The sequence below is a fragment of the Aethalodelphis obliquidens genome, unplaced genomic scaffold, assembly GCF_003676395.1.
Source record: "Aethalodelphis obliquidens isolate GAN/ISIS:26980383/991018 unplaced genomic scaffold, ASM367639v1 scaffold53, whole genome shotgun sequence".
Classification (NCBI taxonomy): Eukaryota; Metazoa; Chordata; class Mammalia; order Artiodactyla; family Delphinidae; genus Aethalodelphis; species Aethalodelphis obliquidens.
In genome coordinates, this window is record NW_020837997.1 from 8,499,339 (window position 1) to 8,638,084 (window position 138,746).

A 138,746-nucleotide genomic window follows, 5' to 3' on the forward strand; every position below is an offset into this window, starting at 1 on the left:
GAGGGCTTCTTTGTCCCTTCTGCACCCCCTAGTCAGATGGCTGGTCCCAAGCACGTTGGCCTTTTCCAGACCCCGGGGCCATCATGGCCAGGACTGGAGGCTGGACCCTGGACCTTGGACGATGGGCCCTGTGCTAGGTGGAATAATGATGCCCACACATCCTAACCCCTGGAACCTGTGAATATGTGACCTTACAAGGCAAAAGGCACTTTGCATGCGTGATTAAGTTAAAGGATCTGGAGATGGGGGGGGGGGGAATGATCCAATGTCATCACAAGGGTCTTTATAAGAGAGAGGGAGGAGAGTCAGAGAAAGACAGATTGGAAGACGCTATACTGTTGATTTTGAACATGGCTGATGGGACCACGAGCCAATGGATGCAGGCAGCCTCTAGAAACCGGAAAAGTCCAGGAAACAGATTCTCACCAAGAGCTTCCAGAAGGAATCCAGCCCTGCTGACACCTTGATTTTAGCCCAGTGAGACCCATTTTTGTTCTGACCTCCAGAACTATCAGGTAAAATGTGTACTGTTTTAAGCCACCATGTTGTGATGATTTGTTACTGCAGCAATAGGAGACTCAGACAGAGCCCCAACCTCCCATCCAGAGACCTGCTTGCACTGTCAGACCCCCTCCTATCTTGACGCAGTTTCCAAATCAGCATCCTGAGGACCCATCCAGGTCAGACCCACAATCCCTGCTATGTGTCCCCATCACCCACTCCTTGGGACCCTTTGCCCCCTCTAGTGGCCTCAGGGGCTGCTGCTCCCCTGTTCTGGTGGGGTAGGGACCGAAGTCCCAGATGTCTCTCTATCTGTCACTGCCTCTCCGTGCCCTGGAGTGTCCACCTTAGTGACTCTCACGCCAGCCCCTCACACTGGGCAGGTGTCTGCTGTCTCAGGCCCGTGGCCGGACAGAGGCCCTCAATTCAGGCAGCTCTGAGCCCACATTTGTGCTGTGTGACCTCGGGTATATGACACAGCCTCTCTGAGCCCCGTGGCATCCTCTTCTATGGAATGGAAGATAACCAGGCCAACTGGGGTAGGGGGATCCTACGGGGACCACTCTCTCCGTATTTCCTCTCATTCCAAATGGCTTGAGTCAGGGCTGGGGGACGGGATGGGATGGGGGAGGATGGGGGACAGGAGAGGCCTTTGCACTGGCTGTTCCCTCTGCTGAAATACTTTTCCTGCATGTCCATGTGGCCCTCTTGGTTCTTAAACCCACCCTGTGCCACCTAGAACACGGCCCGGCATACAGTGGTGCTTCATAAATGTTCATTAAAGGCAGAGAGGATGAAGGGAGGCAAGGCAAGAAGTGGAGTTTGCCTGAGAAAAGGCTTAGAAAGAGCGCTTGCTGGGTGTGCCTGTCTGGGTGTGTCTGTGTGTCTCTATGTCCGTCTAAATCTCTGTGTGTTTCTCTGTGTTTTCTTGTGTATCTGGGAGTGTATGTGTATGTCTGTCTCTGTGTGTCTCTGTGTATTTGTCTGGGTGTGTCTCTAGGTGTGTGTGTGTCCATCTGTGTGTCAGTCCGTCTTTGGGGGTGTCTGTGTGTCCATTGTCTGTCTAGGTTTCTGTGGGTGCCTGTGTTCCTGCATCTGAGCAGGGACAGACCGCAGCCTTAGCTTCCCCTGCCCAGCAGGTGCTGGATCTCACCCTCTTCCCCCCCAGAACAGCGTCCAGCTCCTCTCTAATCCCGCTGCTTCCCCTCTACCCCCACCCCAGTGCCCTCCTGGCTCCATGCCTGTGTCCTCACCTGCCCAGAGTAGGTGCTCAGAGCACCCAGCTTCCCTCTGCCACCAGTCTAGCCCTCTCTCAGCTCCCGGAGCCCCAGAGGCTATAACCGGGTTTGAGTTCCACGGTCAGGTTGATGCCAGGCGCTGTGCTGAGAGGTTTACAGAAATGAACCTATGCAGCCATGTCCGTGAAGCAAGTGCAGTGAAAATTCCCATTTCACAGATGAGGACTCGAGCCCAGAGGGGTGCAGGAAGCTGCCCTAGGCCACACAGCTGCGGGGAGGAGTTGTCTTGGAAGCCATCTCCTTCAGATCTCTTATTCTCTGTCAGCTTTCTTTCCCTTTGCTGGGTGGGTGGGGGCACAGAGGACCCTCATCTTCCTTCACTCAGACTCTCCACTCACCCATTCCCCCAGGGCTGGTTCTCTCCTCCCCCCTTCATCTCTGTCCCTGGGGAGGTCAGGGCTGGCCTGGTCGCCGTCGGTGAGACAAGGGAAAGGACCCCCGTACCTCTTGTGTGTGCACCACTCGCCACTCACCCTTACCTTCCGGCTCACAGGAAGCCCTGGTTCCTGACTCCTGCCTGGTGCTCCGACACCCTGAGAGCATCTGAGAAGCTTGCCATTTCCCCTCATCCTCACCTGCATGCCCGCAAGGTCTGTGTGATTCAGCAGATAAAAACCTCTGAGCCCTGAGGTACTGGGACCAACCACCTGGTGCCTGGACTCAAACCAGGATGGTCCCGAGGAAAACGTGGTGGTTGATCATCTTTCTGGGAGGGGAGATGATTTGCCCGCGGTGACGTAGCCAGGATGGGAGCCCTCATGCCGATACCCACCGATCGAAGACACCATCCCCTCTCTTAGATTTGATTAGGAGGAACTTGGGGGTCCTATTTTATTTCATTTCATTTATTTTTTGGCTGCGCCGCTCGGCTTGCGGGGTCCCGAGCAGGGATCGAACTCGGGCCCTCGGCAGTGACAGCCTGGAGCCCTAACCACTGGACCTCCAGGGGATTCCCAGGAGTACTATTTTTTTTTTTTTTTTTTTGCGGTATGCGGGCCTCTCACTGTTGTGGCCTCTCCCGTTGCGGAGCACAGGCTCTGGACGCGCAGGCTCAGCGGCCATGGCTCACGGGCCCAGCTGCTCCGCGGCATGTGGGATCCTCCCGGACCGGGGCACGAACCTGCGTCCCCTGAATCGGCAGGCGGACTCTCAACCACTGCGCCACCAGGGAAGCCCAGGACTACTATTTTAAAAGCATTTTTCAAATAGGAGATGACAATCTCTGATTAAAACGTTTCCGCTTTGGAACAGTAAATATCTACCATTCAAAAGCTGCCCAAGGCTTTCCTATAACAGTCAAATTTCTCCCACCATGTTTGTCTCCCAGGCCCCCAGCAGCTCAATTCACGGGTTCAGCTTCCTGAAAGAGTCTCTGTGTAGAAATGAACATCTTCTTTTCTTTTCTTTCTTTATTTTGAAAGAATAACTTGCACCTTATTCATGCTTTTGCATCTTGATATTTTAAAATGGATGTTAAAATAGACGTAACATAAAATGTACGATTTTAACCACTTCGAGTGTCCAGTTCAGTGGCATTAAGCGCATTTACTTTGTTGTACAGCAACCCCACCATCCGTCTCCAGAACTTTTCATCTTCCCAAACTGAAACTCTGTCCCCATTAAACACTCTCCCCATCCCCCTCCCCCAGCCTCTGGCCCCCACCATCTACTTTCTGTCTCCATGGATCTGACTCCTCTAGGGACCTCCTAGAAGTGGAATCAGACAGTATTTGTCCTTTGGTGTCTGGCTTACTTCACTGAGCATCATGTTCTCACGGTTCATCCGGGCTGTTCCATTGCACGGATGGACCACATTTTGTTTACCCACTCATCTGTTGATGGACACTGGGGTTGCTTCCACCTTTTGGCTGTTGTAAAGTATGCTGCTATGAACATGGGTGTACAACTATCTCATTGAGTGTCTGCTTTCAATTCCTTTGGGTATAGACCCAGAAGAGGAATTGCTGGGTCACATGGTAACTCTATGTGAACTTTTTTTTTTTTTTTTTTTTGCACTATGCGGGCCTCTCACTGTTGTGGCCTCTCCCGTTGCGGAGCACAGGCTCCGGACGCGCAGGCTCAGCGGCCATGGCTCACGGGCCCAGCCGCTCCGCGGCATGTGGGATCTTCCCGGACCGGGGCTCAAACCCGTATCCCCTGCATCGGCAGGCGGACTCTCAACCACTGCGCCACCAGGGAAGCCCTATGTGAACTTTTTGAGGCACCTGAATCTTGTTTTTTAATTTAATACTTTTAGGAGTGCTTTGATATCCATACATAAAGAAGTCTTTTTTGTTGCTGTTGTTTTTGTTTTTTGGAAAGGGGGAGTGAGTGTTTTGTTTTATTATTATTACGTAACAGCCTTAGAGATATAATTCACATGCTATCCAATTCCTCAATTTACACTCTTCAAGTCAAGGGTTTTTACTGTAGCCACAGAGCTGGGCAGCTCTCACCACGTTTTTTTTTTAAGGGAACAAGTCCCCTATCCACGGACAAGAAGTTTGCTTCTAATCTAAGTAACGGTGTAATGAGTAACCTGGTGCAGAGGTGATGTTGAGTCGGGGTGAGTAGATCATCATAAGTTCCTAGGAGTAGAATTGCTAGTCAGGGCGTGTGGGAGGGTAGAATTTTGACAGCTGTTGTAGCAAGACTCCCACCCTCCACAATGGCAGAACTATCGGACTTTGCTAATCTGAGAGGTTAAAAATCTTGCAGTTCTAATTTGCGTTTTTATTATTTGGGGTGAGGCTGCGCATCCTCTCGGTCTTTAAAAGGTGGATCTCTATATTTTCCTGGAAAAAATTTTTTTCTTTAGTTTTGTTTTGTTTTAGTTAGAGAGGCTTTAAAACTTATGATAAAATACACCTAGAAACTCTTTTTAATATTAAGGAAATGACTTATTCTCTGATACAAGCTGTAATATCCACACTCACCCCAGTTGCATTTTTTAAAATTTACTTTATTGAAATATAGTTGATTTACAATGTTGTATTAATTTCTGCTTTACAGCAAAGTGATTCAGTTATACGTATATATACATTCTTTTTCGTATTCTTTTCCATTACGGTTTATCACAGGATATTGAATGTAGTTCCCTGTGCTATACAGTAGGACCTTGTTGTTTATCCATTCTCTATGTATTAGTTTGCATCTGCTAATCCCAAACTCCCAATCCATCCCTCCCCACAGCCTTGGAAACCACAAGTCTATTCTCTATGTCTGTGAGTCTGTTTCTGTTCCATAGATAAGTTCATTTGAGTCATATTTTAGATTCCACATATAAGTGATATCATATAATATTTGTCTTTCTCTGTCTGACTTACTTCACTTACTATGAGAATCTCTAGGTCCATCCATGTTGTGGCAAATGGCATTATTTCATTCTCTTTTATGGCTGAGTAGCATTCTATTATAAATATTTCTGTACCCCCCGAGTTGTATTTTTACCTTGTTTATAATGTTTTCTCCCCACAAGTCTATTTGGATTTTAGGAAGTTGGACTTATCCACCTTTTTCTTTTGCGGTTTTTTTTTTTTTGCGGTACGCAGGCCTCTCACTGTCGTGGCATCTCCCATTGCGGAGCACAGGCTCCGGACGCGCAGGCTCAGCGGCCATGGCTCATGGGCCCAGCTGCTCCGCGGCATGTGGGATCTTCCCGGACCGGGGCACGAACCCGTGTCCGCTGCCTCGGCAGGCGGACTCTCAGCCACTGCGCCACCAGGGAAACCCTCTTTTGCGGTTTTTATGTTTAATTTATTTTTCTTAGAAAGGCCTTACAGGGAATTCCCTGCAGTCCAGTGGTTAGGACTCAGCACTTTCACTGCCAAGGACCTGGGTTCAGTCCCTGGTCGGGGAACTAAGATCCCACGTGCCTTGCAGCACAGCCAAAAAAAAAAAAAAAAAAAGCCTTACCTACTCTCAAATTATTATTTTAAAAAAGTCCCCATGTGTTTTCTTCATAGTGCTTTTATGATCTGATTTTTCCCATGTAAAACTTTGATCCATCAGGAATTTATGTTGAGGCGTGGTGTGAAGTAGGGATCCAGGTTTGTGTTCCCAGTTGTCCCAAGAGCACTTGCGTCATCCATCTTTTTAGATGCAGTTTTGGGGAGATCCCTAGAGCTGTCACATCTTCAAGGAGGATAGTTTTGAAATATGGGGAGACATTAGAATGGTCACAATATGAAAACTGTTTCCTACTAAATTGATAATTTAGGAAATTGGTCCCCACTCAAACTTCCAAGTTTTTTCCCAGAACTGAGCCACACCCATGGGACATGACTTTTTGGGGGGATGGGGTGGGAATCAGTCATTCTCTGCTTGTGGGATATTATAAACATTCCACAAAAACACAATGCTAACACACTGCAAGTCGATCGCAAAATGATATGACAAATCTTGCAACCTGGTGAGATTCCAATCGGTAGACGGAAGAGGCTATAGAGAGGGACCAAAAACGCTGATAAGTCATTGACAAAGAAAGACTTGGTGGTCAGTCCAAGACATAATTAAACATGGAGAAGGGGGCCATTGGCAAAGGCAGGATTGGTTGCTCCAGGGAGCGTGACTCAAATGCAAAATGAATCAGACCCTGAGACCTGTGTGTGGTTTGCCTGGGGCTGTGGTAACACACTGTCATGAACTGGTTGGCTTAAAGATAGAAACATATTCTCTCATAGTTCTGAAAGTTCAAAATCCAGAAATCAAGGGACTTCCCTGGCGGTCCAGTGGTTAGGACTCTGTGCTTCCACTGCAGGGGACATGGGTTCAATCCCCGGTCAGGGAACTAAGATCCTGCAAGCCTCACAGCGCCGCTAAAACAAACAAACAAACAGACAAAATCAAGGTGTGGGCAGGGACACGCTTCCTCCAAAGGCTCTAGGGAAGAATCTTTCCTCCCTCTGCCTAGTTTCTGGTGGCTGCCGGCGCTCCTAGGCGTTCCTCGGCTTGCAGTAGCATCGCTTGTGTCTGCCTGTCTTCACTTCTCTGTGTGTGTGTTTTGCTCTCTCCAAATTTCTCTTATAAGTACACCAGTCATTGGATTTAGGGCCCACTCTACCCCAAGATGACCTCATCGTACCTTGATTACATCTGCAAAGACTCTATTTCCAGGGACTTCCCTGGTGGTGCATTAGCTAGGACTCCACGCTCCTGATGCAGGGGGCCCAGGTTTGATCCCTGGTCAGGGAACTAGACCTCACATGCATGCCGCAACTAAGAGTTTGCATGCCACAACTAAGGAGCCCACGAGCCGCAACTAAGACCCGACGCAACCAAAGAAATAAATAAATATCTTTTTAAAAGACCCTATTTCCAAATAAGGTCACATTCACAGGTACTGGAGGTTAAGATTTCAGCCTATCTTTTGAGGGGGGGACACAATTCAACTCACCATACCCTCCCACTTTTTATGTTTTGTTTTCTTTGTGTGTGTGTGTGTCTGTCTGTCCCCCAAAATGACTCTTGCCAGAATGCTATTGGAAGATTACATGTGAATTATTAAATACAAATTCATGGGGGGGAATGCCCCACCCTCCATAAAAAAGCACCCAATGAATTTGTTTCAAGAGTTACCTGTAGTTTCAGTTATAACCCACATCTTGTTCACGATAAAGTGAATGAATTCCTTGTCATAATTTGGACTCTGTTTTGAAAGTTATGGTTCGTTCCAATCAACCCTTTTATTTCCTCGCTCTGGGGTTTTGGTGCCAGTGTTAACTGCAGGGTCTTTTCTCTGGGGCCTGTGAACTGAAGCTTATGAGGAGACCCCTTGGTAATTCCAGGTCAACGTGGTGGGTGTGTGTGTGTGTGGCGGGGCTGAGAACAGGATGTCCAGGATGTGGCTAGGAGGTCGGGATAACCTTCCCAAGGACTGAATGTCCCTCAGCTGAAGGGACAGGTGGGCAGGGATGCAGAGGGCTGGCCAAGAGGGGGTTCCACTGAAAACAAAAGCCCAGTGTGACCCAAGGGGACAGCCTGCGGGAGGCTGTCCACTCAGGCCTAGGGGCCCTGGGGCTGAGACTTCCTGGAGCCACAGTCGGTTTTCATAGGAGGGCATCATGCTCTGATTAGCAATCTGGAGGGTCACGGAGCTCAGCATGGGCAGTGCACGGAGAGAACAGAGTGAAAGGGGCCTGTTTTCTGAGAGGAGGGTGTCTGGATACTGGAGGGACTGGGGAAAGGAAAGAGAGAGGGGTGGGAGGGAGATTGCAGGACAGGCTTTGACTCTGCACCTAGCACGATGTCTCTCTGTGGCCTGGTAGCCAGCTGGGTGTCCCTGAGTGGGGAGCGCAGAACACCAGCAGGTTGGGAGGGAAGGGGCTGGATTGGACAGGAGATGTCCAGGTGTCCGTGGGAGGCATGCACTGGAGATTCCTTGTGTCTGTCTGCGTGTCCCTAGTGTCAGCCCAGGGTAGAGCTGTGGGGTGGTAGGAGGCCCCGTGGCTGCCCGCCTCTGTGGATGAGGGCAAGAGGAGGGGGGATGGGCCCCCAAACGGCAGGGACCGCCCTCAGCACCCAGGCAAGGGAGGCCACTGTGCAACTTTGCTGGACAGATGGGGCTGAAGGTCAGCAGGTGAAGGATTAATTCAGACCTTGAGCTTGGCCTCCAGAGCTTGCTGGGGCAGGAGCAGCAAGAGGAAAAAGAGGAGGACTGGGGAGGGGAAAATTGCATTTACTGATTATTTCTCAAATGAAGGCCTTGTCCTCCGTTTCTCACCTATTCAAAATAATAACATTAGCCAGAAACCATCATGGGGAATTTACATGGCAGACATTATTTTATTTTATTTTTTAAAATAAATTTATTTATTTATTTTTGGCTGCGTTGCTGCACGTGGGCTTCTCATCACAGTGGCTTCTCTTGCTGCGGAGCACGGGCTCTAGGCATGCAGGCTCAGTAGTTGTGGCTCAGCGGCTCTAGAGCGCAGGCTCAGTAGTTGCGGTACACAGGCTTAGCTGCTCCGTGGCATGTGGGATCTTCCCGGACCAGGGTTCGAACCCGTGTCCCCTGCATTGGCAGGTGGATTCTTAACCACTGTGCCACCAGGGAAGCCCCAGTCATTATTTTAAATGAACTCATCTGATCCCTCAACAGCCCCGTGAGATGCGTACTCCTGTGCTTTTGCAAGCGAGGAACCTGAGGCACAGAGAGGTTCGGGCACTTGCCCAAGGTCACACAGCCTGTGAATGGCTGAGCTGGGGCTGGAACCTGGGTGATGTGCTCTGCTGGCAGTGAGCCTGCCTGGTGTCTGTTCCGGTGAGGCTATGGGCTGAGAGGCAGGGGTAGCAGGAGACAGGCTTGGTTGAGTCTCCCAGGGGTCTGTGGGAGCATTGGTGGTGTGACCTGCTGGTGGGACTGACCTAAATTCGCCTCCCTGGAAAGTTCCCCATCCAACCCCACTTCCCCTTTTGCTACGCTACAGAGTGGGGGTGGGGAATCCTCCGGAAATGGTGGTGGGAGGAGGGAGCTGAGAGCTGGCTGGGCAGAGGAGAGGGGTGGGGACTGGGGCTGCAGGTAAAGAAGAAGGGCAGGGCTCAAGCTCGGGACCTTTGGGGTCCCTGCCTCACCCTTACCCACTGGGAGAGGGGCAGTCTTTGTTCAAAGCCCAGGATTTCTCAGTTCTTCCCAGTCTAGGAGTGCCCTGGGGTGTCCCAGAGGGAGAAACAGGTCCTGAGGTGAGCGGTCAAGCTTTTGTGTAGTACTCAATGCCTTCTCTTGTATTTTACAAATCGTGTGTGTGTGTGTGTGTGTGTGTGTGTGTGTGTGTGTGTGTGTGTGTTGACTAGAAGAAAATCATCTCTGGGGACTTCCCTGGTGGTCCAGTGGTTAGGATTCTGTGCTTCCACTTCAGGAGGCACAGGTTCGATCCCTGGTCAGGGATATAGGATCCCAAAAGCCTGGCAAAAAACCCAAAACAAACAAACAAAACAAAAATATGGGGTGGTCTTTCCTTTTCGCCGAATGCTGTCAATATGGTGTTTCAGGCGCTTCGTGGAGGTTGGCCGGGTGGCCTACGTCTCCTTTGGGTCTCATGCCGGGAGGCTGGTCGCGATTGTAGATATTATTGATCAGAACAGGGCTTTGGTGGATGGACCTTGCACTCAAGTAAGGAGACAGGCTATGCCTTTCAAATGCATTGCAGCTCACTGACTTTCCCCTCAAGTTCCCACACAGTGCCCGGCAGAAGTCTGTCGAGAAGCCTGGGAGAAGGCAGATATCAAGGCAAAGTGGGCAGCCACAAGGTGGGCCAAGAAGATTGAAGCCAGAGAAAAGAAAGCCAGGATGACAGACTTTGATCGCTATAAAGTCACGAAGGCGAGGAAAATGAGGAACAGACTAATCAAGCTTGAAGTTAAGAAACTTCAAAGGGCAGCTCCCCTGAAGACTTCTCCCAAGAAAGCACTTGTTGCTAAGGAGGCAGCTACGGCAGCTGCTGCAAAGGTTCCAGCAAAAAAGATGACCGCTACGGGTAAGAAGTCACCTGCTCCAAAGGTATCTGGCAAGAAAGCATGAGAGCATACGAGGCTGTTATAAACAGAATAAAGGTTCTTTTTGAAAAAAAAAAAAATGAGGGGTGGAATAGGGAGCGTGGGAGGGAGACGCAAGAGGGAGGAGATATGGGGATATATGTATATGTATAGCTGATTCACTTTGTTATACAGCAGAAACTAACACATCCTTGTAAAGCAATTATACTCCAATAAAGATGTTAAAAAAAAAAAAAGACAAAGGAAAAACTGAAAAAAAAAACCCCAAAACCCCGAAAATCATCTCTGATCTAAAAGCCTCGTGACCCCTAGGTATGAGCAGGGCCATCAGAGCTGAACCTTGGAGGGCAAGAGTGTGTCGGGGCAGTCAGGCTGTCAGGCAGAGGACAGTGCGTGCAAAGACTTGGAGGTTTGAAGCAGCATGTTCTGAGATGCTCGTTAATGGTGCAAGGAGCAGAGAGGGCAGGTAGATACGAGACTGCAGAAGAAGCAGAGTTGGCGCCAAGAAAGTCCTTAAAGGCTTGGATCTAGTCTTGGGAGCAATAGGGAGTCATGGAAGGGTTTAAAGCAGGGAGGGACATGGTCTTATAAGTGTGTCCTAGGAACTCCCCTGGCTGCTGTCTGGAGGACGGGCTGGGGAAGAGGGGAGAGTAGGGGCAATCACCTAGTACAAAGTTGATAAGACCTGAATAGGGCAGCGGGGTGGAAGGAAGGAGGGGATTTTTAACTATTAGAACTTTTAATTCAAATATAGCACACATGCCAAAAAGAAATGCACAGGTCACAAATGTATGCTACAAAGTTTTCACAACATGAACATGTTTGTATAGCACCCCGATCGAGGACAGAACATCACCAGACCTCTGAAGCCTCTGCTGTGTCTTCTTCTGTCACTCCCTCTGCCTGCTGCGCCCCTCCACCCCTAGGGTAACCCCTAACTTGACTTTGAATAGCATAGAATCACTTTGCTTGTCATTTGGACTTTTTTTTTTTTTTGAGGTTGGGTATCCAATTTTATTTTATTTATTTATTTAATTTTTTTTATTGGAGTATAGTTGAATTACAATGTTGTGTTAGTTTCAGGTGTATGGCACAGTGAATCCATTATACACACACATATATCCACTCTTTTTTTAGATTCTTTTCCCATAGAGGCTGGACTTTATGGCTTCTTTCAGGAAGGGTGATAATTCTTTTTTTTTTGTTTTTGCGGTACGCGGGCCTCTCACTGTTGTGGCCTCTCCCGTTGCGGAGCACAGGCTCCGGACGCGCAGGCTCAGCGGCCATGGCTCACGGGCCCAGCTGCTCCGCGGCATGTGGGATCTTCCTGGACCGGGGCACGAACCCACGTCCCCTGCATTGGCAGGCGGACTCTCAACCACTGCACCACCAGGGAAGCCCTGGGTGATAATTCTTGTTCATTGTTGTAGAGTCTCTCAACCACTACTAATACTTGAGTCTGAATGCTTCTTGGTGTGTCCCATGCATTGTAGGATGTTGTGCAGTATCCCTGGCTTCTACACACGGGATGACTGTAACACGTGCCCCTCCCCCCAAGTTCTGACTACCAAAAATGTCTCTAGATGTGGCCAAATGGCCCATTAGGGGTAAAAATCACCCCGGGTTGAGAATCACTGCGATATAGTATTCCATTTTGTGAAATCATCACAATTTATTGACACATCCTTTTATTGAGCATTTAGATGGTTTCCAGTTTGGGGTTATTACAAGCAGAGGTGTTAGGAATATTCTCGTAGGTTTCTCAGTGAAGGTAAGTCCACATTTCCTTTGACTTTATTCCTAGAAGCCATAGGGTAGATGTTGATTCAGCTTTGTGGATCCTGCCAAACAGTTTTCCAAAGTGGTTGTGTCGTTTTACTCCCCTACCAGCAGTGCAGAAGCGTCACTTGGTATGGTCTTTCTCACGTTAGCCATTCTAGTAGGTGTCATGACATTTTGGTTTTAACTGGCGTTTCCCTGATGACTCATGATGTCAAGCATCTTTTTATTTATTGGCCATTTGGAGATTACCTTTTGTGAAAGGCCCATTTTTCCTATGACATTTCTGCCTTTTTCTTGTTGATTTGTAAGAGCTCTTTATATATGCTGGACATATAGTGGCATCAGGGCCATCTTTACTCTAGTCCTTCTGGTCCCTTTGGCCACCTCCATCACACTGATGTGCCTGGCTGCATTGATCATCAGGTTACATTCTACTCTGGATCTACAGTGACATGATCTCTCTGACCACTGTGGGGGAGACACACTTGAAAGACACAAGTACCTAGAATAAAATCACTGCACTCCCAGCAGGGACAACCACTTCCATAATGTGTATTTACTTCCACAGACAGAGATGTATCTGGAAACAACACACGTGTGTGTTTAATTTATATAAATAGTATCACACTGTACTATCATCACACAACTTATTTTTTGTTTTCACTCAGGAGTATTTTCTTTTCATTTTTTAAAAATTAATTAATTAATTAGGCTGTGTTGGGTCTTTGTTGCTGCACGCAGGCTTTCTCTAGTTGTGGCGAGCGGGGGTTACTCTTCGTTGCAGTGCGCGGGCTTCTCATTGCGGTGACTTCTCTTGTTGCAGAGCACGGGCTCTAGGCATGTGGGCTTCAGCAGTTGCGGCACGCAGGCTCAGTAGTCATGGAGCATGGGCTTAGTTGCTCCACAGCATGTGGGATCTTCCTGGACCAGGGCTCGAACCCATGTCCCCTGCATTGGCAGGTGGATTCTGAACCACTGTGCCACCAGGGAAGTCTCTCAGCAGTATCTTTCTGAGATCCACTTATGTAGCGACAGAGATGAGAGGAGATATTTTTCCCTTTTCACTTGTGCATAATATTCCATCACAGGACTATTTTTCTTTCCATTTCTCTACTCCCCCACAAATGGACAGTCTAGTGGCTTCTAAGTTTTCACTCTTATGAACTTCAACAAAGTCCTTATAGCTGGTTCCTTGGTACTTCTCAGAAAGTTATTTCCTTTTAAAACCCACTCTCCACTTTTCCTGCTGCCTCCACAAGAAATGGTTCAATTGATTGGCCATTTGGAGATGACCTTTTGTGAGGAGCCCATTTCCCCCTTGGGGTTTCTGCCTTTTTCTTGTTGATTTGTAGGAGCTCTTTATATATGCTGAACCATGGGTCCTTTGTCAGCTATATTTCTGGGGCAGATATTTTGGAAGAAGTTTTGGGAGGCATTCAGGAGGTAAGGCCAACAGATCTAGGTGACTGATTGGAGGAAGGAGTAGAGAAAGATGTACCAATTTCTGGCTAAGTGTCAGGGTGACTGAGGGGGTCATTGCTGAGGTGGAATCATGGGAAGAGCCACAGGTGAATAAGGTGCTGGTGGATCTGAAGAGTCACTAGATTTTGACCTGGGGTCCCATGGACAAAGTGGAGCTCCAAAAGGAAGGGCCCCTGGGTGGGCTTCAGACCTCAGAAATCATTTGCAAGATACTCAGTCTTTTGCATTTTTCTGAGAATCTCTAGCTTGGAGCAGGTCCAGACATAACACGTTGATTCAGAGCCCCAAACACAACAGGGTCTTATGGGCCAACTGAGGACAGCTGAGGATCTGGCAACAGGATTTTCTTTATTTTCATTAAAATTTTTTAACTTATTGTAAAGCAGAATTGACTTTTTCCTTTGTTATGTAGCTCTGTGCATGTTAACATGTGTATAACCATCATCACAGTCAGGATATAGAACAGTTCCATCACTTGACAAAATTCCCTTGCACTGCTCCCTTTTTTAAAAAGTTAATTAATTAATTTTTGGCTGCGTTGGGTCTTCCTTGCTGCCCGGGCTTTCTCTAGTTGCGGTGAGCGGGGGCTACTCTTCGTTGCGGTGCGCAGGCTTCTCACTGTGGTGGCTTCTCTTGTTGCGGAGCACGGGCTCTAGGCGCACAGGCTTCAGTAGTTGTGGCTCGCGGGCTCTAGAGCACAGGCTCAGTAGCTGTGGTGCATGGGCCTAGTTGCTCCGAGGCATGTGGGATCTTCCTGGACCAGGGCTCAAACCCGTGTCCCTTGCATTGGCAGGTGGATTCTTAACCACTGCGCCACCAGGGAAGCCCCGTAGGATTTTATTTTTTTTAATAGACTTTATTTATTAGGGCAATCGTAGGTTCACAGCAAAACTGAGTAGGAAGTACAGGTAGTTCCCATATACTCCCTGTACCCAGCCCCACGCGACCAGCCTCCTCCACTACCAACATGGCACTGAGGAAGTGCCCTTGTTACAATCAATGAACTACATTGACACATCATAACCATCCCAAGTCCCTAGGTGACTTTAGGGTTCACTCTTGGTATCGTTCATTCTATGGGTACAAATGTATAATGACACGCACCCACCATTATAGCATCATACAGAGTCGTTCCACTGTCCTAAAAATCCCCTGCACTCCACTGATTCATCCCTCCTTACCCCTCAACCTCTGGTAACCACTGATCTTTTCACTCTTTCTATAGTTTTGCCTTTTCCACGTCATAGAGTTAGAATCGTGCAGAATGTAGCCTTTTCAGATTGGCTTCTTTTACATTTAAGTTTCCTCCATGTCTTGTCTTTTTTTACCCATGGTGTGTCTCTTCTTTAATTTTTTCAACAATATTTTGCAGTTTTCAGAACGTAAGTTTTGCACTTTTGTTAAATTTACTCCTGAATATTTTATTTTTTCCATTATATTGAAAATAGAATTAGTTAAAAATTTCTTTCTCCTATAAATATAATTAATCCTTCCATGTCTTGTCATAGCTTGGTAGTTCATTTCTTTTTCACGATGAACAATATTTCCTTGTCTGGATATATCACAGTTTATTTATCCACTCACCTACTGAAGGACATCTTGGTTGCTTCTACATTTTGACAATTATGAATAAACCTGCAAACATCTGTGTGCAGGTTTTGTGTGGACAGAGCTTTCAACTCACTTGGGTAAATATCAAGGATGGTGACTGTTGGATCATATAGTAAGGGTATGTTTAGTTTTATAAAAACCTGCCAAACCATCTTCCAAAGTGGCTGGATCATTTTGCCTTCCCACCAGCACTGAGTGAGAATTCCTGTTGCTTTCCAGGGATTGGGATCATTTTTTTTCTTTTTGGCCGTGCTGTTCGGCACGTGGGATCTTAGTTCCCCGACCAGGGATCCAACCCGTGCCGCCTTGCAGTGGAAGCACAGAGTCTTAACCACTGGACCACCAGGAAAGTCCTGGCAATGGGATTTTTAATCACAGAAAAATCTAGAAAAAAATATTGGGTTCCACCTGCATGCATCGTTTTTTCTTAGAATACTGTCTGAAAACACTTTCCATATTGTTAAAAAAAATCTGTGTCATTAGAATAATCTTTCCATATACTTAAAAGCATTAAACACATTTTTAATGACTGCCTAGCCGATTTGATCACGTTATTATATTGCAGTTTACTTAACTGTGCACTGTCAGCTTTGTGCTAAGTGAATATTAAAATAATGCTACCAGGGGGTGAGGGAGGGGTGGATTGGGAGTTTGGGATTAGCAGATGCAAACTAATACATACAGAATGGATAAACAACAAGATTCTACTGTATAGCACAGGGAACTACATTCAATATCGTGTGATAAACCGTAATGGAAAAGAATATGAAAAAGAATATATATTTATATATATATCTGAATCACTTTGCTGTGTAGCACAAATTAACACAACATTGTAAGTCAACTGTACTTCAATAAAATAAATTTTAAGAAAAGCGCTACCATGAGTATGGTTATGTGTAAATACTTGCCTACTTCTCGTATTTCTTCAGGATGAATTCTCAGAAGTGGAAATACTGGCTTGAAAAAGACAAACACTTTATGATTCTTGGTTCATGTTGCCAAATGCTCTCCAGAAGGCTGTCATTTATACTGAAAGCTGCAAGCCAAAGCAATATTCTGCAATTTTTTTAAAAAGCCACGGTTTAAACAGACAAAAAGATGTTGCATTTTTAATCAGCAATGAGTATCTTTGAGAATTCCCAAAGTTGACTGTCTTTTCCCTGGTGTATCAGCACTGCTGTTTGGCTTGTTTCACCAGGATACTTGTGATTTCTCTGTTCATCTTCTCCATCTCTTGGTTGGACGATTCATCAAAATCGATTCATATAAGCTATTTACATTTTATTTTATTTTATTTTTAAATATGTTTGGTTATATACTAGATATTTTTTTCTTTTATTTATTTATTTGGCTGTGTTGGGTCTTAGTTGCGGCATGCGGGATCTTCGTTGCAGCATGCGGGATCTTTCTTTGTGGCACGGTCTCTTCTTTGTGGCGTGTGGGCTTCTCTCTAGTTGTGGCATGCAGGCTCAGTAGTTGTGGCGCACAGGCTCCAGAGCACGCGGGCTCAGTAGTTGCAGCGTGGGGGCTTAGTTGCCCTGTGGCATGTGGGATCTTAGTTCCCCGACCAGGGATCAAACCCGTGTCCCCTGCACTGGAAGGCAAATCCTCTCTTCATTTTTTATAAATGTATTTATTTATTTAATTTTGGCTGTGTTAGGTCTTCGTTGCTGCACACGGGCTTTCTCTAGTTGCAGTGAGCAGGGGCTACTCTTTGTTGCGGTGCACGGGCTTCTCATTGCAGTGGCTTCTCTTGTTGCGGAGCACAGTCTCTAGGCACGTGCGCTTCAGTAGCTGTGGCACGCGGACTCAGTAGTTGTGGCACACAGGCTTAGTTGCTCTGAGGCGTGTGGGATCTTTCCGGACCAGGGATCGAACCCGTGTCCCCTGCATTGGCAGGCACATTCTTAACCACTGTGCCACCAGGGAAGTCCCTGGAAGGCAAATTCTTAACTACTGGACCAGCTGGGAAGTCCCAAGCTCTTTACATTTTAAAGAGAGATAACCCAGTACATTCCTTTCCCATTTCTCCCACTACTCTTAAGCTTAGAAAGAGATTTGAAACCTCAGAGATTTGAAATCCATTTACTTTTATTTCCTTAATTTTTTTTTAGTCCCATGAAAATATGTAGTTCGATTTTTAGATATTTAACTCTTCAGATCACTTTGTATTCATTAGCAATTGTTGTGTAACAAATTATCCCAAAACATAGTGGCTGAAAGAAGCAATAAATATTTCTTATCTTTCCAATTTTCTGTGGATCAGGAGTCTGGGAGTTTCCTGATCCAGTTTGGCTTGGAGGGTCTGGCGAGGCGGTTCTCAGGAGGTTGTAATCAGAGATGTCATCATCTAAAAGCTTGACTGGATTCACTTTGAAGGTGGCTCACTCATGTGACTGGAGAGTTGGTGCTGGCTGTTGGTGGGAGGCCTCAGCTCCTCACCACCTGGGCCTCTCCACAAGGCTGCTTGAACATCCTCACAATATGGCAGCTGGCTTCCACCAGATCAAGCAATCCAAAAGACCAGGGGTGGTCACACGACAGCCTGCAGGTCAAATCTGGCCCACTGCCTGTTTTTATACATAAACTTCCATTATTGGCACAAATGATCGTTTGCTTAAATGTTGTCTATGGCTGCTTTTACAACAGCAAGTCTAGTCGTTGCAACAAAGATTGCATGGCCCTTGCTATACAAAATACTTACTATCTAGCTCTTTACAGAAGAAACCCTGCCAACCCCTACAAAAGACCAAGGTGGAAGCTGCAATGTCATTTATGACCTAGCCATATATGACTGTCCTATAGAATTCCACTGGTCACACAGATCATCCCACCTCTGCTTTAATATGGGGGGGGACTTGAATACCAGGAGGTGAGGGTCACAGGGGGCCTATCTTAGAGGCTGACTGCCACACCCCTGAAATTTGTTTGCAGTTATTTTTGCAGAGATGCTGGGCTGCCTGCCCGCAATTCATTTTTCCTTCTTAATTCCTAAAGAACATTGATTTTGTCTGGGACAACAGTATGCTCAATTTAAAATGCAAATGTCCTTAGATTTCCTTGGAGCTTGAAGTGGTCATGTGACCCATGTGTGGCCAATGAGATGGAAGTGGACATTGATGGTAAGCTTCTGAAAAGCTATTGTTTTCCTTATTAGAAGGGAAAACCCTGACATTTCTACATTTTTTGCACACAATGCTCCTCTTTCTTTCTTTTTTTTTAATTAATTAATTTATTTATTTATTGGCTGTGTTGGGTCTTTGTTGTGGTACGTGGGCTTCTCATTGTGGTGGCTTCCCTTGTTGTGGAGCACGGGCTCCAGGAACGTGGGCTTCAGCAGTTGTGGCTTGCGGGCTCCAGAGCGCAGGCCCAGTAGCTGTGGCACATGGGCTCAGTTGCTCCGCGCCATGTGGGATCTTCCCAGACGTGGGATTGAACCCGTGTCCCCTGCATTGGCAGATGGGTTCTTAACCACTGCGCCACCAGGGAAGCCCTCCTCTAAGAGTTTTATAGTGTCTGGCCCTACATTTAGGTCTTTAACCCATTTTGAGTTTATCTTTGTGTGGTGTTAGGGAGTGTTCTAATTTCATTCTTTTACATGTAGCTGTCCAGTTTTCCTAACACCACTTATTGAAGAGACTGTCTTTTCTCCATTGTATATTCTTGCCTCCTTTATCAAAAATAAGGTGACCATATGTGCGTGGGTTTATCTCTGGGCTTTCTATCCTGTTCCATTGATCTATATTTCTGTTTTTGTGCCAGTACCATACTGTCTTGATTACTGTAGCTTTGTAGTATAGTCTGAAGTCAGGCAGCCTGATTCCTCCAGCTCCGTTTTTCTTTCTCAAGATTGCTTTGGCTATTTGGGGTCTTTTGCATTTCTATACAAATTGTGAGATTTTTTGTTCTAGTTCTGTGAAAAATGCCATTGGTAGTTTGATAGAGATTGCATTGAACTTGTAGATTGCTTTGGGTAGTATACTCATTTCCACAATGTTGATTCTTCCAATCCAAGAACATGGTATATCTCTCCATCTGTTTGTATCATCTTTAATTTCTTTCATCGGTGGCTTATAGTTTTCTGCATACAGGTCTTTTGTCTCCTTAGTTAGGTTTATTCCTAGATATTTTATTCTTTTTGTTGCAGTGGTAAATGGGATTGTTTCCTTAATTTCTCTTTCAGATTTTTCATCATTAGTGTATAGGAATAGCAGGTGGGTCTGGCTCAGGCTCCCATGGGGTCACTGCTCCTTCCCCTGGGTCCAGATGCGCACACTACTTCGTGTGTGCCCTCTAAGAGTGGAGTCTCTGTTTCCCCCAGTCCTGTCGAAGTCCTGCAGTCAAATCCCGCTAGCCTTCAAAATCTGATTCTCTGGGAATTCCTCCTCCCATTGCTGGACCCCCAGGATGGGAAGCCTGACGTGGGGCTCAGAACCTTCACTCCAGTGGGTGGACTTCTGTGGTATAAGTGTTCTCCAGTTTGTGAGTCACCCACCCAGCGATTATGGGATTTGATTTTATTGTGATTGCGCCCCTCCTACCATCTCATTGTGGCTTCTCCTTTGTCTTTGGATGTGGGGTATCTCTTTTGGTGAGTTCCAGTGTCTTCCTGTAGATGATTGTTCAAGCTGGCTGGTTGTTGCTCAAGGTTTCTCAGTGGGTCACAGGCAGGCTGGGATTGGGGTCACTTCCAGGTTCCTGGCTCTCCTGTCTGGTGATGGATGCTGGCTGCCGGCTGGGAGCTCAGCTGAGGTTGTCAACTGCAACACGTACCCATGGCCTTTCCATGTGGCTTGGGCTTCCTCACATGATGGAAGCTGGTTCCAAAAGGGAGCATCCCAGGAAGGAGCCGCATTGCCATGTATGACCTAGCCTTGTGGTGTAGTGTCACTTCCACCACTCTCTATTGGTTAAGATGGACACAGAGTTCTGCCCAGGGTCAAGAGGAGACCTAGACCCCACTTCTTGTCCAGGGTTGTCAAGTTCACACTAAAGAAGAGCAAGTGGCATGGGAGAGATTGTTACTCCTGTTTTTGGAGGATGCAATCCACCCCATCCCCCTGGAGTGTCAGTCACATCCAGGAGGGCAGGGTCCTTTTGCCTAGAAAGTGCCTGGCACACAGTAGGTGCTCATACATCAGGAATTTTTTTCTGAAAAATCCCATGTTCTGAAAAGTCACACCTTCAAAATAACAGGATATTATTTATATATTTATGTATTAAAATATATAAATAATGTATTGTTTATCTTAGGATATTAATTATAATAATATATTAAATGTAAGTTAAATATTATATTTAATAATAAAAATATTTGGGCAAAAATAGGGTTGAGGGCAGGACACCAAAACCCACAGCACTTTGTACCCAGAGTGCTAATAAAGCCAGTAGTCAGGACTTCCCTGGTGGCGCAGTGGTTGAGAATCCGCCTGCCAAAGCAGGGGACACGGGTTCGAGCCCTGGTCCGGGAAGATCCCACATGCCACGGAGCAACTTAGCCTGTGTGCCACAACTACAGAGCCTGTGCTCTAGAGCTGTGAGCCACAACTACTGAGCCTGTGAGCCAGAACTACTGAAGCCCACACACCTGGAGCCTGTGCTCCACTGCCATGAGAAGCCCATGTACCGCAACGAAGAATAGCTTCCACTCACTGCAACTAGAGAAAGCCCACACGCAGCAACAAAGACCCAATGAAGCCAAATAAATTGATTAATTAATTAAAAAAAAAAAGCCAGTACTCATCCTGGTCCAATCCCTACCCCAGGTAAACCTCTCCTGGTTTCTGTGCCCAGTCTCTGGCCTCAAACTCAGGGTACCTGCCTTTTCCTTTGAGATGAAAACATTTGCTCCTAAGAGAGGTCACTTTTACCCTAGTTCAAATCTGATCCAGCCTATGGATGTCTTCATTAATTTATTTCTTCAAACTAGGGGGAAAATGTCTTTGCAGTGTCTTCACCTGAACTTGAAACATTCCCAGGTAAGAGAGCAGAAGCTGTAGAGGTTCTTGAGGCCCTAAATCAGCCACAGAGCCCAGCAACAAAACACAACCATGAATAAAAATAAAAAAGAAGTAAACAAATGTAAGATTAACCACACACACACACACCACAACCATGAAATGCAGTTATGGAACTCAACATAAAAGCCAGCCATAAAACCTGGCCACAGAACCCAACATAAAACCCAGCCACAGAACCCAGCCACAAACTCAACAGTGGAACCCAGCCACAGAATCCAACAGAAAACTCAGTCACAGAATTCAACCACAGAACCCAATCACAAACCCCCACTATAGAATGAAGCCACAGGACCCAGCCACAGAACCCAGCCAGAGAACCCCACATGAAACCCAGCCACAAAACTCAGGCATGGAACCCAGCAACTACTCACCCTGAAGGGAGACATTTTTGTAGCTCTTCAGTTTTTTCTTTTTAAATAAGATTTTTCTTATTTATGTCGTTAAGACTTTCTCTTTACAAAAAGTGCTAGGAAAGAAACCACGTGTGAACAAACGCTTCTGGGTTACCCCAACCTCCAGCGCCTCTTGATCAATTCCAACCAGGTGACTTACAAAACGGAAGTCCAAGTTGTAGCACAGCAAGTTGTAATTATGGAATTTGCCAGTGGAGACCTGGACGCCCAGGACCGAACTGCAGAAGCTCATTCAAGCCTCTACGATGCAGCCCGATGCTGTGTCGAGAGGGAAGTGTTGGTGATTCTGCTGCTGCCCAGCTGGGCACACTCAAGCCAAATTGCTTCCTTGCTTTGCCGTGTGTGAAATGCAGCTCCAAGACCAGCTCTGTCTGTGCAGTTGCCCAGAGCCCCATGCTCAGAAGAAACTTGCACTTCGTTTTAGGCTCTGCAACTGCCCTCAGGGAATTTTTTTCCTCCCCAGCTTTATTGAGATCCAACTGGCACGTAACTGTGTACATTTAAGGTATATGATACGTTGATTCAATACACTTGTAAACCGCAAAACCATTACCACCATAGCCATCCTGTCACATAGTTACCATTTCTTTTTCGTGATGAGAACATTTAAGATCTACTCCCTTAGCAACTTTCAAGTACGTGATACAGTATCATTAGCTATAATCACCATGCCAGACGTTAGATCCCAAACCTTTTAATCTTTTAACTAGATGTTTGTACCCTTTGACCAACATCATCTTCCCATTCCCCTCCCCACCCCCCTTATTTTGGTTTCTAAGGGAAAGGCAAGGCGGAGCAGGGTAAGATTCAGGATTGACTTATTTGAATAATTTCAGCCAACTCTGTGGCGTAGGGGCTCTCCCTAGTCTCCTGGCACTTAGCCTCAGGGTGACTGGAGCAGGGGAATGTTGGCTCAGAGTGGAGAGCCCAGTAAGGACGTGGTTGTGTTTATGAGTTTTGCATTGGCTGGTTTGCAAAGGAAAGAAAGGTGTGCTCTCCGAGGCAGCTGTTCACTATCTCTAGGAATTAGCTAATCTCGGGAGGAGCCTGTCTCCAGGATCAGCAGGGCCCCCGGATGTCAAAGCATCAAAAAATACAGAACGTGCAAACGCATGATGAATATACTCTTTCACATTGTGACTCCACTCACCTTTAGCCCTTTATCGCTACACCTGTTCCCTGGTCCTGAGCTAGCACGTGTGTCCTGTGTCTTCTGTTTCCCTCCTGTCTCCATAGCAGCACAGGTCTCTCAGGGAGCCTGAGACCCACATGTCCTTCGCCTTCCCAGATATGTCCCCAGAACCCATCTCAACGGTGTCCACCGACCCAGGTAAGGGCCCAAGCATCCTCCTAAATGGCAACTTCTCCCTCATCCCCTGCCGCCGGTTGACCATCCAGCTCTATGGAGATGTCCCCTCTTCACTCCACCAGCGACGCTTGGCTTCATTCCATCAACAAGTGCGTATCAGCCCCTTCGTGCAACGGGCCCTAGGTTCCTGGAGCCACTGCAATGGCCGGGACAGACAGGGTCCCTGCCCCAGGGATCCAGACACTTGACCTCTGTTTCTGCTTTTCAACCAGCTTCCTGCCTGGTGCTCCTGACTCAGCCCAGTCCCATGCCCACCAGCCACCAGCAGCTAGAGAGATGGCTTTGAGAGACACAGGATGGCATCCCTCATCCCCACTTAGAATCCCCCAGAGCTGTCCTAGAGCCCGGAAAAGAGCTCATGCTTCTTAGCCGGGGACGTAGAGCACTTTGCAAGCTGAACTCGCTGGGCTTCGGGGTGATTCACTCATTCCTTCCTTTTGGTCTTAGGCACTGATCACCACACACACACGCACGCACGCACGCACGCACGCGCGCGCGCACGCGCGCGCATGCGCCTGCTCCCCCAGGACATCAGAGCCTCACTTGTCCCCAGGCCCGTTCACAGGCCCTCTTAAGCCTCTCTGGTATCAGATGGGCAAAGAGCAAAGTTTGAGAAGACAAGGTGTGGGCTGAACTGTGGGGACCCAGCCCGTCAGTCATTGCAGGGGTGACCCAGCCCCGGGCACAGCCTCGGAGGAGGGCAATCAGAGGCCAGCTATAAAACTGTGAAATGCACATGCCCTTCGGCTCAGCCATCCCACTTTTTTTTTTTTTTTTTTTTTTTGTGCGGTACGCGGGCCTCTCACTGTTGTGGCCTCTCCCGTTGCAGAGCACAGGCTCCGGATGCGCAGGCTCAGCGGCCATGGCTCACGGGCCCAGCCGCTCCACGGTATGTGGGATCTTCCCGGACCGGGGCACGAACCCGTGTCCCCTGCATCGGCAGGCGGACTCTCAACCACTGCGCCACCAGGAAAGCCCAGCCATCCCATTTCTGGGAATGCATCCTGCAAATAAACTTGCATGTGCAAGGAAATTCGAGAAGAGATTCCTTGCTACGTAATTTGTGGTAGGAAAACATGAATGTTTGCCCACTGTGGTCCAGTTAAATAAAAACAAGGGCCCCTCCACGATATGGGACACTGTGTAGCTGCCACGTGGGAGGAAGCAGGTCGGGACACACTAATAGGAGCGGCTTAGATGCAGGCACTATGATGGGTGCTTTACCTGTGTTTGTGTTTTTTCTTGGCATGTACTGAAACACCACGTTTAGATCTGGAAACCAGCTGTTGTAATTCTCCCCCATTTTACGGATGAGGAGGGAAGCTGAGGTGGCATTGAAGGGTTAAATGATCTGCCTGGAGTCACAGAAGAAGTGACAGAACCAGGAGCTGAATCTGGGCAGTCCACAATGCTAATCTCTGAGTTAGCACACCTCGGTGAATTTGTAAAGGTGTCCAACTTCCACCGTTCGTTTCAAAAGCACGGAACGGTTTTGTAAAATGCTAGTATTTAGGAGAAGAATTAAACGGAAACACGCCTCCAAGAGATATTTGTACACCATGTTGATAGCAGCATTATCCACAGTAGCCGAAAAGGTGGAAGCAACCGGAGTGTCCATCGGCAGATAAATGGATCTGCCCAGGGGGCTGGGCATGGCTGGGGCTGATTTCCAAGATACCTGAGTTTATGCAACTCGGCTGGCACCCAGATCACAGAGGCTCTCCACGTCAGAGAAACCTCAGTATCTGGCTAGCTGGGAACAGGGTAAAGAGGAGGCAGATAGTTTTTCCCAAAAGAGGGTGTAAGGTTACCTGGTCAGAGAATAGATTCAGGGCAGGGGACCTGGGAAGGGAGGGAAGGGAGGAGTTTTGCCTGCAAGGGCCCCTCTCCCATCCTCGCCCTCCCCTCATCTTTTCCCAGGCAGATTAAAGAGACTTAAAAACATTTTTTTAAATTGAAGTACAGTTGATTTACAATATTGTGTTCATTTCTGCTGTACAGCAAAGTGATTCAGTTACACATATATGTATACATTCTTTTTCATAGTATTTTCCATTATGGTTTATCATAGGATATTGAATATAGTTCCCTGTGCTATACAGTAGGACCTTGTTTATCCATTCTATATATGAAAGCTTACATCTACTAACTCCAACCTCCCACTCCATCCCTCCCTCACCCCCCTCCCCCTTGGCAACCACAAGTCTGTTCTCTATGTCTGTGGGTCTGTTTCTGTTTCATAGATAGGCTCATTTGTGTTATATTTTAGAGTCCACATATTAGTGATACCATATGGTATTTGTCTTTCTCTTTCTGACTTACTTCACTTAGTATGATAATCTCCAGTTGCATCCACGTTGCTGCAAATGGCATTATTTCGTTCTTTTTTATGGCTGAGTAGTATTCTATTGTGTATATGTACCACATCTTTTTTTTTTTTTTTTTTTTTTGCGGTACGCGGGCCTCTCACTGTTGTGGCCTCTCCCGTTGCGGAGCACAGGCTCTGGACGCGCAGGCGCAGCGGCCATGGCTCACGGGCCCAGCCGCTCCGTGGCATGTGGGATCTTCCTGGACCGGGGCACGAACCCGTGTCCCCTGCATCGGCAGGCGGACTCTCAACCACTGCGCCACCAGGGAAGCCCTGTACCACATCTTTAAAGGGCACTTTTAGTGGGAAATCAATGCCGAACCACAAACTGCAGGCACAGGTGAGCAGGTGGGCAGGGCAGGGGCTGCAATGTGGAAAGACCAACCTCCCAGAGGTTCCTAGAGATCAGAAAAGGCATCAGCTTTGCATGCCCACAAGCTGGATCTTCTCAGGGCCCACTGAAGTTTAGACATAGTAGCGGTTGATGATCATGATTATAATTAGTTACAATGTGTCTAAGCTTCCCCATGGAAGAGGCAGGAAGCCCTAGCCAGGGCACAGGCTGTCTTTGTGTAGATTGCAAAAACAAAGTGTGCCCTCTAAGAGGCAAGAGCACACAGGAATCAGAGTGTGGGCTGTGGAATTGCAGGACAGAGTTCAAATTCCAGCTCTGCCAGTGAATTATTCAACCTCTTTCAAACGCAAAGTTTACTCTTGTGCAAGATGGGCATGACAGCAACACCAGTTGTGAGGGGCTGTCCCGTGAGTTGGATAATATACATAAAGAAGAAAGGCAGTGCCTGGCACAGGAAAAGTACATTCTGACCCTTAAGTATTACTTCACGATTGTTATTGTTGATGTATGATGTTTGACACTCAAATGTAACCTCGAATCCCTATGGGGACCCTAGAAGGCAGGGATTATTATTATTTGCATCTTCCAGATGGGAGATCAAGAGTCATGAAGATTGAACCTGAGAGCCTAGAGCTATAGAGTAATGAGTGGGGATTTCATCCAGCCTGCCCATTGCCCCAGACTCAGAGGCCTTCTCCTTGTCCTGGATCAAAGCCCCAGATGTGGAGGGGAAGCCAGGCATCCGGTCTGTGAATGGCACAAGAAGGGCAGAGTTCACCAGAGCGGATTCTCCGGCCATGGCTAAGCCCCCTAATTCCAGCTACAGTTCTTTTCTCTTTGACTGGGTTCTAGGAAGATGCTTTCTTGTGTCCCTTACCCAGCAGGGCACAACCATTTTCCAATCCCACCAGCCCCATCCTTCCTGTCTGGAGCTGTGGACAGTGTCTCCAGGGCCTGGGCTATTCTCATGGCCATTCTGGCCACTGAACATGAATTTTTCCATTAATTTATCTCCCCAGAATGGTTCTTGTTTTCCAGGAATCTGCGGGGGGGGGTGTCATTCACTGGAGCCCCCACTTTGCCCATTTGGTGGACGGACGTTTCTGCAAGGTGAGTGACCACACATATCCAAAAGTTGAATAAATGGCCTTTGACCCAGAAATTCAACGTTTAGGATTCAATCTTAAGAAAATTATTAAAGGCTTAATAAAAGTTATATATATATAATATATGTATATCACATAAACATATAGTTATATATATAATATATATTATATACATATACAATTATATTTATACATTATATATTACATATAGTTATATAATATAGATGTATGTAATATATATCTATATATAATGTATACTTATGCAATATAGTTATATGTATATAAGTATATATGTTATCATAAGAGTAAGTAATTAGAAGCAACCTAAATGTCCAATAATATCGATAGAATATTGGCTAAGTATATAATGCTATGGCCACATAATAGAATACTATACGGTCAATTTAAAAAAATGAGAAAAATGAGATCTAAATTTATGGACATGGAAAAATGTCAATTATGAAACAAAACAGATGGTTAGAAAAATAACCCATTATAGATAAGGCTAGTTAATGAGAAATGGGAACCACAGGAAAAATTTTAAGGGGCATGGAGGATAAATCCAGGTATTGCCACAGAGAAGGTTCCACAAGGAACTAGAACGGGCAAGCTCCAAGTGGTATAAATCGTCTGATTTGCTCAGTGTTATATTGCCAGGACCTAGAATGGTGCGCAATAAATAGCTGTTATCAATAAGAACAATATTTGAAGAAATAATGGTAGGAATTTCCTGAGGGGTAGGAAATTGATTCTCTTGTGAAATTAGCTCCCAAATGGGAGGTACCAGGCGTGAGGAGGGAAGAAAAGGAACCATGTTTAAGCAAGGGATGGGGTGAAAACTTTGTGAAAATTAATAATGGGAAACTTACTAAAATAGAAGTGGGAGGCCAGAAGGGGGCGCTCCCATGCACATGTATCAATACAAATTCCAGCAGGAAGAGATACTTTGCATCTCTGGCAGGAAGTGACACTACTTTACTACCCAGCAGGGAGAAGAAAGATTTCCCCTTGCCTGGCAACAGCTCAGCCAATGAAAAGCCACTATACTTCTAATCCCAGTTTCCTCCAATGGCCTTTTTATTTACAATATTCCGTCCCAACTTCCCCTTCTCCTCTATAAAAGAGTGTCCTTTGTTTTACTGGAGTTGCATGTGGTTCATCATAGTTGCATGTCCCGAATTGCAATTCTTTGCTGCTCTTGAATAAACCCATTTTGCTTGTAAAATAACTGGCTGTTTTATTGTTTTAGGTTAACAGCTTCCATACTGGAGAAGATCACAAGCGCTTCCCTGCTGGGCCGCAAGAAAGCCAAGGGTACTCCCTCCCACCTCCTACCCACACACACAGGAGACTGTGAGTCTTCTCTGGAGAAACCAAATGGCTTCAGAGAAAAGACCTATAGCGACTGACGTTTGTGGGGGGACCTCTGGGAAAGTTTGCCTTCAATGAAACTCCCCACTGACATGAACCCCCTACCATTTCAGCTGCTGGACCTCACATTCAAATATAAGATTTAAGGAAACCTCCAAAATGAAAGGTAGAGACCAGAATAAACACAGGAAAAATAAACAAACTCAGGAAAATAAAAACAATTGAAGGAGAAAAAAAAGCACAACACAACCCCACTGAATTATTATCTTCAGAGAAATAGCAGAAGATATACTGAGTAGACCAATAACACAGCAGATTGCTGTTTTAAAAAATAAAAAAGAGGAATAATCAAGTTCATCACATACTTGTTTTGCTTGGTAGAGATTTGAAGGGGTCTGGGGTCCATTGCTGGGGGAGTAGATGGATGGCGAAGCTGGGAGATGCACAGCCAGAAGTCCTGAATGTAGCTGGAGTTAACAGACACGCCTCACATGAAGCAACCTGGATAAACCTTCCTAACAAAGTGCCTCCTAATAGCCAGGAAGTGGGAACGACCCAAAAGTCTATCAAATATGAAAGGGTAATAAAATGTGATCCATCCTTCCATACAATGGCACATGAGCCAGCCATGAAGTGTTGATACACAGTACAACATGGACGAACCTCAGGACATTACGGTGAGTAAAAGAAGCCAGATACGAAATTCACATGTTGTGATTCCATTGATATGACATGTCCACACAAGCAAATCCACAGAGACAGAAGGTAGATTCATGGTTGCCTGAGGCAATGGGAAGAGGGGATGAGGGGTGACTGCCAAGAGGTATGAGGTTTCTTTTCGGGGTGATGAAAACGTTCTGGAATTAGATTGTGGTGATGGTTGCACAACCTTGCAAATATAATAAAAAACCACGGAATTGTACACTTTAAAAGGGCTGAATTTTATAGTATGTGAAAGATATCTCAAGGGAAAAAAATGCAGATTCTGATTTAATCAGAAAATAAAATGCCAGTAGAGAAGGGAAGATATGGGAAAGAGAGGGAGAAAGAGAGAGAGCGAGTGAGAGAGCACAGCATCATTTTACATCAGATGTAAAACACAGGCACATAGCTCAATATACATCTTGCAGAATCAGAAACAAAGAAAACGACACACACTAAACTCTAGGATGGTAACATTCTAGAATGGAAGTAAAAGAAAGAAGTGGGCAGAGACCCCCCATAAGCTCTCTCATAAGCCCGCCCTTCCACCCCATACCCTCCTGTCACCCTCCTTGCCCCAAACAGATCAGCAGTGACAAAGGACAATGCCTTGAATGACAAAGGAAGCCAAAAGGGAACTGGTAAACTATTCAGAAAACAGTGAAAGTAACATTTTATATCAAAATCCCTGAAAGAGATAAAACTGATCTTGGAGAAATGCTCAGAGCCTTAATTATCCCATTGTTAAAGAAATCAAAGATGTGGGAATTCCCTGGCAGTCCAGTGGTTAGGACTCCGCGCTTTCACTACTTTGGCCCGGGCTTGATCCCCAGTCCGGGAACTAAGATCAGCAAAAGAAAAAAAAAAAAAAAAAGAGAGAGAGAGAGAGAGAGGAAAAGAAAACAAAAATGATGGAACTGTTTTAACAAATTAGACTAAGAACAAAAAGAACTTAGGAAGATGGAATAGATAGAGAGGAAAAACGGAAATGAATCAAATGGGGAGGAAGGTCAAACAGGGCGAGAAAGGAAGTGGATTCTTTAAAAACCGATGAAATAGGGCTTCCATGGTGGCGCAGTGGTTGAGAGTCCGCCTGCCGATGCAGGGGACACGGGTTCGTGCCCCGGTCCGGGAAGATCCCACATGCCGCGGAGCAGCTGGGCCCGTGAGCCATGGCCGCTGAGCCTGCGCGTCCGGAGCCTGTGCACTGCAACGGGAGAGGCCACAGCAGTGAGAGGCCCGCGTACCGCAAAAAAAACCAAACAAACAAAAACCAATGAAATAGACAACCTCTCACAAGCCTGATTAATTTGTAAAAATCAGAGCGGGGGTGGGGTGGGGTGGGGTGGCGTGGGGGGAGGTAATAAACACGATTAGGGACCTCTAAGGAGATAAGGTGTCAGCATAGATGCAAACAGTCAAATAAGAGGATTCTATATGCCGCTCAGGCAACTTTCTGGAAAACCTAGAGGAAATCAATGATTTCTGAGAAAAATGCACATTCTGCTCACTGGCCCAAGTGGAACATCTGATTAGGTCAATGAACATAAAAGATATTAGAAAGGTGATTAAAGAACTATATTAAGAAAGTTTCTCTAAATAATCATAATCATAATCCAAATTATTCAACCTATTCCATAGAAGAATACAGAAAACTCACCCAGTAAATCTATGACCTCATTTTATGAATGCATTTCACAGCTTCAGTTCCAAAACCATAATGACAGGATGGAAAAATACAGATCAATCTCACCTAAGAACACAGAAAAATTCTAAATGTTATCAAACATTGTCATTTGTCCAAAAGAGAAGCTACAGTCTGATATAGTCAGCTTTATCTCCGGAATTCCAGAGAGTTCCAATAAAAAGCACTCTATCAAATTAAACAAGAAAACCCACAAGATCCTATTAATATGTACTACGAAACATTTGATAAAATTCAGCAGTCTTTTTCAGTGAAAGTGAAGTAACATTTAAAAAAAAAAGAAATTGCTTAAATATAATAAAAGCAATTACCCTAAAATCAACAGTAAATATTATACTATATTTAGTATATATGATACTGTATAAAAAAATCATAAAATCTCATTAAAGAAGATAAAGCAAGATCTGAAGTAATGGAAAGACATAGCATTTCTTTGATGGGTCGATATCGATAAAATATGTTATCCAAAAATTATAAACTTAACGTGATTACATTCAGCATTCCAGTGTGGAAAGCATAATTATTTTTCCTGAATTGGATAAAAATTATACGGAAGACCAGCCAACACAAATGTAAAAAAGAATAGGGGGATACTTCAATTGAAATAGTTAAAATGGAACTAATTAAATAGATGAGTAGGAAAAAAAATCACAAAAATTCAGGAAGATGTCCCAACATACATGAAAAAGGTGGCATTTTAATTCTCAGGGAATAGCGTGATTTATTTTTTAAATAAATCTTGAATACACTTTGGTACACTGCTATCAAACCATCTGAAAAAAAACAGGTAGACCCTCAGCTGATACAATAAACAAAAATATGTTCCAGATAGAACATAATAGATACAATAAACAAAAATATGTTCCAGTACTCAAATACAAAAAATAAGAACGTGGTTAGGAAATCTAAGTAGCTATATATATGATCTGAGGACAAAAGAGACTTCCCTGGGCAAGACTGGAAACTCTGGATGACAAAAGATACCACAAAATTTTGAAATCAATAATTCAGGGGACAAACAGCATGTACAAATTGAGAAGAAGTCAATCCAAAAGGAAATAAAGGTTAAACAGTATGAATAAGCAGTACACAAAAAAGCAAATCCGGGCTTCCCTGGTGGCGCAGTGGTTGAGAGTCCGCCTGCCGATGCAGGGGACGCGGGTTCGTGCCCCGGTCCGGGAAGATCCCACGTGCCGCAGAGCGGCTGGGCCCGTGAGCCATGGCCGCTGCGCCTGCGCGTCCGGAGCCTGTGCTCCGCAACGGGAGAGGCCACAACGGTGAGAGGCCCGTGTACTGCAAAAAAAAAAAAAAAAAAAAGCAAATCCAAGTCACCAAAATCAGATGAAAAGATGCTCAGATGGGCCGGGGGTCAGGACATGCAAATTGAGACAATGGTGAGATGCCACTTTCTCAAACTGGCAAAATTTTTGAAAAGTGATAACACTCATTTCTGGTGAGACTGTGGCAAAAAGTGTTCTCGGGCACGGCTGGCAGGAATGTGCTCTCCAAAAGGGTTTAAACACTTTGCCCTGGCAACAGCTATTTTGGATACAAATCCTTTTTCAGAAATGTTTTGTAGTATTTTCTTCTAGTCTACGACTTGTCTTTTCATTCTCTTAATAGCATCTTTTGCAGAGCCAAAGTTTTTAATTTTACTAAAGTTCAACATCAATTTTTTTCCCCATGGATTATGCTTTTGATGTTGTATCTAAAAACCCATTGCCAAACCCAAGATCACCTAGATTTTTTCCTATGTTTCCTTCTAGCAGTTTTATAGTTTTGTGTTTTACATCCAGGTCTATGATTCTATGTGTGTGGGCCGGGGTTAAAATATACATAATACACAATGTACCATTTTAACCATTTTTTTTAAGTGTACGATTTGGTGGCATTAACTACAGTCACAATGTCGTGCAGTCATACCACTATCTAGTTCAGGAACTTTTCATCATCCCAAACGGAAATGGTACCCATTAAATGATAACTTCCTGTACCACATTCCCGCAGCTTCTAGTAACTGCTATTCAACTTTTTGTCTCTGTGAATTTGCCTATTCAATGTAACTCATTATGATGCATTTTGAGTTCATTTTTGTGAAAGGTGTAAGGTCTGTGTCTAGATTCTCTCTCGCTCTCTTTTTTTTTTTTTTTTTTTGGCATATGGACATCCAATTATTCCAGCACAATCTATTGAAAAGACTGTCCTTTCTCCGTTAGATTGCCTGTGCTCCGTTGTCAAAGATCTATTGACTATATTTGTGTGGGTCTATTTCTGGGCTCTCTATTCTGTTTCATTGATCTGTGTGTTTATTCTTTTGCCAATTCCACGCTGTCTTGATTACTGTAGCTTTATAGAAAGTCCTGACATTGGGTAGCGTCAGTCCTCCAACTTTGTTCTTCAGTATTGTGTTGGCTCTTCTAGGTCTTTGCCTTTCCATAGAAATTTTAGATTCAGTTCATTGATATCTACAGCCTGACAAAATCTATTAAAATTTAAAATACATAAACCTGGGACTTCCCTGGTGGCGCAGTGGTTAAGAATCCGCCTGCCAATGCAGGGGACACAGGTTTGAGCCCTGGTCCAGGAAGATCCCACATGCCGCAGAGTAACTAAGCCCATGCGCCACCACAACTGAGCCTGCTCTCTAGAGCCTGTGCTCTTCAACAAGAGAAACCACCGCAATGAGAAGCCCGCACACCAAAACAAAGAGTAGCCCACTCTCGCCACAACTAGAGAAAGCCCGCGTGCAGCAATGAAGACCCAACGCAGCCAAAAATAAATAAATAAACTTATTTTAAAAAAAGAGAGTCCGCCTGCCAATGCAGGGGACACAGATTCGAGCCCTGGTCTGGGAAGATCCCACATTCCACAAAGCAACTAAGCCCATGCGCCACAACTACTGAGCCTGTGCTCTAGAGCCCGCGAGCCACAACTACTGAAGTCCGCACATCTAGAGCCCGTGCTCCACCACAAAGAGAAGCCACTGCAATGAGAAGCCCGCGCACCTCAATGAAGAGTAGCCCCTGCTCTCGCAACTAGTGAAAGCCCATGCACAGCAACAAAGACAACGCAGCCAAAAATAAATAAATAAATTTACTAAAAAAAAAATACATAAGCCTTTCACCCAGCAATCTCATTCCTGGAACTCTGTCCTTTAGAAATAAAATAATCAGCACATATGGACATAGGTATAAAAATATTTATTGCAGTGCTTTTTTTTTCTTTTAGGTAGCAGAGGGAATAAAACCTATAAAGCAAGTGAAAACCAGTTAATGGGAATGTGGTTGAACAAATTATGGTTCATCCATACCATGGGAGATTATCAAACAATTACGAAGAGTGAATTAGGACCTTAGCAGGTGGTCTGAGCAGTTTCCATAAGATACCCTGGGTAAAAAATAGTGTATCCAATATGATTCCAATTTATAAAACAATAACCCTCACTCTCTATTTTTGGTCTATTTATTATGTACTATTATATAATTATTATTGTTATTTTGTGGTCATGCCATGCAGCATGTGGGATCTTAGCTCCCCAGCCAGGGATGGAACCCATGCCCCCTGCAGTGGAAGCACGGAGTCTTAACCACTGGACCTCCAGGGAAGTCCCTGTATTATGTACTTTTAGTCAATGAGCAGGAAGAATAACCTGGTAGAAAACACTGTAGGATGCTTACCTTGAAGGATGTCCAATATAAGAGAAAATAACAGGAAAAGAGGGTAGTTTGACCCCTGGCAACTGTTGAAAACGGTAACTGTTTTCTCTAAACCAGTTCCGTTCAATAGAAATATAAATGCGACCCATTTGCACAATCTTAACTACATTACAAAAAAGTAAAAAAGAAACAGATGAAATTTAATATATTTTTTAGCCCAGTGTGGCCCAAATATCACCAACATCATTGATATTTATAAAAGCATCAGTGAGGCATGTGACATTCTTTTTCTCTTATGAAGTCTTCAGAATCCTGTGTGTATTTTAAACTTAAACCTCCATTTGGACTGGCCATGTTTGAAGTACACAACCACTCCCTGTGGCCAGCGGCCACCATCTGGACAGGACAGCTCTGAAGACAATCTATAGGAAGACTTGAGTGCCCCCTAGTGGCAGGCTCCATTAACTCCACCCTTCTTGGCAATCTGGTCCAACTCCAACATCAATCAGATTGTATGGCTCCCTGCCTAGAACCCTCTATGGCTCCCTGATGCCACCAGGTCACGTCCACACTCCCAGGTTTAGCTTTCAAGGCCCCTCTCAATCTGAGTCCAACTCACCTCTCTCCAAAGGAGAGGATGTTTTCCACTCCTTCCCCCCAGCCACAGTGGACTTGCCCACCATTCATTCATTCACTCATCCATTGATTGATTCAGTGAAGGTTCACTGAGGACCTAGGGGCTACCCTGGATCGTGGGTGTCTTCCGAGAGTCAGTGGTGCTTGAGCTTCTGGGACCAACAGTCTGCACTTAACCAACTGCCTCCTTGGGCCTCGGTCTTCACGCTTGATCTTGGACTTCACACCTTCCTGGTAGGATTATCGGTGGAACTCATGTAAAGCTCCTGGCACACAGTGGGTGTTTAATAGATGTTGACTGAACCAGTGGTATCCTTGAGGCTTGGGGTCAGGGCAGGAAGCTGCAAGTAGAGACTCTGACAGCAGCTGTGGGGTGGATGGGTTCCTCGGGAGACAGGCTAGGCCGGAGCCCCAGAGAGATGGGTTCAGACGGTGGGGCTGGGGGTGGGTACCCAGGTCCTCCCTCTCCCAGCAGGACTAATCCACACCTGGCCCAGTGACCCCAATCTTTGCAGAACCCACTTGCAACCACCTCCCTGCATGAAAACCTTTGATGGCTCCCTGTTGATTTTAAAATAGCAAGAAAATCCCTGTAGATTCTCTCAGCCTCACCTCTCATTCCCCTCTCCCTTAGCTCCTAGTGCTCCAGCCACGCAATTCACACAGGGCCTTTGCACATGCCGTTCCCTATCCTTGGGATGCTCTTCCCTTCCTTTCCCTCAGTATTTTTTCAAAATTTATTTTATTTTTATTTATTTTTGGCTGCATTGGGTCTTCGTTGCTGCACACGGGCTTTCTCTAGTTGTGGCCAGTGGGGGCTATTCTTCGTTGCAGTGCGTGGGCATCTCACTGCAGTGGCTTCTCTTGTTGCAGAGCACAGGCTCTGGGCACACGGGATTCAGTAGCTGTGGCGCACAGGCTCAGTAGCTGTGGCGCACTGGCTTAATTGCTCCGTGGCATGTGGGATCTTCCCGGAGCAGGGCTTGAACCCACGTCCCCTGCATTGCCAGGCGGATTCTTAACCACTGCGCCACCAGGGAAGCCCTCCCTCACTTTTAACTTCTCCTTTTAACTTCTCCTTATCTCCAATCTCAGAGCAAGTGTTACCGCCTGGGAGAAGCCTGCCGTGATCCTTGGCCAAAGTCAGGCCCTGGGGCACCAGTACCTCCCTTCCATGGCACTTACTACCACTAGAATGTGAGTTCCAGGGATCTTTGCTTTGTTTGCGACTGTGTCTCCCCAGCACCTAGAACAATGCCTGGTATACAGCAGGCACTCAATAAATGGTTGCGTGAACATTCCTCAGACTCTGATAAACTGCAGGACGGCAGGGCCTGAAGCTGTTTCTGCTTCCTTCCTGTCCCCCCCGTACCTGGTATGCAGTAGGTGATCAGTAAATTGTTGTTACAGAAATGGAGGATGCCCTCAGGCCTAGGTCACTGGGCGCCTGGGTCTTGGGCCACCACATGGCCACTGCACATTTCTATCAACTTGATCCCACTTGATTTTCCCCAGAAGATCACCAAAAGAGAGATTTTCTTTCCTATTTAGAAGATGAAGAAAACAAGATCTGGAGGTTGAGAGCTCAGACTCCATATCTCGTCTATTCCTCTGGAGCAGATGAGGTTTCTTCTCCATCAGGAAAACTCTCTGTGGCAGGCTACATAGAGCATCCCAAAGGTGTCCACACCCTAATCCCCAGGACCTGTGAAAGACGGTACCCAACAAGGAAACATATTTGCAGACGGGATTAAGTTATGGATATGCAGAAGGGGAGATGCTCCTGTGTTACATGGGTGTGCCCAGTGGAATCACAAGGGTCCTTAAAAGAGGGAGGCAGGGGCTTCCCTCGTGGCGCATTGGTTGAGAGTCCGCCTGCCGATGCAGGGGACACGGGTTCGTGCCCCGGTCTGGGAAGATCCCACATGCCGCGGAGTGGCTGGGCCCGTGAGCCATGACCGCTGAGCCTGCGCGTCCGGAGCCTGTGCTCTGCAACGGGAGAGGCCACAACAGTGAGAGGCCCGCGTACCGCAAAAAAAAAAAAAAAAAAAAAAAAGAGGGAGGCAGGAGGGTCAGAGAGAGATAAGAGGATGCTACACTGTTGCCTTTGAAGATGGAGGAAGGGGCCACGGTCCAAGGAATGCAGGTGGCTTCCAGGAGCTGGAAAAGGTCAGGAAACGGACTCTCCCCAGAGCCTCTGGAAGGACTGCAGCCTTGAGGGTGCCTTGATGTTAGCCCAGTGAAAACCATTTCAGATTCTGACCTCCAGAACTGTAAGATAGAAAATTGGCATTTTAAAAAAAATTAATTTATTAATTTATTTTCGGCTGCATTGGGTCTTTGTTGCTGAGCGGGCGTTCTCTAGTTGCAGCAAGCAGGGGCTACTGTTCGTTGCAGTGCACAGGCTTCTCATTGTTGTGGCTTCTGTTTTTGCAGAGCACGGGCTCTAGGCGTGTGAGCTTCAGCAGTTGTGGCACACAGACTCAGTAGTTGTGGCACACGGGCTGAGTTGCTCCGGGGCATGTGGGATCCTCCCAGCCTAGGGCTCGAACCCGAGTCCTCTGCATTGGCAGGCAGATTCTTAACCACTGTACCACCAAGGAAGTCTGAAAATTGGCGTTTTTGGGTTTTTTTTTGTGTGTGTGTGGTAATTTGTTACAGCGGCCATGGGAATACATCCTCCAACCTGGGAGGAAGTTTCCAGCTTATCAGAGGGCAGAAGGCATCTGACAGATGCCACACAACCATTGCCTCAAGTTCAAAGCCCCGTGTTTCGGACACAACCAGCGCTGCTGCCCTAATTGTCTCCCAGAAAACAGTGGCCAGGTCTGCCCTCTCTAGTGACAGAGAGAGGACTGTGACTTTAGAAATGTGACAGAGCCGTCAGAGGTACAGGAAATGCATGACGTGTGAAATAAAATGGCCGCCAGCCATTATTCATCCTACAGCTGCTTAAACATCCAGCCTTCTCTCCATCAAGAGAGAAAACAAAAACCAAGAAAAACTCTGAGGCCTCAATGAAACTAACATGATATCGTGTTTCTGGAGCTGCCCTGGGGAACAATGATGGCAGAAGAATCAGACTCACCCAGCCCCACACCTTCAGAGACAGAGGCCAAAGGTAGAGAAGGAATTTTGCCAAAAGGCCGGGCTTGGGTGAGCTCAGCAGTGAGACTGTGGCCTCCATATTTTTTTCAAAAATTGTGTAAAATACACATAACATAAAACTTACCATCCTATTAACAAATGCAAACTATCATATATAGAACAATAAACAACAAGGTTCTACTGTACAGCACGGGGAACTCTATTCAATTATTCAATATCTTGTGATAAACCACAATGGAAAAGAATATGAAAAAGAATATATATATATATATATATATGTATATGCATAACTGGGTCACTTTGTTGTACAGCATAAATTAACACAACATTGTAAATCAACTATACTTCAATAAAATAAATTTAAAATATTTTACTATCCTAATCATTCTTGAAATTATTTTAAAAAATTTTCCCACTTTATTGAGGAATAATCGCCAAATATAATTGTATTGATTATAAGTGGACTGCGTGATGTTTTGATATACATATACATTGTGGAATGATCGCTTAAGCATTTTTTATTTTATTTTATTTTTTTTTTGCGCTACGCGGGCCTCTCACTGTTGTGGCCTCTCCCGTCGCAGAGCACAGGCTCCGGACGCGCAGGCCCAGCGGCCATGGCTCACGGGCCCAGCCGCTCCGCGGCATGTGGGATCTACCCGGACCAGGGCACGAACCCGTGTCCCCTGCATCGGCAGGCGGACTCTCAACCACTGCGCCACCAGGGAAGCCCTGCTTAAGCATTCTTAAGTGTGCAGTTTAGTGCTATTAAGTACCATCACATTGTTGGGCAACCATCCCTACCATCCATTTCCAGAACTTTCTCATCTTCCCAAACTGAAACTCTGTCCCCAGAAACACTGACTCCCCACCCCCTCCCCCAGCCCCTGGCCCCCACCCTCTACTTCCTGTCTCTATGGATTTGACTCCTCTAGGGACCTCATGTGAGTGGGACCATAAGGTATTTGTCCTTCTGTGTCTGGCTTATTTCACTGAGCATCATGTCCTCGTGGTTCATCATGTTGCAGCAAGTGTCAGAATTCCCTTCCTTTTTTTTTAAAAAAATTATTTATTTATTTTTCGTTGCACTGAGTCTTTGTTGCTGCACGCAGGCTTTCTCTAGTTGTGGTGAGCGGGGGCTACTCTTTGTTGCGGTGCACGGGCTTCTCACTGCAGTGACTTCTCTCGTTGTGGAGCAGGGGCTCTAGGCACGCGGGCTTCAGTAGTTGTGGCACACGGGCTTAGCTGCTCCACGGCATGTGGGATCTTCCCGGAGCAGAGCTTGAACCTGTGTCCCCTGCACTGGCAGGTGGATTTTTAACCACTGTGCCACCAGGGAAGCCCTCCCTTCCTTTTTAAGGCTGAATAATATTCCATCATATGGAGCTGGAGCAGGTGGGAGAAAAGGGAACCCTCCTACACTGTGGGTGGGAATCTAAATTGGTGCAGCCACTATGGAGAACAGTGTGGAGGTTCCTTAAAACCTAAAAATAGGGACTTCCCTGTGGTCCAGTGGTTAAGACTCCATGCTTCCACCGCAGGGGGAGCAGGTTCCATCCATGGTTGGGCAACTAAGATCCTGCATGCCCCGTGGTGCTACCAAAAAAGAAAAGAAAACAAAACAAACCTAAAAGTAGAGCTACCATATGATCCAGCAATCCCATTCCTGGGCATATATCGGGGGAAAACTCTAATTCAAAAAGACACATGCACCCCAATGTTCATTGCAGCACTATTCCCAATAGCCAAGACATGGAAGCAACCTAAGTGTCCGTCGACAGATGATTGGATAAAGAAGATATGGCACATATGTATGTACAATGAAATACTACTCAGCCATGAAAAAGAATGAAATAAAGCCATCAGCAGCAACATGGATGGACCTAGAGATTATTATACTAAGTGAAGTAAGTCAGACAGAGAAGGACAAATATCATATGATATCATTTATATGCAGAATATAAAAAAAAAAAGACACAGATGAACTTATTTACAAACCAGAAATAGACTCACAGACTTAGAAAACAGACTTATGGTACCAAAGGGGAAAGTGGGGGAAGGAGTTTGGGATTAACATATACACACTACTATATGTGAGGACCTACTGTATAGCACAGAGAACTATACTCCATATTTTGTAATAACCTATAAGGGAAAAGAATCTGAAAAAACATCTATATATGTGTATACATACATATATAGATATATATATATGAATCACTTTGCTGTACACCTGAAACTAACACAACATTGTAAATCAACTATACTTCAATTAAAAAATTTTAAAAATATTCCATCATATGGATACCACATTTAGTTTATCCATTCATCTGTCAATGGACACTGGGGTTGCTTCTTCATCTTAGCTGTTGTGAACCATCCTGTTTTCAGCATGGGTGTGCAAATATCTCTTCCAATGTGGCCTCCACACTTTGACCTGGAGTGGTTGACCCACCTCCCCCACTGTACTTCCCTGAGCCCATGCCTTGTGTCTGACTCTGTCCTCAGACGAGGTCCCTGAGAGTGTGGTCCTAGGGTCCCCTGAGAAGGGGCTCACCTTCTCAGCCTCCTCCAGATGAAATGAAACAGGTCCTCAGCAGGCACAAGCTGCTTATACACTTTGGGGACCTCAACTCTGCAAGCCCACGTGGGCTCTGCCGGTGTGCTGCCCCAGATTGGAATCTGGAGGGCTCAGGACACACTGCATGCAGAGGGATCGGAAACACTCCTGTGTCACACCTGGTGTCAGTCAACAGGCAAACAGTTTCTCTCAGGGGCTCGGGTGAATGTTAACTGATAGAACCCACTATGGTTTGAATTGCACCCCTTCCTCCAAAAAAGACATATTGAAGTCCTAACCCCCAAAGGAAGTCCTAACCCTAACAAAGAATGTGACTTTGTTTGGAAATAGCGTCTTTACAGAGGCAATCAAGTTAAAATGAGGTCATTAGAGTACATCTTAAACCACTATGACTGGTGTCTTTATAAGAAGAGAGAAATTAGGATGCAGAGACTGTTTTAAAGTGCAGGTCCTCATCTGCAGGTATGACAAAGCCAAGAGATCAGGAGACAACTGCCAGTGAAAAGGTACATTGTTACTCACAGCTCCTAAAAGGAGGGGGCACAGCACACCATGCAGTCCACACAGAGAAGCACCAGGGTTGGTCAGGAGGCCTATGGAGCAAGGGGGAAAGATGGGAAAAAGCCTTTCATTGTGGTTTCCCGGGGAAAGGCCAGGCAATGCAGGGTAACCACACTTGGGATTGGCCAATTTGAATAATTTCAGCAAGCTCTGGGCATAGGGACTGGCTCTAGCTGTCTGGCGCCCGGCCCTGGGGTGATTATGGCAGGGGAGAACTTGATAAAGGAGGTGGTTGAGGGTGTGGGCTCTGGATTGGTTGGTTTGCATTTGAAAGGCGCACGGGCAGGTGAGCCTAGGAATTAGTCCTGGGAGGGGCAGTCCCTGAGTCAGCAAGGCCTCGGGTATCAAAGCATGAAAACTACAGATAACAAAGAGACATGCTTAATACGGAGACAGACACACACAGAGGGAAGGTATTATGGAGACACACAGGAAGAAGACAGCCATCTACAAGTCAAGGGAAGCCTGAGGCTGCCAAAAGCTAGAGAGAGACCTGGAACAGATCCTTCTCTCTCATCCCTCAGGAGGAACCACCTCTACTGATACCTTGATTTCACACTTCTGGCCTCCAGAACTGGGAGACAATACATTTCCATTGTTCTAAGTCACCCAGTTTATGGTACTTGGTTATGGCGGTCCTAGGAAACTGACATAAAATCTTTCTAGAGGGTAGTTGTGTAATCATCACATAAATATTTCTCTGTTCTTGAATAAAAATAAGGCCGAATACTATTCCATTGCATGGATCAACCACATTTTGTGTATCTATTCATCCTTTGATAGACGCTTGGGTTGTTTCCACCTTTTGGCTAGCGTGAATCATGCTGCTATGAACGTAAGTGTGCAAATATCTTTTCCAGACCCCGATTTCACTTCTTTTGGGTAGGTCCCCAGAAGTGGAATTACAGGATCATATGGTAGTTCTTGGTGTAACTTTTCATGGAAACACCATGCTGCTTTCCACAGCAGTTGCACCATTTTGCATCCCCACCAGCAATGCACAAGGCTTCCAATTTCTCCTCATCCTCAGCAACACTGGTTATTGTCTGTTTTTAATTTAATTTAATTTATTTTTTATAATAGTCATCCTGGTGGACACGAGGCAGCATCTCACTGGCATCACAGTTAAAAAGACTCTCAAAAGTACAGCATGGTTTTCTGTTGTCTTCTGTCTTCTGGTGGTTCTAGATGAGAAAGCTCCCTCTTGGTTTTCCAATTCATGACATTCCAGATGTGGTCGGCATGTGTCTCTTCTCGGGGGTGCGTCATGGGGGGCGTCTGAGAGTCAGGAGCCCTTTCCTTCAGAAACACAAGCCTGTCTTCAGCTCAGGAAATGTTTGCCCATTGTGGTTCTGTGGTTCTGTGGCTCTGTCCCCTCTGTCACTTCCAATTTCTCTTTCTGGAGTGTCAGGAAGACCTCCCATTTGGGAGCTCCTGTCTTGGACATCCAAGTGACTTTTTTTTAAATTTATTTTTTAATTGAAGTATAGTTGATTTAAAATGTTGTGTTAATTTCTGCAATATATCAAAGTGATTCAGTTATACATATATAAACATTGTTTTTTAAAAAATATTCTTTTCCATTATGGTTTATCACAGGAAATTGAATATAGTTCCCTGTGCTATAAGTGGGACCTTGTTGTTTATCCATTCTATATATAATAGTTTGCTTCTGCAAATCCCAAGTTCCCACTCCATCCCTCCTCCCACCACCTTGGAAACCACAAGTCTGTTCTCTATGTCTATGAGTCTCTTTCTGTTTTGTGGATAAGTTCATTGGTGTCATATTTTAGATTCCACATGTAAGTGATATCATATGGTAGTTGTCTTTCTCTTTCTGACTTACTTCGCTTAGTATGATCATCTCTAGGTTCATCCAAATGGGATTATTTCATTGCTGCAAATAGGATTATTTCATTATTTTTTGTGGCTGAGTAGTATTCCATATACATACCACATCTTCTTTATCCATTCATCTGTTGATGGACATTTAGGTTGCTTCCATGTCTTGGCTATTGTGAATAGTGCTGCTATGAACATAGGGGTGCATGCATCCTTTTTTTTTTTTTTGCAGCATGCTGGCCTCTCACTGTTGTGGCCTCTCCCGTTGCAAAGCACAGGCTCCGGACGCGCAGGCTCAGCGGCCATGGCTCACGGGCCCAGCCGCTCCACGGCATGTGGGATCCTCCCGGACCGGGGCACGAACCCGTGTCCCCTGCATCGGCAGGCGGACTCTCAACCACTGTGCCACCAGGGAAGCCCCATGCATCTTTTTGAATTAGAGTTTTGTCTGGATATACACCCAGGAGTAAGATTGCTGCATCATATGGCAACTCTATTTTTAGCTTTTCTAGGAACCTCCATACTGTTTTCCATAGTGGCTGCATCAACTTACATTCCCACCGACAGTGTAGGAGGGCTCCCTTTTCTCCACACCCTCTCTAGTGCTTGTTATTTGTAGACTTTTTTTTTTTTTGGCTGCACCATGTGAACATGCTTGCAGGTTCTTAGCTCTTCGTTCCCCGACCAGGGATCAAATTTGGGCCCCCTGCAGTGGAAGCACGGAGTCCTAACCACTGGACCGCCAGGGAATTCCCTGTAGGTTTTTTAATGATGGCCATTCTGACCAGTGTGAGGTGGTACCTCATTGCAGTTTTGATTTACATTTCTCTAGTATTTAGCGATGTTGAACATCTTTTCATGTGCCCGTTGGCCACCTCCAAGTGTTTTTTATGACCAGCGTTTCTTCCATCTCTCCTCCAGGCCAGCACTTTTGTTGTCAGCAATGGCCATCCTTCCTTGCCCTGGGCTGAGTAAGCACTCGACCACATGATGGCTAAGTAACATCTGCCACCCCGAGAGGATTCTTAGTGCTCCCCTAGAGCTCCCTGCATGCTCTTGTGGATGTGCTGTTCCCATCCTCCCCATCACTCTGGCTTCAGAGGGATCACGGGGGACGAGTGGTCCCCTGGGCACCTCAGGCTCCTGCTCTCCAGTAGCTGATCCTGCCGAGAGTTGTCATTACCCATGCTTCTCCGCTCTGTCCCTTGTTCCTTCATTGGACAGGCTGGCTGGGTGGGAGGGGACAAGGGTGACCATATATTGATAAGTATTGAAGCTGAATGATGGTGCCATGGAAGCTCATCACACTGTCTATATATTCACTCTACTTTTGTATATGCTTGACATTGTCCATAACAAAAAGATTTCTAGAAACCCTGCATGATGTCTAGTGTAGGATGACCCCTGTACCAGGCTATTTCCTGAAGCACTGTCTGAAATGACCAGAGGTCTAGCACCTGTAAGTCCACCAGCAGGCGACTAGGTAAGTAAATCGCAGTTCAGCCCACCAAAGAGTCCTCTGTAGACATAAAAAAGAAGGAGCAAGTTATCTCAGAACTGACACAGAAGCAGTACCGAGATGTTTTAATAAGTGAAAAGGGCAAGTACATTCATAGCAGATTATTCACAAGAGCCAAAAGGTGGAAACAACCCAAATGTGTGTCAGTTGGTGAATGGATACCCAAGCTATGGTCCATCTATACAGTGGAATATTATTCAGCCATGAAAAGGAAGGAAATTCCTATACATGCCACAGCATGGATGAACCTCGAAATCATTATTAATAGTAAAAAAAGCTAGATTGAAAGGTTACATATTGTGTGATTCCACTGATATGAAAAATCCAGAGTAGGCAGAGCCATAGAGACAGAAAGTAGATTATTGGTTGCCAGGGGCTGGGGGGAGGGGTTAATGGGTCCTTGACTTCGCTTTGGGGTGATGAAAATATCTTGGAACTAGATAGAGGTGATGGTTGCACACCACTAGTTGTGGACTTTGGTTAATTTGATGTTACGTAAATTTTTACCTTAATTTAAAAAACAGTAGGAAAGATACATGCACCCCAATATTCATTGCAACACTATTTAAAATAGCCAAGACATAGAAGCAACCTAAATGTCCATCAACAGATGAATGGATAAAGATGCGAGGGCTTCCCAGGTGGCGCAGTGGTTGAGAGTCCGCCGGCCGATGCAGGGGACATGGGTTTGTGGCCCGGTCTGGGGGGATCCCACGTGTCACGGAGCGGCTGGGCCCGTGAGCCGTGGCCGCTGAGCCTGCACGTCCGGAGCCGGTGCTCTGCAACAGGAGAGGCCACAACAGTGAGAGGCCCGCGTACCGCAAAAAAAAAAAAAAAAAGAAAAAAAGAAGATGTGGTACATATATATAATGGAATACTACTCAGCCATGAAAAAGAGTGAAATAATGCCATTTGCAGCAACATGGGTGGACCTAGAGATGATCATACTAAGTGAAGTAAGCCAAAGACAAATATCATATCGCTTATATGTGGAATCTAAAAAATGATACAATTGAACTTACAAAACAGAAATAGACTCACAGACATAGAACACAGATTTATGGTTACCAAAAGGGAAGGGGGAGAGGGATAAATTAGGAATGTGGGATTAAAATATACACACTACTATATATAAAATAGATAACCAACAAGGACCTACTGTATAGCACAGGGAACTACACTTAAATATCTTGTAATAACCTATAATGGAATAGAATGTAAAAAAAAAGTATATGTGTATATATATACATATGTGAATCACTTTGCTGTACACCTGAAATTGTAAATCAATGATATCTCAGCAAAATTTTTTTTAAAAAGGATATATATGTATAACTGAACCACTGTGCTATACACCTGAAACTAACACTACAATGTAAATCAACTATACTTAAATTAAAAAAATAAATTCAAGGTAAGTTAAAAAAATAAAAAATAAATTTTATCCCGGTCCCTAAAATAAATAAATAAATAGATAGATAGATAGGGACTTCCCTGGTGGTCCAGGGGTTGAGACTTTGCCTTCCAGTGCAGGGGGTGTGGGTTCGATCCCTGGTCGGGGAGATAAGATCCCACATGCCTCATGGTCAAAACACCAAAAAACATAAAACAGAAGCAATACTGTAACAAATTCAATAAAGACTTTTAAAATGGTCCACATCAAAAAAATATTTAAAAAAATTAAAATATATATACATACATATATAATTTAAAATACAATAAAAATGATAATCATTAAGAAGCACTTATTTGGTTGACAAGTAAAATAAATATTTACAAAAAGAAAAAAAGGAAGGACGGAACAATGCGTATGGGGGTTAACATTTGTGTTCATTGTTAAAGAGAAAATATATGTTTGTGTATCAAAGAGACACAGGATTCTGCTGCCTCCCTCTGCCCAGGAGACTGAGGTTTGGGGCTTTGTGACCTGGATTCAGTTCTGCCTGTGATCTTTACTGGCCCTGGGGACAGGGTGAGTGACTTGGGGCTCTGTGCCTCCGTTTTCCCAGCCGTGTAATGGGGATAGCAGAGCCTGCCTCGGAGGTCTATTGTGAGAATGGTTGTGAGGGCGGGGAGCTGTCATTCCTGGAGAACCAGATGGGGAAGCCCTCGGGGTTCAGCTGCTGTCTCTGCCCCTCCCAGCCTGCCCCTGACCTTCCCGGGAACTCCAGGACCGGCCACCTCCCCAGCCTCATTCCCAGGCATCCGGCCAAAATCCCCAGCCATGTGCTCCATCCTCCCTGAGCCCAGCTGCTTCCCGTGCTCAGACAAAGAGAACTCTGTCCCCAGACCACCAGGCCTGGGCAGGATCAGTGTACCCCACACAGCACACACTGCACTCCCATCTCCCCCACTGTGTCTCTGTCCCCAGCCCTGGCCCTGTGCTCCTGGACACGCTGTGCCAGCACTGGCTGTCCTTCCCTCAGGCCCACGTTAATGGGGCATTTCGGAATCTTCTGCTCCTGGACGCACACAGTTGAGTTCTGTCTGCAAGAGGCGACTCCAGGACAGCACAGAAAGTTGGGGCAGGGGGATGTGGGGAGAAAGAATAGAGCTGGGATGACTTAGACGTTCCATACTGACCCTACAGATAACAGCACGGAGGTCCTCAGTGTAGCATGAATGGTGTGGCAATGTGACAGGGACAGGTGACGATGAACAAGAACAGGGTGTGATGGAGACAGTAGGACAGTAACAGGTGACATGGTAAGCATGACAGCAACAGGTAACATGGCAATAAGAAAATACCCTAGGGATTGGTGTAATGTTGGTAGGGCAGCCATATGATGGTGACAAGGGACGGTAAGGAGAGTGCTGCAGTGAGAGATGACAGTATTAAGACACTGCCGTGGTAATGGGTGACAGTAGGGAGATGGTGGGGCAGGAAGAGTGACTGATGACCAGACGGGGACAACACAACATATAGGATCTTTGCCGTCTCCTTGGCCATCAGGTGACTCAGATGATCCTTCCCTGGGTCTGGGAAGTGCTCCCTTCACGAGGCGGATTCCATGACAAAACAAGACACCAGATCCCCATTCTCCCAGGCCCCTTGAAGCAAGGTGGGGACATACGCCCCCCCCCCACAGTCCTCCAGCCAGGTAACTCTGCCCCAAACTTTGATGGATGCTGGCGTCAGAAGCGGGGCCCCCTGGACTCCGTTTTGCTGAGGTTGGCGCTGGTTTCCGGTGTCCAGGATCATTAAGCACCATTTGAGCCCGGGGAGCAGAGAGGGGATGGATGGTGTCTTGGTGGGACGCGATCTGTGGGTGATTTGGTGGTGACTCTGCTAGCTGCAGAAGCCCCAGGCTTGGGTCTCCAGCCTCCCGGGGATTCTGCACCTGACCAACGGCTCTTTCTGCCGTGACCGATCCCCGCTGCTTGCAGTTTAAGAATCCTGACACTCTGGGTGACGGTACAACTGTTAATGGGTGACAACGTCACAGCAATAAGTTAAAGGTATAATGGTGACAGGAGACAACATGAATGTCCCAGGCAGTGGAGCAAACCAGAAAACGGCAAGGTGTCCCATGGATGGGTGACAGTGAGAGGGCGACAGCAGTGGGTGACACTGACAGGTGACCCTGTGATAAGAATTTGGTGGTCATGCAATATTGACAGGGAGACTGTGTGAATGCTCTACACTTAGGACAGTGTTGGGGTACACTAGGATGCTGGAGGGGGAGTGAGAGCCTAAATGTCTCTTCATGACAGTGTGATGTAACAGAGTCATCGTATCGGTAATGGACACCAGTGTAACAGACTCAGGCAGTGGAAGGCAAGGTGGTATGACGGTAGTGAGGAGGGTGCAGTGGCAAAAAACACTCACTCCCCGCTGTCACTGAGAACTTCCACGTGTCACTGAGACTTCCAACAGCTCCACACCGCCTCTGTCTCGCCACACCTGATGGATTCCTTCTCCCCTGGCTTCCGGAGAGCGGGTAGGGAGAATTCTAGAAGGAAGCACTGCCTGATCTACCAGCCTACCTCGGGGTTTAGCCATCGAAGTATTGGTCATGCCGTGTCCCTGGTGTGGGACTGTACCTCCCCACATTCCACACATATGCTGGGCTGCTTCTGGGGCAGCCAGAACCTAGCCCAGTGCCCGTGTAAGGCACACTGGGTGGCTGAAGAGCAGACCAGGGTGGACCTTGGCAAAGGAGCCTAAGAAGCGGTGACACAGGTGTCCCCGAGAGCTGGCTCATCCACGACAGCCCCCGGGCCTTCCCACGCTGGAATTCCACACCTCTGTCAACTTGATCCTGGGGTTCCTTTCCTAGCTCACTCTCCCCACACCTCACCACCCCTCCTGACCGTCCTCACTGGCCCCGGAAACCCCTCTCCCTCAGTCAGGATGCCCTGAATCTTGTCTCCAAAGTTTCGCTCTTCCTCATGCCCCCCCTAGCCCAGCCCTGGAGCCCTCACTGCTCCCCAGACCCAGTTCTAGGCCCCACAGAGCAGCCTTCAGAGTGACTCCTCTTCCTGGAAGCCCACCATGGCTCCCCTCAGAGGTGGGGGGACGCCACTGAGGGCTCCTGGCCTCTGCTTACCCCTCCAGCTTCCCTCTTGCCCGCCTTCCCTTTTCTCCCCTCCCCAAAAGCTCCAGTTTTGCTCAATTTGCGCATGTTCCATACTCTCCTGTCTCTAGGCATTAGCCTATCTTTCCCCCAACTTTTCATATTTGCTCTTTTCCACTGAGCCTTCAAGGCTCCCATTCCCAGGCAGAATGCTCCTTTCTGGGCTTCCCTAGTGGCGCAGTGGTTAAGAATCGGCCTGCCAAGGCAGGGGAAATGGGTTTGAGCCCTGGTCCGGGAAGATCCCACATGCTGCGGATCAACTAAGCCCGTGCGCCACAACTGCTGAGCCTGCGCTCTACAGCCTGAGAGCCACAACTACTGAGCCCGCGTGCCACAGCTACTGAAGCCCGCGTGCCTAGAGCCCGTGCTCCACAACAAGAGGAGCCACCACAGTGAGAAGCCCACGCACCGTAACAAAGAGTAGCCCCTGAGAAGCCCCCGCTTGCCGCAGCTAGAGAAAGCCCACGCGCAGCAACGAAGACCCAACGCAGCCAAAAATAAATAAGTAAAAAAAAAAAAAAAAGAATGCTCCTTTCTTTCCCCCCTCCTTCTCTCTGGCCCAGGAGTGTCATAGAGTCCAGGTCTGTCTCTTGGGACCCATATTGGGAGATTATAAAAGTTACCGCTCTAGTAGAGATTTTTTGGTGATTAAATGAGATAATGTGTATGAAACTCTTAACACCAAGTCTGGAACATAAGCACCTGCTAAATATCACCTCAAATTGTTATTTGCTATTTATTTCATTCCACAAGTACTTTGATGGAGGCATGATCAGCACAATCAGCTTTGGAATTCAATAGGGTAAACTAACAATTTCGGTGTGGGGAATGGATTTTTGAACTGGGCTTTGCCAGATGCATAGGAGTTTGCTGAGTGGAATAACAGCCTCAGGTCCAACAAACACCTTCTGACTAATCCCCATATTCAGGCTCACTGGTCTGGTGGTGTCTGTTTTCAGAGGTGGGAAAGTAGTGGGGAAAGCTAGAAATTTTTGTTTGGATATAAGCTCCAGCTAGGGAGCAGAAATTCTGAAATTCAGCCCCTGTGACAGGTGGAGAAACTGAGGCTCAGAAAGTCTAGAACTTCGGGATTCTTAAACTCTCCATTTTGAGAATCACATGAAAAATGTGGACCTCCTCTCTAGAAAACTCATCTTTGGCCATCGTTTTGCCTACATTTTTAGGGGCTTCCGGATGTCAGTCTAGTTAAGAATCCAGGCCCCAGGCGCCAGGTAAGTTTCCCAAGTCACCCTTGGAATTCTCCTTGCCCGAGGGAGGAGGCGGCGGCTCGGGAGGACGTAGGAGTGGGCCTCCAGGTGAGTCCCGGGACCTTTCAAGCCTGGTTCTCTTCCAGGCCACCCGAAATCGCAGCCCCATCTCAGGGCACCACCACTCAATTTCTATGTGAAAACGTGGTCCCCCCAGCCTCTCCACGCCGCGTCTCAGCCCACGCCTACGGCTCTGTGCCCCCCATCCCATTTCTTCAGCCCCTCGGAGTTTCTCCCGTAGCCCCAGGCCATCCCCCAGCTCCAGCCCCTCCCTCCGCCCGGCATCGGAGCCCCCGGCCCCCGCCCCGGGAGCTTCAGAGGTGCAAACGCGCCCTCCCCCAACTCCTCCCGCCCCCGACTCCCCCCGTGTGGCAGCTCTGGGCTGGGAACTCGGCGGGGTCGGCCTCTCGGTTTCGCGTTCCCGCCCCGGGCCCCCGGCGCCGCGCCAAACCGGCCCTCCAACGCCGAGCCCCGCGCGTCCGCTCGCCGCGCCTGCCTCCACGCGCGCCGGCTGGCAGGTAGGGGAAGCGCGGGACCATCGGCGGGCGGAGAAACCGGAGAGCAGCGGGTCGGGGGGAGGCAAGGGCGGGAGGAGGGGGCCGGGGCGACGGAGGGGGAGGGGATTCCTTTGTTTGCAGCCGGCAGCCCCGGACCCAGCCCCTTCCCCTCCCCGCGCTACGCTCGGCGCCGGCGTGGGGCGCGGGGACCTGGCGCGGGCGGGAGGGGCTCGGCCCGGGTGCGGGTGCGGGCGCGGGCGGCGGACACAGCCGGGCTCTGACCCGCAGGTGAGGGCGGGGCCGAGCGTGGTCGCGGGTCCCGGGCCTGCGTCCCCGGCTCAGCCCGGTGGAGAACGCGGCTGGCGGGCTCTGAGGACGCGTGCCCCCTCCTCGTCGGCGGAGCCCGGGATTCCTCGCTTCCTGCCCGCCGCCTCCCCCAGTTACCCCGTGCAGTGCGCGCCGTCCCCCCGCTCATTCATTCCACAAACTCCCGGGCGCGGTTCTCAGAGGCAAAGTGGGGGGTGAGGGAGGAGTTGGATCAAGCCAGGCCGGAGATGGAGGCCCCGTGGGCCCTGAATTCTGCCTAGAGAAGGCGTCCTCGGAGTGCAGACCAGCCGGGACAGCCTGGGAGCAAGAAAGGGGTGCCCCTCACCAGCCGGGCCGATTCTTTCTCGTTTCCCCGTCAAAGGTGACAAAGGTCTTTTCCTTCTCCGAGGACCTTGGGACCACCTGGTCAGACTCTCATGTCACCCCAAGGCCCAGAGAGGGGCAGCCACTGACCCAAGGGCACACAGCAGACTCCCCGTCTGTTCTGCACCCAGGCCCAATTCTTCTCCCTGATGTGGAAAGTGGGACTTGAAAGGGGCCCCCCATGAAGGCCACTTGGTCTGCCTTTTGTTCCCTGAGGGTTCAGCTTCCATCCTCCTAACCTTTGCCTGGTCATCTCCTCTGCCAGGAGTGGCCGTGTCCCCATCGCCTCCCTCCCATCCTTCCAGGTCCTGGAGAGAGCCAGCCATCTCCTGGAGGGTAGGGTACCCTTGATCTTCTTCCCCTCCCTCACCTCTGCCTGGGCTTCAGCTCCCACTCAGCCCTTCGCTGAATGTGTGATGGCCTTTGTTTGCTCCTCTGTGAAGTGGGCACAAAAGCTGTCCCTTCCCTGCTGGGCAGAGGGATGTTCTGTCCTTTGGGAAGTTCCAGCCTGTGCCCCCTGCTCCTGGAATCCTTTCCTCTCATCTGGATGCCTGCCCCAGCCTCTTCAACTGCGTGCTTCCTCTGGGGCTCCTGCAAGTCCTTCCACACTCCATCAAACACCCATTTCTACCCTTGTTCCTCCCACTTAGAGCCCTTCAAGGGCTCTCCATTGCCCTTGACATACAAGTAGAAGCTGCATTACACAGGTATGCACTCCTGAAACACCCTGGCTGCCTGCCACCCCCTCCCCTCCACTCAGTGGTCCACGATCTTCTTGCCTCTGCTCTCAGTGTGCTGTGTCTGCCCCGACACCCTTCTCTTGGATGACTCCATCGCTGAGACATCACACCTCCTCCGAGAAGCCTCCCGTGACTGTTCACCTGCTTGTGGGTCGGGGTTGGATGCCTCCCTGGGCTCCCACAAGCCCCCAGTTTCTCCATCCCGGCAGCGGTCCCACCGCTTCTGGTTCTCGTGGGTGCCCCGTGGCCAAGGGCTTCTTGCTGAGGTTGACTCTGCTTCCTCTCCGCAGCCTCCGAGGGACACGTCATGGTTCTGGAGGGTCTGTGCTTGACAAGGAGAGGGGCCGGCACCCACACCATGGCCCGGGACCCCTTGGCTCGGCTCTTGCTGGCCTGGACAGCCCTGTCGTGCGTGGCGGGTGTCCAGGGCCGTTGGGATGGGGCTGTGGAGCCTGCAGGTCTCGGACGTGTGCGCAGGCGTGGCAGCCCAGGCTTCTTGCAGGGGTGTGTGGTACCCGGGATGCCGAGAAGCCCCTGGGGTGTGGGCTGGTGCTAGGTGCGGGGGGTGAGGCCCAGGGGATGTCCAGCTGGGCAGGGACTCACCAGCCATGCCTGCTCTCCTGAAGGCCGAATGTGTGTGGCTCCCGATTTCATGCCTACTGCTGCCCCGGCTGGAGGACGCTGCCTGGTGGGAACCAGTGTGTTGTGCGTGAGTGTCGGTCCCTTCTGGAGGTGGGGGGTGCAGGCAGGGGACACTGGGGCAGTTCTCTTACTTACGGCCAGCAAGTCCAGCCTTGTTTAAAAGTGGACTTGGCCTGGGACGTCTGGCTAAGCCACAGGAATGGCCCCTGCTTCTGTCTGCAGGCTCCCAGGCCACCGCCCGTGTTTCTTTGTCGTACAACTTCCCTGTGTCTGTCTGCTTGTTGGTCTGTCTGTCTGTCTCAGTCTCTGTCTCTTTCTGTCTTGGTCTCTCTCTGAGTCTCTGTCTCTCTGTGTCTGTCTTTTTCTCTGTGTGTGTGTGTCTCTCAATCTCTCTGTTTCCCCACTCCCACACGCACCCCATTCTAATGTGTCTAGAATCCGACTCTGCTTCCAGGAGATGCCCCCTCGCCTCCTCCCCAACAGGACAGCCAGTGCCCCAGCACCTCCAGCTTCTGTCCTTACTACTCAGCGTTTCTGGCCCAAAGAGCACCTCTGTCTCCCAATGGCTCCAGCAGAGCCTCGGCCCCCGGGGCACCCATGGGGTGGGGATGGCGGAGGATTCGGGTCCTGGCCTTGACCGTCACCTGTTACTCTCCAGCGGTCTGTAGGCACGCCTGCGGCGAGGGCTTCTGCTCCCGACCCAACCTGTGCGCCTGTGCTGATGGGAAGCTGGCCCCCAGCTGCGGGGTGAGCCGAGGTGAGCAGGAAGTGACCCCCCAGGACTTCCCTGGCGGTCCAGTGGGTAAGACTCTGCGCTCCCAACGCAGGGAGCCTGGGTTCGATCCCTGGTCGGGGAAGATCCCGCATGCCGCGTGGCGAGGTCAAAAAAAAAAAAGTAAAAAATGAAAAAAAAAAATTATAAGCTTAAAAAAAAAATAAAGAAAGCAAGTGACCCCCCAGGGGTGGGAAGAGAAGGTGAGAGGCTTCCCGAAGCTCCCGGGAGCCCAGGCTGGTTTTGCTGAAGGACCAGAGCCAGGCTGCGCGCACCTGGTCCCGGCACCTTGTGCATGCATCTCGGGGCCTTCCTGTGTGTCCCTCTTCCCCGCCCGCAGGGTCGGGGTGCAGTGTGAGCTGCATGAATGGGGGCAGCTGCCGAGGGGAGTCCTGCCTGTGCCAGAGGGGCTACACGGGCACCGTGTGTGGGCAACGTGAGTACCCATCACGCACACCTGGGCTTGGGACCCCAGAGGTCAGGTCTCCGCTGCCACCTGCCCACCGCCCACGGGTCACTCCTCTGGGACCGGGATTGGAGGGGACACACTCATTGTCACAATCTTATCTCTTGGTCTGGGCCGGATCATGGGGATTCCTGCGTGAAGGAGGGCCCGCCCGGGGCCCCAGCTCCCTCTGCTGCTGGGGGACCTCAGGCCACACACCCCCCCCCACTTCCTCCACAGCCGTCTGTGACCACGGCTGCCACAACGGGGGCCGCTGCATCGGGCCGAACCGCTGTGCCTGTGTGTACGGCTTCATGGGGCCTCAGTGTGAGAAAGGTACCAAGCTGAGCGCGGGGCAGGGGTTTGGGGGGAGGAGGGCTTCCTGGCAGCCCCTGAGACGTGGCCAGGCCCTGGGAGGGTCCAGCTGACCTCCTTCCTGCTGTCCCTGCTGCTGTGAAGGGCAGAGACACTGTGCTCCAGGGAAGGGAGTCACGGAGGGCTTCCTGTAGAAGGGATAAGTCGGAGTTCATGAGATGGACACGCCCCCTCATGTTTCATCCTCACTGTTGAAATGATCCCACGGGCTGAGGTGGGTGGAGGTCACCTGTTGAGAGGCTGTAACCAAGACAAACACAGTGGAAAGAACAATGTTTTGTGAGAAGTTGGATGTTGGGGGGTGGGGGGGGCAAGGGGAGGGATGGAAGCAGGGACAAATCCCAGGTCTGCTCTGAAAACGGGAGGGAAGATGGTGCAGCTGGGGGTAGGGAGGGGGAAGACCCTGAGGCTCAGTGTTGGCCGAGGAGCCCGTGGGTCACCCAGGAGGCAGCTGGACAGCCAGGCCTGGGGCTGCCCCATCCACGGGGCTGAAGCCCAGAGGATAGTTGAGGTTCTTGGGGAAGAAAAGGGAGGGCGATTTAAGGGTCCACCAGAGAAATGGAGACCATGGGCAGCTGAGAATGAGAAAGTGAACAAAAGCAGGTGGCGTTGGGGATGCCCAGGCTGGCGAGTTTTGCAGCTGTAGGAGCCATCAGAGTGCCCTGGGTGTCCAAGGAGCCCGGGAAGGCAAAAATGGGCAGGACTCTGGGACTCACCCCAGTGTGAAGGGTGCTGCTGGGGATGGAGGCCCATCTGTGGCTGAAGCCGGGTCGGAGAGGGTATAGCCATGAATCAGAAGCTGGAGGGGCTGGGGGTTACCTGGGTTTGAGATTGAGCATTTGGAAATGGGATTTGGCGAGAAAACAGAGCTGGAATTCGGGCCGACTTGGGGAGCAGTCGGGATGGCTGAGGGAAAATGAAGGTTAGTGGAGAGGGTGGGAGAGGAGAGGCCTGGAGCGGGGGTGGGGGCCCCAGAGAGAGGCAGGATTGGGTCCCTAGGCAGGAGTGAGTGGGGTTCCAGGGTCCTGGATGACTGAGGTGAGATTCTGGGGGCCGTGTTTTGCTTTAGGAAGTCAGGACTGTCGCGGGTCTCCCCTCCTTCATACAGGCCTGGGGGCTGGCTTTGGCGTCTCCTTCTGGAAGGGGCTTCCCTTGGTCCAGTGCCAGCCCCTTGATTGGAGCCATCTGGAGGATGGAGCCAGGAAGTCACATCTGGGCCCGTGCACGGCGGTGGGGGGGCCAATGAGACCACCTTCAGCTGGGTGGGGAGGGGGTGTCAGGGATGCAGAGTTGTGGGTTCAGAGCATTTGGGCGGATGCTGGGTCTGGGAGGTTTGGCAGAGCCAGATGTGTGCTCAAGGATGAGAGAGGCTCTCCAGCGGGGCATCCATGGGTCCCTGCCCGGGCTTGAAGGGAGGGTGGGCCTGGGGGAGTGGTGGGGGTCTTCAGACATGCCCTGGGTTTTGTAAGCTTGGAGGTCCTGGCCTCTCTTGGAGGTTGGTTGGAGAATGCTTTGGAGAGAAAGGGTTTTGAAGGGTGAATAGGAGTTCATCAGGTAAGGAAAGGGAATAGTATGAGTAAAGGCTTGTGGTCAGGAAAAAAACCTGGTGTGTTGGTATAGGGAGGCTGGGAAGGTGGCTACCGCTGTGGTCCAGGCGAGAGAGGTAGAGGCCTGAGTTGGGCTTGCTGGGATGGAAATGCAGAAGACTATGGGGTGGGGTCAGCCTGAGGCCAGCTGCCCACATCCATCTGCCCTGCAGACTACCGGACAGGGCCCTGCTTTGGTCGAGTGGGCCTGGAGGGGTGCCAGCACCAGCTGACAGGCCTCGTCTGCACCAAGGCGCTCTGCTGTGCCACTGTGGGCCGGGCCTGGGGCTTCCCATGTGAGCTCTGCTCTGCTCAGCCACACCCCTGCCGCCGGGGCTTCATCCCCAATATACACACGGGGGCCTGCCAAGGTGAGTGGGGGGCCCAGTGCGTGAGGACCGAGGTCCTGGGAGCCAGGGCTGAGTGGGAGCCCTCAGCAGCCTTGGTTTCTCCCTCTGACGTGCCTCTCATCCCCTTGCAGACGTGGATGAGTGCCAGGCTATCCCAGGCCTGTGCCAGGGGGGCAGCTGTGTTAACTCTGTGGGTTCCTTTGAGTGCCGCTGCCCAGCTGGACACCAGCTCAGTGAGAACAGCGCCAAGTGTGAAGGTGGGCGACGGGGAGAGGTTCAAGCTGGGACCTTCTCTCTGCTCTGGGCGGCTCAGGCTCCCCTGCAAGGAGGAGGAGGTGGAGGTGGGGTAAGGCTGCTGGGGGGCTGGACTCTAACCGGACTTGTATCTACATAGATGTGGACGAGTGTATCAGCGTGCCAGGCCTCTGCTCCGGGGGCGACTGCACCAACACAGTCGGGAGCTACGTGTGCACCTGTCCCCGTGGTTATGCCAGCAGCCTGGACGGTACCCGTTGCCTGGGTGAGCCAGGGCCCAGGGGGGCTGGAGGGGCAGAGGGCAGGTAGGAGACAGACCCTCTGCTCATCTATCTCTGCAACCCTCTGGCCCTCGGGCTCCTCTAGTCCTTCGATTTCTATGCCCTTCTGTCTTTTTCGGACCCCGGTTTCCATCCCCTCGTTAATTCTGGTTCACTACCCATTGGCCTTTGTGCTCTCTGGACCCCAGTCTGAGAGGACCTCTAGCCCCCATCTCTATGCCCTTTAGCTCTCTGGTCCCCTGTCTCGGGGTCTTGGCTGTGCCCCTCTGCCCCTCGGACTCTATGCCCTTCTGGCTCACTGGTTGCCTTTCTTCCCTTTCTGGCTCCCGCTGCTGTGCCCCTCTAGCCCCCGCCTCTATGCCCCTCTGTCCCTCTAGCCCCCACCTCTACGCCCCTCTAGCCCCCACCTCTATGCCCCCATCTTGACGCCCATCTGGTTATCTGGCCTCCGTCTCTACGCTCTTCTGCCCATTAGCCTCTCTGGCCCCCTCCCTGTATCCCTCTTTACGCTCCCAAAGACTTTTTAAAAGTACCCCGTCTTCCCCCACGCTGTGTTTGAGATAAACTGAGGCCCAGAGAGGGGAGATTTGCTTAATCCCAACCACTAAAGAGCAGAGCCTAGATTTGAACCAAGGTCAGGTGTCCTCTGAACATGGGCTTGGAATTCAGTCCTGAGTTCCAACTGCTACTTAAGCTGCTTGCATACTCTGTGACCTTGGGCGAGTGACTTAACGTCTCTGGGCCTCAGCTGCCTCATCTGTGAAACAGAGATAATGGCCGTTCTAAACCACATGGGGAGGATTAAATAACAATTTATGAAGAGATTTGCCCAGGGCTGGATGTAGGGGGCACTCAATACACATTCACAAAGATAGGGGAGCAGGGAAGTTGGGTCTGTGACTGCTTAGCAGGGCCTGATCACAGTAGGTGCTTAATAAGCAAAGGCAGCATCATTTTTGTCAAAATTCTTACATTTTGTCTCGTCTTCCCTACTTGGGAAGCAGCTGCTTGGTCAGGTCCCCTGGGGTTCAGGGATTTGGGTTTTCATCCCGCCTAGCTCTCCAGCAGCTGTGTGACCTTGAACAAGTCTGTTGACCTCTCCTCGCCTGGGCAGGCCCAGTCCTGTTCGTGGGCCAGGGATGGGGCTGAGTGCAGAGCCTCGACTCCCACACATGCACCTGGGGACCACCCCCCTACCCTCCCGCCAGGTGCACGGGGTATGGCTGGGGAGGTGGAAAAGCTTGCTGTTTTCTCCGCCTCGGGCAGCTCAGGGACAGCTGCAAGGGCCCTCCCGGCTGGTGGGAGGGGTTTTTCCGCTGTGGGCCACTGGCCAATATTTGTGGGTTTTCAAACCTAAAAATATGCTCTTTTAGAGTCAGAGCTTGAGAAATATGATCACCGTGTAACGCCATCAGGCTCGAGGGCACAGTGGAAGCGTCTGTGGTTTTCATACCTGGGGAGTCTGCCTCAGTCTCTCCAAGAGTTGCGGCCATCAGTCCACCAGTCTGCTTCCCCAGCCCCTCCTCAAATTCACAGCCTCTTAGGTTTCCCCAGAATGCCCAGGGCTGGTAGGCGGGGGACACACAGATACAGATCCCAGCATCTCTGCTTGAGCACCCAGCATGACTTCTCACCGGGGCAAACCCCTGAACCAGGGGTCTCACTCAGTGTGGTTGAATACCCACAGTGACAGGGAGCTTCCTAACAATGCCAGCTTTACATGTTGGGACACTTTTGCTCAGCGTGAGCCTAAGTCTCCCTCCCTGGGGTAATTTGGAAATCTTGGTAATAAGATCCTCACTCGGTGAGGATTGGCCAGAGTGCCGGATACGGTGCACTCTGCAACACTCTACCGAGGTGAGGTGGGTGTTCTGAGCCATCTCCTACCCATGGATGGAGAAACTGAGGCACAGAGAGGCAAGGAGGTCTGTCCTGCAGATGGTGCTGGTAGAGCTGCGGTTTGAAGTCTGGTAACGGATCCTCCCGACCCCCCACCCCCTTGCAGACCACCGTGCCGGCACCTGCTTCTCGGCGCTGATCGTGGGCCGCTGTGCCGGAGACCTCGCGGGCCACTATACCCATAGGCAGTGCTGCTGTGATACGGGCAGATGCTGGGCAGTTGGCCCGGCCCCTGAGCTGTGTCCGCCGCGGGGCTCTGGTGAGTGGCCTGGGGCCACCTCCCACCTTCCTCTGCCCCCAGAGCTTGGCCTGCGGTTTGGGATCCCGGGTCACAACCGAAGGCTTGGCCTCCAACCCCGCCTCCTTGCAGATGAGTTCCAGCGACTGTGTGCCCTGGGGCTCCCGCTGCTGCCCTCCTACCCAGGCCCCTTCCCCGGCCTCCCTGGCTTCGGATCCAGTGGGCGTGGGGTTCCCAGCCTGGGCCTTGGTGACACCAACATTGGTGAGGACTTGGGATCCAAGACTCCTCCCTTGGGGGAAGGGGGTCCAGGCCTCAGAGACAGAGAGTCAGGGCTTTGGAGTGTGGGCCCTGGCCTGGGCAGTAGGGATGAAAGTACTGACAGTGGTCTGGGGCTGGGGGTAGATTGGGGATCCAGGCCTCCAGGTCAGGGTTTGGGTTTTGGGTGAGGGTCTAGGGCTGGCGTGGGGGGCTGGGGGTCTCAGCCAGGGTGGAGGTGGGGCAGGACTCGGCTGAAGTGGGAGAACCTGGCCATAGGGGTAGGGTTCCAGCTTCTTGAGTGGGTGTCTGAACCCGGAGGTGAGGTCCAGACCCAGGGGGCCAGCACATGCTCGGGTGCCCCACGTCGGCCCTACTCACAGGCACAGCCACGCTGAACCAGACCATTGACATCTGCCGACACTTCACCAACCTGTGTCTCAATGGCCGCTGCCTGCCCACCTCTTCCAGCTACCGCTGCGAGTGTAACGTGGGCTACACCCAGGACGTTCGGGGCGAGTGCATCGGTGAGCAGCGGCTGGGGCAGGGGTGGGCTGGGGGCGGGGGAGCGCCCTGGCGGGCTGGGGCTCAGGGTCCTCTGCCTGCAGACGTGGATGAGTGTGCCAGCAGCCCCTGCCACCACGGAGACTGCGTCAACACCCCCGGCTCCTACCACTGCCGGTGCTGGGAGGGCTTTCAGGCGACGCTCACCAAGCAGGAGTGCGTGGGTATGGCCGTCCATCGGACAGTGGGGGTGACCGGGAGCCTGACTGATGGAACCTGCATCTGAATTAGAGCCTGGGGGCCAGGAGGACGCCTGCTGACTGCCCACCTGCCTCCCCACCAGACATGGACGAGTGCATCACCAGCAGTGGCCTCTGCCACCACGGCCGCTGCGTCAACACAGCAGGCAGCTTCCAGTGTGTCTGCAATGCAGGCTTCGAGCTCGGCCCCGATGGCAAGAACTGTGTGGGTGAGTTGAGGGTGAGCGGGTGGGGAAGTGGCTTCTGGGCCCCAGTAGCTGTCTTCTGCGTCTTGCCACTCGTGCTGCATCACCCACCTCCCTCCTCATGGTGGGTCCTCTGCTCCCCTTTCTGAGCCGAACCAGCCCATCTGAGATCTTCCTTGTGGTCTATCCAGCCCCTACTCACTCCTTCATTCTCTCCTTCCTGAATTCATACCCTGAATCCCAGGAAGGGGCCTTTGGGGTAAGACCATGCCATCAGCTGTCTGCATCTGCCTCTGCCCCTGACTCATGGCCCCTCACCTGTCCTCGAGAGAGTCTGGCCTCCGAGAGAGGTGGGTCAGGACCGTGGAGAGCGCCCCGATCTCAGGCTCCCTGTGGGGTATGGGGGTGCCACCCAAGCTCCCCACAGCTTGTAGGGGCCACCGGGGACTCCCTTTATTCTTTTCTGTCACCCTCTCTGAGGGGACCTGCCTTGTAGTCTTCCCTCATCAGGAAGGATTTTCTTCCTTTCATTCTTTTTTTTTTTTGCAGAGCATTTACTTTCTGTTGATTTTTAGATACGTTTAGAAAGTTGATTATTAAATTAGCTATTTTCTTAGCATTAACTTTAGGTATAGTAATTTATGTCTGTGCACAAATCATTATAATTTTTATTTGCATTGTTTTTTATTAGTTAGATATCACCTACTGAAAGTAATTTTGATTAATTCATTGTTTTATAATTTTACCATTGTCTTTTTTTTTTTTTAATTTTTGGCTGCTTTGGGTCTTCGTTGCTGCACACGGGCTTCTCATTGTGGTGGCTTCTCTTGTTGCGGAGCACGGGCTCTAAGCGCACAGGCTTCAGTAGCTGTGGCGCGTGGGCTCAGTAGTTGTGGCTTGTGTGCTCTAGAGCCCAGGCTCAGTAGTTGTGGTGCATGGGCTTAGTTGCTCTGAGGCATGTGGGAACTTCCCGGACCAGGGCTCGAACCCGTGTCGCCTGCATTGGTAGGTGGATTCTTAACCACTGCGCCACCAGGGAAGCCCTCCCGTCAAGTCTTTAATATTTCCTTCAGATCTCTGCATAGTCTGTAACCAGTAAGAGTTGAAATCCTTAATCAGTGTTTTTCTTGGTACATATAAATTTTATTTTTTTAATTTATTTTTTGTAGTTGAAGTATAGTTGATTTACAATGTTGTGTTAGTTTCAGGTGTACAGCAAAATGATTCAGTTATACATGTATCTATTCGTTTTCGGATTCTTTTCCTTTATGGGTTATTATAAAGTATTGAGTATAGTTCCCTGTGCATTCTTTCTTTTTTTTTTTAAATTAATTAGTTTACTTTTTGGCTGTGTTGGGTCTTCGTTTCTGTGTGAGGGCTTTCTCTAGTTGTGGCAAGCGGGGGCCACTCTTCATCGCGGTGCGCGGGCCTCTCACTATCGCGGCCTCTCTTGTTGCATAGCACAGGCTCCAGACGCACAGGCTCAGTAGTTGTGGCTCACGGGCCTGGTTGCTCTGCGGCATGTGGGATCTTCCCAGACCAGGGTTCGAACCCGTGTCCCCTGCATTAGCAGGCAGATTCTCAACCACTGCGCCACCAAGGGAAGCCCTCTTTCATTTTTTAAAAAACCTTCTTAGCATCTTTATTGATATATCATTCCATACCATACGAGTGGCCATTTAAAGTGTCCACTTCAATGGCTTTTAGTACGAGCACCACCACAATCTAAGTTTAGAACCTCTTTATCACCTCCTCTCCATTAGCCGTCATTCCAGAATCCTCTCTCTTCCCCCCCAGCCCTCGGCACTAGGCTGATTGAATTTCCGTCTCCATGGATTTGCCTGTTCGGGGCGTTTGGTATAAATGGAATCACGTACTCCGTGGCCTTTTGTGACTGGCTTCTTTCACCGAGCATCATGTTTTCAAGGTCCACCCGTGTTGTAGCAGTTGTCAGAACGTCATTCCTTTTTATTGTCAGATGACATTCCATTATAGGAGTAGGACCACATTTTGTTTATACATCATCAGTTAATGGCTATTTGGGTTGTTTCCACTCTTTGCTGTTGTGGATAAAGCTGCTGTGAATGTTCATGTACAAGTTTTGGTGTGGACCTTTTCTTCATTTCTTCTTTCCTTTCCTTCCCTCCCTCCCTCCCTTCTTTCCTTCCTTTCTTCTGGTACAGTCCTTTATTGTCCAAAACTGATACTTTGGTAAACAAATCATTTCTTCACCCACCGCCTTCCTTTAAATTAGACTGTTTTCTTCTCAGCTGACGGTTTTTGCCCTTTTCTTTTTAAATTCAAGTGAGATTCACGCAAGATAAATTTAACCATTTAAAAGTGAAAAATTCAGTGGCGTTTATTTAGTAGTTCCCAATGTTGTGCACCCACATTTATTCAATTTTTTTCTGCAGGAAAGTGAACGTAGCATTTTTAAGTGAACAGTTTGGTGGCACTCAGGATATTTCCAAGGTCGTGCAACAACCATCTCATTTATGCAATTCTTTTTTGCATTTTTAAAAATCGTGGCACAATATACATAGTGTACAATTTACCATTTAACCCTTTTTTTTTCTTTTCCATTATAGTTTATTACAAGATATTGAATATATAGTTCCCTGGGCTATACAGTAGGACCTCGTTGTTTATCTATTTTATGTACAGTAGTGTGTATCAGCTCCATTCCTACCCTTTTTTTAAAAATTTTTATTTATTTTTGGCTGTGTTGGGTCTTCGTTGCTATGAGCAGGCTTTCTCTACTTGCGGTGAGCAGGGGCTACTCTTCGCTGCCGTGTGCAGGCTTCTCATTGCGGTGGCTTCTCTTGTTGCAGAGCACGGGCTGTTGGTGCGCAGGCTCCAGTAGTTGTGGCATTCAGGCTCAGTAGTTGTGGCTCGCGAGCTTTAGAGCACAGGCTCCATAGTTGTGGTGCACGGGCTTAGTTGCTCCAATGTGGGATCTTCCCGGACCAGGGCTTGAACCCATGTCCCCTGCATTGGCAGGCAGATTCTTAACCACTGCGCCACCAGGGAAGCCCCCTACCCTTTTTAAAGGAACAGTTTGGTGGCATTTACTACATTCATAAAGTCATGCAAACAGTACCTCATTTTTTCCATTTTTTTTGCGTTTTTCATTGTGGTGAAATATACATAACATAGTTACCATTTTAACCATTTTTAAAGGAACAGTTGGTGGTATTTAGTGCAATGTTGTGTAACCTCCACACCTCACGTATTCGACTTTGAGCAACTATTTATAGAGCAGCTATGGTGTGCCAGGATGGAAGATGCAGACTCGAGCTAGTGGCCCCAGTCTTGCCCCAGGGGAGTTCACACTCCAGCAGTTCACTATATCCAAGCCGACATAGTCCCCGACAGTCACATTTTGTCCTGTCAGGCTCGAACTGCCCTGGGAAGGGCCCCTGGAAAAGCGAGGGGGCGGGGCTGGTCTACCAGGCAGGGCTGGCCCAAAGAGGGGTGACTGCTGGGACCCTGCTGGGAACCAGCCTCTCCCGGTGTCCCCAGACCACAACGAGTGTGCCACCACCACCATGTGTGCCAACGGAGTGTGCCTGAACGAGGACGGCAGCTTCTCGTGCCTCTGCAAACCCGGCTTCCTGCTGGCGCCCGGTGGCCGCCACTGCGTGGGTGAGGCTGGAGGCTGGACCACAGGGGAGTGATGGGGATTGGGGAGGAAGAGGTGAGGGGAGGCGGCAAGGGCAGGTGGCGGGGGACTGGGACCTGTCGCAGTCGCCCACGGCCCCCCGCAGACATCGACGAATGCCAGACACCGGGCATCTGTATGAACGGCCACTGTACCAACACCGAGGGCTCCTTCCGCTGCCACTGCCTGGGGGGGCTCGCGGTGGGCGCTGATGGCCGCGTGTGCGTGGACACCCACGTGCGTAGCACGTGCTACGGGACCCTCAACGAGGGCTCTTGTGCCCGCCCCTTCCCCGGTGCCGTCACCAAATCCGAGTGCTGCTGTGCGAGCCCCGACCACGGGTTTGGGGAGCCCTGCCAGCTGTGTCCTGCCAAGAACTCCGGTGAGGGTCGGCTGCCCCACGTCCACCCGCTTTCCTTTAGTTCTTGCTTCTAGTTGATCACCCAGGGGGCAGGAGGGGACAGTGAGGGGGGGGCTTGGCTCCTATGGGGTGGGGGGGGTGGGGATTTCTCTCCCCAAGAAGGCACGGAAGGAAGTTGCTCTTCCCATTGGGGGGGGGCATCTTAGTCCCAGACCCTCGCTCGTCTCCAAGGGGCCACGTCTTGGGCGTGGTTTGGGTTCGGCAATGGCCACTGACCCCTCTCGCTCTGCTTCCGCCACTGCAGCCGAGTTCCAGGCCCTGTGCAGCAGCGGTCTTGGCATCACCACGGATGGCAGAGGTGAGCGGGGCAGTGCTGGGACAGAGGGGTGGGGTCGTGGTTGGGCACTGTCATGTCGCTGGGGCTGCCGTAACAAAGTACCACAGGCTGGGAGGCTTCAACAACAGACGTTTATTCTCCCACGGCTCTGGAGAGGCTAAAAGTCCGAGATCAAGGTGTAAGCAGGGATGGCTCTTTCCGGGGCTGTGAGGGAGAGTCTGTCCTGTGCCTCTCCCACAGCTTCTAGCACTTCACTCTTAAATCCTCAGCTGGCAGAAGCATCACCCCGATCTCTGCGTTCATCTTTTTTTTTTTCTTAAGTTTACAATGTTGTGTTAGTTTCAGGTGTACAGCAGAGTGATTCAGTTATACATACATATCTCTTCTTTTTCGGATTCTTTTCCCTTATAGGTTATTAAAAATATTGAGTTCCCTGTGCTATACCGTAGTCCTTGTTGGTTATCTGTTTTATATATAGTATTGAGTATGCTATTCCCAAACTCCTAATTCATCCTTATGCCCTCTGTCTTCATCTTTTTTTTTTTTTTTTAAGTTTACAATGTTGTGTTACTTTCAGGTGTACAGCAGAGTGATTCAGTTATACATACATATCTCTTCCTTTTCGGATTCTTTTCCCTTATAGGTTATTAAAAATATTGAGTTCCCTGTGCTATACCATAGTCCTTGTTGGGTATCTGTTTTATATATAGTATTGTGTATGCTATTCCCAAACTCCTAATTCATCCTTATGCCCTCTGTCTTCATCTTTTTTTTTTCACGCCGTGCAGCTTGCGGGATCTTAGTTCCCCGAGCAGGGATGGAACCCGTGCCCTCGGCAGTGAAAATGCAGAGTCCTAACCACTAGACCACCAGGGAATTACCCCTCTGCCTTCCCCTTGACATGGGGTTCTCCTTGTGTGTCTGTGCCCAAATTTCCCCCTTTTATAAGGATACAGTCATATTGGAATGGATTGCGGGTCCACCCTAATGAACTCGTTTTAACTGGATCACCTCTGTAAAGTCCTTGTCTCCAAATAAAGTCACATGCTGAGATCCTGGGGGTTAGGACTCCAACCTGTGACACCATCCCTTCCTGAAACAGCCTTTCTGCCTGAGCAAGAAATAAAGATTTCCCATCCACTGCTAGGCCATCAGGGCAGGACAGATGTCCACCCCTCCCCCACCCCCTGTCAGTTAAAGGGACAGATTCTGGAGCCAGATGCGTGGGTTCGAATCCTGGCCCTACTATTTATTGATTGAATAACCTCAGGCAAGTTACCTACCGTCTCTGTGCCTCCTTGTCTGTACAGTGGAGATAACGATAAGACCCATTTCAGGGATGGTGTGAGGATCAAATGAGCTAATACGCTTGGCACAAAATAGTAAACATCCTATAATGGTAGTGATTATGATTGCACTTTTTTTTGCAAAATTATGTCGCTGCCGTATAAACATCTGTTCCGTGAGTTCCAAACTGGGGACAGTTTTGTCCCCCCTCCCGAGGGGCCATTTGACAATGTCTGGACAGATATTGGGGAGGGTGCTACTGGCACCTCCTGGGTAAGGCTGGGAATACTGCTCAACATCCTACAATGCACAGGACGCCCCCCGTCACAGCAAAGGATGATCTGGCCCCAAATATCCACAGTGCTGAGAAACCCTGGTTTCAAGGGGAAGGAGGCAGGGTCTAGGCTGGAGCTCTGGCCCCGGGGAACATGGCTTCTGGAGCCTCCAGGGAGCCAGGGAAGCTGCTGACGGCCTCCTCCTGGTGCAGACATCAACGAGTGTGCCCTCGATCCTGATGTCTGTGCCAACGGTATGTGTGAGAACCTGCGGGGCAGCTACCGCTGCATCTGCAACCTGGGCTACGAGGCAGCCGCAGCCGGCAAGGAGTGCATGGGTGAGCGTGCCCGGCAAGTGGACGGGCAGGTGGGTGGGCCGCCCCCACTGCACACCCCTCACCCCGCTCTCCCCCCCTCACCCTGCAGATGTGGATGAGTGTGCACTCAACAGCCTCCTGTGTGACAACGGGTGGTGCCGGAACAGCCCTGGCAGCTACAGCTGCTCCTGCCCCCAGGGCTTCAGCTTCTGGCAAGACACAGAGACCTGCGAAGGTACAGGGCCGCGGGGCACACAGCCACGCACACATACACGCAGATACTTATGCACGCTGCGTGCTCTGGGTACACACATGCTCAAAGACGCATGTATACCTGCATTCACGCACACAGACACGCTCAAAGGCATACATGTATTCACACTCAGTCTCACGGTTACACACACTCATAGGTACACACACAATACCCACATTCACACACTTATTCTCACACTTTACACGCATGCTCACAGCCGCAGTTACACCCTCAAAGGCACACTCTTATGCAGACACTCAGACCCTCCGACATTCACACATGTGTGCATATGATCACTCAGTCACACACCGGTACTCACACAAAACACACTCACATACCCATATTCACACTCACAGACATTCCCACAGCCACACACCCTCACGTGCACACTCTCAAAGATATGTGTGTGCCCACGTTCTTTCACTCACCCTTTCACACACTTAGGCTCAGCCACACACACTTACGTGTGCAGTCACACACACCCTCACATACCTGCACAGTTGTGCACTCACATGCTCATACACACTCACGCTTATACACGAATACGTGCCCATCCTCCCTCTCCTACACGTGCAGTCACTGACATACACATGTTCAAGTGTGCATGCTCGCCATTGCCCACACACACGTTGTTGTGATGACCTTGCCCATCGCATAGATCCCTTGGCACTCACAGATGCCGGCGCGCGCGCACCCGCACACAGTCACGCACAAGCTTTTTGTCTGGCCCCACCCCTCCCCTGGTCCTTTGTCTTCTTTCCAGCTGACACCCCTCCCCCACCCTGGCCACACCCAGGCCTCCATCCCCTCTGGGTTTTCCTCCTGCCTCTCACCTGTCTTGTGCCATGACCGACCCTTTGAGGGCCACAGTTCCCCACCGTGCCTGTCCCTCTGCACTTTTACCTGTGTGCGCTCCCAGGACCCTGCACGTCAGCGTGCTTGTGCAGGTGCACAAGACGATTCGGTGCAAACTCACGTGCGTCTGAGCCTGAGCAGTCCGTTCCTTGTATTCTGACCGCTTGCGCCCCCTGCCTCTGGACTTTGGCAGCCGTGGGGAGGAGGGGCCCCTGGTCAGGTGGGGCTCCCCCTCCTGCAGCTCAGGACTCACTGTGGAGTGGGGCGGCGGGGGGGGCTGTCCCTGCAGACATCGACGAGTGCCTGTCCAATCCGTGTGTGAACGGCGTGTGCCGCAACCTGGCCGGCTCCTACGCCTGCGAGTGCGCCCCCGGCAGCCGCCTGGGACCCTCCGGCACCGTGTGCTTAGGTGAGAGGCCCCACGGAGCAGCGGGGACCCCGACGCCCCGGAGTAGGCTGGGTCTATGCGGGTCGGCGTGCAGGTGTGGGCCCGCCAGGTGAGACAGCAAGCCCCTCCCCGCAGACAGCACCAAAAGCACCTGCTGGCTAAAGGTCCAGGATGGCCGCTGCGAGGCGAACCTGCACGGAGCCACCCTGCGGTCCGAGTGCTGCGCCACGCTCGGGGCTGCCTGGGGGAGCCCCTGCGAACGCTGTGACATGGGTAATGCCCTGAGGGGGGGCTCCGGGGGCTCCCACGCCATCGGGACAACTGGGGGGGGGACAGATCCCCTGTGTTTGAGTGGAGAGAGTGACTCGTCTCCCCATCCACAGACCCCGCCTGTGCCCGTGGTTTCGCCCGCGTGAAGGGGCTCAGCTGTGAAGGTAACCCCCATCCCCACCCTCTTCGGTTCGCCCTCCAAGCCACGCGTGGACGAGTGTCATGGGGGCTGCCTGGGGCCCCTCCCTGAAGTCATTTGAGATCGAGACATTCTCCCTCCTTGGTACCTGGGTCTTCCCCGCGATCTGCCAGCCCGAGGCTGGCACTGCCCCTTCCCCCTCCCCAAGGACCACGTGGTGTCCTGAGGCCCCAGGGGAACAGCTTCTGGGAGCCTCCAGCCCTTGCCTCTCCTCCTTGTCTGCTGCTGCCCAGATGTGAACGAGTGTGAGGTCTTCCCGGGGGTCTGTCCCAATGGGCGCTGCCTCAACACCGCTGGCTCCTTCCACTGCGAGTGTCTTGAGGGCCTGACGCTGGATGCCACGGGCCGGCTGTGCGTGGGTGAGTGCGGGCTGGGTCCCCACGCAGGGCCCCCTGCCCTTCATTGCCTCCACTCCCGGCGGCTGGAGACCCCTCCTAGGAACAAGTGGGATCTCGGGGTTCCTCCAGGACCCTCTGCTCACTGCCCACCTCCTGCCCACGTGTCTCCAAAGACATTTGTTTTGGGGGATGCATCTTCTCAACTGCCCTTCTAAGGAAGCTCATTGCAGATGGCAAAGTCTCGTGGAATAATACTTGCAACCTTCGTTTATTCTTTCTCGTTAGCGAGTAAGGTTTACACGGGGGGATTTGAGCAGGAGGTGCCTCTAGCATGAGTGCTAAGTGATGCTGGTGAACCTTCCTCAGCGTCCAGGGCTCAAACCCTCACCCTGAATGGCTTACCCTCAGTCTCAAAGGCTCTGAGATATTTTCCCCCTCGATGAGGGCTTCTTGCTTTGTCCCTATCAACATCTCGAACAGGACATTTCTTGGCCAAAAGCATGTACCGGCCAGCAGGTAGTGCTCCGAGTTCTATCAGCTTTTCCTCCTGTAGTCCCATCAATCCATTGGTAGCCTCCTCGGGGTCACCTTGGAGCCTGGCCAACATCAGGCAGATGGGCCCTGATGACCCTTCTCAACTTCGATTTCCTTCTAAACTGAGCTTCAGGTGTGCAGCGGGTCTTCTTGCTGATTCCAAAAGGTGAGCAAGGAAAGAAAGTAACTGAGTAAAGAGAAAAAAGCCATTGCTGAATTCACGGCCAGGTGAAATGGCTCAGTCTGGTCAGCCCTGGACCAAGCCACCGGGTACACGGGAACTTAAGACTGATCCCTGTGTGTCACGGCGCTTCTGCTTATCTTTATCTTTTCCTAAAGATTCTGTAACAGGGTCTTGTCCTCAAATGGACCCCCTTAAACGTATGTTCCTTTTGTAAAGAGTGAGAAGTTGTCTTAGACCAGGGATCAGCCAGCTGTTTCTGCAAATGTTTTCAGCTTTTGGGACCTCACAGTCTGTTGCAGCTACTCAGCTCTGCCGTGTAGTGTAAGAACACCCACAGACAGTACAGAAACAAATGGATGTGGCTGTGTGTCAATAAAACTTTATTTACAAAAACAGGAGGCTGGCACCCCAGGCCGCAGTTAACTAGCCCCATTCTTAGACCCTCATGTCTGGTGCCGAGGAAGGCTTATCCACTCCCAGATTATTCTAAGGGAGTTTTACAGGTTAAACACACACACTCTGGAGCCAGATGGTCTGGTTTGAACCCCGCTCTACCTCTTACTAACTGGCCTCAGGTCAGCTACCTAACCCTTCTCTGCCTCAGTTTTCTTGCCTGTAAAATGGGCATGATGATAATATTTTCCTCTTGGTGTTATTTTGAGGATTCAATGGATTGATGAGCTTAGAACAGTGCCCATCACATAGCAAGCACCCAGCAGTGCAAGTTATTATAGTGTAACTTTTGGATGATACCATTATTCAAATGTAACTATTGGATGATATCATTTTTAAAATGTAACTGTTGGGAATTCCCTGGTGGTCCAGTGGTTAGGACTCGGTGCTCTCACTGCTGGGGGCCCCAGGTTCGATTCCTGGTCAGGGAACTAAGATCCCACCAGCCACGCAACGCTGCCAAAAAAAAAAAAAAAAAGAAGTATTGGATGATATCGAATCTCAGCATAAGGAAGTCACTCTTCCCGTTGGGGAGGAAGTTTCAGAAGAAGCTGCTGAAGGAGGCTCTAATGCCTGTCCTGGCAGGCACAGTGTAGCAGGGGCAGGACTGGTGACTGCCCCTCCTTGCAGATGTGCGCCTGGAGCTTTGTTTCTTGCATTGGGATGAGGATGAATGTGGGGCCGCCCTGCCCGGCAAGTACCGGATGGACGTCTGCTGCTGCTCCTTGGGAGCCGCGTGGGGGGCCGCGTGCGAGGCGTGCCCTGAGCCTGAGTCCCCAGCGTTTGCCAGCCTGTGTCCCCGGGGGCTGGGCTTTGCCAGCCGGGACTTCCTCTCAGGCCAGCCCTTCTATAAAGGTGTGTTTGGGCTCAGGGAACCTGGTGGATGGGGAGAGGGCACAGCGTGGGTAGAGGCCTGGAGGTGGGACGTGTGTTTGGGAGAGAGCAAACATCTGTGGCCAGAGGGGTGAACGCTCAGGAGGTGGGGACCCAGAGACATCGGGGCGGCGTGACATTTTGTGCTCCCATGCTGCAGATGTGAACGAGTGCAAAGCCTTCCCCGGGCTGTGTGCACACGGCACCTGCCGCAACACCGTGGGCAGCTTTCGTTGCTCTTGTGCTGGGGGCTTTGCCCTGGATGCCCAGGAAAGGAACTGCACAGGTACGTGCCCGCATCTGCCTTCTGGGCAGTTGGGGGGCGCCTACAGGGATGGGGGCCATGAACTAGAGGCACCTGAAAGACAAGAACTGGCCTTTTCCTGCCTGTCTACCTGCCTGCTCTGTGACCGAGGACAGCTCAACACCCTCTCTGGGCCTTCGGGATCCCAGCTATAAAAGGAGGGGCTGGTAGAGGTGGCCTCCAGGCTGGAAGGAAATTCCCTACCCTCGTCTGGGGTGCAGTCACGGCACCTCTGTTAACCTGGGTTCAGCAGCTTGGGGCTCCTGTGCACCCCTGGGTGTTTGCAGATGTGGAGGCCCGGCCCGTGCCCACTCTCTCCACAGACATTGACGAGTGCCGCATCTCCCCTGACCTCTGCGGCCAGGGCACCTGCGTCAACACTCCGGGCAGCTTCGAGTGTGAGTGTTTCCACGGCTACGAGAGTGGCTTCATGATGATGAAGAACTGCATGGGTAGGCAGCCACCCCAGGCAGGGTGATGCTCGGCGGTCTCGGGGCCGAGCCGAGGGATGGGGGTGACATTGCTGTGATGGATGTAGGTGGAGGGGGCCAGAGTGGGGAGAAGCCATGATCCAGCTGGGACACAGCGAGTGTGGGCGTCATCCCTGTAGGCTGCTGGACATGGGGTGTGGCAGTCAGATGAGAAGCCTGGGAACCAAGATTCGGGCAGGCCTCCCCGGGGGCTCGTAGCATGAGAAGAGGAGGGGGCCCGGGACAGAGGAGCCTCTTCCCCTTTCCTTCACTTTTTCATTCAGTGAACATTTCATGTGCATCTACTCAGGGGAACCACAGAGAGCTCGGCAGCAGAGGGCCATTTTCTCTGAGCTCGTGACCTAATGGGGAGATAGATGTTTAATAAAATAAATCTCCAGACAAATGCAAAATAAACAGCCACTGTCACAAGCACTTGAAAGGGCCATATGGTGCAGCGGGAGCGCAGACCCCTAGGATGCATCCCATTCTGTGGGGCTGAGAGAGTGGGAGTAACTGGGGTGAAGAGGGGCTGAAGAGCGGCTTGAAGAAAGAACAGTGCATGCAAAGGCCCTGGGGTGGACGTGAAGGATAGAAGGAGCTGCTGTGTGGAGGGCCGGGTGGGAGGGGGAACAGCACCTGAGGGGTGGAAGGAGGCCCGTGAGGCTGGAGTGGGAGGAGAGTGGGGGTGGGTGGTGAGGTCCCCCACTCCCTGTGCTGATGCCTGGAGGGGCTGGGACTTGCCTTCCCTCTGTGTCCTCCAGGGGGCGCTTCTCAGGGCCTCCTTCAGCTCCAGGAGTGTCAGCCTGTGTCCCTGATAATTCTGAGAATTCCAGCTTCCCTCCCAGTCTGACTCCCATGGGTCACCCAAGTCCCAAAACTCCAGGCCCTTTCGGCTTCAGCCAGGGTGACAGGGTTGGGGGAGAGGGGCACAGGGAGAAGCTTCCACAAGCCACATCACACCCTGCCAGGTCAATGTCCTCACACCTCCTCTCTCTCTCTCCACACGCCCAGACGTGGATGAGTGTGCCCGGGACCCACTGCTGTGCCGGGGAGGCACCTGTACCAACACAGATGGGAGTTACGAGTGCCAGTGCCCCGCTGGACATGCGCTGGTGGCCAAGGGCACTGCTTGTGAGGGTGAGTGTGGGTTGCATGAGGGAGATGATGGGAGTGTGTGTTTGTGCATCTCCCTCAGTACATACTTATGTATATGTGTGCACACGTGTGTCAGTCTCTATGCATGTGAGCGGTCGCATGCATGAGGTAGCATGGGTGCAGGTCATTGTGTGTCCGTGTGATATGACGTGAGGCGGAGGAAGTGTGTATTTGTGTGTCTGTGTGAGCATGCAGGTGTGTATCTGGGAATGTGTACAGGAGTGAGTGTGTGCATGGGTGTTTATATGTGAGTCTGAGCGTGTGTCTACACAAGGATGCGTGTTCTTATGTGAGGGGATGTGGTGTTTGTGCATCTAATGAGCTTGTGAGAGAATGTGTGTCTAGGTGTGGATGTGTGTTTGCACACGGGTGGGTGTGTTTGTGAATGGGGCTGTGTGCATGTGGGTGTGGGTGTGTGTCGAGGGTGAGTGTGTTTGCATATGAGTGGGTATGAGGTGTATTTGTGAGTCTTATGAGTGTGCATGTGGCTGTGAAGGTGTGTCTACTGAGGGTGATTGTGTTTGCATGTGAGTGGGTGTGAGGGTGTGTTTGTGTGTGAGCTGTGTGCACGTAGGTGCATGGATCAGGGTGTGGGTGTTATCTGCTGCGGGTGTGTGTATTCAAGGGTGTGTTTTGGGTGAGTCTTGTGGGTGTGCACGTGGGTGTGCACGTGGTCTTGTGGGTGTGCACGTGTGTGGGCACGTGGATCTGGGTGTGGGTGCGTGTTTGTACAAGGGTGAGGTGTGGACTCACACCTGTGGTGGCGTGTGGATGCCAGGATCATGAATGTATCGGAGTGCACACGTGTCCCAGTGCCTCGGGGTCTTGCAGATGGCGGCTGAACACAGGCCGGGCCTTCCTGGGGCCCCTCCCCTACCTGCTGTCCCCACCAGCCATGTGCTCCCCCTGCAGACGTTGATGAATGCTCCCTGAGTGACGGCCTGTGTCCCCACGGCCAGTGCGTCAACGTCATCGGTGCCTTCCAGTGCTCCTGCCACGCCGGCTTCCAGAGCACACCTGACCGCCAAGGCTGCGTGGGTGAGACCGCGCCCGCCCCCAGCCCCAGCCGAGGCCCCCACTACCACAGCAGTCTCTCTCCAAGTCCCTGCCTCTGCTGGCCCCGCCCCCTAGTCAGACCCCTGCTTGACCCGCCCCCGCCACGCCCCCACCTCGCTCCCACCTCCCCCTGCCTCCCGTCCCACGACGCCCCTACCTCGCTCCCGCCATGCCCCGCCTCGCCCTGCCTCCCGCCCCGCCGCGCCCACCCACCTCACTCCCGCCACGCCCCCACCTCGCCCTGCCTCCTGCCCCGCCACGCCCCCACCTCGCTCCCGCCATGCGCCTACCTCGTCCTGCCTCTCGCCCTGCCTCTCGCCCTGCCATGCCAACCCACCTCGCTCCCACCACACCCCACCTCGCCCTGCCTCCCACCCCGCCACGACCCCCACCTCACTCCCGCCACGACCTCTACCTCGCCCTGCCTCCCGCAGATGTGGACGAATGCCGCTCTGGGAACGGTGGGTGCCACGTGCACTGCATTAACACCGAGGGCAGCTACCGGTGTGGCTGCGGACACGGCTACTCGCTGATGCCTGATGGGAGGGCGTGTGCAGGTGGGTGGGCGCGGCCCCCTCCCTCCGCGTGGGATGGGGAACACACCTTTCCTGACCCAGACGCAGCCGGCCAGACCCGGGACAGGCCGCTGACCCTGCAGCAGGGTCCCTGGGACTCCCCCTCCATCCCTGCCTGCCTGCAGCCCAGCCCCCCACCCTGCTCCCCCAGACGTGGACGAGTGTGAGGAGAACCCGGACATCTGTGACGGGGGCCAGTGCATCAATGTGCCGGGGGGTCACCGCTGCCTCTGCTACGACGGCTTTGTGGCCACGCTGGACATGAGGACGTGTGTAGGTGAGGAGCTGGGACTACATACAGGTGGAGGAGGCAGCTTCACAATTCACCCACCAGGCCTTCCACAAGGAGGCCACGTGGGCAAGACAGACGACAGTCCCATCCCCGTCACACGCGGGCAGGGGAGATGAGGCTTTGCACTTGGCAGTCTGCTCCTGGCCACCTGTGCCTAGAGCCCCTGCACCAAGACCCGTGGGATCTCATTCACAGCAGCAGAGGCCCTTGAACCTTGTTATTTTATGAACAGTTATCGAACACTTACCGTATACCCAGTGCATGCAGAGGCGTGTGCCCTGTTCTGAAAGCAGTGTATCGGATCACTGCAGACCAAGGGGTTTTCTGCAGAGGAAGGTGAGCTAGATGGAAAGACACTGTATTCTCTGAGCCCTGCTTGGGGATCCAAGCTGTTTGGGCCGTGATCACCGTCCTGTCCTGGCTGCAGGTCATCACGGGGCCCAGGGAGCAGATGTCTACTGGGTGCCCCATCAGGGCAGAGCTGGGGCCAGTGTGAGGAAGTACCAGGAAGTAAAAAACATAACCCTCCCAGGGAGATGTGTCCAGCCCAGGACAGCTTAAAGCATTCCCGATCACAGGTGTCTTAGGAAACACTGAAGAAAAGAGGGCTTAGGACCAAGTTAAATAGGAAATGCTGCTTCCTCCATCCCTTCTTGCAGATCCACGTTGGCATAAAGGCTCTGAAAAGGCCTGCAGGAGAAAAAAATCCAGTTAGCTTTGTTTAACTCAGCGTTGTCTAAATGTATTGGTATAAAATCCTTTTGGGAATGCATGTCCGGTGTGTTCCACGGAATATGTGCTGTAGACTGTTGACTGAACATTCGCGGCTGCCCAGCGGTGGAATTGGGGGAGTTCCCCACCCCTGAAGATGGGCAAAGAGAACCCCGATGCAGGGGACCCATGTGGCAGGGCACTTAGCAATGCTGCTGCATCCCCACCCTCACCTGCTTCCTCTCTTGTCATCCCACAGACGTGGACGAGTGTGACCTGAACCCCTACATCTGCCTCCATGGGGTCTGCGAGAACACAAGGGGTTCCTTTGTCTGCCACTGCCAGCTGGGTTACGTCGTCAGGAAGGGGGCCACGGGCTGCTCCGGTGAGCTGGTGGTCAGTGGAGCAGGCGAGGGGGCCCTCGAGGGGCCAACTTAGGGTTCATGGGGTCTGCCCCATCCCTTGGAACAGAGTACAGCCAGACCTCATTCTTACACACTTCCACTGGTGGGGCCTCACGTTAAAGCAAAACGTAGGATCCGATCACGTGCCCCTGGGGCTCCCTTAACAGCTCTGCCGGGGGGAGCTCTGGGTCCCTTTGTATGCACACCAGTTCCCAGAGCATGCTAGCCTGATGCTCTTAAGTGGTACAGGGATGAACATTTAAACACTTTCGTAGTTCTTGTTTTAGCCTCCCAGGATTGCTGAACCCCCTGACCACAAACCTGGTGCCTCAGAACCACAGAAATCTACTCTCTCTAGAATTAAGAGTTCTGGAGGCCAGAGTCTGAAATCATAGTGTCGGCAGGATTGGTTCCTTCTTGGGGCCCCAGAGGGAGAATCTCTCCCATCCTTCTCTCCTCGCTTCTCGTGGTGCCCATTGGTCCTTGGCATCCTTGAACACACCATTCCAATCTCCACGTCCATCATCACAGGGTGTTCTCCTCTCTGTGTCCAAATTTCCCTCTTCTTATGAGGACACCAGTCATTGGTTTTGAACCCACTGTAATCCAGGATGACCTCATCTGATTTTGGTTACACCTACAAAGACCCTATTTCCAAAAAAGGCCACATTCAGAGGTTCTGGGAGTTAGGATTGGAACACATATTTTTGGGAGAACATAATTCTACCTGCCATAATTGCATAGTTATTTTAATGCACACTGGAAAGAAACCTTGGAAAACAGTATCAAATCCGTGATTTCTTAGAGATCGTTGTTATTTTTCTTTTAAAATACGTTCACGTGAGTAAAAATGGGAGGCAGTGTAAAGAAACTTTCAGCGAACAGCAGTTCATTTAGGCGGTGTATGAACGTGGCCGAGATAAGTGTGATGCAAAATTGGTTGAGGATTAGACACACGGCTTTAGAAGGAAATTCTGCTTTAGAGAGGGAGCGTGTGCATTAGGACAGTTCCTCTTAGCGTCTGCCCTAAGTCTCTCAAGCTGCCATTTCAGGGCGCTTCTGGGAGTCATGCCCTGTTGGGTTTGGGGGTTTTCCTCTTGGGCTCTGGGTGAAGGTGGAAGCTCCCGCAGTGGTGTGGGGACATGTCTGGGCCAGCCCTGCCCTAGGGAAGATCCTTGCTCTCTCCCTTGCTCCTGCACTGAGTCTTGCCACTCTGTACCTGAAGCCCTATTTCTACTGGGCCCAGGTTTCCCGGGGGTGTTGCATCCTCCACCCCCTCTCCTGGTCCTGCCCCTCCTATGCCTGGGTCCCTCTCCTCTCAGATGTGGACGAATGTGAGCTTGGGGGACACAGCTGTGATGGTCACGCCTCCTGCCTCAACGTCCCTGGGAGTTTCAGCTGCAGGTGCCAGCCAGGCTGGGTGGGGGATGGCTTCGAATGCCACGGTGAGTGCCTGAGGGCAGGAGGTCCGGGCAAGAGCTGTAGAGGTAGGTGGGGCGGTGCAGGGGGAGGCAGGTGGCAGGGAGGGGTGACTGGGCTCAGGCATGTCCAGGGGGGCCGGTCAGGGCTGGGGTTGGAGGGTCTGCCTCCCTGCAGCCCCTCAGTGCACACACCCAGGGGACTCCGGGTCCCATCTCCTGCAGACCTGGATGAATGCGCCTTCCAGGAGCATGGGTGCAGCCCGAGAGCTGACTGCCTCAACACCCCCGGCTCCTACCGCTGTGCCTGCCCCCCGGGCTTTGCTGGGGACGGCTACTTCTGCGAAGGTGAGGTCAGGGGTTAGGATGGGAGGGCTGGAGGGGCCCGAGAGGCACAGCCATGGGGGCTGGATTCCAAGGTGGCCACAGTGGTCAGTTGGCTTCCCGACTTGCACTGATCCACCCACCCACCCCGTGGGTGCCGGAGAGGACATGCCTTCAGCATTTGGGGCCACAGGCCAGAGCCTGAGTCCCTGGAGGCAGTCTTCTCCCCTGGACTCAGAATGCATGGAGCCTTATGGATGTGGGGAACAGGAGAACTTGCTTACTTCCTGGTGGCCCTCCACCCCAGATCCTGAGTGACCAGGTCCCCTCTCTGCTCCCTGGCCCTGACTTGGTCACCTGCCCTCCAAGTTCCCCGGGCTACTTGCCAGCTCCCTGGAACCCTGGGTGACTGAAGGATTTGAATGACAGGGGCCACCTGCCCACCCTGAGTGGGTCCTGGCCAGCTGACCCCCAGCCCTCTGTCTCTGGGTCCCCTTAGACAGGGACGAGTGTGCGGAGAATGTGGACCTTTGCGAGAATGGGCAGTGTCTCAATGCCCCCGGGGGGTACCGCTGTGAATGCGAGATGGGCTTCAACCCCACAGAGGACCAGCACGCCTGCCAGGGTGAGGTCTGGGGCTGCTGGGGTGTGGGCGGGTCCCTGGAGCCGCTGGCACTGGGGGTGACAGGAGCAGGATGCCAGGTGGGCTGGGCTGCGCTGAGCTGGGGTCCCCCCCCCCAGATGTGGACGAGTGTGTTCTCGGGAACCTGTGTGTGTTTGGGAGCTGTGAGAACCTGCCAGGCATGTTCCGCTGCGTCTGCGATGAGGGCTACGAGCTGGACCGTGGAGGCGGCAACTGCACAGGTGTGGGGTCCGTGGGGCTGGGGAGGGGACGTGTAGCTCATGTGTCCCAAACAGGGTTCAGCAGTAAATATTTTCAGGTTTCGGCCATACAGTCTCTGCCCTGTTGCTCAGAAACAGACACAGGCAATAAGTGAATGAATGAGCGTGCCTGTGTGCCAATAAAACTTTATTCACACAAACAGATAGGGGGCCGGATTTGGCCCACAGGTTGTAGTCTGCCAGCCCCTGGCTCAAAACATGTCCTGAATGTTGCTTTTTGTAGGTTAGCTCGTGGAATCTGGGACAGGGAGAGCTGTCAAGGGCAAACCTCCAGGCCAAGTAGAACAGAGCAGGGGAGGGCGTGGGGTCGCCTGGGACAGGGCAGACCCCAGAGGCTGCTGTCCCATCAGGCTTTCTTCCCAGGGGAGGATGTGACCTGGCCCCTAAGCCTGGCCCCCAACAGCCAGGGCTCGACTCCCTGGGAAGAAGGCAGGAGGGAAGTGGGTCAAGGGAGGGCTCCCTGCTGATGGTGCCCCCACCCCACAGATGTGAATGAGTGTGCAGACCCCGTGAACTGCATCAACGGCCTGTGTGTCAACACCCCCGGCAGCTACCTCTGCAACTGCCCCCAGGATTTTGAGCTGAACCCCAGCGGGGTGGGCTGCGTGGGTGAGCACGCACTCCACTCCGGGTGGGGTTTTGGGGTCAGTGGGCTGGATGGGGCCATAGCCTGGGTCACCCAGATGCACCTGCTCCTGACACACAGGCCCTTGGCCAGAGTGATCATCCCGATCGTCTGTTGAGATACAGCCTTCTGCTCTAGACAGACGGACAGACACATGCATAGAGTCACACATGCACACAGAAATATGCATGCACACACTTCCACAGTCACACACAGAGGCACCCATGCACACACAGACACACATAGAGTAACACACAGTTACACGTACACAGAAGTGCAAACACACACACACACCATTTCTCCCCCACCACTTGCTAACCATCCCTTTCTGCCTCTTAAGACACCCGGGTCGGGAACTGTTTCCTGGACACACAGGACCGAGGGGACGGTGGCATTTCCTGCAGTGTGGAGATCGGGGTTGGCGTCACCCGAGCATCCTGCTGTTGCTCCCTGGGACGGGCCTGGGGCAACCCCTGTGAGCTGTGCCCGCTGGCCAATACCAGTGAGTCCCTGGGGGAGTGGGGGCGGGGGAAGGCAGAGACCTAGCCCTGGTCCAGGCTCCCGCAGGGCTTAGTGGGTCATCTCTGCTAAGGGAGGGACACTGGGAACGAGAGAGGGAGGGCTCGCCCTGGGTCACACAGCATATTCTCAGCAGTTCATCATCTAGGTCTCTCCCCAAAGTCTCCTTCTGCCATCTCTTCCTGCAAATTCTTTGTGTGTTTATATTGACTTGCTCACTCAGTCAATCAACAAACATTGAGCATTCCTCTGTGTCCTGTTGTAGGGGTGGGGACCTAGAGAAGGATGGGCCGCAACTGCTGTACACTGCCCCTTACCCGTAAACCAACAGTCCCTGGACTGTTGAGAGTGGAACTATCCTAAGGGTCTGTTTGAGGCATAGTGATGGGTCAGGAGGAAGCCATGGAGAGGAAGGGGGTAAGGGAAGCCTTCCCAACATAGGGACTTGAATGAGGTTTTGAAGGGTGAGTAGGAGTTTTCCAGGCAGAGTAGGGGAAAGCGTGTGGGGTGCAGTGGGAAGAGCATTTGCAAAGTCGTCAGGTGTCAAGTAGGGAGGCAGCTGTCCACCTATTCAGGTGTGTGTGTGTGTACATCCAGGGTCTTCCTTTCATGGGGGAAACTTGTGGTCACACTAGGGTCTGGTTGTGGATCACAAAGAATCCCTACCTACCCTGAGCTACTACCACAAGATCCATCTGCTCACATGTTGAATTGTGAGCACATGTTTACACACACACACACACACACACACACACTGGATCCCCCAGGATTGGCTCAATGTCTCTTGGTCCCAAGAGGCTGAGGAGGTAAGGGACGTAATTTCTGTGCTAAAGGGATGTAAGGCCCACTCTTGAGCCCTTTCTAGGGGACCTCCTCTCCCCTGCTTCCCCTGAGCTTTGCCCAAATGCCCCATCCCACAGCCCCTCACAAGCACCTCTTTCCCTTGCAGCTGAGTACAGAACCCTGTGCCCGGGGGGTGAGGGCTTCCGGCCCAATCCCATCACCGTCATTCTGGAAGGTGAGTTCCTGGTAGACCATCCACTGATTGACCTTCCTCTCATTCCCCCCTCAGCGAGGAACAGAGTTGGGCCGCTTTGGGGTTGGGGGCAGATCCTCTCAGCCATCTCCTCTTCCACCAGTTGGTTTATTGATTCATCCTTCTATCCAACCCCCATCCACCCATCGATCCATTCATCTCTCCTCTACCCACCCATACATCCATTCCCTATTTATCCATTCTTCCTTCCTTCTTTCCTTCCATCCGTTCATCCATCCATCCATCCATATATATAAGTATGTTCGTACATCTACTCACCCACCCACCCACCCATCCATCCACTCATTTAGCTTTTCGTCCATTGACCCATTTGCTTATTCACCCATCTAGCACTTTTCATATCCACCCATGTACCCATCCACACAGCCATCCTCCCATATCCATTCATCCATCCATCCATCCATCCATCTATCCATGGGGGTAATGAGATTGGAGAATTCCATCAAGACGGAGCTTTGTGATGGATGGATAGATGAAAGGATGTTCTATCCAATGAAGGGAAAGAGGGCGTGGGCTTCAGTAGTTGTGGCTCGCGTGCTCAGTAGTTGTGGTGCTTGGGCTTAGTTGCTCCATGGCATGCGGGATCTTCCCGGCCCAGGGATCGAACCCATGTCCCCTGCATTGGCAGGCGGATTCTTAACCACTGCGCCACCAGGGAAGTCCCTGAGTATTCTTAAAGAAGCAGGACTGACTCTCCAGGACCCTGGAGAGCCCAGGGCAAGGCATGGGTGTCCCCCAAGTCCTCTGCTTGGATTTACCTTCCAATCACAGCTTCCTCACTTCCTGACAGACATTGACGAATGCCAGGAGCTGCCAGGGCTGTGCCAGGGGGGCAACTGTGTCAACACCTTCGGCAGCTTCCAGTGCGAGTGTCCACCTGGCTACCACCTCAATGAGGACACCCGCATCTGTGAGGGTGAGCTTGAACCCACCCCATCCTCCCTGCCTTCCTGCTCAGCCTCACCTCCTTTTCAGGTACTGGGGCCTCACATGCCCCTTGGAGTCTTCTCACCTGCTTTGTTGCCTGGGGCCCGTTAGAAGGGTTGGGAAGGTTTCCTCGGAATGTCCCAATCTACCCTCTGCTCCGCTGCCCCCTCCCCGTCTCCCCATTGCCTGACCTCCAGCCTCCTTCCCACTCAGAAATGACCTGGCTTTATCTCGGTGACCATGCCCTTCTTCCCTTTGATTAAAAGCTGAGCAAGGCCCAGAGCTAAGAGGGGGAAGGGAAAGACACCAAAGGAACAGCCATACCTTTCCTTTTCACTTGTCTCCTTACTGTCCTCTTCTGCGTCTTAGTAACAATCAACAGTTAACTGGTGTCTGTGATTGCATGTCACCAGGGTGCTGACATCTGCATTTGCCATTCGTTCATTCACCAAAACAGCCTCATGAGAAAGATGTTCCTATCATGAGCCCATTTTTCAGATGCAGAAACTAAGGCTCAAGGGGGTTAAGTCACTTGAGAGGTACCAGCTAGTAAGTGATTGAAACTGGCTTTGAGCCCAGCCATCCTTATCCTTGAGTCTGAGCTCTTTTGATGCAATATATGAAATTCCTTCCTTCCTTCCTTCATCCATCCATCCATCTGTCCACCAATCCATTCTTTTTCTTCTTTTCAACAATATTAACTGAGCACCTGCATGCAACCAGACACTGACATCAGCACACGAGGACAGTAGATCTTTCACTCTGATCAGCACTCTTTAGAAACTCAAGGAAATGGTGAAAGAAGGGAGAGATCTAAGATTGAAAGCCCAATTTCCTTTCTACATGGAGGTGGGAGCTGTCAAACCAGAGTCAGAACCCAAAACGCTTGAAAAATATCTCATCCCTCCCTGCCTCCCCTATTCCGTAGACTCTCAAGGGAAAAAGGGAAAAGTCCTGTCCTCAGATATGGCCCTGTGTTGCATTTCTTGACTGTCACAGGGCAGGGAGACTTCAACCTGAATGTTAACCTTGGCTGTGGAGCCTCGCAGGGCCAGGCTTGCAGCATTTCCCAGCTTTCAGACTCAAGGGCCCTGTACTCCAAAGGGTGCCATTCCCCCACCCCTCCCACCCCCGCTTAGTTTAATGCTCTGCTGTCACCATCTTGAAATTCTTCATATACTTTGCCCTGGACAAATTCTGTAGCCAGTCCTTGTCAAACATTTTGTCTAACTCCTAGAATCACTAAGTCATATGGTAATTCTATGTTTGACTTTTTGAGGAACTGCCAAACTGTTTTCCACAGCACCTGCACCATTTTGCATTTTCACCAGCAACATAAGAGGGTTCTAGTTTCTCCACATCATTATCAACACTTGTTATTTTCCATTGTGTAAAATATTACCCTAGTGGGTGTGAAATGGTATCTCATTGTGGTTTTGATTTGTATTTTCCTAATGACTAATGAGGTTGAGTACCTTTGGAGAAATGTCTATTTAGGTCTTTTGCCCATTTTAAAATTGGATTGTTTCCCTTTCTGTTGTTGAGTTGTGGGAGTTCTTTATATATACTGGATATAAGACTCCCATCAGATATGTGATTTGCAAAGAGTTTCTCCAGTTCTGTGAATTGTCTTTTCACTTTCTCGATAGTGTCTGCTGATGCACAGCAGGTTTAAATTCTGATGAAATCCAATTTATCTGTTTTATTTTTCCTTTTGTGGTTTGTGCTTTTGGTGTCATATCTAAGAATCCATTTGCTAAACACAAGGTCATTAAGATTTACCCCTATGTTTTCTTCCAAGAGTTTTATGGTTTCAGCTCTCATGTTTAGGTCTTCTATTTTGAGTTAATTTTTGTATATGGTGTGAGGTAGGGATCCAACTTCATTCTTTTGCCTGTTGGTATCTAACTGTCCCAGCACCATTGGCTGAAGAGACTTCTTTCTGCACTTTGGTGAAAATCAATTGACTGTAGATGTCTTGGTTTGTTTCTGGTCTCTAAATTCTGTTCCACTGATTTATAGTTCTATCCTCATGCCAGTACCACTCTGTTTTGATGACTATAGCATTGTAAGTAGGTTTTGAAATGGGAAAGTGTGACTCCTCCAACTTTATTTTCTTTTCTCAATATTGTTTTGGCTGTTTGGGGTCCCTTACAATTTCATATGAATGTTAGGATCAGCTTTTCCATTTCTGCCAAAAGAAGAGAAATCACTGGGATTTTGATGGGAATTACATTGAATCTATAGATCACTTTAGGGAGTATTGCGATTTTAACAATAATGAGTCTTTTCATCCATGTACACAGGATGTCTTTCCATTTATTTAGGTCTTCTCTAATTTTTTTCAGAAATGTTTTATAGTTTTCTGTGTACCAGTCTTTCACCTCTTGGGTTGAATTTATTCTTAAGTATTTAATCTTTTGGATTCTATTATAATTGGAATTATTTTCTTAATTTCCTTTTCAGTTGCTTTTTGGTAGTTTGTAGAAATACAACTGAAATTTCTATGTCAGTGTGTTGATCTTGCATTCTGCGTTGTGCCCGCTTCATTTATTAGCGCTAATAGTTTTCATTCTGTGGGTTCTCTAGGATATTTTATATATCAGATCCCCTGGTTTTGTAAGTTTTTGACGGGATTCCTGAGTTCCTCAAAAGTTAATTTTGTCAGTTTTTGCTCAGCTCAGTAGCTGTTTTTGTGGAGGAATAAAGCTCTGACATTCCCTATTCTGCCATTTTTGGAAATGTCACTCCTAGCTTGCTAATACTCCACCACCTGTTTTTGTATAGCCCACTAAGAATGCTTTTCACATTTTTAGGTTATTGGAAAAAATCAAAAGGAGAATAATACTTTGTGCCGCATGAAAATGACATGAAATTCACATTTCAGTGGCCATAGATCAAGTTTTACTGGCGCACAGCATGCTAGTTTGTTTACCCATTGTCTATGGCTGGCTGCCTTCACGCTACCATGGCAAAGTGAATAGCTCATCAGAGACCATTGTTTGGCTCGCAAAACTGAAAAAAATATTTACTTCCAGCCCTTTACAGAAAATGTGTGCTGCTTCTGGACTAAGGGATCAATGAGATTGAGAATCAACTTTTTTCTTTCAAGAATATTTTATTCATAGGGTTCTTGCTTCCTATTGCATCACACCAGGAAGCACATGATTGCCCCACTCTTGGTGATAATATCATTAAATGAGCTCAGATCATATTTTTTCTCCATAGAAGTGGGATCATAGTAAACGTTTTTCCCCACCTAATACTGTGCCGTATCTTTACACATCACTAAGATGTCCGTGCATTTTAACCTAATCTTGAAACTAAACTCAACCGCATAGTGAAGTGGCTCTAGCAGACCTGGGGTGGGGAGTTATCCAGACAATTCCTGGATGCAGACAATTCCTCCCTCCCCCTGCAGACATCGATGAATGCTCTGCACACTCGGGCATCTGTGGCCCTGGTACCTGCTACAACACTCTGGGGAACTACACTTGTGTCTGCCCAGCGGAATACCTGCAAGTCAACGGTGGCAACAACTGCATGGGTACGAAGTGTGATGATGGGGGACCCCAGCCGTTGTGGGGAAAGCACTCGGGTGTGGGAGGGGCTTCTGGGAGTCTCCAAGCCTTGGAAGAGTGTGGAGAGGCATGTTTGTGGGAGGAGAGAGGGAGGGTGAGTGTATTTGAGATGCTGGTATGCAGCAGTGAGCAAGGCTGCAGGGCTCAGGGACCCAGGGCTGCCGTGTATGGTTGTCCAGGTTGTGCACTGCCCAAGAAGGGCTAAACGTGAAGGGCACCCTCATGTGTGTTGGGAAGAAGTCAAGCCAGTAATCTCCAAATGGATTTATGAATGAGTTCCTATCTCTCTGGCTCTCTTCCTCTGGTGTCTCTTGCCTGCATCCTTCACTCCAACCCAACTGCAGACATGAGGAAGAGTGTCTGCTTCCGGCACTATAACGGTACATGTCGGAATGAGCTGACCTTTAACGTGACCCGGAAGACGTGCTGCTGTTCTTACAACATTGGCCAGGCCTGGAATAGACCCTGCGAGGCCTGCCCAACTCCTGCCAGCCGTAAGTGCCCCTCCCTGGCCTTCATTCCAGCTTGGCCCTTTTTAATGCAGTGTTTAATGAGGCATACCGCACTTAGAACTCCCACATGAGTCTGTTGTTTTGATGAGAGCTGAAGAGTTGAAGTTCCATCCCAGTCAACATATGGAAAAATCAATACTTTTAAGGAGGGCAAGGCATCCTTCTATTTCACAGACTCGGGGAATTCAGGATGGATCAGTGAGGCTTTCATTTGTGCTAAAGAACCTTGAACACTCACAGATTATTTGGTGGGGTCGGGGGGGTCAGTGAGTGAGTGCCTAGGGCCAGAGAGAAAAGCACAGCTGGTTGGAGGCACCAGGGCCCTATGAGCTGCGGGCGGAGCAAGCTTGCAGAAGCTCTGAGGAGGATTACAGAAATGTCGGTCAGGATGAGGAAGGGTATTCCAGGCAAGGAACAGCAGGAGCAAAGTCCTGAAAGAAGGACTGAGCAGAAGAACTTTTTGGCAGTTGGGATGAGACCTATTAGGATGATCTAGCAACTAGCCCAGGCATCAGAAAGAGCTGCAGGAATGGAGCGGTGAGTAGAGGGGATAACTAGGGGGTTACAAGTTTATTAGTGCTATGGACTGAATGTTTGAGTTCCCCCCAAATTCATATGTTGGGGCCCTAACCCCCAGTGTGATGGCATTTGGAAGGTGGAGCCTTTGGGAGTTAATTAGATCATGTGGATGGAGCCCCTAAATGCGATTAGTGCCCTTATAAGAAGAGACACAAGAAACGTTCTCTCTTTGCCACGTGAAGACACAGCAAGAAGACAGACAGGAAGAGTTCTCAGCAGACACCAGATCTGCTGGTGCCTTGATCTGGGACTTCCCAGCCTGCAGCGCTGTGAGAAGTAAACGTTGGTTATTGAAGCCATCCAGTTCATGGTATTTCCTTATAGCAGCCTGAACTAAGACAATTAGTTTCCTAGGGTTGTGGCAACAAATACCACAAACTTGGTGGCTTAAGAAAAAAAAAGAACACCAGAAACGTATTTTCTCACAGTCTTGGAGGCTAGATGTCATAAATCAAGGTGTGGGCAGGGTCACGCTTCCTTCAGAGGATCTAGGGATGAATTCTTACTTGCTTCGTCCAGGTTCTGGTGGTTCCAGGCATTCTTTGGTATTGCTTGGCTTGTACCTGCATCTCCTCCATCTCTGCCTTCAACTCATATGGCTTCTCCCTGTGTCTCCACATGTCTCTTCATTTCTTATAAGGACACCAATCATTGCATCAGGGCTCCTCTGATCCAGGATGACTTTCACTTGACTGTATCTGCAAAGACCCTATTTCCCAAAAAGGTCACATTCAGAGGGTCTGGGTGGACATGAACTTTGGGGGTGGAGGGTCATTATTCAACCCAGTGTAGTGGTATGAGAAGGGGTCATTACTGGCTGTCTCTGAGTGCCGGGCCCTGTTCTGGGTTCTAGGAAATAAGAATAAGGTAGACCCAAGCTGTGCAGTCTGGGAGGAAACTGCAGACAGCCAAGTCTGGTCATGAGATTGTCAAGACAGATCAAATGTCACTCACAGATTATGTGCTGGGAGTTAGGTACCTACCTGAATCTTAGGCACCTGAATCTGAGGTGCAGGTTGAATATGATGAGACAGAAGTCCACACTAGGCATAGGGGCCACTGAGATTGGTCTGTTCTCATCATGATACAGGCAGAAGAGCGAGTGAGGAGCAGGGCAGGGACCTGGGGAAAGGTGGCACTGCCCAAATGCCTGCCCATGTCTATCAGGTGGGTCCAGGGACACCCACCCACCTGGGAATCTAGGTCGGGCAAGCAGCATCTTGGTGTCAGCAGTGGGATACAGTCAGAGAGTGAATTGCCCTGGAAGAGCCAAAGGATGGCGTCATCAGCTGTCCAGGGCCAGAGTGGTGGGCTGCCCAGAGTCCTCAAGGTTGAAGTGGACTATGCTAGGGAACAGCAAAGGGAACAGCATATGCAAAGTTCCGGTAGCATGACAGAGCAGGACACATCCAGACATGGAATGAAATCATGTAACAGGAGGGCAGGAGATGCTGTTGGAGGAAAGGTGGGACTGAGGGTGAAGGTTCTTGAGGTCCATACTGAAGAGTCTGCATTTTATAGTGAGGACAGTGGGGTGTAGCTGGTGGCACTCACACAGGGAAGAGATGAGGGAGGTCATGTCTATGTGTTAGAAGATCACACCACACAGGTGAATGGCACCCGTAACCCTCCCAGCGCTGGTCAGAGTGGAGGGAGGGAGAGGGACTAGTTGTCAGGGGCCAGGTGAGCACTGGGCTACAGGGATGGACAAGCTGATCAGAGGAGGAGGAGGTGTCCTCCCAGGGAGGCTGCAGCCCCAGCGCCCTGCCTTCCCCATTCTCCTTTGCCCAGTGGATTACCAGATCCTGTGTGGAAACCAGGTTCCCGGGTTCGTCATTGACATCCACACAGGGAAGCCCCTCGGTGAGTGACCACCACCCTCCTGTCTGTAGCCCCAGGTCACTCTGTGCCCAGAGCCCTGCCCCCTCTCTTCCTCTCCCCCCACAGCTCTTTCCCTTCCACCCTCCCCTACCCCACACCCTCATTCTTCCAACTCCGCAGGCCAGGAATCCTGACCCTTTTTTAAAAAAAGCAATGAGAGTATTTTTATTAAATTGTTATTCATTTTTTAAACTTCTGTAAAAATACACATAACATTTACCATTTTAACCATTTTTATGTGTCCAGTTCAATGGCATCGATTACATTCACACTGTTGTGCAACCATCCCCACCATGCATCTCCAGAACTTTCCATCTTCGCAAACTGCAACTCTGTCCCCATGAAACACTAACTCCCATCCCCCTCCCCCAGCTCCTGGGAACCCCCATTCTACTTTCTGTCTGTAAATCTGACCTCATAGAAACAGATTCGTACAGTATTTGTCCTTTTGTGTCTGTTTTATTTCACTCGGCATAATGCCCCCAAGGTTCATCTGTGTTGCAGTGGAGCAGAACGCTCCCTTTTTCAGTTAAATGAGGTTTTGTGCAATTCAATACCTGAATGCCAAATTTCAGCTGTGCGGTGTTTCATTGATGAACCTATTTTCAGTTGTTTTCATTCCACCGTTGTATTCTCCTTATTTTCAACAATTGGAACAGAGCAGATAAGAGCAACTCCCCCTCCAGTCACCCCCTCAAATCTAAGTCTCCTTCATACTCTCCCAAGGTCATAACTCAGTCTCCCATGGATGGATACAGGCTGATTCCAGGTTCTTTTATATGAACAATAGATTTATTGATTTATAATTCATGCTTTACACCTGGAGTATTTCTTTCTAGTTCTTTTTTTTTTTTTTTTTGTGGTACGCGGGCCTCTCACTGCTGTGGCCTCTCCTGTTGCGGAGCACAGGCTCCGGACGCGCAGGCCCAGCCGCCATGGCCCACGGGCCCAGCCACTCCGCAGCACGCGGGATCCTCCCAGACCGGGGCACGAACCCGCGTCCCCTGCATCGGCAGGCGGACTCTCAACCACTGCGCCACCAGGGAAGCCCTCTTTCTAGTTCTTTCTTCATGCATTTAAACACACATAGAGATCCGCCTTTGAAAATGTATGGCATTGTTTTCTGGGGAGTTGGACATAAATTCTGTGCTTTCTTATGTCTTGTCTGCAACTTATTTTTCTCACCCAGCAAAGAGTCGTGAAGAACCAGCCAGGTTACTACACGCAGCACTGCCTCCCTCTTTGCCCTGCTTTGTAGTATTCCATACATGGACACATCCCAGGTCATAAGTCAGTCCCCCATGGATGGACACATAGGCAGATTCCAGGTTCTTTTATATAAACAGCAGCTTTATTGAGATATAATTCACTTCACCCATCAAAAGCACACAGTTCAGTGGGTTTTCGTATATTCACAGAGTTGTGCCCCATCACTTCAATTGAAGTTTGAACATTTCATCACACAAAAAGAAACCCTGTCCCCATGAGCAGTCATTCCCTGTTCTGCCTTCCCCCAACCCCTGGCAACCACTATTCCGCTTTCCATCTCTTTGGATTTGCCTGTTCTGGATGTTTCATATAAATGGAATCGTACGGTATTTGTCCTTTGGGGACTGGCTTCTCTCACTGAGCATCATGTTTTCAAGGTTCTTCCACGTTGTAGTGAGTGTCAGTGTTTCACCCCTTTTTCAGGATGAATCGTATTCCCTTGTAGGGAGGGACCACATTTTGTCATCCATTCCTCCGGTGATGTTTCCAGTTTCTCGCTAAACGTCACCACAGGTCCTCCCGTGCAGCCTCCTGCTCACACACGGGACTGCCTCGTTCCCGGAGACCCCACAAAGCAGGCTTGCTGGGTCACAGCAAATGTGCATTTTTGTTGAGAAAGAGACTCTTTCCCCCTGCCTTCCCTCCCACATCCTGATTTCTTTCCGGTGCGAGCAGATATAGTTTGGCCACTGCAGGATTTTTCAAGTGTGTGCTGGTTGGGGGACACATCTTCTCCTAGACTGCATGATCTCTTAGGTCAGGGTCCCCAGACGTTGCCGGGAGCTGAGCTGCTCCTGACGGCTGGCGCCCTCCCCAGACATCGACGAGTGTGGGGAGATCCCTGCCATCTGTGCCAGTGGCGTCTGCATCAACCAGATTGGGAGCTTCCGCTGCGAGTGCCCCACGGGCTTCAGCTACAACAGGGTGCTGCTGGTCTGCGAAGGTGCCGCCCCCCTGCCTCCCCAGCCCCGGGTGGGTTGCTGGTCCCCCCTCCCAGCCTGTGCTCTCTGGGCAAGTCTCTTAAACCCCGTGAGCCTCAGTTTCCCCCTCTGTGTATGGGGCTAACGCCTTTCCGAGGGGCTCCATCCCACATCACCCCGCTCAGTGTGGTTCTGGAGGGACCACCTGCTCTGAAGTGGGGGGGGGAGGGCTGGGTTTAGGGTTTGATTCTGCAGGGAAGCGTCTCTTTCAACCCCACCCCGCTGGCTGTACTCCCCAGATGTGGACGAGTGTGCCAGCGGGGAGAGCCCCTGCCAGCAGAATGCCAACTGCATCAACATCCCCGGCAGCTACCGCTGCAAGTGCGCCCGAGGGTACAAGCTGTCGCCAGGGGGTGCTTGTGTGGGTAAGTGGGGACCTCAGTAGGGAGGTGAGGGAGTGGGGTGTAGGACAAAGCCAGACTCTGCCTCCCGCTGTGACTTGGGTAGGGCACGGCTCTGTCCGGGCTTTGTTCCTTGGCTGTACTTTTTTTTGGGGGGGGCGGCGGGGTGGCTGTGCCGCACGGCTTGCAGGATCTTAGTTCCCTGACCAGGGATCGAACCCGTGCCCCACTGCAGTGGAAGCGTGGAGTTATAAGCTGTGGACTGCCCGGGAATTCCCTCCTTGGCTGTACTTTGGGGTGGGGGTGCTGAGAGCATCTGTTAACGGGGGTCGTGAGGGTGAAATGGGAGGTGAAGCATTTCCCCTGGGACAGCAGCTAGAATGGGTAGGCGGTCGGGCTCTCCCACTGCCACGTGTGATGGCTCGCAACACACTGTGGGGTGGGGACTCTGCGGGGCACCACACTCCCTGCCCTCCCTCAGGACGGAATGAGTGTCGGGAGATCCCAAATGTCTGTAGCCATGGCGACTGTGTGGACACAGCTGATAGCTACATGTGCCGGTGTCACCGTGGCTTCCGGGCTTCAGCAGACCAGACCCTGTGCATGGGTGAGAGCCCCCTCTGCTCCTTCCTCTTAGGCCAGGCTGCCAAGGGCGAGGGGCCATGGGTCTACACCTCCCCTGGGGTGGGGGTGGTGCTTCTGCCCATCCTGATTCACAGACTCACAGCTGTGAGCCCTGGCACCTAAGACCTTGGGTAAATGACTTATTCACCTCCCTGCACCTCAGTTTTCCCATCTATAGAATGGAAGTGATAAACAGGGATATTTCCCAGCCATCACTTCCCATCCACCTGGGCAGGGTGAAGTACAGGAGAGGGGGGCTGGGTCCAGCCAGGCCCTTACTGCCCAAGCTGCCCGATGCCCTGGGTGAGCTGGGCGGGGATCAGGGGCTTTGCTCTGGCAGACGTCGACGAGTGTGACCAGCAGCCATGCGGAAATGGGACCTGCAAGAATATCGTCGGCTCCTACAGCTGCCTCTGCTTCCCTGGCTTTGTGGCGACACACAGCGGACATTGCGTGGGTGAGCTGCCCAGGCTGGTGGGCAAGCCTCAGTGCACCCCCACTGAAAAGTGGGTCCTTGGCTTGAGGACACCCCTCTGAAATACAGGATCTCGCCCCAGGGATACCTTCAGGAAAACAACCTCAGGGGATTGAAAACTAGTTAACTGTAAAGTTCTCCAAACCCCTTCAATTGTCAAGTACCAAGGGTCCTTCACTAGAGCTTACACTCAGGTCGATAAGAAGGAGATGGACAGTACAGAGAGAAAAGTGAACAGTGAAGACAAGACGTGGGTGGTGTGATGCTGGCAGTTCAGTGCAGTGGTTGAAAGTGGATTCCAAGGTCAGGTGGTGTGAGTTCAAATCCCAGCTTTGCCATCTGCCAGCTGTGTGACCCTAGGCAAGTCGTTTACCTTTCTGTGCTTCCGTTTCCTTCTCTGTAAAAAGAAGATTAATAGTAGTACCTACCTATCTTAATATCAGGCCAAATTGACTTCTTTTTTTTTATAAATTTATTTAATTTTTTGTTTATTTATTTATGGCTGTGTTGGGTCTTCGTTGCTGCTTGTGGGCTTTTATTTTAGTTGCAGCGAGCCGGGGCTACTCTTCGTTGCGGTGTGTGGGCTTCTCATTGCGGTGGCTTCTCTTGTCGCGGAGCATAGGCTCTAGGCGCGTGGGCTTCAGTAGTTGTGGCATGCAGGGTCAGCAGTTGTGGCTCGCGGGCTCTAAAGCGCAGGCTCATTAGTTGTGGCCTACGGGCTTAGTTGCTCCGTGGCATGTGGGATCTTCCCGGACCAGGGCTCGAACCTGTGTCCCCTGCATTGGCAGGTGGATTCTCAACCACTGCACCACCAGGGAAGCCCCCAGATTGACTTCTGAACAAGGAATATTACCAGAAATAGAGTTAATATATATTGATTAAAGGGTCATTTCTCTGAGAAGACATAACAATCATAAATGCATATGCAGCTAGCAATAGAGCTTCAAAACACGTGAAGTAAACATTGATAGAACTGAAAAAGAAACAGACAAATTCATAATTACAGTTAGAGGCTTTAACACTCCTTCCTCAATAATAGAGGGAATGAGTAGAAGATCGGTAAGAATATAGAACACCTGAACAATCATGTGAACCACCTAGACCTGAGTGATATTTATAGAACATCCCAGAACATACATTCTTCTCAGGTGCACATGGACCTTCACCAGGAAAGACCATATTCTGGGCTATAAGGTAAACAACAAAATTTTAAAAATTGAGGTTACACAAGATAGGTCCTTGGAATGTAAGTGAATTAAACTAGAAATCAGTCACAGAAAGATATCCAGAAAATCCCCAAATGTTTGGAAGTTAAATAATACACTCCCAAAGAATCCATAGAAAAAGGAACAAATCATAAAGAAAATTAGAAAACATTTTGAATTAAATGAAAACGAAAACACAACAAAATTGGTGGGATGCAGCTAAGGTAGTATGTACAGGTAAATTCATACCCTTAAGATGCTCATATTAGAGAATATTGGTGTCTGCTTTATAGGATAGTTGGAGGGTTAATATACAGCTGGTATATAAGTGATCAGTAAATTGAAGTCATTGCCATCAACTCAACTCTGTGAACAGAAGAGCAAGGGAGGCTCAGAGCCCTAGGCTATGTGGGTGACCCCAGTGGCCCATCTTCCATCTGCAGACATGGATGAATGCACCACCATCGTGGGGCAGGTGTGCCGATTTGGCCAGTGCCTCAACACAGCAGGCTCCTTCCACTGCCTCTGCCAGGATGGCTTTGAGCTCACAAGTGATGGGAAGAACTGCATAGGTGAGTCTCACCATGGTGCTGGAAGCCATCTCAGCCTGCCCCTACTCTAAGTTTACCTTCAGTTGGTACTTGCAAGTGAGCATGGTTCCATTTCATAAGCATGTATTTATTTTAAGGTATAAAACCAGCACATCACACCCATGTTTTCACAGGGTTTATGATTTAGGGTGAGGCTGTCTTGAAGCTCTAAGTTTTATGAAGTATGGTATAATAGAGGTGTTGAATGGATGCCATGAAAACCATGAAAGGGGTGTGTGAGTGGCTTGAGATTAGGAACTTTGCTTCCCCTTCCCCTGGCTCCACCTATAACCCCCATCAAGACCGAGAATATTCTTCTCCAGATGTCCCTGTTTTCCTGAGTATCAGCCCTTCCTCTGGATCCAGAAAGGCTTGTCTGGGGGCCTTGGCCATCATGCAGTGACCATAGGTGCCGGTCCTAGCCCCAGGCAAGCCCCTGCCACCAGCTGTTGCTGGGACCCCTCCTCCTCCTCTCCCCAGACGCCAACGAGTGTCTCAGCCTCGCGGGAACCTGCCTGCCAGGCACTTGCCAGAACCTTGAGGGCTCCTTCCGCTGCATCTGTCCCCCCGGCTTCCAGGTTCAGAGTGACCACTGTGTCGGTGAGTGTCTGGCCTCACCTCCCAGCTCTGGAGCCAGGGAGGTACCTCCGGGCCTCTGTTCTTCCCCCATCTGTAAAATGGGAATGCCAGCTGGGGTGGTGGTGAGTGAAGAGATGCAGTTAGCACAGCACCCCATACAGCTCCATATACTGTTACTGTTATTAGGATGCTCTCTTGGCTCAGGGCGCTCTCTCTCTGGGGCCCCCAGGCTTCCTCGTGAATCCTATAAAATGGGCATGGGTGTGGGTCTCACTGCACCAGACATGGAACTTCTCACTTGATGAGTGGTGGTCAAGGACCAGTCTGGCCTGAACACCTCTGGTCCACTCATCCACTTGGACTAGGCTTGTACAGTCTGGGCTAATGTGGGCCAGCCTGGGCTTAGCAGATGGGCTAGCCTAGTACAACGCAAGCTAACTTCTTCCACTGTAGGCTAATTTTATCTAGTCTTACTTAGTTAGCTCTGTATAAATTTACTCTCTAAAGATGAACTTTTCCAGACCATGACCCCTACCCTGGAGACACCTTCTAGGAAAGACCCCCACACACACTGCCCACCTGGTGCTCCCCCTAATCCTGAGCCCTGGGGACCCCACCCTGCGTCAGTCCCTGGACCCTCCCTGCCTGGGCCCCCCACTCCATCTGCCCCTCCCAGCAGCCGAGGCCGCCCACCCCAGTGGAGGGCCTGCTGCACCCCACCCACCTCATGTCCCTGCCCCTCCAGACATCAACGAATGCTTGGAAGAGCCCAACCTCTGCCTCTTTGGCACCTGTACCAACAGCCCTGGGAGCTTCCAGTGCCTCTGTTCGCCTGGCTTTGTCCTGTCTGACAACGGGCACCGTTGCTTTGGTGAGTCTGGGGCCAGGGAGCACACAGGGTTAGGGAAGAGGTGGGAGGTGGGGTGAGGAAGAGCTGGGTCACCCAGAAAGGGGGCTGCAGTTTCTTGTATATATCTCCAGGAGCCTGGTCCAGTGTGGGCTAGCCTCACCCAGGCTGAGCTGGCCTCTTCTCTCCCAGGTTAGGGCAGCAAGGCAGAGGGCAGGGCAACTCAACAAGTATTTGTTGTTATGGGGGCCAGTGGTGAACCAAACCCCAACCTATCTGTAAGGACATCTCAGGCCGGTGGTGTTCCAGGGCTAAGGACTGGGAGTCAGTAACGAGGATTTGGAGTCTGAAATCTGGGTCCCTTGGCTCTCTGGAATGAGTCACTTTGCCTCTCCAGGAAAGGAGTTCTGATCCAAGAATAACATGGCTAGGTTTGACCATTCTCCCAGCCTGAGATGACCCCCACAGATGTGAATGTGGGGTGTTGCTGGAAGGGATTCTCAGATTTTCAGCAAAAACCCCAGGACTGACCCTCATTGGCCCAGTGTGGGTCACATGTCCGTCCCTGAACCAATCACCATGGAGTGATTCTGGAGCATTCTGATTGGTCGCTGGTAGGGTCAGGACCACCCTATTCATGAGGACTGGGGTGGCTAGCCCTCCTAGCTTTTCTCTGGGGAATCACCCCACAGACACACGGCAGAGTTTCTGCTTCACCCATTTCGAGGCTGGAAAGTGCTCGGTACCCAAAGCTTTCAACACCACCAAGACCCGGTGCTGTTGCAGCCAGAGGCCCGGCGAGGGCTGGAATGACCCCTGCGAGCTGTGTCCTCAGGAGGGCAGTGGTGAGCGCCCGCCCCCGTCCAGTCTCCCCTGACCCTGCCTGCCTGCCCCCATCTGCTCTCCTTCAGCCTTCCCTACACACAGGGGCATCCTGGGGGCTGCACGTGGCCCCAGGCCCTCACCTCCCTTCCCCTCTCGGTGTCCAGCCGCCTTTCAGGAGCTGTGCCCCTTTGGCCACGGGGCAGTCCCAGGCCCAGATGATTCTCGGGAAGGTGAGCCCCTCGCCCACGTGCTAAGAGCCCCCCTGGGCCACCGCAGTCTCCTCTTTTCCCGCCCAGCCCTGTCTGGGCTCTACCCTGGTTCCCAAGTCTCAGCCTCCCTCCTCGTCCCATGGGTAGCCCTGGACCCCACCCCCCTGGAGGGAAGGAAGAGACCCTGAGTGTGGCCAGGGCATGACAGATGCCGTGCCTGCAACCTCCGCTACCTGCAGACGTGAACGAGTGTGCGGAGAACCCTGGCGTCTGTGCTAACGGCCTTTGTGTCAACACTGATGGCTCTTTCCGCTGCGAGTGTCCTTTTGGCTACAGCCTGGACTTCACAGGTGTCAGCTGCGTGGGTGAGTGACCAGCACGCCCAAGCCTGCTTCCCAGGGAAGGAAGGAGCCAGGGAGGGCAGACACCACCCAAGGCAGCACCCTGCTGCTCAGCCACTGTCACTCTCCCCCACCCACTCGTGCTGCTTGCTGTTTATTCACTCATTCATTTATTCATTTACTTATTCATTCACGCATTCGCACACTTTTCATTCATTTACTTGCTCTTCACTCATTCATTCACTCACTCATTTACTCATTCACTTATTCATTTATTCATTGAACACATACTGCATGCCTGCCCTGCGTCCAGTCTATTACGCATTTTTTTTTTTTTTTTTTTTTGCGGTACGCGGGCCTCTCACTGTTGTGGCCTCTCCCGTTGCGGAGCACAGGCTCCGGACGCGCAGGCCCAGCAGCCATGGCTCACAGGCCCAGCCGCTCCGCGGCATGTGGGATCCTCCCAGACCGGGGCACGAACCCGCGTCCCCTGCATCGGCAGGCAGACTCTCAACCACTGCGCCACCAGGGAAGCCCCCGTCCAGCCTAAAGGTGCAGCAGATCTGGCCCTATCCACTCTGTAGGAAGTCAGCAGGAGGCAGACAGGATCATGTCAAGGGTGGGAGCCCTCTGCAGGCTCTGACCACCCCCTTACCCCCACCCCAGACACAGACGAGTGCTCTGTCGGACACCCCTGCGGGGAAGGCACCTGCACCAATATCATTGGAGGCTTCGAATGTGCCTGTGCTGATGGCTTTGAGCCTGGTCCCATGATGACCTGTGAGGGTACGACCCTGCCTGCCCAGACCTGGGCTGTGTGATAGGGGTGAGGGGGGCTGGCCTGAGAGAGGGACAGGGGGTCCTGCAGGCAGACCCCACCCAGCCGGCACCTCCACTGACCTCCCCAGACATTGACGAGTGCTCCCTGAATCCCCTGCTCTGCGCCTTCCGCTGCCACAACACTGAGGGTTCCTATGTGTGTACCTGCCCGTCTGGCTATGCCCTGAGAGAGGATGGGGCCATGTGCCGAGGTAGGACCCGTATGGGCAGGCGGGCTATGGGTAGGGCCCTGGGGCTCCCCGTGCCTTGGTCCCGAGAGAAAATGGAGACATAAGACCTCTGCCTCCAAGGGTGGGAATGAGCGATAAGTGATAAAGTGAGGGGAGAGCTGAGGCGAGTGAGGGTGCAATGGGTGCTCTTTTGTGAGCAGTGGTTCTGCTTTTATAGTTATGAAAGGGGGTGCTCGCATCTCCTTGGCTCCCCAATCTAACAGAACAGTGAGTGTGGCTTTCGAGGCGTCTCCAGTTGCGGCTGGACATGCTCTGAGTGGGCTAGCACAGTGGGGACAGCAATTGTGCCCCTGACCCAGGGACATGTGGCAATGTCTGGAGACATTTTTTATTGTCACAGTTGGGTGGGTGGGTGGGTGCTACAGGCATCGAGTGGCCAGGGGTGCTATTCAATATCCTACGGTGTGCAGAAGAGGCTCCCACCACAAAGAATTTTCTAGTCCCAAATGTCCAGTGTCGAGGGTAGAAACCCTGGCCTGTGACTTGGTCCCTCAAGGGCTATTTCAGAGTCAGTGTTCCAGGGACCACAGTGCAGGCCAGACAGATTCACAGACCCTGATGTAAGCAAGGAATGGGGGTGGTGGGGGCAGTTGTGACCGCCCCCCTTGGCTTCCCAGGAGGTCTGGGACGGTGTGGGGAGGAACGGGCGCCTGGCAGTGCTTCAAGGACCTCACTCTGGCCCACCGAGGCCACTGGGGGGTGGGGTCCAGGTCCTCACATCCCGGAGCTGGTCCATGGTGTGTCTGGTCTTCACCGCCATTGGTCTGGGGTTGCCCGCAGATGTGGACGAGTGTGCAGACGGCAAGCAGGACTGCTACACCCGGGGCATGATGTGCAAGAACCTCATCGGCACCTTCACCTGCATCTGCCCCCCGGGCATGCGGCCCCAGCTGGGCTCTGGGGAGGGCTGCACAGGTACAGGAGGGCTTCAGGCATGCAGGGTCTCCCTGCCCCCGACGGATGGGAGAGTTCAAAGCCAGAGGGTGTGGGTGGGCAGACTTTGACCCTGGAGGTGGAGGCCAGCTCGAGGGACTCTGGCCTCCCCCCCGGCCTGCCGCATCCCTCCCGCCTCAGATGACGATGAATGCCATGCCCAGCCCAGCCTCTGTGCCAATGGCCGCTGCGTCAACACCGCAGGCAGCTTCCGCTGTGATTGTGACGAGGGCTTCCAGCCCAGCCCTGACTTCACTGAGTGCCACGGTGAGTGTGGCCAGACCCAGGTACGGGGGACATAGCCACCCAGCATGTGGCACCGCCACCTGGGAGCTCCCCAAGGCGGGGACGGGGCCAGGGCCACCGAGGGGGTCACTGAGCCAATCCAGACACACGTGTCCACCGCACGCCCCCAGCTTCCCTTTGTCCCTTCAGTCAAACCCCCTGGAAGATTAGAGCATCTCCCCCCTGCCCTGTCCATCATCACACCCAGGAACCGGCCCTCCTCAGGTTCACCACTTCCTAAGGGCTAAACCTGGAGGGTGACCCAGTGGTACCGTCTGTCCCGGAGACTTCTCTGTCCCTGTCCCCACAGTCCTTGCCACTCTTCTCCCTTTTTACTCTCCCCCGACCCCGAGCACAGTCTCCACCCCGCAGCTTCAGATCAAGCGTGTGTATCCAGCTGTCTCCTAGACACCCCCATCCCCCATGCACCCCAGGTTCAGCTCAGCATCTTTGCTCCCCAAGCCTCGTCTCAGCGATGCCCTACCTCCCACCCAGACCCCCAAGCCAGCCTCCTGGAGTAACCCAACGGCCTCCTCCCCACTTCCCTGGATGTTACCCCTCGCTCTGTCCCTACTGTCTCTCCTGGACGCCACCACCTTTTGCCTCCACGTTGTCCCTTGTTCTCTCTGCGGCCAGAGGGATGCTGCCCTCTGACCTCAGGAAGCCATCCTCTGCAGCCCAGGGGTACCTCTCTGGTTTGGGGTCTGCAGCTTCCGCCACAGCCCAGCCCCAGCCCCGAGAGGGCATTTAACAGCACTGAGCAGTCACAGCTTGCAAGATGCCACCCCGTGCACGGGCACAGATGCGCCGGAGATGCTGGGACCCCACGTGTAGACTCTCAACACCGCTGGACGCCACGGGGAAGGGGCACCCAGACAGCTCGTTCCTCCCACCCACCATCCCCACCCGTTCTTTCCAGACACCCGGCAAGGGCCCTGCTTCTCCGAGGTGCTGCAGGCCACGTGCCAGGCTCAGTCCAGTGGCGGCGAGGCGGTCACCAGGGCCGAGTGCTGTTGCGGGGGTGGCCGCGGCTGGGGCCCCCACTGCGAGCTCTGTCCCCTGCCCAGCACTGCCGCCCACAAGGAGCTGTGCCCCCACGGCTCGGGCTACACCGCCGACGGCCGAGGTGGGTGGCGATCTGTTCATGATTGTGTGTCTGTGCTCCAGCCAGTGTTAGAGTACGTGAGCCAGTGTGTGCATCTCTGTGCTGGCAGGTGTGTGGACCAGCGTGAACCAGAGCCTGTTGGTCGCTCTGCGTGTGTGCGTGAACTTGGGTGGGATAGGGGAGCAGGTGTGTGAGCCAGCGTGTGTGCGTGTGTCCTTTGTTCTGTGTGTGCAGGCTCATTAGTGAGCGCATGACTGGTGTGCAATGCTTGTGCGTCCATCTCTGCTTCCATGTATGTGGACGGGGTGCCCTGAGAAGGTGTCGCTGATGAGGCTGTGGTGTGGGTGTGTCCCCACCACGGGGATTCTCAGCATCCAGCGGAAGTTTCATTCGCCTCAGGGTGGGGTCCACAGGGGCCAGGCCGCCAGCTCTGGGGTGCCGGGAGGGGAAGCAGAGGCTGGCCTTGCCTCCCGGGAGAGGGCTGGTGGGCCCAAGGGAGGCGGCATGCCCTGGTGACCCAGGGGGGACGGCCCCAGCCGAGCCCTGCTTGTCCTCAGACGTGGATGAGTGCCGCGTGCTCGCTCACCTGTGCCCCCATGGCGAGTGCATCAATAACCTTGGCTCCTTCCGCTGCCACTGCCGGTCTGGGTACGCGCCTGACACCACTGCCACAGCCTGCGTGGGTGAGCCCCCTGCCCCACCCCGTGAGCCTCTCCGTGCAGCGCCTGGCACACACCCCCGTGAGAAAACCGAGACCAGAGGCAAAGCATCCTTGTTTCTTCCCTCCACCCCCAGCCCATGTGGACCACTTTCCTCCTGTTGTCTGGTGCATCCTAAGTTTTTCAGTCACGTTGTGCAGCAGGTGTTCATCTAAGTCAGGGTCGGCAAATTCCTGCCCAAGGGCTGAGTCCAGCCCTCCGCTTATTTTTGTTAATAAAGTTTTATTGGCACACGGCCACACCTATTTGTTTCCTTACCCTCTGTGGCTGTTTTCCTGCTACAGAGGCAGGGTTGAGTGGCTGGGATTGAGACTGTCTGGTCCGCCAAGCCAAATATATTTACTCTCTGGCTTTTTACAGAAAACAAACAAACAAACAAAAAAACAGTTCCTTGTGTAAGCCCACAGATTCTGAATAGCTGGGGTCCGGGAAGGAGGCCTCAGCAGGGTGGGGGTGGGGACCCCAGCCCCTGAGCCCCCAGGAATGTCTGACTGACCCTCCTGAGTGCTGCGTCCCCTCTAGATGTGGACGAGTGCAGCCAGGTCCCCACGCCATGTCCCTTCCTCTGCAAAAACACCAAGGGCAGCTTCCTGTGCGCCTGCCCCCGAGGCTACCTGCTGGAGGAGAATGGCAGGATCTGCAGAGGTGACGTCCCTCTCTCCCCACCTATGCACCATGGGGCTCTGTCCCTGTCCCCCACAGGGGCATCTCACACCCTCCCACTGCATGGGGTCGGGTGCCGTCTCCAGGGTGTCTCCCCTGGGAAGCCCCAAGTCCCGGCGGGCCCTGCCCTGAGCCCGCTGGGACCCTGTGTGCTGCAGACGTGGATGAGTGCTCCTCCAGGCAGCACAACTGCCAGTTCTTCTGCGTCAACACCATCGGTGCCTTCACCTGCCGCTGTCCCCCTGGCTTCACCCAGCGCCACCAGGCCTGCTTTGGTGAGTCCCCTTTGGCCCTCGCAGCTGGTGCTTGGCCCCAGCCTTCACCAAATAAGTGGCAAATGCACAGTGTGTGCCAGACATCAGGGACACAGGGGTGATTAGAACAAAGCCCTTGCTCTGTCGCTGCTTACGTCCTGGTGGCAACTGGGACGTCAGTCTCCTTCCTTGCCTTAGGGACCTGGGAGACCACCCTCAGGAGTCTCTCTGACCTTGGCCCAGGACACCTACCCTCACCCTTGACCTGCCGAGTCTCTCTGCAGAGGGCCTCCCCAGGGTGCCCCCAAAAGCCAAGGGGGTCACGCAATCCAACTGTCACTTCTTAGTGTCTTGTGACCTGGGAGAACCAGACCTCCCCCAAGGGCTGAAACTAGACACGGGTGGCTTCTTTCAGGCTCCCACGAATCCACTCAGCCAACACCTACCAGGCAGTGCTCTAGACCAGAGCTCAGCAGACTCCAGCCCCCAAGTCAAGCCCGGCCCCCTGCTTGCTTTTGTCAATAAAGTTTTATTGGCACACAGCCATGCCCATTCATTTACGTATTGTCTGTGGCTGCATTTGCTACAACAGCAGAGCCAAGTAATTGCAACAGAGTAAAAAATATTTCCTACCTGGCCCTTTACAGAAGGAGTTTGCCTCGTCCTGTTCTAGACCCTGAGGGCACAGCAATTGAACACAAGGATCAAGCTTGCTGCCTCATGAACCATCCCTTCTGCCAGGCAATGACTAGAAACAAACATAACAGCTTACCACTGTAGCGTGTTAGAAGGTGATGTGGGACATGAAAGAAAGAAAAAGTAGAAAGCAGGGGAAGGCAATCAGGAGGGCTACAATATAATTCTATTTTTTAAGTGAGATATAATTGACGTGTAACATATTACTTTTAGGTGTACAACATAATGACTCGATATTTATGTATATTGCGAAGCGATCACCACAGTAAGTCTAGTTAACATCCATCATCACATAGTTACAAAATTTTTTTCTTGTGATGAGAACACTTTATACTCTCTTAGCAACTTTGAAACATACAGTACAGTATTATTTTTTTTTCATTAACAGATTTTTTAATTTAATTTTTATTTTATATTGGGGTATAGTTGATTTACAATGTTGTGTTAGTTTCAGGTGTACAGCAAAGTGAATCAGGAATACATAGACACATACTTATTCTTTTTCAGATTCTTTTCCCATATAGGGTTATTACAGAATATTGAGTGGAGTTCCCTGTGCTACACAGTAGGTCTTCATTGATTATCTATTTTTGTGTGTGTATATGTTAATCCCAAACTCCTAATTCATCCCTCCCCCTCACCTTTCCCCTTTGGTAACCATAAATTAGTTTTCTAAGTCTGTGAGTCTATTTCTGTTTTGTAAATAAGTTCATTTGTATCATCTTTTTAGATTCCACATATAAGTGATATCATATAATATCTGTCATTCTCTGACTTACTTTGCTTAGTATGATAATCTCTAGGTCCATCCATATTGCTGCAAATGGCATTATCTCATTCAATGCAGTATTATTTATTTATTTATTTATGGCTGTATTGGGTCTTCATTGCTGTGCACAGGCTTTCTCTAGTTGCAGCGAGCAGGGGCTACTCGTTGTTGCGGTGCACGGGCTTCTCACTGTGGTGGCTTCTCTTTTGTGGAGCACAGGCTCTAGGCGCGCCAGCTTCAGTAGTTGTGGCATGCGGGCTCAGTAGTTGTGGCTCCTGGGCTCTAGAGCTCAGGCTCAGTGGTTGTGGTGCACGGGCTTAGTTGCTCCGTGGCACGTGGGGTCTTCCCAGACCAGGGCTCGAACCCAGTGTCCCCTGCATTGGCAGGCGGATTCTTAACCACTGCGCCACCAGGGAAGCCCTCAATGCAGTATTATTAACCACAGTCACCATGCTGTACATTACATCCCATGACTTATTTATTTTATAACTGGAAGTTTGTACCTTTGACCACCTTCTTCCCTTTCAATCACCTCCCAGACCCTCCTCTGGCAACCACAAGTCTGTTCTCTGTATCCGTGAGCTTGGCTTTCTTGTTTTGTTTTTAGATTCCACATATAAGTGGGATCACACGGCATTTGTCTTTCTCTGTCTGACTGATTTCCTCTTAGCAAAGTACCCACAAGGTCCAACCATGTTATCACAAGTGGCAGGATCGCCTTCTTTTTTATAGCTGAATAATATTCCATTGTACGTATATAACACATTTTCTTTATTCATCCATGTTTGGGTACTTAGATTGTTCCCAGGTCTTGGCTGTTCTGAATAATGCTGCAGTGAACATAGGGGTGCAGGTACCTTTTCAAGTTAGTGTTTTCATTTTCTTTGGATAAATACACCCAGAAGTGGAATTGCTGGGTGGGCTGCAGGAAAAATGGCAAGCCTCACTGAAAGGGGAAAGATTTGAAGGAGGTGAAGGAGTGAGCCGTGTGCATATCTGTGGGAGGAGTGAGCATTCCTAGCCACGAAATGACTGGCATTTCTCCTTTTTCTGTACAGTCAAGTTATTTTCCCTCCTTCTTAAGGTGAGCACACTTACTATGGCATTTGTGTGTGTGCAGCTGTATGCGTGTGCACACGGGCTTAGAAGCCCCATGTCCCAATGCCTCTTGTACCCAAGAGAGATTCCAGGTTCCCACAGGGCTGTGCCTGGTGTCAAGAATCTCCATACTCAATAAAGAAGATGTGGGCTTCCCTGGTGGCGCAGTGGTTGAGAGTCCGCCTGCCGACGCAGGGGACACGGGTTCGTGCCCCGGTCCGGGAGGATCCCACATGCCGCGGAGCACCTGGGCCCGTGGGCCATGGCCGCTGAGCCTGCGCGTCTGGAGCCTGTGCTCCACAACGGGAAAGGCCACAACGGTGAGAGGCCCGCATACCATAAAAAAAAAAAAAGAAGAAGAAGATGTGGTATATATACAGTGGAATACTACTCAGTCATAAAAAAGTATGAAATAATGCTATTTGCAGCAACATGGATGGACCAAGAGATTACCCTACTAAGTGAAGTAAGTCAGACAAAGACAAATACCATATGATATCACTTATATGTGGACTCTAAAATAGAACACAAATGAACTTATTTACAAAACAGAAATGAACTCACAGACATAGAGAACAGACCTGTGGTTGCCAAGGGGGAGGGGAGGGATGGAGTGGGAGTTTGGGACTAGCAGATACAAACTATTATATGTAGAATGGATAAACAACAAGGTCCTACTGTATAGCGTAGTGAAGTATTGATATATTCAATATCACTCAATAAACCATAATGGAAAAGAATATATTTATGTATAACTGAATCACTTTTGTACACCAGAAACTAACACAACATCGTAAATCAACTATACTTCAATAAAATAAAATTTTAAAACTTAAAAAAAAATCTCCATAGTCAAGGAGGCCTAAATTAGGGTTCCCCCTAGAAATGTAGGGTTCATTCTCCATGACCCCAATCCCAATGCAATTTACCACCATGGACCATGACCACCATAGCAATGTTGCCTGATAACCAGGCCTGTCTTAGCTCAGGCTGCCATGACAAAATATCATAGACTGGGTGGCTTACAAAACAGACATTGCTCACAGTCTGGAGGCTCTAGGTCCAAGATTAACATGCTAACAGGGTCAGGTTCTGATGAGGGCCTCTTCCTGGCTTGCATACGGCCACCTTCCTCCTGTGTCCTCATGTGGTAGGGAGAGAACAAGAGTAAAGGTCTTTGGTGTCTCTTTTTATAAGGGCACCAATCCCATCAGGAGGGCCCCACCCTCATGACCTCTTCTAACCCTAATCACCTCCCAAAGGTCTCGCCTCCTCATACCATCACTCTGGGGGTTAGGGTTTTGGGAATTTGGCAGTGGTGGCATTGGGGGTGGGGCAGGGGGGACACACACATTCAATCCATAACTCTGGCTGACATCCCACAATTGTCAGGTTTCCATGAGGACAGAGTGCAACAGTTACCCTGGGTCATTTTCCCACAGAGAAGGACAAGGGGTTTTGTTAATCTTTTACTCTTAGGTTGAGCACTGTCCCAGTGCTTCATGTGATTAGGTTAATTTAATTCTCACAAAACACAATGAGGTAGATATTATCATCTCCATGCTACAGCTGACAAAACTGAGGCACAGAGAGAGTAAGTCGGTTGCCCTACGTCACACAGCACTGAGGTGGTAGAGATGAGATTCAAAGTCCTATATGTGCGTGCTCTTAAGTGTTTGTGACAGTTCTGTGAAGTGGGAACTGTTATGGATCTCCTTTCACAGAGAGGGAAACTGAGGCCCAGAGAGGTTAAGATTTGCCTGGGGGACTTCCCTGGCTGTCCAGTGGTTGAGACTCCTCACTTCCAATGCCGGGGCTGTGTGTTCGATCCCTGGTCTGGGAACTAAGATCCCACAAGCTGCATGGTGCAGCCAAAAAATGTGTGTGTGTGTGTGTGTGTGTGTGTGTGTGTGTGTGTGTCTGTCTGTCTGTCTGTCTGTCTGTGTGTGTGTGTGTGTGTGTGTGTGTGTGTGTGTGTGTGTGTATGTAAAAGATTTGCCTGGAACAGTTGATCAGGTGGTAGGCCTGGTATCGTGGTGCCTGACATGAACCCCCTAACCAGCAGGTGGCCCTGCCCGTTCTATGTCCTCTGCAGACAATGACGAGTGCTTGGCCCAGCCTGGCCCGTGTGGCACCCGTGGACACTGCCACAATGCCCCAGGAAGCTTCAGCTGTGAGTGCTATCAAGGCTTCACCCTGGACAGCTCAGGCCATGGCTGCAAAGGTAGAACCGGGCTTTGGGTGGGGTCTAGGCCTTGGGGGTGGTCCTGAGGGCTGCCTGGCAAGCCTTCTGTCCTCTCGACATCTCACAGATGTGGATGAATGTGACGGGCCTCATCGCTGCCAGCACGGCTGCCAGAACGAGCTGGGGGGTTACCGCTGTGGCTGCCCCCAGGGCTTCACCCCACACTCCCAGTGGGGCCAGTGTGTGGGTGAGTAGTGGGGGCTGGGAGGAAGCCGACCCCCCACCAGAATCTGTCCAAAGTGGGCAACTGGGAACCACCCCCATGGCAGGATGTTGTGATAAGCACAAGTACCTCAAGGCCGATTGCCTGGTCTGGAAGGTAGTTAGTTCCCTGCTGCTGGGCAGGCTGGGGAGTTAAGGGTCTGCAGAGTCAGCCTGGCAAAGTGGTGGCCGTTTCTTAGGGAGTGATGGTCTGGAGGGCTCAGTGAAGATTCTGAGATAGTATCTGTGATCACTGGGAAAGGAGTGCTGGGATTGATTAGTGACGTCTGCCATGGATGTGGCAACGGAAGTGGGTGCATGCATGCTGCATCTTTTGTCATAGCTGTTGCAGACGCCCTTGGTTTGGGGAACTAGCCTTCTGCCTTCCCTCCGACCTTGCCCACTGCACCCTTCTGTTTGCTGCTCCGGGGCCTCCCAATGACAGCCTCGTCCTCACCACCTCTCTTTGTTCCTCCTCTGCAGTCGGGCTTTCACTCTGTACCCATGTAGGGACCACTCTCCTGCATCCTCTCCATCACCTTTCCTCAGATTCGCCTTCCACCTCCTCTGCTCTGGGCACCACTGCCTGCCCCTCCTGGACTCTCCACCCACAGCCTCTGTGACTCGGCTTTCCCCTCCCTCCCACTGCCTCGGCACTGCCTTCTCTCCCGCTCGTCCTCCTGCCCCTCCTGGTGGGTCCTCAGCTAAGTTCTCTGTCTTTTCCTCTGTCCCTCAGTATTTGTCCCCTGGGGACCCCGCAGACCATTGCCTCTGCTGCCAAGCCCTCTTTCTCAGCCTGCTCCACATTAGTTACTCATTCATTCCTTCGGCGATGGTTTGCCCAGGACCCATAGATACAGAAGTGAGCTGAGATCAGACTCCATCTCTGCCCTCCCATTGTCCAGTCTTCCGGGGGAGACAGGGGTTAATTAGGCCAGTGGTTCTCAACTGGGCACCGTTTTGAAGTGTCTTGGAGATATTTTTTTTTCTTTTTTTTTGTGGTACGCGGGCCTCTCACTGTTGTGGCCTCTCCCGTTGCGGAGCACAGGCTCCAGACGCGCAGGCTCAGCGGCCATGGCTCACGGGCCCAGCCGCTCCGCGGCATGTGGGATCCTCCCGGATCGGGGCACGAACCCGTGTCCCCTGCATCGGCAGGCGGACTCTCAACCACTGCGCCACCAGGGAAGCCCTCTTGGAGATATTTTTGATGGTCACAACTGGGCACTGGGTGCTCCTGGAATTTAGTGGGTGGACACCAGGGATGCTGCTCAACGCCCTGCGGTGTGCAGGACGGCCGCCATCACAGAGAATGAAACGGTCCCTAACGAGGATAGTGCCGAGGTGGGGAAACCTTGTTCTAGACCATCCCACCGTTTAACATTCCTGGGAAGTTTTGAGCAATGCTTTAAAGCAGAATTACAGGATGGCGGGGGGTGCTGGGGGGCGGATAAAGGAGTGTAGGGGACAGCAGACCTAGTCCAGAGGCTCACCGGGAGCTTGATGGAGGTTTTGACGTTGGCCTTGGGCTCTGAAGGAGGAACCAGAGTTGCCACGTGGGCATGGGAGGGAGGCATGTGGAGGGATCTGGAGATGCGAAGGCTGTCCCCTGCCCCTCCCCCCGTCCTCCCCCTCCCCCTCTACAGACAAGAACGAGTGTGTCCTGTCACCCGCGGCCTGCGGCAGCGCCTCCTGCCGCAACATGCTGGGCGGCTTCCGCTGCGTCTGCCCCTCCGGCTTTGACTTCAACCAGGCCCTCGGGGGCTGCCAGGACGTGGATGAGTGTGCGGGGCGGGGCGGCCCCTGTAGCTACAGCTGTGCCAACACCCCCGGTGGCTTCCTGTGCGGCTGCCCCCGAGGCTACTTCCGGGCTGGGCAAGGGTGAGGGGCTTGAGCGGGGTGGACACAGACACCCGAACCCTGGGAGTGCGCGCACGCACACACACACACACACACGGGCCTGTGCACACGTTCACGTACATACGTGTGCATGGAGAAATGGATGCAGGGGACTTCCCCGGTGGTCCAGTGGTTAAGACTCTGCGCTCCCACTGCAGGGGCCGTGGGTTTGATCCTGGTTGGGGAACTAAGATCCCACATGCTACACACACTGCATGGCCAAAACAGAAACCAACAAAAACAAAACAAAAAAGAGAAATGGGTGCAGAGGCCCCGTGGCAGCTGTACCTGTGCAGACACAAGCTCACACCCCATGTGGAGTAATTGTCCTGTATGTGCTTAGTGCAGGATGCACGCCTCCCTGTAATACATGTGAGTGTGTGTGAGGCTCACACCTGTGCCAACATGCCCGGGCACCCTCATTCACATATCCCAATGTGCACATGCGTGCAAGCACACGTCAGCATCCAGGGTGCACGCAGGCTCTACACACATACGCCCCTGGGTACACTCAGGTATATCCTACACCCCTGCACGCATGCAGGTTCACACCTACACCCAGGAAAGCCAAGGGATGCACACACACACGTGTAGGCACATGCAAATCCGCACTGGCACCTTGGTACACTCGTAGTTGCCCCCACGGGCAGAGTGGCTCCAAATGGAGTGTAGGGGGTGGGAGGATGGTAGGACAGGTCCCATCAGCCTGCCCTGAACACTTTCCCACCCCTGTCCTGGCTCAGGCACTGTGTCTCTGGCCTGGGCTTCAGCCCTGGACCTCAGGATGCCCCAGATGAGGAGCTGCTCTCACCTGAAGGCTGCTATGAATGCAAGATCAACAGCCAGCCCCCTCGTGACCGGCCACGGCGCAGCCCCCGTGGGGACTATCAGGTGCCATGGGGAATGCACTGGGCATGGGGCACAGTGAGTGGCAGGGACAGCCAGGGAACCGGCCAGGGGTAAGAGGAGCAGGCTCCATGTCACAGCTTGTCCCCTAAGTCATGGTGCCTTTCTGGGTCTTCGTGTAGTTCCTCAGCCTGAGGATTCCCCTTGGGGGCTCTCGGGGACACAGACCCCCAAGCACCCCAGCTTGCTCCAGATGAGAAGTCAGGCACCTCCCACACAGGCCCTGGGTGTGGTGCTTCCCGTGGATCCCTTCCATGGAGCTTCAATGCAAGAAAAATGCCTTGGGCCCCCCAACCCTGCCTGCACCCTGGAACTTGTCACCTGTCACCTCCTGGCTGGCAGAGCCCCTCTGGATTTAGCACCAATAGCGCTCAGAGCAGCTAGCTTAACCACTTCCATCATCCCCTTTCTTCAGACCCTCTGCACCTCTTTCCTGCACCCACAATGCTCCTGGAGCTATGCTCAGGCCTCCTGAGCCCTCCTTGTCTCTCCCCCACCCCACCCGCCATGCTCTCAAGAACAGCAGAGCAGCCCTGTGGTTTAGTCCCTCTGTCCCCTGGGGCCACTCCAGCTATGACCCTGACCCCACCAGGTTGTGCAGGGAGGGCAGTTTTGTCACAAATTCAGCTTGCTTGTCCTACAGCTGAAAAGTCCTTGAGGCTACTGCTGCCTTGTCTTGCCACTGTGCCCCAAAGAATATGAAAGCTAACCATTTATTAAGCACCCGCTGGGTACATGTGCTGCTCCAAGCATTCTGCATTCATTCACAACCTCTCAATGTTTACAACAGCCCTGGGAGGTGTAGGTACCACTATCATCCTCATTTTACAGATGGGGAATCTGACGCTCAGAGAGGTTAGGTCACATGCCCAAGTTACAGAACTAAAACCTGGCAGAGCAGGATGGCAGTCATCCCGGGCCCCTCTGCAGCCACCACCTTCTGAGGTCATTACTTTCTGTTATTTCAAGAAAAAAAAAATCACTGAGCACAGCAGCCGCTACTCACATCTGGAACCAAACTCCTTCACTCCATAGACTTTACTGAACACCTACTCTGTGCTGGACTCATAGCGAACAAACAAGAAAATGGAGCAACAGTGAACAACACATAAAACACACAATAAAAAAAAAGTCCCTGTCCCCATAGGACTGATATTCTAATAGAGAAACAGATAAGAAATATGTAAAACACATCATATTTTGTAACACATGATAAGTATGATACATGATAAATACTATGGGGAAAAAATGCAGGCAGAAGTGGGAAAGGAATGCTGGGTCTGAGGGGCTCTCAATATTAGATTATCTAAATATGAATGTTCCTTTGCTTTCCTTTTCCTTCTAGTTGTTTCCCCTTTCTGGGAAAAAGAGTGTGTACATATTATTCCCATTGTTACCGTTATTTTTGTAAGCATCACAGGTATAGGGCCCAGTGTCTGTCAGGTTTGCCACTGTGTCACCAGCCCTTGCTACTCAGTAAGAGTGAGTGGAGAGGTTGTCAGGGCTCCTGGCATGGACACAAGCAGATCTGGGCAAAGGCAGGCAGGGTCCTGTGGCTTTGCCTGCAATACCCACGGATTGCCAGCAGGTGTCAGTAAGAGCACACATCTGAGCAACAGTCCTGGTGAAGGGCTGGGAAACAAGAATAGTTTTCACTTTCCTGCAACAGCAAAACACCCCATCAGCATGTAAATTAGGCAGAACAAACAGCTCTGCCCAGAGCAAAGGAGAAGAAAGCACAGATAATCTCCTGTGGGATTGGATACATCACCCAGCCCCCGTCAGCCTGCCTTTGAGGTTTGCTGGCTTATTCAGGGCCCTGTCCGGCTGCCAGGATCAGGAAGCATTCTGAGGAGCTCAGATAAAGAGGGGTTTGTCATCTGCACACGGGGGGGGGGGGGGGGGGGGGTCTCAGAGAGCGCAGATGCAGGAAGTGCAGCCAGCCTCCAGGAACCGGATAGCTACTGGGCAGCTCCTTTGTATGGCCCAGCAGGGTCTTGTGTTTCTCTCGCTGTGTCTGGGGCTGGCTCGTGCTGCAGGGCCCTTGGTCATAATTCCAGCCACCCCAGACCACCTTTGAGTGACCTTAGGTGCTTTGGGGCCAGATGCCATCTGACTGCCTCCCAGTCTGGGTATCTGAGGGAAAATTCTCCATTTCCTCCACCAGGCTGGCAGGGATCGAACTAAGGCCCCTCAGTTGAAACAAGGGGTCTGGAGTCAACCTGTGAAAAAGTTTCCTTTCCACCTGGGAACCAGCCTCCACCTCTATCCTCTACTATAGCCCAAGCTGACCATTGGCCTTATGGGTGGGGAGGGCTAGACAGGAGTCAAGGGCAGGGAGTGGTCTGTGTTTTCCTCCATTTTAGAGATTGCCTAAAATTCTCCTCTTGGCCCCCTACCCACCGCATTCTGATTTCTCCCAGCCCCTGCCATCATCCACCTGGTCTTTCTCCCCAGGCGAGCCTGGCCAGCCTTGATTCGGAGGCTCCGCTGACCCTGGGCCTGAACCTCTCCCGCCTGAGCCGGGCCGAGCACATCCTAGAGCTGCGGCCGGCGCTGGAGGGTCTGGGGGGCCGCGTCCGCTACATCATTGCCCGTGGCAACGAGCAAGGTTTCTTCCGCATGCATCACCTCCGCGGCCTCAGCTCCCTGCAGCTGGGGCGTCGGAGGCCGGGGCCAGGAACCTACCAGCTGGAGGTGGTGAGCGTGGCTGGGGCCTGGGGCACCCAGCCTGAGGGGTGGCCGGCAGGCCGGGCCTTGCGGCTAAAGGTGCAGCTGCAGCTGCTGTAGTCCAGAGGCACCCACGCCTCACACCTGGCCCCAGGCCCCTCCTGCAGCCCGCTTCCCAGACTCACCACCTGGACACCACCCCCCCCCCCCCCGCCTCCTTCCACAGGATGTCACTCTGTTTGCTACACCCCTGCCCCCCCCCCCGGGAGACCCTTGACAAGCCCTGGCGTCAATGGGCCCCAGGGTCCCTATGCGGTCCTCCTCTCCAGAGGCGGGAAATACTAGAGCTGGGAGAGATCAATCCCCGGCGGCAGTGGCCGACCAGGTGGAACCCCAAAACTCAGGAAGAGCGAAATGCTATCCTGTGACCTCAAGCAAGCCCAGCCTCTATCCGAGGGACCCCACCATTCGGTGTTTCCTGGAGACAGCAGGCAGCTGCTGTGGCGTGCCCCCTCCACTTCAACAGCCAGGGTCAAGGAGGGCCCTGGGTTTCACTGTATCTGGTCAGTCTCAGGCTTAAACTTCTGCACTGCACGGGGGCTCAGCCCTGGGGGTTGGCGGGACATGGGAACGGGTGGCTAGGATGGGCCTAGGGCTCGTCCGTCCCAGCAGAAGGGCCCACGGGGCCCCAGCCAGAGTTGCTGACATGCAGCCATGTTCACTCCCACGGGGAGCTGGGCTAGGGTTCTGAGGATGCTTTTCTATCGGGAGCAGAGACAACAATAAAGTTATTTTGGGTTAAGTCTGTCCCTTGGCAGGTTCTGGCAGTAAGGAGACGCTGCCCTTGGCAGGGCCGGGCAAGGCTCGCGTGGCGGGGTAGCAGGAGGCCCCAGGAGGTCAGCAGCTTTGGAAAGGATGCACTTCTGCCTAGGGTTCTGAAGAGGATGTGTGTACGGGAGAGGTGGGTGAAGACCATCCTGCACCTGGGGGTGGGGGACACCATCCCAGGGTGCAGGTAGGTTCTACCAACTTCAGACCTGGGAGTTTGGCACAAAGCCAGGCTGCAAGTGGCAACCATTGGATCCCTTGTGGGTTCACCATTACTGATAATAATGGCTTATGATTTCTGACCCCATACTATGTACCAGGCACCATTCTAAGCATTGTACAATTACTGACCCATTCAGTCCTTGTGACTGAGTCCAAGCTCATACTACTCGCCACATGACAGGCCAGTAAGTCGAGAGACGAGTTGTTGGGACAAGGAATAGCGACTTTATTCGGAAAGCCAGCAAACCGAGAAGGTGGTGGACTCGTGCCCCAAAGAACCATCTTGCCTGAGTTAGAATTCAGGCTTCTTTTATACTAAAAGGGGAGGGAGTAAAGTCAAACCAATTTCCTTGTTCTGGTCAGCTTCTGGAGGGGATGTGTTCATTTCTTCCTGCAGACATTCACAGGTGGGCCTGGCCTGGATGTTTCCTGTGAGCTAAACAAAGGTATTTTAGCTCAGCACTCATTACCTGGGAAGCAGGATTCCTGGCCCAAGATGGGCCATTATGTATAATTTGAGCTTATAGGCAACATCCCTTTAGTGATTAACTTGTAATAGAATATAAAAAAGTTCTTCCTGGGCTTCCCTGGTGGTGCAGGGGTTGAGAGTCGGCCTGCCGATGCAGGGGACGCAGGTTCGTGCCCCGGTCCGGGAGGATCCCACATGCCGCGGAGCGGCTGGGCCCGTGAGCCATGGCCACTGAGGCTGCGCGTCCGGATCCTGTGCTCCGCAACGGGAGAGGCCACAACAGTGAGAGGCCCGCGTACCGCAAAAAAAAAAAAAAAAAAAAAAGTTCTTCCTTATTACATCATCACTATGACCCCATGGAATAGATACTGTTATTCTCATCCCCATTTTACAGATAGGAAAACTGAGGCTCAGAGAGGTTAAATGACTTGGCCGAGGTGACACCAGATTACAGGTAGAAGATCCAGATTCAAAGTTGGGCAGCCATGCCAGTGTCCTGGCTCCAGGTTGGACTGGATCTATTGAATTTGATGGCTGAGCTCAGTGGATGGGATACTCACTGTGTTAACATGTAGCTTGTGCGTGTGCTGTATGTCACAAACGGCAGTGTATTTAGTCCCCACAGACTTGTATGAGGCAGGCAGTGTTATCACCTCTGTTTCACAGCGGGGAAACCGAGGCTCAGAGAGTTTATGGCATCTGCTCTGGGTACCCATACAGTATAGTGGGGCCTGGAAGTTCCTTTGAGTCTGCACCCTGGCCCCAGGCCCCAGTGCTCAGCACCCCAGGCTGAGAGCACAGATCCTGGGGTGGGAGGGGATCACGTGGGTTTCAACACAGGCTGGGGACTCGCACCCCACAATGAAAGGTTCCAGAGACAGGAATGACGTCCCACCAATGGTTTATTTAAAAGTTACAGAGAAGCACATCCTGGGAGAGAACTGAAGCTTTGCAAAGACCCAGAGGGACACAGGCAGGTGTGTCCCTACAGGTAGGCAACTATAGTGATGGTTCTTTCCAAGAATCGTTGCCCAGGCAGGTGTGACTCTGGTGCCTGGAGTAGGCACGGGGCTTGAAATAACAGAGCTCCCTTGTTCCAGCTATCTGAGGAGCAGGAGGTAGCAGGGGTGACAGGGAGGGAACTGATGCAGCCTCAGGTGCGGGGACTGAGATTTGCCCTGAAGCACAGAGGGGCTGGGGCAGCTGAGGCTGCAGGGTGATAACTGTGGCATACGGAGGTCCAGCCCATCTCGTGCTGGCTGATCCTAGAGAAGTGCGGGCTCATGGTCCTGCAGGAGGGACGGGGCGGATCGGCAGGGGAGGGGGCGCTGGAGTGGAGTCAGGGGCCCTGAAGTTTTCAGTCCACACATTTGGCGTTTCATTTCAGCACTTGCCGAAGCCCCCTGGGCCAGAGCAGGGTAATAATGAACAGCCCCCCTAGGACCCCCCCATGCGAATCTGTGGGGCTGACCACTGAGCCAGCCCTCCGTGGTCCTGGAGGTGAGTCCCCTGACCCAGTCCGGGCTGATCAGGAGCCCTCACTCCTCAGCAGTGATGAGGGAAGGAATGGTCACAGGCTCAAGAGTCCTGACCTGGATTAGCTGTTCTCAGGAGGGAGGTTTTCCTGTTGCTGCTTCTGGTGGGACCGCTAAACTTCGACAATGGTAGTGTGGAGTTTCCAGAGCTCAACTTCCTCACCCCAGAATGAGGGGCTGTCAGAGAGAAGGCAAGAGAAATAGATAAGAGCTCCACCAATACCTTTGGATTACGTGGATCCAGCCCAGCCTGATGCCGCCCACTGGGTGGTTATTTGAGCCAATGAGTTTCCCGTTTGCTTGAATTTTCCATCTCTAGCAATTGAAAGTGTCTTGACTAAAAGAGCTGCATGTTCACTCAAGCCTCCCACTCACAAGCCACTGACTCTTCTTGGGGTGCAGGCAGCTGTCAGATGCTGGCCTGCCATCCCCTCCTTTGGGGGTTGAGAAGCTCAGGGGCCCGCAGCAGGGAGGGTCGGCCCCTTAGATGCTGGGCTGGGGTCTCACCCACCCTGGAAGTTTCTCCGGGTGCCGTGGTGGGGCTTTAAATGGGTCTTCTTCCGAGCATCCAGGATCTTCATCCCAATCTGCACCCACCTGGCCCTTGGCTTCCCACACACCATCTTGTTTTTCTGGGGGAAGAAGAATCTGCAGGGATGGGGGTGTAAGTGGGGAGCGAAGTTGCGTGAGAGTCCCTCCCTCCTCCCCCATGGTCCCACTCACATCACCGCAGGCAGGTTGCAGCTCCCGCTCACGTCCTGGCGATGGTAACTCTGGGCGAACCGGAGCATGGACCGTCTTGCTGGGCCGTGGTAAGCCAGGCAGCAGTCCTCAAAAGCACCTGCGACCACACAGCCGCCCAGAGGCTCGCATCTCTACACGTGCGTGTGCGGCTGCGCATGCGCTCTTCAGGAACGCCCACAGCCTTGGACACCCGCCCCGCGCGCACACCACAACTCTCCCATGCCCTGTGGAGGCCCAGGGACAGCCCAGACGGTAAGGAGGCCATTCGGCTCACCTTTGGTCCTTGATAAGGGGACAGGAAGCGGGAGTTGGAGAGGGCCCTGCAGGCCCCTGCTGGGTAGGGCCCAGGACCACGAAATAAATGGGGGACCAAGGCCATTTCCATTCCTGCTCTGGGGCGGAGGGCAAGGAGGGGGGTGCAGCACCCTGAGAAGGGGAAGGGGGTATGGTTGGACGAGGAGGAGGTGGTGGTGCCAGAAGGTTCTGGAAGAATGAGCAGGTGGAATGAGCAGAGGATGAATTAATGTGGAGACGGTGCTGGGCCTTCAGGGTCCTCTGGGATCCGTCCCTCTGCCCACCCGTGCCTCCAGGGGCCACATCTCAGTTCTGGGAGGGCCGTGGGAAGGGCTTGGAGGCTCCCTCCATCCCCCACCTTGACCCTGAGAGCAAGGGTCAGTGGAGTCAGATGGACCCTGTGTTGCAGTGCCAGGCAGGCAGTTCCCCGGGGCTGAGGGCCCCGCTGGCCCCAGGATCAATGGGCCCAGGCTGGGCCTGGCGCCTGAAATGGACCTCTAATAGCAGGACAATGGGAACGCAGCCCAGTCCCCTCCTGGGCAAAGGGTAAGGTCTGCTGGGGTCAGGGCTAGGGCCTCTCAGAGCTAATGAGGGGCAGGTGGGTGGGGCCATGGGGCTTCCACCTGGGCAGGGGCCCTGCTTTGCCAGCTGCTGGGGCTCAGCTGCCTCCTCCGGCCCAGCGGGATGCAGAACGCAGCGGCAGAGCTGGGGGACACTGGGGGCAGTCAGAATAACCTTTGGTCACTAATATCACCAAATGCCTAAGCTAGGGAGAGGAGGAGAGGAATTCCCCATTGATAACAGTAATGGTTATCAGTGCTGCTGCCAGGCACTGGGCCAAGAGTTTTGCGGGAATCAGCCCATTGGATCCTCACGTCCCATCTCTGCGACAGGAGTTTGGAGCCCCACTTTGCAGATGAGGAAACGGGGGCTCATAAACGCTGAGTAGCTACTCTGAGCCGGACCGCACAGGTAGCCGGAGTAGGGGAAGCTGAGATGGAGACCCATGTTTGTTGGTCTCCCAGGTTCTGATCTCAACCCCTACCCCTGGCTCTGCAGGTTCAGGTCACTGCAGTGTGTCCCTGGGGGTAAGCGGCCCCGCTGCCCGCAGTCCCTGGGCTGGCTGGAGTCCAGAGGGAGGCCTTAGGTCATGGACTGTGGAGGAGGCACCCAGGGGCTCTGAAAGGAGGGGCTGAGGACCATGCACCCCCAAGGAGCTGCACAAATGCTGGGAGTTTGTGCATGCCTGCTGGGGGGAGCTGTCCACCCGAGAATGAATTCAGTGGTGAAGGGATGGGGGAGGCTTCTGGGGGAGGAGACAGGCACATGGCAGGGGAGGCACAAGAAGGATGGGGAGAGGGGGACTCCAGGGGGGAGGGTAGGTATTATCTGAGATAGTACCTTGAGCGTGGACAGTGGGAGCCCAGGCACCCACGAAGCAGGCCACCAGGCAGACCAGGAGCCATGGATTCATAGTGCAGGCTGGTCTTCCTCCTCCGGCGCCTTGAGGGTTAACTAGGAAGGGGGGGGAGGTGGTTGATGAGGACCCAACATGGACAGTGGCAGGCACTGGGAGCACCCCCGTCTCGAGCCAGGGCCCTCTGCAAGGGAGGCAGGTGGCATAGGATGGGGACAAGTGTGCTGGCGGGACCTGCTGCTGGTCTTGGGGGGAGGACTCACCAAAGCCAGTGGGGTCCCTGGAGCCGGTATCTGCTGGAGTGGACCTGCCTGCCACGCCAGCAGGCTCCACCCTTTATAGATGGAGCCCCGCCCTGCCGCTCCCTCCCCACCTCCTCTCCCACTCCACCTCCCAGCTTCTCCCTCCCGCCCTGCCCTCCTCTGTTCTCCCCATGTCTTTCTAGCTCCTCTCTCCAATGTCAGGATGCACCTGTTGGAAGTTGGGCGCGAGGGGCAAAAGGACCCAAATCAAAGAGCTGGGCAGAAAACAAATGACACCTTCAACTAAGTACTCGGACGGGGCGGGGGTGGGGGGAACGGACGGACAGGGATTTGGCTCCTTCAGTGATGAGAGGTGGACGGATGCAGGTGGACAGTCACAGCCTTGACCTCAACGAGCCCCCTTGAAGGCTCACGTGCCCCCTATCCCAGGCCCCTCAGCCAGCACCCCGGCTTTCTCCCTGGAGGGTCCTTTCTCCTCCTTGTCCCGGCCCCTCTCTTGCTGCACCTCTAGGTGGATACTGGCTTCCCAGGGGCAGGACCCAGGCAGCCTAGAGCAGGGGGCAAGCCTCCACCTCTGCTCCCCACTCCCAAGCCGCCTGTTCCCACGGGGCCCTGATTTCACCGCATTTTTCTCTCCTTCCACACAATGGGATGACTTATCGTGTCACAGAAAAGCCTTGTTTTTGAGAACAGGCAAACCCATAGAAATAGAAAGTAAAATCAGTTATTGCCATGGGCTGGGAGGAGGGGAGAATGGGGGGGGTGAGGGCGAAAGGGAAGGTATGGGTTTCTTTTTGCTCTGAAATTAGATGGTGGTGATGGTCAAGGGACTCTGTGAATATAGTAAACACCACGGAATGGTACACTTTCAATGGGTGATGTTGGCGAAGATAATCAATATTAAGATTAGAAAGGAGTTTGGGGACTTCCCTGGTGGCACAGTGGTTAAGAGTCCACCTGCCAATGCAGGGGACATGGGTTCAATCCCACATGCCACATGCCACGGAGCAACTAAGCCCGTGCGCCACAACTACTGAGGCCCGCGCGCCCTAGAGCCCGTGCTCCTCAACAAGAGAAGCCACCGCAATGAGAAGCCCGTGCACCACAATGAAGAGTAGCCCCCGCTCGCCACAACTAGAGAAAGCCCGCACGTGGTAACGAAGACCCAATACAGCCAAAAAAACCCAAATTAATTAATTAATTTTTTAAAAAAGAAAAGAATAGAAAGTTTTATTTGAGCCAAACTGAGGACTAGCCCAGAAGCCCGCTTCCCAGATTACTCTGAGAAACTGCTCCAGAGAAGCAGGGTTTTCAGGGCAGTTTTATATTTTGTCAGAAGAAAGAATATGAAACAAGTCAGGGAGACATTTCTTCAAGGTTTCAGAAAAACAGACCAGCATGTACACAACAAGTCAGTATGACCCTGGCACCTGGAAGGGAGTCTTATCATCGAAGGAGGACCAGCCCTGGCATCCCAGGAAGAGGGGCTTTAATCTTTATTTTTAACATGGACATTCTTTACTTCTGGTCAATGTGCCCTTTTCTTTAATAATTAAAGCAGACTGCAGTGCATGTTTGATAGGCCACAAACAGGCTATTTTAGGTAGCATCAAATTCAAGTTAACTCATGTATAAGCCAGAATGGCTTCCCTATATCTCAATATGTAAAAATTTCTTTTATCATGCAACGTATGGAACATGAATTTTCCCCAGTATTACATTGAGAATAATCTCAATAGAACTGTTATTAACGACCACAATAAAGCAATGCTCTGGTTTTGGAAGAAAAGAGGGAGCCCCAGGTAACCACGCAGGCAGGAAGCAAAGCAAAACCCAACTAGAAGTAGTTTCTTTTTCTCCTGGGTTAGCGCGGCCCACCCGGAACAGGGGTGTGGGGATCGGGGTGGTGGGGTGGGGAGCGTCGGGGAAGGGGAAGGGGGTTCTGCAGAGAGCTCGCAGCTGATTGCTTTTAACTTTTTTATTGTCCGCATCCTTAGCTATGGACCACCCTGAGTATTTATGACACTCTGTACCGCTTTCTCATCTCTCGCGCTCCACCAGGAGGCCCTGGCAGGGGGTGGGGCACGCCACCCACTCCCTGGGTCTGGCCGGATGGGTGGGGCTTAGCACAGGGGGCGGGGCCTGATGAAAGGCTCTGGGCGCCGGGGCGGGGCTTTCTCTGTGGGGCTTAGGCCAGGGCAGGGCTTACGGGCCCCGCCCCGCCCCTCCACAGCCGCCGAGACTCGGCGGCCCGCCTCGCGGTCCTGTGCCGGTGGCAGTGGCTGCTCCCGGGGTGGGTAAGGCTGGGCCAGGACGCGGCTCCGCGTGGCTGAGGGCGTGGGGACGCGGCGTGGCGGGCTGGGGCCAGCCTCCCCGCTGCGGCCCACTGCCCCTGCCTGCCCCGCCAGCGGTCAGCGGCCAAGACGTGGCGTTACGAAACCTTGGCTGAGGTCCCCCGTGAGCGAGCCCACCTCCCTGCACCTCACAATTTGTCCCACCGGCAGCCTTAACGGGGAGGAAGGGGTGAGAGGAACCAGCACGCGCGCGGGGCAGACAGGGATTGTGCGCTCTTGGACCCGGCTCAGAACCCAGGTGTCCCGGCAGAGGACGGGATGCTTAGGGACTAATGGCTCTGGGTTGAAACCCAGAGTTCGGAGGACCGCAGTTGCTCCACGGTCAGGGCTAAATTGCGAGAGGGGAAGCCTCCATTCCTACAGCTGCTGGAGGCATTAAGGGTAAACTGCTTCCAGCAAGGGGACTCTGTTCTCCGCACGTGTGAACCGGGCACAGAGGACAGAAGCTTCCTCTCGGTCAGCAGCTCAGAGAATGGGGCCGTTGTGCGTGGCCTCCAGCCTGCAGCTGAGCCAGACGCAGGGGCTGACCACACCCTAAGGACTGCAGGGCAGGCTGCAGTGCCCCCGGGGTGGGGGAGGGGTGGGCAAGGGCACAGCTCAGCTCAGGGTGCCTCTAGTGGGTGCACACAGATGGCTGTACTGCAGACTGGGGCAACCAGTGGGCTTGGTGAGGGGAAATTCCAACTACTGCCTTTGGAGTGAGCTCCTCTGGGGCGGACTGAATACTGGCTCCCTCTCATTTCTCTGCTGGAGGAACTTCCCAGGTGCTCAACGGTTGACCCACTTTTACAGAGAAGGAGACCGAGGGTCAGAGAGGCCAAGTCGGACTTCCCTGGCGGTCCAGTGGTTAAAACTCCACACTTCCAATGCAGGGGGTGCGGGTTCGATCCCTGGTCAGGGAACTAAGATCCCACATGCCGTGCGGCACATCCAAAATGAAATAAAATAGAGAGGCCAAGTCATTCCCCCTTCTAACTTTTTATTCTTGGCCAGGAAAATCCGACTTTTATTTCTTAAATATTGTGAAGGAAAGGGGGACAGTCCCCTAATGGGGGAAGGCCATTGAGCAGAGCTCATCAGAAAGGATGCTGAGGAAGCACCACCAGCTGAAGTAGGGGTCCTCCTGCAGTTGCTTTTGCATCAGACCCCCACCCCCACCCCAGTGCTGCCTACCACCCTCCTGAACCTATGGTGCCTGCAGGGCCCAGCTCGGGTGGCCTCTGAGAGAAGCAGCTGGAAACCCACCCCCCAACAACTCTACATAGTTGTGCATCTTATGGGGAGCATATCAGACCCTGGGTGCCCTGTCTGCCAGGCCTGGACGTACCCAGCTGCCTTTCACTCTGGTCCTGATGCAGAGTGGTTACCAGGCAACTGGAGGAAGGAGGGAAAATTGGTGTTTTTTGTTTGTTTGTTTGTTTGTTTAAGGATGCCTTGCAAGCCTCTGGCCTGACTTTCAGGGACTTGGTTTCTAGACTGGCCCTGTGGGGCCCATTTCACTGTGTTCCCGATGTGGGTGGCCCAGCTGCCTCCTGAAAGGCCGGCCTTGAGGGGCTTCCCTCCCCAGATTGACCAGCTGCCTCTGTGTTCCAGGGGACCTGGGTGGGGAACTTGGGCTACCAGCACTGTTCGTGGCCTTGGCCTCGGTCCTTGTGCTTCTTCTCCTCCTATGGACACGTGGGGGCTGAGCCAGCTGGGGCCGGGGCAGGGGCAAGGGTGACATGGGGGGCAAGGGTGGTGAGCCCTGAGGAGAGGGTCCCATAGGGTTGTGAGTCCCTCTTTGAAGCTACTGAGCTCCACTCACACCCTCCACACAGGTTTTCTGGGCACCTCTTACATACCAGCCACGTGCTAAGTCCTGGGGTGACTGCAGGGAGCAAGGAGATGTGTCCCAGGCATGGAAGTTGACAGTGATGTCACTGATCCTCACCAGATACCTGTTTGAGGCCATTTGTTATCTCATTGATTCAACAGACATGTAGCGCGTGCCTGCTGTATGCCAGGTACGGGGCTGGGTACCAGGGTAAGCAGTGCAGAACACAGGTAGCAAATAGCGAAGCAAGGCATGACAGGGAGATGCCGGGGATGGGTTGGGCTCCTCTGAAGAGAGTGACTTGAGGTGACAGCAAACCCTATGGGATTCATATCTATCGCCACCTGACACGGAAAAAAAGCAATCAGCTGAAGTCCAGAGAGGTTAATTTACCTAAGTAAGCGGGGGGTCAGATTCCAAGTCCAGGTCTGACTCCATTCCACATATACTGCTTGGGTGCTGTATTAAGTGTGTCTTTTTTGGTTTGTTTTCAATGATGTATTTTATTTAACCCTATCCAAGATAACATCATTTTAACATATAATCAAATCAAAATGATTTATGAGATATTTTCCCTTTTAAGTCTTCAAAACATGGCTTACTGTACATTTCCAGTACGTTTCAAGTGCTAAATAGCCCCACGTGGCTGGTGTCTCTCTTGTTGGAGAATGCATCTCCAGCCACAGGTTAGAGTCAATTCGAAAGCTTACATTGTTTCTTTTTCCTTTTATTTATTTTTCTGTGAATATTTTTATCAATAAGGATAATTAACAATACCAAAACAATACAAATCACCTCAAAATATAAATTGGTGAAACAGTGGTAATACACACAATGTAACATTATATAGCTATCTAAAAGTTGTCAAAAACTAAGATGGAAAAATGCTCGTTAAACATTAACACAGATCATTAACAAATAGGTACAACAGAATCTCATATTTATTTCTTAAAGTCTAAATGCATAAAAATATGAAAATGTTCGCAGTAGTTATTACCACTAAGTGTTAAGATGAGTGCTCCGAAATCTTCTTGGTGTTTTCCTGTATTCTCCCAGGTTTCCTTACAATAAACATGTGTTACTTTTGCAATCAGAAAAAAAGGGAGGGGGAGGTTTGGGAGTAAATTTGACAAATCATTTTTATGCAGTACTGAGTCCTTAGCAAAGTATTCTCCCCCAAGACTGCCACCCTCAAACCTTAGTAACTCAGCTACTAATTCAAATCACTATAGAAGTGGTGCTGTTATGAAGACTGGTATTTTTGATGAGTTTTTTTCTACTTCAGCGTTAAATTCTTTAGCAGATGACACATTAGACTTCCCTCATTTTGATGAGTATCTGTTTGAGAACTGTTGAATGCTTGTTAACTCTTTTTAGTTTAATATTTATTGTTACTCTTGGAAAAATTTACTATGTTTTTAGGTAGTGTTTATACACCGGCCTCGTCATGAACAAAATGTAAGCTACTGAAGGTTTTACCTTTGGTTATGCCCACAAAGCATTTGATCTGTTTCACAAACTTAAGTGATGAAGAATTGGTTCTCCTTGTTGGCTTCATTTTGTGTTTGTAGGAGAATGAGGATTTCAAAATGTTAAAAATGAAAAGTAGTTTATAGTTTCTGGCAGTTTGTACAGTTGGGTACATTAAAGTTCTACATTTTAAATTTTAGTTACCTTGGTTCAGGAAAAACACTAGTTGATACAAACTTAAGTCACTGTCTATGATACGTGAACACGTGAATGTTTTGCTAATGGTTCTGTGGTCTTCCCGTAAGAGCCTAAGCCTGTCTCTTCTACCAGTAGAGTGGTGTAGAATGTAAGCTTCCCCTCATACAATTTGTCTCCTCTTTCTCTCTTTACAAAAGATGGCAGGAAACTTGTTACTAGAACTTAATATAATGTAAAGTGATCAAAAAATTGATCTGTAACAGGAAAAAGTAACCTATTTTTGTGTTGATGTGCTTAGAGTTTACGTTATAAGTATCATCTTTCTCCCCCAAGACATTTATTTCTGTAACCAAAGTGAGACGCCATCTAACAGTTATATTTTGGGAGAAATAGCCAGTGCATGTAAGGCTTGCATATGTTGGATTCTACTATAAATGAAACATTAATTCATTTAAACCTCAACGTTCTTATGAGCAAGGTACTCTTATCACTTTTAACAGGTAAGGAAACAGCACAGAACGAGTAAGTTGTAGAGCTGGGATTGAGTAGAGTGGTTACTACAGTGCTTGAACTTACTATATGTTCTACCTCTAGCTTCATTTCCTTTTATTTTTTATTAAGACATTTTTGTTTAAAGCAGTTTAATTTTCCCAGCAAAACTGAAGGGAAGGTGCAGAGATTTACCATATACCCCCTGCTCCCACACATGCATTGCCTTCCCCATTATCGACATGCCACATCTCAGAGGTATGTTTGTTACCATTAATGAACTGACACATCATTATCATCCAAAGCCCATAGTTTGCATTCGGGTTCACTCCTGCTGTTGTATATTCTACGGGTTTGGACAAATGTATAATGACATGGACCCACCATTATTGTGTCATACAGAGTATTTCACTGCTTTAAGAATTCTCTGTGCTCCCAGCATGTGTTTTTTATTCTGATGTTTTGACAGCCAGGGCCTTACTGATCGTGGAAGTACTATCCCTCCCAGGGCTAGCAGGTTCCCAAAGATAGTAAATGACTTCCTTATAAGGGCACCTTTCATATGCAAACCAGACAATCCAGAGCCCATACCCTAACCCCCTCGTCCATCAGGCGTCTATCCTCCAGCCCTGATCACCCCAGGGCCAGGTGCCAGACAACTAGGGACAGTCTCTGTACCCCAGAGCCTGCTGGAATTATTCAAACTAGCCAGTCCTAAGCCTGCTTACCCTGCCTCACTCAATCCTTCCCACAGAAATCACAATAAAGCCTCTTGCCCACATTTCCCCCTCGCTCCCTCTGCCTCCTGACTGGCCCTGGTGCCTCCCCATGTGGCCCTGCATGGCACAGTGTGCGCCCCCTCCTTCTGGGCTCTGTGAGTAACAAGGTGCCTTTTTAGTGGCAATCGTCTCCTGATCTGTTGGCCTCACCATACCTGAATAATTATAAAAGCTACAGTTTAAAACAGGTGTCAAGGGGGACTTCCCTGGTGGTCCAGTGGTTAAGACTCTGTGCTTCCAATGCAGGGGGCGTGGGTTCGATCCCTGATTGGGAACTAAGATCCCACATGCGGTGCGGCACAGCCAAAAACTAAAATAAGTAAAATAAAAATAAATAAAACAGGTGTCAAGTGATATGCAGAGAGTTGGAGACAGAGGGCAGGTAACAGATGCATCACTCCCCACACGGGGCTCACAGCTAGTGGGGGAGATGTTCGTGGGATGCTGGAAGGCTACATGGTCAGCATTCTAGAAAAACATTCACAGGCAGGCTGTAGGGGTTCAGAGGGCACCCTATCAGGTCTCCAGGGGGAATAACTTGAATGGAGACCTAAAGACAAGCAGGTGTTAGCGGCCAGATGGAGCAGGACACCAGAGAGACCTACCACGTTCAGGATGGCTGGGGACTGGAGGTGCGAGGGTTGGGGGGAGGATAGTGGAAGATGAGGTGGGAGGCGATAGGCTATTCAGGGCCTCACGTGCTGAGCTAAGAAGGGCCATCTTCATCCAGAGGGCGCTGGGGAGCTGCTGAGGGATTTAGCCAGAGGGAGGGTTGTGGTCAGGCCTGTGTCACAGCTCTGCCAAGGTCACGTGGAAGATGCACTGGAGGGGCATCAGCTCAGGCACAAGAAGACTCAACAGTCACCAGGCTGTCCTCCCATGAGGGCTGTGGGGAAGCCTCTTTCCCAATCCTTCTCATGCCCTACCTTAGCAAGAAGTAACTCAGGAAATATTTACCGAGGTCTACTATGTGCCAGGTTGGGTAGTTAGAGCGGTGACAAGACAGACTGGTGCCTACTGTCGTGGAGATTTTTCATTTTTGTTTTTCTAACAAAGGGGTTGCCATAGCATGTGAGGAATGCTAACATGATGCAAAACAGGGACCCAGAAGAGAGGAAAAAAAAACAAAGTCAGAAACAAAAGTGGGGACATTACTGAGCTTTAGAAATAAATAAAAAAGGATTACAAGAGAATACTATGAACAACGGTACACCAACACATTAGATAGCCTCAGTGAAACTGGCAAACCGCTAAAAACAAACTACCAAAACTGACTCAAGAAGAAATAGAAAATCTGAAAAGACCTATAACAAGTAAGAAGATTGAGTCAGTAGTCAAAAACCTCCCAACAAAGAAAAATCCAGGACCAGATGGCTTCACTGGTTCATTCTACCAAACATTTAAAGAAGAATTAACACCAATCCTTCTCAAACTCTTCCCAGGAAAAAGAAGAGGGAACATTTCCTAACTCATTCATTCTCTGAGGTCAGCATTACCCTAATACGAAAGCCAGACAAAGTCATCACAAGAAAACTACAGACCAATAATCCTCATGAACATAGATGCAAAAATCCTCAACAAAATACTAGCAAACCAAATTCAGGAGAATATTAAAAGGATTATACACTTGACTAAGTAGATTTATCACAGGAATGCAAGGGTGGTTCAATAAATGAAAATCCATCAATTAATACACATTAATAAGATGAAGGAAAAATGATCCCCTCAATTGTTGTAGAAAAAGTATTTGACAAAATCTAACACCCTTTTATGTTAAAAAAAATTCAACAAACTAGGAATAGAAGGAGATTCAATGCAATCCCTATGGAATATCAATGACCATTTTTGTTTTTCACAAGAATGGAAAAGCGGATCCTAAAATTCATATGGACTTGCAGGGGACCCTCAATAGCCAGGAAAATGGAAGCCTAGAACCACCAGTGCTACTGACCTGTGGGTCTGGATACTTTTGTGTTATGTTTTGTGTTGTGCTGTCGAGGGCCGTCCTGTGCATTATAGGATATTGAACAGCATCCCTGGCCACCATCCACTAGATGCCGCTAAGCATTGTTTCCTGGTTGTGACAACCCAAAATACCCCTAGACAAAAGTCCCTGTCTCCCCTGGCCCCTGCTGAGAACAACTGCTCTAGTGAGAAATTGGGCGACCTAAGTTTCACTTCTGTCTCACGTGCCGTGTTGCTGAGTGTGTATGTGTGTTTTAAATGCCACGCTGTTTGGCCCTGATCCCTCAGCTGTTAATAGTGAATACTGCAACCACAACTGTAAATCTGCCTGCTGCATGTCAAGTCCTGTGCTGATGAATTCTATATCCACTGCCAGGTCCTGTACCAATGAATTTTATCTACAACCCATTTTGTGTCCGTCATCTCTGTGACAAGAGCATTTTCCCAAGGTTCTGTCCCTGGTCCTTTTTTGGGAGGGCTGAGGCTGCACAAACCCTGCTTTGGTATTTTAGCCGTTGATGAAAGAGCTTGAGGTGCCTCGTAGACTATATGTCTGTTTGGCTGTGAACTTCTGCCAACTCAAGATGTATGGCTATAAAAATGAGATGTTTTCTCCTAGGGATGAGGAGAAAAGAATTGGTCCAGGACGTGTTGGAGAATGTGGGAAGCCTTTCAAAGTCAACTACGTGAAGCAAGGATTAGGGCTTTTCGGTCTTTACGTGCGTAACTTTTTTTTTTTTTAATTTGGGCAGAAAAAGTGATCATTTTGTCTGTTTCTCCATCTCAGTGTTCTAAGCCTGAGAAGGTCTGTCTGGTCCACCCAAGCCCTGATTCCTGGTATTCTCTTACAGTCACGGAGGGCAGAAGTCCTAAAATCAAGGTGTCGGCAGGGCTCGTTCCTTCTGGAGGCTCTAGGGGAGAATGGGCTTCCTTGCCTTTTCCAGTTTCCAGCAACCGCCTGCATCCCCTGGCTCCTGGCCCCTTCCTCCATCCTGAAAGTCAGCAGTATAGCATCTTCAAATCTCTCTCTGACCTCTGCTTCTGTTATCACATCTCCTTCTCAGACCCAGACCCTCCTGCCTCCCTGTCATAAGGACCACCATGATTGACGCTGGGGCCGCTGGATAATCCAGGATCATCTCCCATCTCCAGGTGTGATTAACTTAATCACACCTGCAAAGTCCCTTTTGCTGTGTGTAAGGTCACATATTCCCAGGTTCTGGGGGTCAGGACACAGACATCTTGCGGGAAGGGCATTATTTGGCCTACCACAGCACCCATGGGGGTCAACCTCCTAAGGGGGGTGGGGAACACTCCTGGGGGCAAGTGATATGTAGACTCAGTTCTGGAAGATGGCAGGTAGGGAGGGGGATGGGGGGCAGAGAGTTCCAGGAAGAGGGACTAGGGCACATAAAACAGCAGGCTCCCTGAATACCTGACCTGGCTGTGACCTGAGGGCCCTTAACATCAGCACAGGAACCTGGTCGAGGGGACGGCTGCCCAAGTCCGGAGAGATATTTGGCTGTCACAGTTGGGGTGGGGGTGGGGGGGCCAGAGATGCTGCTACACATCCTGCAATGCACGGGGTTCTGTCTCCACTAGGAAGAATCCTCTGGCCCTAACAGCAGGAAGCCCTACTGCGGCCACTTTCTAGCCCTGTCTCTCCAAACCCAGAGGGGCTTCTCCCCTCCTCTCCGTATGGAGGGTTTCTGCTCAGCAACCTGTGGCCCATCTACCCCTACCCCACCTTTCCGGGGAAAAGCTGTTTCTACTTCCTCCTGACCTTTGGCCCACCCCAGAACGGAAGCCTGTGTGTGGGCTGAAGGCTCCTACCTCTGGAATGTGGGGCCCTGGGAGGGAGACAGAGCTGAGTAGTAGTGCTTTCTCCCTGCGCCCCGCTCCGCAGCCCCACCCCAGGCCTGACCCACTCTGACCTCTGGGTCCCTGCAGCACCGGGAAGGGAAGGGAGTCAGACGGTGTGCTAAAGTCGCTGCATGTGTCATTGGACGGGGAACAATCTAGTTCACCCACGGGACACTAGACAGCAGGTGACAGGGCTCGTGACAGGAGGAGGGGTGAGTTGGTGCGGGGGATCCCCCCTCCAGCTCCTTGTTGCCGCCACCCTGCAGGGCTCAGGTCGGTGACGTCCCTCAAATACGGGCCCCTTGAGTTCCGACGGGTCTTCCTGGGGTCTGGGCAGGAGTGGGTGTCCATCTCACCCGCTGAGGAGGGGACCCCTGTTGGGGTGGGGGGGGACGGAGCGGGGTGGGTTCTGCCGCGACATGGTGAAACCGGGCTAGTGCCTTACTGCCGTTGGCCCTTGAGAGCAAGTTGGCTTCTGGTTCATTAGGTCAGCAGACCTTTGACACCTACTGGGTGCCAGGCTCCGTGCTGGCCGCTGGGGGTGATAAGGCCAGCAGTTCCCTCAAAGAGCCCGCAAAGGCTGGGGAGGGCAGGGCTCTCACTCTGCTGACCGCTTAACCGAGAGCCAAACCCTGTGCCGGCGCCCCATCTCCCAAGATGGCGTGGGAACAGAGGGGCTGCATTTCTGGGGGGAGGGACGAGGGGGTGGGAGGAAGGGGCGGGGTGGGAGGAAGGCGGGCTGCGGTGATCTGGGTAGAGGAAGCCCCGGTGCAACTGCGCAATGGCCCCGGGAAAAGGGGGAGGCGAGCATGTATTCAGTGGGACTTCCCTGGGGTGAGCCCAGGAAAACCGCTGCTCCTGGAGGGGAGGGCTGGTCTGGGGTGACGGCCCACCTCTCCCACCACCACTGGCTCCTGCCCCTGCTGTGGCCAGCCTCTGGGCATTTCCACGTGGCCCCTGGCTGCGTCAGAGCCCCTAAGGTATGGCTCCCCGTCCACCCACTGGAGCCCCAGGGCTGCTCCACCCACCAGAGAATGCGGTACCCAAACCCCAGAATCCCCTTGGCCTATGGAAGACTGGGCAGTGCCTGTGTGTGATGAGGGCCACCTGAGCTCCCCCGCCCACACCTAGTGGGCTGTGGCAGAATTACATGCTCCCCCAGTGTTATGAGCTGGATTGTGTCCCCCTCCCCCAAATTCATATGTTGAAGGCTTAGCCCCCAGGACGTCAGAATATGACTGTCTTTGCATTTAGGGTTTCTTTTTTTAATAAATGTATTTATTTATTTATTATTTTTGGCTGTGCTGGGTCTTTGTTGCTGTGCGCGGGCTTCTCATTGCGGTGGCTTCTCTTGGCACAGGCTCTAGGCGCACAGGCTTCAGCAGTTGTAGCTCGTGGGCTCTAGAGCAGCAGGCTCAGTAGTTGTGGCTCATGGGCTTAGTTGCTCCGCGGCATGTGGGATCTTCCCGGACCAGGGCTCGAACCTGTGTCCCCTGCATTGGCAGGCAGATTCTTAACCACGGCGCCACCAGGGAAGTCCCTGCATTTAGGGTCTTTAAAGAGGTCTTAGAGTTAAAAATGAGTACAGGGTGGACCCTAATCCAATATGCAGTCATATGTGTGTCCTTATAAAATGGGGAAATTAGGACACAGACAGATGCACAGAGGGAAGACCACGTGAGGACACAGGGAGAAGATGGCTGTCTGCAAGCCAAGGAGAAATACTTCCGAATGAAACCAACCTCGACCCTGGACTTCTCGCCTCCAGAACTGTGAGGAAATGTGTTTCTGTTGTTTAAGCCCCCAGCCTGTGCTTTCTTTTGGCAGCCCTAGTGAACTCACACACCCAGGATGCACCTGAGCAAGGTGGCAGCCCATTGGGTGCCTAGGGATGTGGGTGGGGGGGGACAAAGATGAAGATGGACCCTTTCTCCATGGCCTTGGTTTCCTCCTCCTCCCGTGTGAACCTGAAGCCATCACTTTAACTGCACCACTGAGGATGCCCGCTTCCCTTCACCCTCGAGCATCTTAAGCCGCTGGGCCCTGGCTGGGTGGAGGAGTGGAAATAACACCCCACAGATGCTACCACGAAACCACGAGCCTCCACCCCAGCTGGGTTCTCCTTCCCCAGAGTGGTCCATGAAAACCATCCCCCCGGCCCCTCCCCTCTCCCCAGCTCCCACGCCCACCCCCGAGTTATCTGCGTCCTGCTCAGTCCTTCCTCCTGCCCATCCAACAGTACCCAACTCACAGGTTTATGGTGAGGATTAAACTGCGTCCCCATAGTGCTCAGCCCACGCCTGAGAGGCACTCTTACTCCACATGGTTGCGGGGCTCCTGCCCATCATTTCTAGAGGACGCGCGATTCCCCAAGCCAGCTGCGTCACTGTGCGTCTAGATCACTGCCAACCTTTTACTCATTGAAAGGAGTTCCCCGGTAGCCTAGTGGTTTGGACTCTGGGCTTTCACTGCCATGGCCTGGGTTCAACTCCTACTCATTAAAGGCTGTAAGAATAGCCCTTCCACTGGGGGCTCAGGACACTTTTCAGTGGTTTAACCAAAGGGTGAGACTATGACCCCTGTAAGATGCTGGGTAAGTATCTTCCAAAGGTTTTGGAATTTTCTGATTATCATGGCCACCACCCTGAGGAAAGCCAGTGTCCGGGTCCCGGCAGCCCTGGAATGATCTTCTTAACCAGCCCGCACCCGAGGGCCACTCTGAGGTTTGTTGACTCCCCCACCCCCACCCCCGTGAACTGTCTGTTTCTGATCTTTGCTCCTTCGGTTCTTAGCAATTTGCGTGAGCTTTTAACAGCTGATAACACACCTGGCTTTTCCTCCGGCGCAACTTGCTCTTAACTACGCGAGATCAGAGGTTAGCACTCGTGGAGCACTCCGAGACATGCCACCGGCTGTGCTTTTGGACCTTTCGTCTGGGGAGCTGGGTGGTTTGAGGGTTTCCTGCTACATGGAATGTGGGAGTTGCCAGGGTAGGGCAGAGGCCCCGTAATGGGAACACCCACCCTTGGTTGCACTTGCCCGGCACATCGGGACAGGTGGGAGGCACCCTGGCAAATCCACGGGCCCCTGGCCTGCTTCCCATGGGAGGCTGGACAAGGAACAGGGCTGGAGAATGGTCACAGCCAGGTGAGCCAACGACTGATAGGCATGCAGCCTCCAACTCACTTACAAATAAAAGATTTGGGAAAACAGCCTGGCAGTTCCTCAAAAAGTTAAAGTTATTTTGTCATCCAGCCACTCCACTTCTAGGTATCTACCCAAGAGAAATGAAAACACATGTTCATACAAACACTTGTCCATAAACGTTCACAGCAGCATGATTCACTAAAGCCAAAAGGTGGAAACAGCCCAGAAAACGTCCATTGATGGATGAATAGGTCAACAAAATGTGGTCCATCCACACAGTGGAATACTACACAGTCCTAAAAATGAAGGAGGTACTAAATCACACTCCAGCACAGATGAACCTCGAAGACATGATGCTCAGGGAAAGAAGCCAGGCACAATAGGCCACATATTGTATGATTCCATTTATATGAAGTGATCAGAACAGGCAAATCCATGGAGTCAGAAAGTAGATTAATCGTTGCCAGGGGCTAGGGGAGGGACTGCTAATGGGCATGGGGTTCCTTCTTGTAGTGATGAAAATGTGCTGGAAGGAGATAGTGTGAATATACTAGAAACCACTGAATTTCTGCTTAATTTTTTTTTTTTTTTTTTAAGAAGCACTGCAAAAAGCCCAGCAGAGACATGTAAAACATTTAGAGACAGAGCAAGAAGGAGAAACTGTATGGCATGAAAAAGAACAGTTGGGTTTTTTTAAAAAAACCCAGAAATCATAAAAATGGAAAAAAAAAAAAAAAGTGACACAGCAGTTACTACCTGGTCACTGGCAGAAATGAGGAGGGTGACATGATGGTGGAAGTGAAAGTGATCACCGTCAATAACACAGTGACCCTCAGAATCAAAGCTGTTCTAACCTTTGACCCAGTAGGAGATAAAATGCAAAATGCCACTGCTGTTCTTGCCGGAAGGTCAGCCGAGTGTAAGGGGCATGGGTCAGATCCAGAAAGGTAATTCTGGAAACCAACACTCGCCACGCTCACTCAGGTCAGTGAACCGTGTGATCTCATGCTGGGGCATTTGGAGACAAGTTGGGGAGCCCTTCCTGCTCTCCCGGGCACTAAGCATAGGATTTCCTTTATGGGGCTGCACCACAATGGTTGTCCCAGGCATCATCTGCTCTGCTCGGGGCCTGCTCTACATGTGTCCCTGGTGCCCCCTGCTTTTTACAAATAAGCACACGGAGGCTCGGGGAGGTTATCAGCACAGCAGTTCCTGGACGAAAGCCCTGTGCTTCTGTGCCCGCTCCAAGGGCCAGGCTCTTCGGATGAGAAATGTGTACAAGTGGGAAGCACGGGCGACCCACACCCGGAAGGAGCCAGCGCCCGTGGCCACCCACTCTTCCAACACTGAAGTAATCAGGGCCATGAGCCCCAAAGGGTTGCCCACCCAAAACTAAACTCAACCGTCCAGGGAAAGGTCAGTACAGCTTTCTGGTTTTCTAAATAACTCACCTATTCAGCACTTGCGATGGAATCAGGTTGAAGTCGGGCCCCAAAGAGCTCAAGTGCCAGAAGGTTCTTTGGGCTCGACCAGGCTGCCCGGCTTCTGTCCAGAGCAGGATGGGTGCTCTGCTTCAATGCTTCGGCTCTGTCTGGGGGCTGACCAGTGAACGGCACCCCTGACATTTAAACCTATTGTTTTGGTCGTGCTGCGCAGCCTGCGGGATCTCAGCTCCCCGACCAGGGATCGAACCTGTGCTCCCTGCAATGGAAGTGCTGAATCCTAACCACTGGACCGCCAGGGAGTTCCCTAAACCCATTTCTTATGTCCCCAAGATACCCACACACACACGCTCGGAGCCCTGTAAGTGGTCCAGATGTCATGGCTTCCCCATCGCTGTGCCTAATGACTCGGGCCACCACCTTCTCCACACGTGACTGTCACTGAGTCCCAGAGATCCCACCTCTAAGACATCTGGAATCCTCCTCCTCTCCATATCCCACCCATGCCTGCTTTGACAGCTCTCCCGAGGGGTTTTCTTGACAGCCTGCCTCTTTTGAAGAGTGCACACCCCGCCTGCCTCTGCGTCCCTTCCTTCTAACAAATAAGCAAAGAATCATGTTAAGTGTCTCATTTAAAATTCTCTTTGGCTGAAAGACAAATTCTTTTAGGTGCCCACTGCCTATGGCAGGAATATCAGGGTCCTGTGGCTGCTACAGTAAATGACCACAACCTTGGTGGCTTAAAACAAGACACATTTATTATCTTACAGTCCTGGAGGTCAGAAGTCCAAAGTTAGTCTTACCGGACTAAAATCAAGGTGCCGGTGGGTCTGCGGTCCTCCTGGAGGTGCTAGGAGAGAATCTGTTTCCCTGCCTTTTCTGGCTTCTACAGGCTGCCTGCATTCTTTGGCTCATGGCCACGTCCTCCATCTTCAAAGATGTCAATGGCATCACTGCTTATAGTACTGCTGCATCTCCTTCTCTGCCCCTCCTGCCTCCCTCTGATAAGGACACTTGTGATGACACTGGTCTCATACAGATAATCCAGGGTCACCTGCCCATCTCCAGATCCTTAATCCCATGTGCAAAGTCCCTCTTGCCAGGTCAGGGAACACCTTCACAGGTCCAGGAGACCAGGACCTGGACCACTTGTGGGGCAGTTATTCTGCTCACTACAGCAAGACCAACCTACTTTTTCTGAAAAGGGCCCCAGGGTAAATATTTTAGGCTTTGTGGGCCATCTGATCTCTGTTGCCAAGATTGGCTACACAATTTATAGAGCCTGGTGCAAGATAAAAACATGGGGCTCCTCATTCATAGATTAAGGATTTCAGAACAGTGACAGCAGAAGTGCAAGGCCCTGTGTCACTGCATCGTTTACGTAGCCAGAAAGCGGGCCCTGCCTGAGCAAGTCCACCTCTGCTCCTGCGGCCTGAAAGCAGCCACCAGCAACACATGGATGACAGGTGCGGCCGTGTTACCATCAAACTTCATGGATGCTGAAACTGCACGTCATGTAATTTTCCCATGTCACAAAATGCTATTCTTCTTTTGTTTTCTTCCAGCCATTTAAAAATGTAGGGACTTCCCGAGTGGCACAGTGGTTAAGAATCTGCCTGCCAATGCAGGGGACACGGGTTTGATCCCTGGTCAGGGAAGATCCCACATGCCGCAGAGCAACTAAGCCCGTGCGCCACAACTACTGAGCCTGTGCTCTAGAGCCCGTGAGCCACAACTACTCAGCCCTCATGACACAACTACTGAAGCCTACACGCCTAGAGCCCGTGCTCTGCAACAAGAGAAGCCACCACAATGAGAAACACGCCCACCACAACAAAGAGTAGCCCCCGCTCTGCGCATCTAGAGAAAGCCTGGGTGCGGCAACAAAGACCCAACACAGCCAAAGATAAATAAATAAAATAAACAAATTTATTAAAAAATAAAAAAATGTAAAACTCGTTTGTGGCTCACAGGTGGTACAAAAGAAGAGCCATGGGTGGAATCGGGCTGTAGTCAGCCGGCTCCTGGTCTGATGGATAAAATCCCACCTTCCCTGCCTGACTCTCTAGGGCCCTTTGCAGCTGGAGACAGACACCTCTCCAGTCCCATCTCACCATCCTCTTTCCTCATGACCTGCATTTGGCGTGTCCCACCGCTCCCTGCTCCTGAACCACGCTCGGGAACAAAAGCTGTGCCTTTGCTCTGGCTGGTCCCTCTATCTGGAAGCCCCACTTCCCACATCCTCTGGCTGGTAGACCCTTGCTCCTGCTGTCCTCTGGCCCAGACACTGCCCTCATGAGAGGTGGTGCTCTGTGCCTGGCCCTCGTCACACTAACTGGGTTTATGTGTCTACACGTCCTCTTCTCCCTTGCAGCAGTGATGTCCTCGAGAGCAGGAACCCAAGCTGAGTCATCTTTCTGTCTCCTGATCTCACGGACCCTCAGAGCATGTGCTGAGAGAGATAACAAGAATAACCTGGGGACTTCCTTGGAAGTCCAGTGGTTAGGACTCAGCACTCAGTGCTTTTACTGCCAAGGGCTGGAATTCGTTCCCTGGTTGGGGAACTAGGATCCCACGAGCTGTGCAGCGCGGCAAAAGAAAAAAAAAAAAAGATTGGATAAACTAATAAATGGGGGGAAGAAGAGGTAAGTCTTTCATGCAGAAGAATTCCATATAACTTAAGTAGATATCCACCCTTGAGAAGGGGAACAGACATCTCCACTCTCCGTGTGGGCTGCACATAGTGACTACCTTCCAAAGGAAAGAGGGGAAAAGTGACTTTATAGTGGAGAAACCTGACAAATACTAACTCTGCCAGGTGATGAAAGCCAATATCAACATGCATAAATAAAGCTGATAGTATGTATCCTTGATATGATGTAATAAGGATAGCACTTTACCTCTTTGGTCTTCCTCCCTCAAACCCATCATCCCAGTATTACCACGGAAAAATACCAGACAAATGCCAATAGAGGGACATCCTACCAAATATTTTTTTTTGCGGTACGCGGGCCTCTCCCTGCTGTGGGCTCTCCCGTTGCGGAGCACAGGCTCCGGACGCGCAGGCTCAGCCGCCATGGCTCACGGGCCCAGCCGCTCCGCGGCATGTGGGATCTTCCCGGACCGGGGCACGAACCCGTGTCCCCTGCATCGGCAGGCGGACTCTCAACCACTGCACCACCAGGGAAGCCCCCTACCAAATATTTGACCAGCCCTTCTCAGAACCATCAAGACCATCAAAAACAAGGAAAGTTGGAGAACCTGACAAAGCCAAGAGGAGCCTAAAGAGACAAGACAACTAAAAGAATAGATTTTGGGACTTCCCTGGTGGTCCAGCAGTTAAGACTCCGCACTCCCAATGCAGGCGGTCCGGGTTCGATCCCTGGTCAGGGAGCTAGATCCTGCATGCTGCAAGCTGCAGTGAAGATGCCGCGTGCCGCAACTCAGACCCAGTGCAGCCAGATAAATAAATTTTTTTTTTTAAAAGGGATTTTTTTTTTTTTTGGCCGCACCATGCGGTATGTGGGGTTTTAGTTCCCCGACCAGGGATCGAACCCATGCCCACTGCCCGGATTCTTAACCACTGGACCTCCAGGGAAGTCCCAAGAATAGATCTTAAAAAGTTCTCATCACAAGGGAAAAAAAAATTGTAACTATGTGTGGTGATGGAGGTTAATCATTAACCAAACTTATTGTGATCATTTTGCAATATATACATGTATCAAATCATTATGTTGTATACATAAAACTAATGCAATATTGTATGTCAATTATATCTCTTTTTAGAGAGAGAAGACAACTAAATGTAATGTGGTATCCTAGATGAGATTCTGGAAGAGAAAAAGGACATTCGGTAAAAACAAAGGAAATCTAAACAAACATGAACTGTGGTTGACAATAATGTATCGATATTGGTTCATTAAGTGTAACAAATGTATCATACTAACGAGAGATGTTACAGACGGGGAAACGGTATGGGGAAAATGGCAACCCTGTATCTTCTATGCAACATTTCTGCAAATCTGAAATTCTTCTAAGAAACAAAGTCTATTAATGATAGCAAGGATAAAGCACAGACGAATGAATGAAAGACTACATTATTCATCACGGTGACAGTGACTATAGCTCCCCTCTCACAGAGCTATTGTAAGGACTCCATAGAACCCACATAAAGCATTCAGCACACAGTACAAGCTCAACTCAGAGCACTGGACTCGTCGACATTCTACTAAATCTATGCCATCCACTCTGGGAGCCACGAGCTCTAGGTGACCAAATTTAAATTAAATGAAAATTAAGTACATTAAAAACTCAGTTCTTCAGTGCCACCAGCCACATGTCAAGGGCCCAAAAGCCACATGGAGCTAGTGGCTATTAAATTAGGCAGTGCTGATAAAAAAAAACCCAACATGCCCATCATCACAGAAAGTTCTATTGGACGAACACTGCACAAAACCATAAATGGCATGATTATTGGTTCAGTGTTCTTGACTCCTTGGGGTCCTTCTGCAAATCCTATCTTCTCAACCTTCCTGACAGCCCTCTTTCAAACTGCAACCTCCACACCCCACCCTTGCCCTATGTCCAATTTACTTTTCAGTCTTACCACTTTTCACCACTTGGTGTGGAATCCACTTGATTTCTTTCCTGCCTCCCCATCTAGCTCTGCATGGTCCGATGCGGTAGCTGCTATCAGTTGTGGCTGTTGAGCCCTTGAAACGTAGCCAGTCTAACGTTCAGATGGGCTGTGAGTGTAAAAGACATACCAGATTTCAAAGGCATGAAAAGAAAAGAGAATGTAAAAAGATCTCATACCTTTTTATATTGGTTACACGCTGAAATAACATTTTGGACATAAATTGGATTAAATAAAACACATGATTAAAATTAACATCACTTGTTTCTCTCTCTCTCTCTTTCTCTTTTTTTTTTATCCTTTAGTATGGCTACGAGAAATGTTAAATTATGCGCGTGGGTAACATTTGTGGTTCGCTTACATTTCTCATGGACAGCGCCAGTCGAGAATGTCAGCCAAATAGAGGCAGGTATTTTTGTCTGTTCACTGTCCATACAGTGACTGGCACATAGTAGGCGCTCAATTAAATTTTAATGAATGGATGTCAGGCAGAGCCTCTGGAAACCCGCTAGTTCTAATAATCAACACTGATGGTACACTGATCACGTCCCAGGCCCCACTTCCTCACTACACCTGATAAGGAAACTGAGGCCCGGCGACGTGACGTCAGCCCATGCCCAACGGCACGTAGTGCTGAAACGTCGGGGCCGGGATTCGAACCCGGGTTCTGTCCCCAGAGCCCTGGCATGCTTACCGCTCCTACCTCGCAGGGTGGTGACGGCGGCCGCGGCGGCGGCGGGACAGACAGGCGCGAGACCCACAGCATGCCCTCGACAAGTGGCATGGCCCTTCGGCCACCGCCATCCATCGGCCTCCGTGGGCCAGGCCCCAGTCTGCC

General features: G+C 51.1%; 2 protein-coding genes and 1 pseudogene across 2 annotated transcripts; 2 read left to right on the top strand and 1 right to left on the bottom strand.

Annotated features, from left to right (window-relative positions):
* Positions 1–9,765: 9,765 nt before the first annotated feature.
* LOC113608987 (60S ribosomal protein L14 pseudogene) lies at positions 9,766–10,332 on the top strand (annotated as a pseudogene).
* A 42,280-nt stretch (positions 10,333–52,612) lies between these two features.
* FBN3 (fibrillin 3) lies at positions 52,613–112,105 on the top strand. Its single transcript, XM_027086021.1, has 63 exons — positions 52,613–52,758; positions 52,881–52,963; positions 53,555–53,653; positions 54,009–54,104; positions 54,354–54,449; positions 56,248–56,445; positions 56,556–56,681; positions 58,966–59,118; positions 59,230–59,361; positions 59,739–59,882; positions 59,964–60,083; positions 60,203–60,328; positions 63,827–63,949; positions 64,072–64,347; positions 64,631–64,684; positions 66,438–66,563; positions 66,652–66,777; positions 67,940–68,059; positions 68,174–68,311; positions 68,422–68,472; positions 68,741–68,866; positions 70,647–70,871; positions 71,050–71,175; positions 71,517–71,645; positions 72,678–72,803; positions 73,734–73,859; positions 74,312–74,434; positions 74,604–74,729; positions 75,715–75,840; positions 77,182–77,304; positions 77,503–77,625; positions 78,101–78,226; positions 78,343–78,465; positions 78,991–79,113; positions 79,470–79,631; positions 80,598–80,666; positions 81,496–81,621; positions 85,054–85,179; positions 85,558–85,707; positions 88,096–88,167; positions 90,272–90,397; positions 90,674–90,799; positions 91,257–91,382; positions 91,740–91,856; positions 93,523–93,651; positions 94,150–94,269; positions 94,994–95,119; positions 95,788–95,940; positions 96,085–96,150; positions 96,369–96,494; positions 97,137–97,256; positions 97,379–97,501; positions 98,321–98,455; positions 98,615–98,740; positions 99,678–99,884; positions 100,421–100,546; positions 101,105–101,227; positions 101,404–101,520; positions 106,158–106,286; positions 106,375–106,494; positions 108,152–108,386; positions 109,148–109,295; positions 111,768–112,105. Exons 1-63 carry the CDS (start codon positions 52,613–52,615, stop codon positions 112,098–112,100), a joined length of 8,346 nt encoding a protein of 2,781 aa, XP_026941822.1. The 3' UTR covers positions 112,101–112,105.
* Positions 112,106–114,911: 2,806 nt separating this feature from the next.
* CCL25 (C-C motif chemokine ligand 25) lies at positions 114,912–117,582 on the bottom strand. The gene is made up of 4 exons (XM_027086048.1): positions 117,474–117,582; positions 115,758–115,875; positions 115,546–115,682; positions 114,912–115,211 (listed from the first exon to the last, which is right to left on the bottom strand). Exons 1-4 carry the CDS (start codon positions 117,544–117,546, stop codon positions 115,078–115,080), a joined length of 462 nt encoding a protein of 153 aa, XP_026941849.1. The 5' UTR covers positions 117,547–117,582; the 3' UTR covers positions 114,912–115,077.
* Positions 117,583–138,746: the final 21,164 nt, after the last annotated feature.

What these genes read in the sequence shown, in the direction of transcription:
- CCL25 (XM_027086048.1), bottom strand. Translation starts at nt 117,546, where the DNA reads ATGAATCCATGGCTCCTGGTCTGCCTGGTGGCCTGCTTCGTGGGTGCC. An exon ending in TGCAACCTGCCTGCGGTGAT is followed by an intron (nt 115,683 to 115,757) that starts GTGAGTGGGACC and finishes CCATCCCTGCAG; the next exon opens with ATTCTTCTTCCCCCAGAAAA. An exon ending in CACCCGGAGAAACTTCCAGG is followed by an intron (nt 115,212 to 115,545) that starts GTGGGTGAGACC and finishes TCTCTCTGACAG; the next exon opens with CCCCTCATTCTGGGGTGAGG.
- FBN3 (XM_027086021.1), top strand. Translation starts at nt 52,613, where the DNA reads ATGGCCCGGGACCCCTTGGCTCGGCTCTTGCTGGCCTGGACAGCCCTG. An exon ending in GGGCACCGTGTGTGGGCAAC is followed by an intron (nt 54,105 to 54,353) that starts GTGAGTACCCAT and finishes CTTCCTCCACAG; the next exon opens with CCGTCTGTGACCACGGCTGC. An exon ending in TACTTCCGGGCTGGGCAAGG is followed by an intron (nt 108,387 to 109,147) that starts GTGAGGGGCTTG and finishes GTCCTGGCTCAG; the next exon opens with GCACTGTGTCTCTGGCCTGG.